The 144,179-nt window shown below is 42.8% G+C and overlaps 8 protein-coding genes across 20 annotated transcripts in view; 3 read left to right on the top strand and 5 right to left on the bottom strand.

The window, feature by feature from the left end:
* LOC111975792 (calcium homeostasis endoplasmic reticulum protein) overlaps positions 1 to 2,362 on the bottom strand; it is a 16,783-nt gene extending 14,421 nt beyond the window's left edge. The window contains exon 1 of one of the 2 annotated variants that reach the window (XM_024004380.2): positions 2,156 to 2,362. In XM_024004380.2, coding sequence (XP_023860148.1) covers positions 2,156 to 2,180 — 25 coding nt within the window. In that variant the 5' untranslated portion in view covers positions 2,181 to 2,362. The remainder of the gene's footprint in view (positions 1 to 2,155) is intronic. The other variant, XM_070447521.1, reaches the window with a different exon arrangement.
* An 11,009-nt stretch (positions 2,363 to 13,371) lies between these two features.
* Positions 13,372 to 21,990, bottom strand: LOC111975831 (retinal homeobox protein Rx1). The gene is made up of 3 exons (XM_024004447.2): positions 21,615 to 21,990; positions 18,219 to 18,472; positions 13,372 to 16,961 (listed from the first exon to the last, which is right to left on the bottom strand). The coding sequence occupies exons 1-3, from the start codon at positions 21,886 to 21,888 to the stop codon at positions 16,518 to 16,520; spliced, it is 972 nt and encodes a 323-aa protein (XP_023860215.1). The 5' UTR covers positions 21,889 to 21,990; the 3' UTR covers positions 13,372 to 16,517.
* A 24,865-nt stretch (positions 21,991 to 46,855) lies between these two features.
* On the bottom strand, positions 46,856 to 57,629 carry LOC111975841 (megakaryocyte-associated tyrosine-protein kinase-like). Its single transcript, XM_024004476.2, has 13 exons — positions 57,506 to 57,629; positions 57,017 to 57,069; positions 56,680 to 56,790; positions 56,356 to 56,471; positions 55,912 to 56,131; positions 51,782 to 51,875; positions 51,520 to 51,585; positions 51,297 to 51,396; positions 51,044 to 51,128; positions 50,765 to 50,838; positions 50,355 to 50,550; positions 50,033 to 50,119; positions 46,856 to 48,302 (listed from the first exon to the last, which is right to left on the bottom strand). Exons 2-13 carry the CDS (start codon positions 57,023 to 57,025, stop codon positions 48,111 to 48,113), a joined length of 1,350 nt encoding a protein of 449 aa, XP_023860244.1. The 5' UTR covers positions 57,026 to 57,069; positions 57,506 to 57,629; the 3' UTR covers positions 46,856 to 48,110.
* A 5,351-nt stretch (positions 57,630 to 62,980) lies between these two features.
* LOC111975552 (zinc finger RNA-binding protein) lies at positions 62,981 to 83,759 on the bottom strand. 2 transcript variants are annotated; one of them, XM_024003890.2, is made up of 19 exons: positions 83,537 to 83,759; positions 77,804 to 78,062; positions 77,527 to 77,641; positions 77,049 to 77,267; positions 76,579 to 76,883; positions 75,715 to 75,900; positions 75,298 to 75,517; positions 74,987 to 75,141; positions 74,773 to 74,892; positions 72,640 to 72,821; positions 71,618 to 71,744; positions 71,242 to 71,450; positions 69,017 to 69,188; positions 67,672 to 67,846; positions 66,143 to 66,231; positions 65,798 to 65,893; positions 65,583 to 65,694; positions 65,179 to 65,276; positions 62,981 to 64,884 (listed from the first exon to the last, which is right to left on the bottom strand). In XM_024003890.2, exons 1-19 carry the CDS (start codon positions 83,587 to 83,589, stop codon positions 64,690 to 64,692), a joined length of 3,087 nt encoding a protein of 1,028 aa, XP_023859658.1. In that variant the 5' UTR covers positions 83,590 to 83,759; the 3' UTR covers positions 62,981 to 64,689. The 2 variants fall into 2 exon arrangements, with proteins under 2 accessions (XP_023859658.1, XP_023859657.1); XM_024003889.2 differs by having other exon boundaries at positions 71,242 to 71,453; positions 83,537 to 83,756.
* A 654-nt stretch (positions 83,760 to 84,413) lies between these two features.
* LOC111975832 (caytaxin) lies at positions 84,414 to 98,262 on the top strand. 6 transcript variants are annotated; one of them, XM_024004449.2, is made up of 13 exons: positions 84,414 to 85,335; positions 87,322 to 87,421; positions 89,314 to 89,372; positions 89,637 to 89,858; positions 91,665 to 91,838; positions 92,093 to 92,195; positions 92,466 to 92,597; positions 92,874 to 92,960; positions 93,341 to 93,439; positions 93,765 to 93,800; positions 93,951 to 94,013; positions 95,402 to 95,471; positions 96,028 to 98,262. In XM_024004449.2, exons 2-12 carry the CDS (start codon positions 87,345 to 87,347, stop codon positions 95,433 to 95,435), a joined length of 1,086 nt encoding a protein of 361 aa, XP_023860217.1. In that variant the 5' UTR covers positions 84,414 to 85,335; positions 87,322 to 87,344; the 3' UTR covers positions 95,436 to 95,471; positions 96,028 to 98,262. The 6 variants fall into 6 exon arrangements, with proteins under 6 accessions (XP_023860217.1, XP_023860216.1, XP_070303619.1 ...); XM_024004448.2 differs by having other exon boundaries at positions 84,625 to 85,335; positions 89,607 to 89,858; XM_070447518.1 differs by lacking the exons at positions 84,414 to 85,335; positions 87,322 to 87,421 and adding exons at positions 87,476 to 88,406; positions 88,888 to 88,964.
* Positions 98,263 to 107,979: 9,717 nt separating this feature from the next.
* LOC111976047 (nicotinamide riboside kinase 2) lies at positions 107,980 to 111,723 on the top strand. Of its 6 annotated transcripts, none has more exons than XM_024004767.2 (8): positions 107,980 to 108,230; positions 109,128 to 109,218; positions 109,668 to 109,741; positions 109,960 to 110,134; positions 110,489 to 110,560; positions 110,704 to 110,810; positions 110,941 to 111,026; positions 111,110 to 111,723. In XM_024004767.2, exons 2-7 carry the CDS (start codon positions 109,205 to 109,207, stop codon positions 111,024 to 111,026), a joined length of 528 nt encoding a protein of 175 aa, XP_023860535.1. In that variant the 5' UTR covers positions 107,980 to 108,230; positions 109,128 to 109,204; the 3' UTR covers positions 111,110 to 111,723. The 6 variants fall into 6 exon arrangements, with proteins under 6 accessions (XP_023860535.1, XP_023860533.1, XP_023860534.1 ...); XM_024004765.2 differs by having other exon boundaries at positions 108,007 to 108,230; positions 109,693 to 109,741; XM_024004766.2 differs by having other exon boundaries at positions 108,007 to 108,230; positions 109,693 to 109,741; positions 111,113 to 111,176.
* Positions 111,724 to 123,522: 11,799 nt separating this feature from the next.
* Positions 123,523 to 134,221, top strand: LOC111975750 (myeloid-derived growth factor). Its single transcript, XM_024004312.3, has 6 exons — positions 123,523 to 123,794; positions 125,690 to 125,740; positions 125,983 to 126,044; positions 126,286 to 126,367; positions 133,443 to 133,515; positions 133,754 to 134,221. Exons 1-6 carry the CDS (start codon positions 123,651 to 123,653, stop codon positions 133,831 to 133,833), a joined length of 492 nt encoding a protein of 163 aa, XP_023860080.1. The 5' UTR covers positions 123,523 to 123,650; the 3' UTR covers positions 133,834 to 134,221.
* A 1,615-nt stretch (positions 134,222 to 135,836) lies between these two features.
* Positions 135,837 to 138,820, bottom strand: LOC111975749 (uncharacterized). The gene is made up of 2 exons (XM_024004311.2): positions 137,621 to 138,820; positions 135,837 to 136,725 (listed from the first exon to the last, which is right to left on the bottom strand). The coding sequence occupies exons 1-2, from the start codon at positions 138,746 to 138,748 to the stop codon at positions 135,946 to 135,948; spliced, it is 1,908 nt and encodes a 635-aa protein (XP_023860079.1). The 5' UTR covers positions 138,749 to 138,820; the 3' UTR covers positions 135,837 to 135,945.
* Between the last annotated feature and the right edge of the window lie 5,359 nt (positions 138,821 to 144,179).

Raw genomic sequence — 144,179 nt, 5'->3', positions numbered from 1 at the left:
GTGGGTATTTGCTCCACCCTTGTACTTGGTGGATGAATTAAGGTCAATAATTAGTAATGAACTTCAGGGATCCCGAGTGGTGCAGCGGTCTTAAGGCACTGCATCTCAGTGCTAGAGGTGTCACCACAGACCCTGGTTCGATTACAGGCTGTATCACAACCGGCCATGATTGGGAGTCCCATAGGGTGTCGCACAATTGGCCCAGCGTCGTCTGGGTTAGGGTTTGGCCGGGGTAGGCCGTCATTGTAAATAAGAATTTGTTCTTAACTGACTTGCTTAGTTAAATAAATATTGCTTAACAGGGCCAGCTTAATAGACTCCCATCAGTATATCTAGAGTAAAGTATAATTACATCAAGTTTTCAAAGCACTGGTAGATCGTTCTGGTAGTGCGTTCAGATCACCTGAAGCATGTGCACAAGATGAAAATACATGCACGAGACTCACGCATACTTGCCGAGCTCGTTTTTACATGGTTCTGCACATGTTTGAGGTGATGGGAATCTGAACGCACTACCAGCGCTTTGAAAAGTTAATGTATTTATACTTTCCTGTGGATACTACACGCAAAAGGACCAACCGCCCAGACAATCAGTAAATGTTGACTGAAATAAGCCTGCATCTCGCAAGTGGTTTGAGAATGATCTGTTGACTCTTCTGTATGTATGGATGAGTTTGTTAAAAAGCTAAGATTTAAAGTGGGATCCTTTTTTAGAAATAGATCTTGCCTCTCCCTAAATAGCAGGAAGCAGATTGTACAGCCAACTTTCCTGCCAGTTCTTCAATATGGTGACACTTTTGACCAGATTGCAGCAAGTACTCTTAAACCTTTGGATGCCGCCCTTCGCTTTATCACAGGTGAAAGTTTTAATACTCATCACTGCATCATGTATCACAAGGTTGGCTGGTCCTCATTAAAGTCCAATAGATCACTTCATTATTCCCGTTTTGTTTACAAAGCTCTACTACACAAGCTACTAACTTATCAAACTTCATTGCTAACGTAGAACAGAATGAGCTACCAAACTCGCTCACAGGATTGGTCACTCTGGTCTCGACGAATTTAGGTAAATCCTCCTTTCGTTTTTAGTGCCGCCCATTGTTGGAATAAACTACAAATATTCCTTGCATCTTGATTCCCTGGTGCCGCTAGGACAGTTTAGGACTCTGGTGTTGAATTCATCAATTGAGGATTGCAGTTGCTTCGATTGATTGTAGTGATTTATTTGTTGAAACTGTTGTGTTAAATCATTTTCTTGTTTTATTTGTAATGTTAATTTTTCTCCGTTTGAGAAAATGTTTGTACACAAGGCACCATTGCGAATGAGAACCTGGTCTCAATCTGGCTGCCCTGAATAAGTTAATAAAAAATAATAAAGGGAGTACATTTTTTTATTTAACTAGGCAAGTCAGTTAAGAACAATTATTATTTACAATAAAGGCTTACACCGGCCAAACCCGGATGACGCTGGCCCAATTGTGCGCTACCCTATGGGACTCCCAACCACGGCCGATTGTAATACAGTCGGGAATCGAACCAGTGACGCATCTAGCACTGATATGCAGTGCCTTAGACTGCTGCGCCACTCGGGAGCCCAAAAATGTTATTATATTCAACATTCTGGATTGTAGATGTCGTGAGAGGTACATTTCTTGATACAAACGCTAATGTATCCACAACGTTGAATCCAATGCAATAATGCCGAATTCAAAACAACTGGGYGGGGGGGGGGGGGAACGAGCTCAAACAGGTAAAAATCGATTTGAACGGTCATCCAACTCGGAATTCCAAATCCTCTCTTTCTAGAGCTCCGACTTTCCGACCTGAAAATCACTGACGTCCTGATTTGACCTCGTATGTTTCCGAGTTCCCAGTTGGTTTGAACGCGATTCAATGTCGGATTCTCCAGGCTAAATCGACGCATGCGCGACTATACTATAGACGCCAGCTAGCTATGTAGTTTTTTTTTAAACTGTCCATGAAGGTTAGGGAGCTAATTTTAAAATGATTAATTAGTTAATAAAAGAGTCTAGCTACTAAAAAAAACTATTCTAAATCAGTAACGACAATCATGTGCCTAGCTGGCTTTTGCATGCTAACTAATTTAGCATGGTAACATTAGCATTACTAGCTAATCAAAATGAAAGATACAAACCTTCAGGAGCTGTAGGAATATCCATGTTTGTCTTCAATCAAGTAACAGCGAGACCGAAAAACCTCAAAGACCCACGGAGGGAATTAATTTGTGAAAATTCTACCTAGCTATGTGGTTAAAAAATACAGCAGCATTACAAAATGTTAGATACTCTGGTACCAGAAGTACTTCGAGGACTTTAGGGCGCCACTGTCCAGAATAAAGCAGCTATCATGCTACAGCGTCCCCCAGTGGCTTAACAAGCACTGGGAGGACTGAAAGAGTACACAGGTAAGTACAACCTCAGCGTCATTAAAACTAGTTATGATGATTCACTAGTTTTCACCCTCCCAAAATATGATGACTCCTATTTACATTTAACCATTTTCTTGCATAGCCTGATGACGATGAGATCGAGAGACCTAGCAGTGTGGTGCCAGGACAACAACCTCTCCCTCAACGTCAGCAAGACAAAGTAGCTTATTGTGGACTACAGGAAACACCGAGCACGCCACCATTCACATTGACGGGACTGAAGTGGAGCGGGTCAAGAGCTTCAAGTTCCTCGGTGTCCACATCACTAAGGACCTATCATGGTCCAAACACACCAACACAGTCGTGAAGAGGGCGTGACAACACCTCTTCCCCCTCAGGAGGCTTAAAATATTTGACATGGGCCCTCAGATCCTCAAAAAGTTCTACAGCTGCACCATTGAGAGCACCTTAACTACTGCATCACCGCTTGGTATGGCAACTGCTTGGCATCCGACCGTAAAGCACTACAGAGGGTAGTGCGTATGGCCCAGTACATCACTGGTACTGAGCTCCCTACCATCCAGGACCTCTATATCGGGCGGTGTCAGAGGAAGGCCATAAAAATTGTCAAAGACTCCAGCCACCCAAGTCATAAATTGTTCTCTCTGCTACCCCACGGCAAACAGTACCGGAGCGCCAAGTCTGGGACCAAAAGGCTCCTAAACAGCTTCTACCCCCAAGCCATTAGACTGCTGAACAATTAATCAAATGGCTACCTGGACTATTTGCATTGACCCCCTTTTTTTTGGTTGCACTGACTCTCTTGCACTGGGTCTATGCACACACTGTACTCTACCCACACACTCACACATGCATTTTGACACCACTCACACTCACACAGACACACTTTCACACTCTTTCACACTCTTCACCTATGTTGCTGCTACTCTGTTTATTATCTATCCTGATTGCCTAGTCACTTTTACCCCTACCTACATGTAGATATTACCTACATGTACATATTATATAACTATCTCGTGCCCCTGCACATTGACTCGGTACCGGTAAGTCTTGTGTATAGCCTCACATTTTTTGTACTTTTTAACTCTGCATTATTGGGAAAGGGCTGATAAGCAAGCGTTTCACGGTAAAGTCTACATGTGTTGTATTCGGGGCATGTGACGAATACAATTTGATTTGATTGGAAATAGTCTACCACACTGTCCTGTGGATTTGTATTTGTATTTATTAAGGATCCCCATTAGCTGCTGCCAGTGTGTCTGTACCTGTGTGTGTGTGTGTCTCTTCACAGTACCCACTGTTATATTTTTTCTAATCAGTTTTTTAAATCTGATGCTAATGCTTGTATCAGTTACCTGATGTGGAATAGAGTTCCATGTGGTCATGGCTCTATGTAGTACTGTGCGCCTCCCATAGTGTGTTTTGGACTTGGGGATTGTGAAGAGACCTCTGGTGTCATGTCTTGTGGGGTATGCATGGGTGTCTGAGCTGTGTGCTAGTAGTTTAAACAGACAGCTCTGTGCATTCAGCTTGTCAACACTTCTTACAAAAACAATTAGTGATGATGTCAATCTCTCCTCCACTTTGAGCCTTGCCAGATTGACATGCATACTCGGGCTCCCGAGTGGCGCATCACGGCTGGTATCACAACCAGCCGTGATTGGGAGTCCATTATGGCGGCACACAATTGGCCTTGCGTCGGCCGGGTTTGGCCAGTGTAGGCTGTCATTGTAAATAAGAATTTGTTCTTAACTGACTTGCCTAGTTAAATAAAGGTTAAATATATATATATATATATTTTTTTTTTAAAGTATCGTTAATGTTAGCTCCCCGTGTACATTTAAGGGCCAGCCGTGCTGCCCTGTTGTGAGCCAATTGTAATTTTCCTAAGTCCCTCTTTGTGGCACCTGACCACACGACTGAACAGTAGTCCAGTTGCAACAAACTAGGGCCTGTAGAGCCTTGTTGATAGTGTTGTTAAGAAGGCAGAGCAGCGCTTATTATGGACAGACTTCTCCCAAACTTAGCTGCTGTTGTATCAATATGTTTTTACCATGACAGTTTACAATCCAGGGTTACTCCAAGCAGTTTAGTCACCTGAACTTGCTAAATTTCCACATTATTCATTACAAGTTTTAGTTGAGGTTAAGGGTTTAGTGAATGATTTGTCCCAAATACAATGCTTTTAGTTGTTTTAATATTTAGGACTTACTTATTCATTGCCACCCATTCTGAAACTAACTGCAGCTCTTTGTTAAGTGTTGCAGTCATTTCAGTCGCTGTAGTAGCTGACGTGTTGAGTCATCCGCATACATAGACACACTAACATTACTCAAAGCCAGTGGCATGTTAGTAAAGATAAATAAATGTGAAGGGCCTAGACAGCTGCTCTGGGGGATTCCTGATTCTACCTGGATTATGTTGGAGAGGCTTCCATTAAGAACACACTCTGTTTTCTGTTAGACAGGTAATCCTTTATACACAAAATAGCAGGGGGTGTAAAAGCCATAACCCATACGTTTTTCCAGCAGCAGACTATGATTGATAATGTCAAAATTCACACTGAAGTCTAACAAAACACCCCCCACAATCTTTTTATTATCAATTTCTCTCAGCTAATCATCTGTCATTTGTGTATGTGCTGTGCTTGTTGAATGTCAGCTCGAGGATTCGATCTTGCAACCTAAACACTAGGCTACCGGCCGCCACAAATGACCCTATAAGCGTGCTGAAAATCTGTTGTCAATTTGTTTACTGTAAAATAGCATTGTATCTGGTCAAACACAATTTTTTCCAAAAGTTAGCTAAGGGTTGGTAACAGGTTGATTGTTCAGCTATTTGAGCCAGTAAAGGGGATTTTACTATTCTTAGGTAGCGGAAAGACTTTTGCTTCCCTCCAAGCCTGGGGGCACACACTTTCTAGTCGGCTTTAATTGAAAATATGGCAAATATGAGTGGAAAATATCATCCAGTAATTTTCCATCCAAGTTGTCAGACCCCAGTCGATTGTCATAATTCTTTTCACCTCTTCCACACTCACTTTACGGAATTCTACATTAAAATTGGTCAGATATACTTGGATGTGTAGTGTCAGTGTTTGTTGCTGGCATGTCATGCCTAAGTTTGCTAATCTTGCAAATGAAAAAATTATTAAAGTAGTTGGCAATATCAGTGGCTTTTGTGATGAATGAGCCATGTGATTCAATGAATGATGGAGCTGAGTTTGTCTTTTTTCCCAAAATTTCATTTAAGGTGCTCCAAAGCTTTTTACTGTCATTCTTTATATCCTTTATCTTTGTTTCATAGTACAGTTTCTTCTTCTTTTTATTCAGTTAAGTCAAATTATTTCTCAATTTGCAGTATGTGTTCCAATCAGTTGTGCTGCCAAACTTATTTGCCATACCTTTTGCCTCAACCCACACAACCATAAAATGTTTCAATTCCTCAGAAATACAAGGGGATTTAAGTTTGTACAGTCATTTCCTTAATGGGTTCATGCTTATTAGTAACTGGAATAAGCAATTTCAGAAATGTACAGTAAGCACATTTGTGTCTGTATTGACTGGTTGTAGGCCATACATTGATATTGGGAATCTCAGGAAATTAGTTGAATGTAGGAGATGCGTTTTCCAAATGCCAACGATAGGTGGCGTTAGGAGTCTTTTGGGGCCAGAGCAAGTACCCTTGCCAATTGCCATAGTTCACAAATGTTATCATTCAAGTGGAAAATGCACAGATTTAGGATAAGGTCTTTGGTAATCTAGTTATGTGACGTGAGGACAATGCATGTGGATTATATTTTTGGATTTACTGTAGTGATGGCTTGTCTCGCTCCTACCCCGTGATAGATTATAGTGTAACAAGATTATACAAACACAATGAGCAGACTGATTATACCAGGTGTGTCTCCCCTAACAGCTCCTGCATGGCGGTGTGTGTCTGACATGTCCACGCAAAGTTTTGTTTACGTGTCTGTACGTCATCTACATTATTAACGATCTGGGATTATCGAGGGTGTTGTCCACGCACTATAATAATGGTTTTAAAGTAGCAGAACAGAAGTCACAATAATCTCACACTGAATCACAGGAGGTTGGTGGCACCTTAATTGGGGAGGACAGGCTCATCATAATAATAATTGGGTGGGTGCTTGTATTTGTCCTATTTCACACATGTACAAGTATGTATTATACACATGTGTGAATTGGAAATGTTTTTTTTTTGCATATCCCAACTCCCCCTGAAAGACCCTTGGACAGTAGGGTCACAGCCAGGGTCTGCCATTATCAACGGAGCAATTAGGGTTAAGTGCCTTGCTCAAGGGCACATCGACAGATGTTTCACCTTGTCGGCTCGGGATTCGAACGAGCGACTTTTAGACTACCTGCCGCCCTCATAGTAATGGCTGTAATGGAATAAATGGAATGGTATTGAACTCCTCAAACACAGTTTTTATTTTAGGGGGTAGATCAGCTTTAATATTGCAGATAGATTGTGGCTACCGTCAATGTAATTGTCTGCATCATTTCCAATCCCCCATATTTTTGGGGTAAATATATATATATATATATATATGTGTGTGTGTATATATACAGTTGAAGTCGGAGGTTTACATACACTTAGGTTGGAGTCATTAAAACTCATTCTTCAACCACTCCACAAATTTCTTGTTAACAAACTAGAGTTTTGGTAAGTCGGTTAGGACATCTACTTTGTGCATGACACAAGTAATGTTTCCAACAACTGTTTACAGACAGATTATTTCACTTATAATTCACTGTATCACAATACATACACTAAGTTGACTGTGCCTTTAAACAGCTTGGAAAATTCCAGAAAGTGATGTCATGGCTTTAAAAGCTTCTGTTAGGCTAATTGAGTCAATTGGAGGTGTACCTGTGGATGTATTTCAAGGCCTACCTTCAAACTCAGTGCCTCTTTGCTTGACATCATGGGAAAATCAAAAGAAATCAGCCAAGACCTCATAAAAAAAATTGTAGATGACCACAAATCAGGTTCATCCTTGGGAGCAATTTCCAAACGCCTGAAGGTACCACGTTCATCTGTACAAACAATAGTACGCAAGTATAAACACCATGGGACCACACAGCCGTCATACCGACTCAGGAAGGAGACGCGTTCTGTCTCCTAAATGAACGTACTTTGGTGCGAAAAGTGCAAATCAATCCCAGAACAACAGCAAAGGACCTTGTGAAGATGCTGGAGGAAACAGGTACAAAGTATCTATATCCACAGTAAAACGAGTCCTATATCGACATAACCTGAAAGGCCGCTCAGCAAGGAAGAAGCCACTGCTCCAAAACCGCCATAAAAAAAAGCCAGACTACGGTTTGCAACTGCACATGGGGATAAATATCGTACTTTTGAGAAATGTCCTCTTGTCTGATGAAACAAAAATAGAATTGTTTGGCCATAATGACCATCATTGTTTTGGAGGAAAAAAGGAGAGGCTTGCAAGCCGAAGAACACCATCCCAACGTGAAGCAGGGGGTGGCCATCATGTTGTGGAGTGCTTTTGCCTGCAGTAGGACGTTGCACTTCACAAATAGATGGCACCACGAGGAAGGAAAATTATTGGATATATTGAAGCAACATCTCAAGACATCAGTCAGGAAGTTAAAGCTTGGTCGCAAAATGCGTCTTCCTAATGGACAATGACCCCAAGCATACTTCAAAGTTGTGGCAAAATGGCTTAAGGACAACAAAAATCAAGATGATGGAGTGGTCATCACAAAGCCTGACCTCAATCCCATAGGAAATTTGTGGGCAGAACTGAAAAACCATTGCGAGCAAGAGGCCTATTACACCTGACTCAGTTTACACCAGCTCTTCAGGAGGAATGGGCCAAAATTCACCCAACTTATTGTGGGAAGCTTGTGGAAGGCTACCTGAAATGTTTGACCCAGTTAAACAATTTAAAGGCAATGCTACAAATATGAATTGAGTGTATGTAAACTTTAACCCCTGGGAATGTGATGAAAGAAATGAAAGCTGAAATAAAAATTTCTCTCTACTATTATTCTGAAATTTCATATTCTTAAAATAAAGTGGTGACCTAACTGACCTAAGACAGGAATATTTAGTAGGATAATGTCAGCAATTGTGATAAACTGAGTTTAAATGTATTTGGCTAAGGTGATATGTAAACTCCGACTTCAACTGTGTATGTATATATGTATATACTAGTGGGGAGAACAAGTATTGATACACTGCCGATTTTGCAGGTTTTCCTACTTACAAAGCATGTAGAGGTCTTGTAATTTTATTCATAGGTACACTTCAACTATGAGAGACGGAATCTAAAAACAAAATCCAGAAAATCACATTGTATGATTTTTAAATAATTAATTTGCATTTTATGCATGACATAAGTATTTGATCACCTACCAACCAGTAAGAATTCCGCTCTCACAGACCTGTTAGTTTTTCTTTAAGAAGCCCTCCTGTTCTCCACTCATTACCTGTATTAACTGCACCTGTTTGAACTCTTACCTGTATAAAAGACACCTGTCCACACACAATCAAACAGATTCCAACCTCTCCACAATGGCCAAGACCAGAGAACTGTGTAAGGACATCAGGGATAAATTGTAGACCTGCACAAGGCTGGGATGGGCTACAGGACAATAGGCAAGCAGCTTGGTGAGAAAGAAACAACTGTTGGCGCAATTATAGAAAATGAAGAAGTCAAGATGACGTCAATCACCCTCGTCGGGCTCCATGCAAGATTTCACCTCGTGGGGCATCAATGATCATGAGGAAGGTGAGGGATCAGCCCAGAACTACACGGCAGGACCTGGTCAATGACCTGAAGAGAGCTGGGACCACACAGTCTCAAAGAAAACAATTAGTAACACACAACGCCGTCATGGATTAAAAATCCTGCAACGCACGCAAGGTCCCCTGCTTAAGCCAGTGCATGTCAGCCTGTCTGAAGTTTCCGAATGACCAACTGGATGATCCAGAGGAGGAATGGAGAAGGTCATGTGGTCTGATGAGACAAAAATAGAGCTTTTTGGTCTAAACTCCACTCGCCGTGTTTGGAGGAAGAAGAAAGTATGAGTACAACCCCAAGAACACCATCCCAACCGTGAAGCATGGAGGTGGAAACATCATTCTTTGGGGATGCTTTTCTGCAAAGGGGACAGGACGACTGCACCGTATTGAGGGGAGGAATGATGGGGCCATGTATCGCGAGATCTTGGCCAACAACCTCCTTCCCTCAGTAAGAGCATTGAAGATGGTCGTGGCTGGGTCTTCCAGCATGACAACGACACGAAGCACACAGCCATGGCAACTAAGGAGTGGCTCCGTAAGAAGCATCTCAAGGTCCTGGAGTGGCCTAGCCAGTCTCCAGACCTGAACCCAATAGAAATCTTTGGAGGAGCTGAAAGTCCGTATTGCCCAGCGACAGCCCCGAAACCTGAAGGATCTGGAGAAGATCTTGGAGGAGGATGGCCAAAATCCCTGCTGCAGTGTGTGCAAACCTAGTCAAGAACTACAGGAAGTATGATCTCTGAATTGCAAACAAAGTTTTCTGTACCAAATATTAAGTTCTGCTTTTCTGAGGTTGTATCCAAATACCTTATGTCATGCAATAAAATGCAAATTAATTACTTAAAAATCATACAATGTGATTTTCTGGATTTTTGTTTTAGATTCCGTCTCTCATAGTTGAAGTGTACCTATGATAATAATTACAGACCTCTACATGCTTTGTAAGTAGGAAAACCTGCAAAATCGGCAGTGTATCAAATACTTGTTCTCCCCACTGTATATATATATATATATATATATATATATTGTTTCCATGTGTTTGATATCCTTCCATTCACTCCGTCCCAGCAATTATTATGAGCCGTCCTCCCCTCAGCAGCCTCCTGTGCACTGAATGCATAGCAGGCCCTCGGACACGCTATCCCAATGTGTTTTTTCTGGCGATTGAGCCTATGGAGGTTTACAACACGAGACACACACCATATTTCTCTACAAGTGTGAGGGGGGAGAACACCAAACACTGGCGCCAGCCTACAAATCCTCCACTCACACCCCCCTTTCTCACTGACCTCCAATTATGTCATGCGAAAAAGCTGTGTCCCATTGAAAGGCTCTCTTAATCAAACCCAATTAATTCCGCTCCTTTCCCTTACTATCCCCACTGAGGAACGCGTCCTTCCAATCAGCCTGTTAACTCCAGCCCGGCCCCTTTAGAGGCACCGGAATAGGGAACAAAATACTAGATTATGCAATTAATTAGTCGTTAGAGACTTTGTTGTTGCTACTTACAAACTTATTGTATTAATTGACAATTGAGTGAGTGATTCATGGAGTAAGCCATTTTTATTTTTTGCGCTCTACTAATCTTGCCGGTCAGCCACCTTCGGGTTTCCCATCTTTATTTCATTGCAGTAGCTCTGGCCTTTTAAATAAATGTTTTGTTTTGTGTTTACAGAGCATAAGAGATGTTGAAAACTAGGGAGAGGGGAACCAAAACACACAAAAAAACTTTGTTGTACTGTACCTCTCTGTTAAAGGCCCAGTGCAGTCAAAAATGTGATGTTCCTGTGTTTAATATATATTTCCACACAATGAGGTTGAAATAATACTGTGACATTTTGAAAATTATGAAAATGCCCTTTTAGTGTAAGAGCTGTTTGAAAAGACGGCCTGAAATTTCAACCTGTTTTAGTGGAATGGAGTTTTGGCCTTCCATGGTTACATCACCAGGTGTTAAATTAGTTAATAGACCAATAAGAAAGAGCGTTCCAAACCTCTCTGCCAATAGCAGCTAATTTTCAGTTTTCCCCTCCCCACTCGGACCACTCCCTGACAGCCCGAGCAAAATTCTTGCTTGAGAAATTGACATTTGCTAAGAAGCATTTTATGTTGTTGTTGACAATTTAAATAAAATACATTCACAGTAAGGTACTTAATTGTTACCCAAAAATGATTTGATATTGAGATACAAATGGCTGCATTGGACCTTTAACATATGATTGGACCTTTAACATATTTAACAAATAATCTCTAGCCATCCTTTCATTGTCTCTGCTTATTGGACTACGGTTCCATTTCTTTGCTTATTCACTGACAAATGAAACCCCTTCCCTGATAAAGGGAGGTGAAAATTATTACACTGTGTACTCTAGCATGAGAAGACAGTGGGATGCTCAGCTTCAATCTTCTTAGCAGCTGACTGGGACTAGGGTCAAGGATTAATCTCAGGTTAGTGTGTCTTGATAGATGTAGGACTCTAAGCATTCGTGACATCTTTTTTATTCATTGTTCATTGCGAAGCATGTGGACAAGATGTTTGTTTTTTAAGCAATCCAGATGTTTGAGGATTTTTTTATGTACTGATTCAATGTAGAATTCACCATCAATATTGCAGACTGGAGAAAACCGTATCCTGGGAAAAAGACAGAATAATTTTGAGAGACATTTTTAGATTTCCGATGTCAATATATAAGATACTATACATTGATGACTACACTAGACTATTATCAAGAACCCATTAACTCATAAATGTTTTGTCGCCAACAATAAGAATGAAAACAATGTTTTTATGTGTTGCTGTGGGTCAATTAGAGAAGCATTCCCAACACCGTGTGTCGACAACATAGCATGCTGACTATAAATCACAAACACACTGTAAATCCACTGTGTTGGCCCTGATTCAGAATGAGAACGGAATTGGAGGAGATGGTTGGATTTCGCACAGCGAGCCCAACAAAAGCTTCTATGTTGATCTGCTGCTCTTTTCCCATGCTTTTCTTTGTGCCACTCACTCCAGCGCAACGCATGCCTACCCCGGCCCCGGCCAAGATGTCCAGCAGTCAGTGTCTGCTCAGGCCCGGCCTGGCCCAGGCACTAATCCCTGAGCTGTCAGAGGACCTTGCTCTGAACTCATCCTGGCCCGCAGGAAAAGGCTCTAATTGGGGGATTTTCTACATCATTAACCCTGATGAGCAGCCATCCCACCCTCACTACTCCCACCCTGCTCTCGCTCTCTCTCTCTCTCGCTTCCACACTAACATTTTGTGTCTGTGTCTCTCTCTCTCTCTATTGCTAACACTCCCTCTCTCTTGTCCCCCCCCACCCACCCACCTACCCCCTCATGATTAGGATGTCCATGTCCTCCCATGGCAATCCACACAGAGTGCTGTTTGTTTGGCTCTGGGAGAACACTGTTTAGATTGGATCTCCAATAACAATATAGCAGCACGTGTGCAGTGAGCTGTTCTTTATTGGTGAGAGAAACTATATTATGAAGGTCAAAGTGTGATTGCTTAATTGTTTGTCTGCCAAAACATTTTCACCAACACAGTTTAGTTTATAATCTGTCATTAAATGACCTCCACAAAAAAAACACCAGGTAGTTACAAACACACACAAATCCAAAAAGAATATTCAGATTAAAATAATGTTTTTGTTTTTACATTCCCCACACTGTTGTGTTCACTGTTCACGTTTTGGCCCCTGGTGAGAGGTCTTCCCGGGCTCCCATCTGTCCGGGAGTGTGATTCACATGCTGGAGAGGCAAGCGCGGCAGGTACAGCCCACTGTGAACATGTGCTGCAGCGGCAGAGCCCAGGGGCAATTAGCGAGCAGCGGGCCCTGTGGCCGGGGCCCCCCCCCTGGGAGCCTGATTGATTGGAGCCTCATCTTCCTAACGGGCTGGCACCATGCCACCAGCCAGGGACCAGGGGAGAGGAGAGGAGGGGCTGGGACGAAGAGAGGCTACTTCTTCACTGTGTCAGATCCTATCTCTATCCCTCACATACTACAGTAGGCCTAATAATATACTTCAGTAGGCCTAATACTATACTTCAGATACCGTCTTATAGCCATCCATTTATATTCAGAGATTTACAGTAGATAGATATTCACAGTCAGTGGATTTATAGAGTAGATAGGATAAAGGAGACAGAAGACAACAATTCTATCAAACTATATTTGTTTATTTTTTAAGTAGATATTAAAGTTTTCTAGAACATGGACATCAACATTTCAGACAAAATAAAAGTAAACAGTAACAGAACTAGAACATGTAACAAATAGGATGTCTATATGGGGATATAAAAAGTGTCCTGTATATTTTCAGATATAAACCTAAAATAAACTTCCCAAGTTTCTAGTGCATTTTTAAATATTTTTTATATCTAAACTTTGGCTTAATCTTGGTCCCAGTATCACATGAGGAACAAACATTTCTAAACATATTGTTTAATGTTCAAACTAACCCTGTTTCTATGTTGGGTGTGAGGTCCTGAAAATACCTGACTAGAGTTAACAGCTAAAGAGTATGCACTGATAACATAAAAACTAGACAACTGCAAGTAAATTAGAAAAAAAGAACAGCCCATTTAATATGGCATAATTAGCAAATCAGCAATGTTGAGCGTGAGAGGTGAGCATAGAATCCCATAACACATCAGTAAAACAACTGAATATTACTTTGTGTATTGACCAATGGGGCTTTTACTGTCTATGACAAAGAAACAGATTTATATCTGCAGTAACACAGTACTAATACTTTGTAAACTCCAGTCAAACAGTAAGTTGAATGAACTGACAATTCTGTGGCAACTTTTTTAAACACTTCTACTCTGTTACTCTGAACTAATCAWATGTCCAGCAGCAGAGACATTTTGAGTTTCCTTTCAAAACAAATGCTACAACATTTCCACTTTTGTGTAATGGAATTTCTTTCCTCCATATTGGGATAGTCTACACACTATCACTGAAATAATAGTAATTAAATGTTACCCCTCGCACATTGCAATAATATTTACCTGGTAAAAGTATTGTCGAAATCAAAATGCTAAATTATTTTACATCAGAAATGTTTAATCCTATGTAGCCCTTGATATGACACGTTATCATTTAACAACGTGGTTGAAGATTGTCTTTTTTACCATACATAAACCATATGAAATATGCATATAGTCATTATCAAAACATCCATGCCACAATGGACCCGTACACCCCATGTAGTATCTCTTCGACATATGCCAGAATAGACAATTCATGCTCCTTTCTCATTCCCGGGGTCTCGCTACAGAGGCCTATTTAGTGCAGTCTGTGACCGTTTTCCCCCTCGGACTTTAGACAAAGAAGATGGCTTGGATCAATTGTGCCGAACAAAGAGGAAACTATGTAGGGTGACACATCAGACCGTTCTCCTTCTGCTGCTCTGCACGTACACACAGTGACGGAAGGCCAAGCTGCCAACACGTTTTCTTCTCCAACAGCCACTGAGGCAAAAAAAAAGGTTACTTCAGTGGCCTCTTTCGCTCTGTCCCCCTGTCCTATTCCCACCCCTTCCGTGTGAGAGGGAGGTCTCCTGGCTTCCCTTCTCACTGTAGCAGGCTTACGCCATAGATCACTGACCCAAACATGTTGAGCAGCTCTCCAAAAAATTACTAAAACAGATATTGCTTCCTCAGAGAATCAAGATGTCACACACTGAGGGTGCCATCAAATTCAGAGATTGGCTTTTAATATGTAGCACTCCTCAAGAACAATTCTCAAGAAAGAAGAGCCTTACATTGTTTGGCCTACCAGCACTATCGTGAAAGAAGGTGTTGATATCAGTGTGTGTGCAGTCTATAGTGTGTATATTGACATGTGTGTTTGCAGTCTGAAGTTAGCCTCAGGGCAACCATCAATCTTCATCAAGTCAATGAAGACTAGGAGTAAATCACTTTCATAGATGTTAATTGGGTGTTAAAAGGTGTTCATGTCTTCTCAAATTAAATAGCATGACAGATTGTTTTATGCATCCCCAGCTGAACTTTCCCTCTAGCCTGAGCCAGGATATCTCAACCATGACCCCACAACCCACTGTGTGGACAGAGGCTCTCCACTATAACTGCAGTTAAGACAGACAGAAATGTAGTGTTTCCCCTTCATCCGAGGTGGCTCTGGTATCCTTTTTCGCCAGGTGTTGAAATAACCTGACCATCATAACTGGATGAATGATTCTGTGTTTCAGGGTCATAGACATAGTGATTCATACTGCCGCAACCTTCAACTACTATTATGGGAGACATGGCATGGCCATTCACAAATACTGAGAGAATTACTGGTTAATTGACCTGTAAAATTCATGATAAATTAGACAATTGGATTAATTAGGAAAATACACAAACCTTAATTTGCAGAGTTAAATGTGACCGTGTGTGAGCACTCTGCAGAATGTCTTTTATGAAAGGATTTGGAGGGGACATGAGTTGGTGTATACTTATTATTAGATTCATGGTTAACAGCAAATAACAAAAACATTAAAACTACTCTTGCAAAAAATAAAAGACTATTGAGTAACAAAATGAACACATGGACAGGCTGAGTGATCTGCATTACAAACTTAAAATACCCAATACTCTTTGGGATTTTCTGTGTCAAGTGGCTCAGTGGCTGGACAAGTTGTGGTCTGAGCTATAGAGACATTGCATTGTGCTTTGTTACAAACAAGAATGGTTATAGCTCTTTAGCTAACGCCACAGTTAGGCCTGGCCTAAAACCTGYCTAGAGTGTACAGTGTTTGCATTTTTACAGAATTACTGAGAAGGAAGTATTTGTTGCCTTTTTTATGAAATCCAAACTATTAAATAAGGATAAAAATCTAAAAGTTGCCATCAAGGGCAATTAGTGTCCTGTGGAATCCTTGTTCCAGTTGCTTCATAAAAGTTCATTAAAAAAAGTATTCTATCATAACCTTGTTAATTGGAGCAGTCTTTGCAGTCCTTTTGGAAAATTGATGTTTGTGWAGTTACCTTTGCGAGGCCTTTCTTGACATTCTGTGTCATAGGATCCAGATTAAAAACCTTTCTGAATAGTGGCACACAAAATATGCATCAACTTCCAATCCTTCACATCACTAGTACGGAAATCAAAAAAGAGACCAAGAACCATTCTAGTGCTGACAAAGGGTAGAAATGTCACTGGTGTTGGAAATCTTAGAAATATCATCAGTCGTAACTGAGCATTTGTTGGTGCCATCACTGCAATCCTGTTGTGTGAAAAAAGCCATTATCATGGCCCAAAACCCCAATCATCAGTTTCAATAGCCCTCCTCAGACCATCACATGGGCTGCCAGGTTTTGTCCATGGACTGGATGTGTTCCTTGGCTTTCATCCTCAYTGCGGCGATGCTGGAGCTCCTCTGGTCCACATCCTCCATTGGGTATTTGTCGGTGAAGGGACCGGAACACTGGTATGGGGGTGGTGCCATGGACTGCATCCCCTGGCCCATGGGTGGAGGGCTGTTGAGGAAGCTGTGGCTGGGGTAGCCACCCTGCAGGCCCTGTCCTGGGCCCATGAAACCCGGGATGCTGTGGACTGGGGTGGTGTTGGACAGAGGGGAGGTCAGCCAGGGGTCCAGGGGGAGGGAGTTGCTCATGGGCCCCATGTTGCTGTGCATGGGTGGCCGGTTGAAGGAGAGCATGGGCGAGTCATGCAGCTTCATGGTGCTGGCATCCATCTTCTCCTGGCGCCTCCATTTGGCTCTGCGGTTCTGGAACCACACCTAGAGGAAGGCAGAGGGTTTGGATTTATAGTCCAGAGTATTTACAGCACAGATCATTCCAATTGGTACCAAATGGGTTTAGAATAGTGCTTTATCAAGCTACCTATTTTGGTTTCTTAGTATCCTCATAAATGAAGAATCATTGAATTGAATTGTTCCGAGACCTTCAGTGTTGTCCGTGTTTTGACCTGCTCTAAGACTTAGCCCCCTTTGCACTGCTGGCTTGCACACTTTTTGGGATGTCCCTAGAGAACCTGGGACCTGAGCCATTGTCAGCAAGGTTTGGACAGTGACACTTGTCTTAATTTAAAGTTTGGTACCTACTGGAGTCTCAGAGCACCTCTGGGCATAATCTGCTGATGTGGAGCATGTTCAAGCCCTACAGTAAAACGTCATCCCTCAGCAGGTAAAGTCCATAATATCAATGTTTTAACTGCATCCGTCTCTATTCAAGTAAACCATCTAAATAAATAATCATCAACAAATTGAGCGATGGTATTCTTGAATGGTTAGTATTTTGGATTTCTACATTTTGTTGGATTGGAAAAATAAGCAATTTGCCAATTGTAATGCACTCCAATCAATTGCCCTGGGGGCTTCGTGAACAACAGCTATAGTTGTATTTACAGTACAGAGTATTTTAACTGTACTGACCAATCTTAATCATTTCGACKTTCATCCATAGCTACTGTGTCATTTTGCCGTGCTTTAAGACTTTGCCCTTAGATTCTGCTATAAGACCTTGCKCTTTTTTCTGCACTATGCCCTGCTAAGATAGCCTTCTTATGTCTGCCCTCAGACAACCAGAGACCTGAGCTCGTGTGGGCAGGACACAGCTTGCTTTGTTACTTGTCTGTATTTATAGTGTAACGCCTGCTGTGAGTGACCTTGAAGCTCCTGAGGATCTAGAAAAATGCCCAACAGTAAAGATGTCCTATCGTCACTCACCATTATCATCTAAAGATTTGGAGAAGGTATTTCTGACCCACTGAGGTTTTTCATTAGAAAACATAAGCCCTTTAACCATTTAATTCACCTSCTGATGTAAAAAGGGCTTTATACATATATTTGATTGATGATTGATATTCAGCTTCAATCAATTTACCTGGGGGCTGAATTCACATTGGATCAAGGTCGCACCTGATCAGAGATGTTAGAATTTGAGTCCACTCCTAGTCACAATGATTGGCAAGAAAGTCAGAGGAGTTGACCAGAGCACAGCACAGTACCAGTAAAAGTGGTGGTGGACAAACCTACCTGAACTCTGACTTCAGGCAGGTTAACCTTCATYGCCAGCTCCTCACGGCTGTACACGTCGGGGTAGTGAGACTTCTCGAAGGCACGCTCCAGCTCGTGCAGCTGGTACGTGGTGAAGGTGGTGCGGTTGCGTCGGTGCTTCTTCTTGGGCTGCTCTTCCTCGCAGGGCTCCGGACTTTTCCCTCCATTGCTATCCACACTCTTCCTCAGATCACTAATTTCCCCATCACACTTGTCCGAGTACAGTCCTGAATCTGTAGAGCCCATAGCGAGAGAGAGAAGAGATTCACATTAGATTAATCCATCAACAAAGTGACTTTGACTCCTTTTGATTTAACCAAACAAGCTTCTTTGGCTTTCTTTGCAAAGGTAAGTCGTTCTTTCTAAAGCTTTACGTAGTTAAGTATCATTAGCTGGTTAGACAAATGTTGGTTTTAGGCTCTCCTATGTTATGTGCCATATGTTATGTCTAATCAACATGTCTGTCTTAGCTAGACAGGYATTCTTCACAATTAAAAGGCCAATGTGAATGAATAATCATTGAAATGGGAAAAGAGGGAAAAGACAGTGAAGAAAGGTCTAGCTGTTGAAGAGTTAGGGGTTGACAAAGCTGAAAACATGGAATATTCAAATGAGCTCCGCTACCCCTTAATAACTTGTTTGTTCTGAAAACGTCCCGGGACGCACACATTTGACACCTGCAACAATAGGCTACTGTAGGCCAAATAAAGCTGAAGTTGTGTCTTACTCTACGCATGCAAACTAAAGACATGTAGCTTGTCCTTCTGCCTTATAACGAAGCATACATGAGCAGCATACATGAGCAGCATACATGAGCAGCATACATGAGCAGCATACATGAGCAGCATACATGAGCAGCATACACGGCGCTGATTTGCTAAGGCTTTCACTGCAGGTTTCCACTAATCCTCAGAGGGAAACAGATGCAGCCTGTTAATTCCTCTGATAGCTTCCATGTATTCTTACCTCTAATCTACGTAGGACCTTCATTTGTATCAGTTCCATAATCAGTAAAATACTGTAAACATTACAAGGTAAAGCCATAAAACGCTGTCAACGTGGCTGTTGAATTAGAATTATCCAAAGGGTAATCAAATTATATTGGGCACAAAGATGACCATCAGATCAGTTGTCTACGCATCTGCCATCATAGCAGTGATCTGTGCACTAGTCCTGTACGGTATAATTAATTGTTGGTAAACACATTATCAATTGGGACACTTTATTGGGACAGCCTTTACTGACACATTTTAAATATTACTTCATAATGGTAACATTACTCTCGTGTCAATTCTGTAATTTGTCCCTCACATAAAAGTAATAGATTGTCAGTTTGGGTTGGTATTGTGGGTGATATTCATGACCAGTTCCTATTGACCACATAACTGTATAGCACATGGAGGGATAGGGACTCTTTGGGTGTTTCACTTTACAGCAGTGGTATTCAAACTTTTTCGAATTTCAGAATTTAATTTTTTTCCCAATAATTTCTCGAGACCTCACCCCAACCAAACACAATCTTAAAAATCTGTACATTTCGATTTTTACATCAACAAATAACCTTCAATTCATTACATTTTCATATTTTTTCATGTTTTTTCTTCTAATTATTTTTCTGAACAACGTTTGTATATCGTCCCATACAATAATCTGTACTCTTTGTTAAATTATATATWTTTTTTTTATTATTWAAATTTTGGCGACCACGTCGCGACCCCAACTATGAATACCATTACTTTACAGTGCTTAGCAAAAACTTGATGAAAGAAACTTTCTTGCACAATCACCAAACTAAATYTGGCTAGCCCAACCCAGTTCAAACCCATGACGAGTAGGAACTAACAAACCCAAACCTTGCTAAATGGATCTTCATATCAAACCAGTGCTTGATAGAATCAGGACAGAAAGCCAAGCAAAACCTTCAATTCCCAGACAGGGGCAGCTAGGAGGATTTTGGGGTCCATTGATCTATCTCTCATTAACAGCCTACGACAATGCCCATAGTGGCACAATGGAGGGGTCAGGCTGGGTTCAGTGACCAGCTCCCTGCCTGTCGGCCTGTCGGAACCGCCCGTCTAAAGACTTCGTCATGTTTACAGTCCAGCAGAAAACCTCAATGTGGAGGGGACAAAGTGATGCGATGTAGTACAAAATGCCCATTCAGACGGAACAGGGATGACTAACAAGTCAGTTATGTGTTAAGGACATGTAAATTAATGCTGAATATTAAGTGGAAACAAACAATAATTTAGCCATTGCTGTTGCACTGGTTGAACAGTGCTTATGATCATATTTTATAATAACCAACACTGTCATAAGACACTTCCAATTACCTGGTAATTTCACGAGTCATCAAATGCTGGTTTGTGCTACGTGTTTCACTAAACCTTTTGTTTTTATGACCCCATAGATAGTACCCAGAATGTAAAAACTACCATAGATTAAAAAACATCACATTTTATGCAGAGATGAAATGTTAATGAAATGAAACTGCACCACTGTAAAATCTCATCTGTGTCCAAGAGAAGATTAGGGGAATTCCACAAGGGGATGGGATTTGGGATGAAACCCCCTCACCGTCTTGTTTTGTGATTTATCTCTCAATCTCAGCATGATTTCACAGTATTTACAAGGTACAGACACATGTCATCTACTGCCCCCCATAGAGATACAATATAATGTTCTATTTCATTCTGTGAGCTGTTGAGAAACGACCCGGACTCTCTGCAAAGCTACAACCAATGCAGCCATTGAGGTCATCGTCGCCTCAACGCATTGATGCAATGGAAATAATCAAGTCTTAATGACTTAAGTAAAGCCGCTAATCATTACATCACTAAAAGACAAAGGGAAGTGTGCAAGTTCAGGCATCATAGACAGGATCCTCAGACACACTTTGTGGTCCACTTAATTAAATGTTGGTATGAAAATGAGAATTATATGAAAAATACACATTATCATGTATTTGTTTGGTGTCTTCCCCTGCCATCTAGATTGCATGTGATTGTGTGTGTTTTAATGCCGCACTTTAAGTCTGTAATGTGTCTTATTGTATGKCTGTGACAATAAAATGTCCCCCTTGGTAATCAATACAATACATTTAATACAGTCAATCGTCTGTCTCCTTGACCTCATCCTGCTCTAGCTGCTTCCTACATGCAGCATGTTCCTATCAAATGCAGCAAAGTTTGAAGTGAGGGCTTGATTGATAACTTATGAACACCAGCGAAGTGCTAGTCGATGTGTCTTAATGTGTTTTGGCCTCAAACATATACTGTACATGTAGAGAGTGGGCTGGCCATYAATGCCCCAGAATCAGAACAGTGATTTACAGTATGCCCAGTGGAGTGTTTATCTCACACCTAAGAGACTCACCATGGTAGGACTGCTGCTCTGAGAGGTGCCCGTAGGGGTGTGCTGGGTCCTGCTTCCCAGGGTCCCCCAGGCCATCCACGCCCACTTTGTGGGGCCCTGGGCCCCCAGATGGGCTGAGCAGGGGGTCCTGGTCTTTGCTGAAGCCCAGGATGACATCAATGCTGTGGACGCGGCCCCCCATCGCCGCCCCCCCTCCTTTCACCATCTCATGGAAGTTACTGGGCGAGAGGCAGCTGTCGTCCACCATGCTCATGGTATCCAGTGATAAATGCATTTGAACGTTTGGACGCTCTCTCTATCCTTTAGCAGGGAAAAGTAGACTTGGCTCGGCTTTGTGAAGGAACAGGTCCAAGGATGAGTTTTAAAGAGACCTGCAAAACAAAGTCACAGTCATCACATGATCAGAAGCCAGTCTTGAGTCTTTGCCATTTAGTAGTGCCACATCAAAATTCTCAAACACTCTCATATACTACTAGTACTACCTACCACTACRATAACATACAATCAATAATTGTATTAACATAATCTATTCAATATCAGCAAAATATCAGCAAACATTTTGGGGGGCTAAATCAATCAGTCAAATMTATTTCTGAAGCCCTTTTTACGTCAGCCGATGTCACAAAGTGCTATACAGCAYTAGTTAAAGGGTTTTATGGTATATGTGTTGTCTATCAGAACATGGATCTGTCACTGAGGTTTATCTTTTAATGAGCCATGATATAATTATTRAATTAATCGAAAGCGGATGATAAAAGACAGCCTCTTTATTCTATTGCATAAACTCATTACCAAGCACATTGAGTACAATGAAATTGATAGACGTGATTTATGTGATAGACTTTAGTATATTATACAGCATTAACATAAAATCAATCTGTATTTGTATTTATTATGGATCGCCAAGGCAGCAGCTACTTCCTGGGGCCAGCAAAAATTAATGCATAATACATTATAATAAAAATGTTAAACAATAAAATACATTTTAAAACAGATTTCACAATCCATTAAGTGTGCCCTCAAGCCACTACTCTACTACAATACACAATACAGGTGTGCGTGTGTGTAGAGTGTGTATGGTATGTGAGTTTGTATGTGTGTGTTTMCTGTTCCATAAGGTGTATTTTTATCAMTTTTGTTTTATCTGATTTTACTGCTTGCGTGAGTTACTTGATGTGGAATAGAGTTCCATATAGTTATGGCTCTATGTAGTACTGTGTGCCTCCCAAAGTCTGTTCTGGACTTGGGGACTGTGAAGAGACCTCTGGTGGCATGTCTTMTGGGGTATGCATGGGTGTCCGAGCTGTGTGATAGWAGTTTAAACAGACATCTTGGTGCATTCAACATGTCAATACTTCTTACAAAAACAAGTAGTGATGAGGTCAATCTTTACTCTACTTTGAGCCATGAGAGATTGACATGCATATTATTAATGTTAGCTCTATGTGTACATTTAAGGGCCAGCCGTGKTGCCCTGTTCTGGGCCAGTTGTAATTTCCCCAAGTCCCTCTTTGTGGCACCTGACCACATGACTGGGCAGTAGTCCAGGTGCGACAAAACTAGGGCCTGTAGGACCTGCCTTGTTGATATTGTTGTTAATCAAAGACAAGTTGATAAATTGCTTTCTGAAATAACTTATTTACATAGCTATATTTAACACGTTTATAATGACATAGACAGGCCCACAGCTTGAAGTTTAGGGTAAAAGTTACATTTGACAGAAAAAAAACGTTGCTTTGGAGAAAAATCTTGGTTAACATGAATTTATAAAATATTAACCATGAAATTGTAATACATAGCTTTATACAGTAGAGGTAAGAAACTCTTTACTGAATAAATATGCATAAACTTAAAAGGACCAAATGTGAAATTAACAAATTTTAATTATCCCCTACATATTATACATTTGCATAGTTGTATTGTATTGTACTCTGTTGCATTGTATTCTATTATTTTCAATATAATTTAGTTGAATGATATTCAAGAGCACATGTTTAAGCACTAGGCATATCATTATTGTATTAAAATATACAACGTACCATGCATAGTCCTTAAAATGCAGAGTCTTTGTATTTTATATTTAACTGATACTGTAATTCTATACTTTGTGGAAAACAACAATGGTTTCCAATACTAACAACATTCTCACTTTCAGTGTCCATCTCCTCAGATTTAAATGTCATATAGACACATTATGTTAGACTAATAAAACGTTAACCTTTCTTTTATAGTTGCGTAAATGTCACAAAAAATAGTAATAGCGGTTTGAACCTACCTTTGAAGAAATGACGTGCTGAGCGCATGAAGTTGAACTGTCAATATTCCACCTGTTTCCTCCAACACTTCACTTCAACTACTGAGGTAGTTCACGCCCCTTGTCCGGCTGCTGCACACCAAAGCCGCGCAAATCTCAATCCCCGTCTATTTTACCTTGCATCCTCTCTAGCCTTTCTTCAAAAACAATAATACGCTGAAAAACACAACAAAACGTGTGTGCACAAAACAAGCTTGACAACTAATGTGGTTTTGTTTATCTTTTCAAAGTGCAGAGAGAGAGAGAGTAGCCTAGTGCTGGTGCTGGTGAATGGAAATAAAATGAGCGGATTAAAGAGGTTATTAATTGGAATCCTTCCCCTTTAAGAATGATTGACAGTTGTTTTCTAGTCAAGTAATTGCACTAAATGTAGCTTACATTCACCCCACAGGAGGAGGCTGGGGCTAATGAAGCCATGACAAGACTTTCTTTCAGAAATCTATTGTTTTAAAGACAAAGGTCTGACTGAAAGTTTTCACTAATCCCCTCATTATTCCAGAGAAAGACTACATAAAAACTCTGGTAGGGACAAGTTCTACATGGTGCATGAGAATGGAGAACAGCGTGAAGACCTGAACTTATGTTGACACATTTTTTTTAACATTTTGAAAAGCTTATAATTTAAATAATATTAAGTAAATATTAATTTAACGTATTATAGATTTTAAAAAATGTTTTAATATTAAACTTAAATCAGAAGTCAAAGTAAATATCCAGCTACAACTTATTTCAAATGTATTTATGCAACATGAAAAGTGGCAGGTAATGTAATTAGCAATATGTATTTCAAATCAGTTTGTTTGTTTGCAATAGAAAAACAGAAAAGCAAATGACAGTCATCAGCATGGAGCTTTTACTTCTTGAGGCAATTAGTATTGCAAGTAGAAAATCAAGCAATGACCCATCACTAATGAGGGGAGTTAAACATGGGGGAAAACTAATGCAATTAAATGCAATTAACACTTAGAATCAAAATTCACACAGTGCTAATAAATATGCCTAACTTGGAGAGAGGTTAAAAACAATGAAATGAAAATGTACCTCAATTAACAAATAGTCATGTAACAAATAATGTTTTCAAATAATACACTGGATGTATTACATAAATACACTGGATGTATTACATTAATACACTGGATGTATTACATTAATACACTGAATGTGGTCATACTGAACTTGTAAAACGTCCAATTATACACATCTATAACACACCTATGTAATGAGGCATAATTAACATAAAGTAACATGTTTACAACCTGTAGCTACAAAATGTATGATGGCTAGCGGACATAATATGTCCAATAAAGAAAATAAACAATTAGTGATCAGATCAATTCAAGAGGAGTGATCTCAGACCTGTTTAACAGCTCATTAAGGATTTAACCCGAATTGTGTCAATTGGCTTGGACTAATTGTTGCAAGTGTTCATTACATGATCATACCATGGTCAATCCACATATACTAAATCACTATGACACATAGAAACAATGAATGGAATTTTGTCACATAACGCTATTTGAATAAAAAAKAWTTTTTTTTTAATAAACCACGGTGATAATGCATAAGGAATCAAAATTAAGATTAGCATATGACTAAAAAGGTTACAAAATACATGAAACAAAAACAATTACATTATTTAGTAAGATAATTAATATTGGCCCATCTATAACTTTTTGTCACATAAACATGTTCCTGTGTCTATGGAGGTATTTGGGAGGATGCTGTTGTTTTAAGAGAGTATTTGCACCAGTTGGCCACTCTGAAACCTTGCCTGGGCTTGGAGAGGTGAGTGGCACAGAGATCAACCCTGCCTTTAATGAGATTAAGGACTTTTCCAGAGATTTCCGCTGACCTGTACGGAAGACCAGAGAGGACATGTGAATTTAAAAAAATAATTATATTGTTTTATCGATATCACAAAATATATTTTTTGTGGTCACAACTTAACAAAAGTTGTTTTGTCGAGATCACAATATAATTTTCTCATGATCACAACATAACAAAGGTTTTTTTGTAGAGAGCACAAGATAAACTCTATAAATAGGAGTGGATGTATTGATGATATTCTGATTGTGGATTAACCCAGGCAGAAATTGTTTTATGTACAGTGGGGAGAACAAGTATTTGATACACTGCCGATTTTGCAGGTTTTCCTACTTACAAAGCATGTAGAGGTCTGTAATTTTTTATCATAGGTACACTTCAYCTGTGAGAGACGGAATCTAAAACAAAAATCCAGAAAATCACATTGTATGATTTTTAAGTAATTCATTTGCATTTTATTGAGGTTTCTGGTTGTAGACTACCAATGAAAGTTTACCAGACTACCAATAATAGTTTAATTTAATCTTTTTAATAGTTTTAACAGGAAGGTTGGCCTGTCAAGAGCAGCAAAAACACAGTCACAAACAACAATTAAAAAGTAGAAAAATAAAATAAAACTAGTAAAACAGGTGAAGTGAATCACATTTTGAGATTTCTAAATACTCCAGCATTTCATGTAGGCTACAGTTTATATTTCATTTCAGCCACAAATGGTGGGCAAAATGTCGTGGGGCAGAAGGACAGCTCCGTCATTCATCCATTCCTCAGTTTGCCATTGTTTGCCTTTAATTGCTGGAGCTTTGATAGGAAGGCCCCGGCCTGTACACTAGCACATGGCTACTTACAACATATGTGCTCTAATCAAAGGTCTTAGATCTTTGTAGAGTCTTACTGCCTCTGGTGCACTATGGCACTGCTGTCAATCTATCATCAATATGTCCACTCCCACTCCTATTTATAAAGTTTATCTAGTGATCTTGACAAAATAACTTTTATCGTAATCTCGACATAATGAGGGAATCATTTTTGTATWTATATGTCCTCTCTAGACTTCTGTAAAGCTCAATGAAGTCTAAAGATAAGTTTAAGATGCTATGTTGATTTGTTTTWGGTTGCCTGACTTAAAGGAACAAAAAGCTGTTCAGGAACAATGCTCCTGGCCAAATCAGTTGTTCTCTGTCTGCCATAATGTGACTAAATCAAATTTTATTCGTCACATCTGCCGAATACAACAGGTGTAGACCTTACTGTGAAATGCTTACTTACAAGCCCTTAAACAACAACGCAGTTCAAGAAATAGAGTTAAGAAAATATTTACTAATAAACMAAAGTWAAAAAAAATGTKATTAATCACAAGGTAACACAAAACATTTACATAACAATAACGAGGCTATATACAGGGGGTACCGGTACCGAGTCATTGTGCGGGGGTACAGGTTAATCGAGGTAATTTGTAAAGTGACTATGCGTAGATAATAAACAGCCAGTAGCAGCAGTTTAAAAACAAAAGGGAGGGGGGTTCAATGCTAATAGTCCAGGTGGCCATTTGATTAGTTCAGCAGTCTTATGGCTTGGGGGTAGAAGCTGTTAAGGAGCCTTTTGGCGCTCTGGTACCACTTGCCGTGCGATAGGAGAGAGAACAGTCTATGACTTGGGTGACTGGAGAGTCTTTGACAATTCTTTGGGCCTTCCTCTGACACCGCCTAGTATATAGGTCCTGGTTGTCAGGAAGCTTGGCTCCAGTGATGTACTGGGCCATACGCACTACCCTCAGATGCTGAGCAGTTGACATACCAGGCGGTAATGCAACCGGTCAGGATGCCCTCGATGTTGCAGCTGTAGAACTTTTTGAGGATCTGGGGACCCATGCCAAATCTTTTCATTCTCCTGAGGGGGAAAAGGTGTTGTTGTGCCCTCTTCACAACTGTCTTCATGTGTTTGGACCATGATAGTTTGCTGGTGATGTGGACACCAAGGAACTTGAAACTCTCGACCCGCTCCACTTCAGTCCCGTCGATGTTAATGTGGGCCTGTTTGGCCKTCCTTTTCTCAAGTCCACAAACAGCTCCTTTGTCTTGTTCACATTGAGAGAGAGTTTGTGGTCCTGGCACCACACTGCCAGGTCTCTGACCTCCTCCCTATAGGCAGTCTCATTGTTGTCGGTGATCAAGCCTACCACTGTTGTGTCATCAGCAAACTTAATGATGGTGTTGGAGTTGTGCTTGGCCACGCAGTCGTGGGTGAACAGGAAGTACAGGAGGGGACTGAGGACGCATCCCTGAGGGGCCCCAGTGTTGAGGATCAGCGTGGCAGATGTGTTGTTGCCTACCCTTACCACCTGGGGGTGGCCTGTCAGGAAGTCCAGGATCCAGTTACAGAGGGAGGTGTTTAGTCCCAGGGTCCTTAGCTTAGTGATGAGCTTTGTGGGCACTATGGTGTTGAACGCTGAGCTGTAGTCAATGAACAGCATTCTCACATAGGTGTTCCTTTTGTCCAGTGTGGAGTGCGATGGAGATTGAGTCATTGTGGATCTGTTGGGGCGGTATGCGTATTGGAGTAGGTCTAGGGTTTCTGGCATGATGGTGTTACTGTGAGCCATGACCAGCCTTTCAAGCACTTCATGGCTACCGATGTGAATGCTACGGGGAGGTAATCATTTAGGCAGGTTACCTTCGCTATCTTGGGCACAGGGACTATGGTGGTCTGTTTGAAACATGTAGGTATTAGAGACTCGGCCAGGGAAAGGTTGAAAATGTCATTGAAGACAAGTGGTCCGCGKATGCTTTGAGTACACGTCCTGGTAATCCGTCTGGCCCCGGGGCTTTGTGAATGTTGACCTGTTTAAAGGTCTTGCTCACATCGGRTATGGAGAGCGTGATCACACAGTCGTCCGGAACAGCTGGTGCTCTCATGCGTGCCTCAGTGTTTCTTGCCTCAAAGCGAGCATAAAAGGCATTTAGGTCGTCTGGTAGGCTCGCATCACTGGGCAGCTCGTGGCTGGGTTTCCCTTTGTAGTCCGTAATAGTTTTCAAGCCCTGCCATATCCGACGAGCATCAGAGCCGGTGTAGTAGGATTCTATCTTTGCCTTTGCCTGGTTGATTGTTCGTCTGAGGGCATAGCGGGATTTCTTATAAACTTCCAGATTAGTGTCCCGCTCCTTGAAAGCTGAGCTCTAGCCTTTAGCTCGGTGCGGATGTTGCCTGTAATCCATGGCTTCTGGTTGGGAAATGTATGTACGGTCACTGTGGGGACGACGTCATCAATACATTTATTGACGAAGCTGGTGACTGAGGTATACTCCTCAATGCCATTGGATGAATCACGGAACATATTCCAGTCTGTGCTAGCGAAACAGTCCTGTAGCGTAGCATCCGCATCATCTGACCACTTCTGTATTGAGCAAGTCACTGGTACTTCCTGCTTTCGTTTTTGCTTGTAAACAGGAATCAGGAGGATAGAATTATGGTCAGATTTGACAAATGGAGGGCAAGGGAGAGCTTTGTATGCGTGTCTGTGCGTGGATGAAGGTGGTCTAGAGTTCTTTTGCCTCTGGTTGCACATGTGACATGCTGGTAGAAATGAGATAAAACGGATTTAAGTTTGCCTGTATTAAAGTCCCTGGCCACTAGGAGTGCTGCTTCTGGATGAGCATTTTCTTGTTTGCTTATGGRCTTATACAGCTCGTTGAGTGGGGACTACATGGAGCTGTATCAGGGAAGCTGTATCGGCCGTTTCTGATTTCAAATTCTCAATTTAATGCAGCGTCACAGTCCAACATGAAGTTGAAAGGTCATTTGGTTTGGATGTTTTTAACCTGTAGCTATTTAATATTTGACCTACTTAGGTGAGTAATTACAATACCAAAGTGTGCCAAACCCCAGTACACAGTTAGTTCAATTAATTAATTGGTTGAGTCAGACATACCATAATCACAACATACCATAATGAAATTAGTACAATTGTCTTACCWTGTCATAATCGACAACTAAGGACCTTAACTTCATTGTTTGTGTTTATGTTGTCATATTTGCTTCAAATGAGTACCGCCAAGTGCTATTTTCGTTTCTTTGGGCAGTCTTACTCCTTACAACTTTTCTTTTTTATTGGATAGGACAGAGAAAGGTAGAGAGGAAAGGTAGGAGAGTTTTTGTTAAAAGAGTAATGGCCGGGATTTGAACTTGCAGCAGCAAGTTTTCTAGGGGCAGCGGCCGAGACTGCTAGACTGACCCAGGCTACACCAAGTGCTATMTTCATGTGAAAATGCCAGAATACAACTAATGCTTTAAAGCTTAGACCAAAAAGTGAATTTTAACATGATCTGTGAGCAATGTTCCCTCTCAACTGCGCGTGCAGAGAAGCACGAGATTGAATGTCACTCAACTTTCTAGAGTTTTCCCCCTTAGTTAACACTATCGAATCAATGTAATACTTGCCACTTTCATTGCAACATACCGTAACAAAACGAACTAAGCAAGTCTTAGTATGCAAAACTATCTACGTAGGAGATTTTGTTGTAGGCAGAACACATCGGAGTAGGATTCTATTGCGTTGCACCTTTTGCACCTAATACAAAGCTTAGGCCAAAAAGTTAATTTTAAGATGATCTGTGAGTCGTGTTTGCTAAATTGCCATATATGAATACATTCAGAGTATGAAYAAAAACMATCCCACTGAGCAATGTCTGACMTCCATGGAAGTTGAAAAGTAGTTGAAATGTGGTCCGTCCGCCTTGGCCTTGATTTCAATGTCCACAGATGCCGTTTTTTAATCCAGACCGGACTTGATTTAGCCCAAACATAGARGTCTGTAATTGGTTTAGATTTGGTCCGTTTCAAACCGGCCTTGATTTCAATGTKCACAGCTATCCAGACCGGACTTGATGTAGCCCAAACATAGACCTCTACAATTGGTTCAGATTTGGCCTGGACCAGCCTTGATTTGGCCCAAACATAGACGTCTATGATCAGTTCAGATTTGATCTGTTCCCGGATCGGACCAAATCTGAACCAATCATAGATGTCTATGTTCCCCATGTTTGGAGAGCACAGCATTGCACAGCACAATACAGCACAGCAGTGTACAGTACAGTAAAGAAAAATAGAGTACAGTACAATGGCGCATAGTAGAGTGTCATTCAGTACAGTACAGCACAATAGAGTACCGAAGTATACTAAACTAAACTCTGTCATGTATTGCACTGCACTCTAGTGTGCTTTACTGTACTGTGCTGTACTGTACTATGCTGTCTAACATGTGAAACATAGACGTCTATGATTGGTTCAGAGATTGGTCTTGTTTTGCTCAAACGAAAAATACCCAGTGTGCTTTGCAAGTGTTCATTTTTACATTTACATTTTGGTATTTTAGTAGACTGCCTTATCCAGAGCGATTTACAGGCAGTACATTCAACTAAGGTAGATAAACAACCATATAATTATAGTATTTTATATTAATACAATTGCTCAGAGAAAGAGATTTGTTTAACAAGTAATACTATTTTTTTCTCAAAAACGTAGGCGTCAAAATTATTGACACCCTTAAAGATTCTTAGAAATAAACTAGTCAAAAGATTAGTATTTGGTCCCATATTCCTAGCATGCAATGACTACATCCAGCTTGTGACTCTACAAACTTCTTGGATGCATTTGRAGTTCCTTTTGGTTTGCCATTAATTTCCATTTGTTGAATGCTGACATGGCAACAGAGATACTTTAAATATTCAACAGTGCAACGGTGTGTTAGACGGAGACGTAACCAGGGGACCTTTTTAAAACAACACCGACAATCTCTACTTAGAAGAGATAAGAAAACAGTTACAGCATTATTATGCAAAACCGGTGCAAAAACAACAACAATGTTCAGTGCCCCGTTGAATATTAGCCAACCCAGGGCACTTACAATATAAACACACAAATCTAATGTATCTTTGACCTTGAAGGACAAGCTAATCTGAGGATGAGATGACTAGAGAAACCAACAAGCTTCACCATCGTCCTGCTAATCTGAGGAGATGTGGTAATCAGAAACTGGGAGCTCACTCTTAATGTCTTAATGACGTCAAGAAATGACCTATTAAACAAAGCAGATTGAATAGACAGGTGTCCTATGTTGCCTATCCAAATAGCCACAGTAAAGCATGGTTCTTCTAGGAACAGGCTTAGTATTCTCCCCAGACTTCTGCAGAACTACAGATGGTGAAAAGACTAGATGTTGGAAAACTGAGAATCACGTTGGAGGTCAAAATTTCACCTACAACATGGGCTTTGTTACAGTACAAATCTGACCATCTGCTTCATAATGCACAATAACCATTTTGTTGGATGATAATTGTAGTGGGGTGTGTTTGCAGTCTGCAGGTATAGTCATGAGAATGTGTTGGCCTGTTCTCTTCAACAAGACCTGCATTCTGCAGAACATGATCATGATGCAGATTTCTGAGGGTCTACAAAAACCTGAAGGTTGCAGGTCTGATCATAACTTGAGTATGTTGGTGTTTGATATGCAGCATACCTTGTTGAAGACAGCTTGTCCGTCGAAATGTTGGTTATACAATTATTGCATCTGAGCTCCTAGAGTATGAGGCTCTCCTTTTATTTTTCAGGTGTTTGATATAACCAGCTAGCATCTGGAATGGCCCACCAGCCATATGTGTCACTTCTTTGCATCTGTGGTTACAGGTGAGAGTGGCCTTGCTCTGTGAAACGTGGCGCTAATGGACTTAGTGAAATGATACCTTCATTCCAGGAAGGAATCATTCTGTTGGTGAGAAGCTTTTCAGGAAACTCCTTGCAGAGGATGCTCATTAGGACTGCTGAACGCCACAGGGCAAGGCACCTCGCGTGTGGACAGGTATGAACATGCTGCAGACTGCAGGCACCCTTTCCTGGCAACGTCCAGAGGGTTGAGGCCAAGAGGATGATATGGAAATCCCTGGATCACCTGATAAGCACTTTACCCATTACCAGTAAACAAACATGGTGACAACGCTATTATGTGCCATCTTAATCATGTTAAAGATATTGCTGAACATATTTATATTGTTCATGATCATATCCATATCATGATATGATTGATAGATCACAGTTACAGATTTGACTTCTTTGGGGTTTGGGGGCTCAGTTATCTTATCATGTTAATACATTTTTGTCCCTTCCTCGCTTGTTTCTTCATTATCCTAATTGAGTACAAATTGGTTAAGAAGTAGCAGCGCAGTTATRAAGKTGCTTAGTTTTATCAGATGACAATGTAAGTCTGCTTCATCCTATTAGAGACAAAGCAGCTAACGCTTAAACGCGCTGTGTCAGCTTACTGAGGAGATGGATGGGGGATGGAGAGCTGGGTTGGCAGTAGACGGGGTGAAGGGGGTGTGAGGCCAGGGGAAGCGCACGTGATACCCCCTCCAAGTCTCTCTCCTCAGGATTGAACCATTTTAGCATTTCCCTGAAAACCCCTCTGTTTCTAAGACTGTTTGGCTTGGCTTTTCCCTGAGCCCCATTCCCATCCAACTGACAGAACTACCAAGAACCAGGAAAACTCCCCAATTGAAAGGTCAGCCTATGAACAATACAGTCAACTCCTTACTGTAAAGGCAATGGGATTAGSGATGCTTGGGATCCAGAGCAATTAAAGGGCAATCTGCAGTTCAAACAACAACAAAGCGGACACCCCGCCAGTGTTTTTGTAAATAGCTGAGGGATGGGGCTGGAAAAATGTAATCACTTTGAAATTCATAGGCAAAGGAATGGAAGGAAAGACTGACCATCCATGAGATAAAAATGATAGTTTTAACGATGTTTTCAGGCTATACAGTGTTTGTTTACAATTTCATTGTTTACAAACATTGGAGTAAAACAAGCTTATATTTTGGGTTCTGATGGGGTATGACAATTGAGCTAAGCTCACAAGGTACACTACTGTACATGACCAAAAGTATATGGACACCTGCTTGTCGAACATCTCATTCCAAAATCATGGGCATTAATATTGAGTTGGTCCTCCCTTTGCTGCTATAACAGCCTCCACTCTTCTGGGGAGGCTTTCCACTAGATGCTGGAACTGATATTGGGCGATTAGGCCTAGCTCACAGTCGGTGTTCCAATTCATCCCAAAGATGTTCAAGGTTGAGGTCAGGGCTATGTGCAAGCCAGTCAAGTTCTTCCACACCGATCTAGACAAACKATTTCTGTATGGACCTCGCTTTGTGCACGTGGGCATTGTCATGCTGAAACAGCAAAGGGCCTTCCCCAAACTGTTGCCACAAAGTTGGAATCACAGAATCGTCTAGAATGTCATTGTATGCTGTAGCGCTAAGATTTCCCTTCACTGGAACTAAGGGGCCTAGTCCAAACCATTATTTCTCCTCCACCAAACTTTACATTTGTTGCTATGCATTGGGGCAGGTAGCGTTCTCCTGACATCTGCCAAACCCAATACAAAGATGTATTTTATGAAGCTCCCGACAAACATTTATTGTGCTGATGTAACGGATGTGAAATGGCTAGCTAGTTAGCAGTGGTCCGCGCTAATAGCGTTTCAATCGGTTACGTCACCCGCTTTGAGACCTTGAAGTAGTGGTTCCCCTTGCTCTGCAAGGGCCGTGGATTTTGTGGAGCGATGGGTAGCGACGCTTCGTGGGTGACTGTTGTTGAAGGTGCAAGAGGGTCCCTGGTTCGCGGTCGGGGCGAGGGACGGTCTAAAGTTATACTGTTACATTGATGCTGTTGACCCGGATCACTGGTTGCTGCGGAAAAGGAGGAGGTCGAAAGGGGGGTGAGTGTAACGGATGTAAATGGCTAGCTAGTTAGCGGTGGTCCGCGCTAATAGCGTTTCAATCGGTTACGTCACTCGCTTTGAGACCTTGAAGTAGTGGTTCCCCTTGCTCTGCAAGGGCCCGGCCTTTGTGGAGCGATGGGTAACGATGCTTCGTGGGTGTCAGTTGTTGATGTGTGCAGAGGGCCCTGGTCGTGCCCGGGTCGGGCGAGGGGACGGAATAAAGTTATACTGTTACACTGACGTTGCTTCCAGAGATTTTGGAACTCGGTAGTGAGTGTTGCAACTGAGGACAGATTACTTTTACACGCTACACGCTTCAGCACTCAGTGTTCCCATTCTGTGAGCTTGTGTGGGCTACCACTCCCGGCTGACCCATTGTTGCTCCTAGACGACTCCCCTTCACAATAACAGCACTTACAGTTGACCGGGGGCAGCTCTAGCAGGGCAGAAATTTGACAAACTGACTTGTTGGAAAGGTGACATCCTATGACGGTGCCACGTTGAAAGTCACTGAGCTTTTCAGTACGGACCATTCTTTTGTATATATAGTGTGTTTACTGTTCTCAGATTTTTCATTAATAGATTTACGATGTGTATGAAAATGAGATTTTTTGCAATATTTTTGTATATTTGACTGTGATATGTGGTTGTCACCCCTTGCGATCTTAAGATGAATGCACTTACTGTAAGTTGCTCTGGATAAGCGCATCTGCTAAATGACTAAAATGTCAAACGTAAATGTTTACAAACAGATCTCATATTGAGTTATATATCTAATTTGTTAAAGAAATATATTGCAGTCACAAATGTACTGTCGTGGAAATTCTTACACAGGGACATTCGATGTCAATCTTAAATGAATCATTGTTTATTGTCAGCGCGCTGGAGAGGTTCCAACCAACTCAATGCACCATAGTACACATGTCAATCAGAAGCTCAGCCTGGGCAGACGCAGCAGTTGTCTTATATACGGCTATACACAGACAAGTTATATTTGCATGATTTAGCATAATTAATTAATCATTACCGTTTTGTTTCCTTCATGTGACCGACCAATACTGTTTCATAACATGTGACAGACCAACACCTCACGAGGCTTCTCCTCTCTAAGCCGAAACCTTGAAACTGAGATATTTTTAGTTTGTTCTCAAAACACGGTCGTTTGTTCTCAAAACACGGTCGTTCGTTCTCAGAACATGGTCTAGGCGTACTGCTACTGATAGGTGTGATTTGTACAGTCAGCCACTTGCATGAACACAGAAATTGGTTAATAGGACAGCACATGAATAGAACACAGAAATTAGTTATCAGAAAAGCACAAACATTAAAATTCCCATTTCAGTATCATTTGCACATTTCTTTATAAAAAATACTGTTATTTGTTACATTTGACMGTGTAAAGCCTAGCAGTACTACTGAGTGAGGTGGCTATATAGCATTTAGCAAAAAAACATGATTATTTGTCTCTCTGAATTTAAACTATCAAATGATTTTAAACAAATACATGTCTGTTATTGAACAACCCCATGCCACGATTACAGTGAAAAAACTCTCTTTCATAATTTCTTTAAACAATAAAAGCTAATTTACCAACATTTCTGAAAATGGATATATAGCGTTTTGGAATGAAATTCTTCAAATGTATTTGAACAGGGACTGCTGAACTGCAAGTTTATCTACAGTCCCTTGATCATTGGTCAAATTCCCMCAACCATTTTCCTGTATATCATACGGGTGGGTAAGAACATAAGAACATCTAGGGTCCTAGCCTAGATACTAATAGTGGTTCCAAATCAGCGGTGCGGAATGCAGAGCTCTTTCACCATGTTGCAACGCTAACTGATAGAATCTGTTTCCATTAGCATTGCTGCATTTTCTGAAAATGCTAGCGAGGAGATTTTGGAGGTTGCTAAATAACCAGCAAACAAATAAAACAATTGTTTGTAGGAAATTACAACAGCCTAGGGAAGATGAAAACTAGCTAAAACTTCAAAAAAGTTAATTCATGTTAAACACTGACCTTTTTTTAAATAGTTACAAATCCATTTCACTTCTTCCTATTGGTCAATAGTGTGTAAGGGAAATGGATTGCCAATGTTAATGATCTAATTTAAGCAACTGATTAGTTTAACTACTCAATGCTTAAAACCAGAACAGTATCCTTTACAATAATAATATTTTTATTTACTGTACATATACTGAACAAAAATATAAATGCAACATGCAACAATTTCAACCACTTTACCGAGTTACAGTTTATACAAGGACATCAGTCAATTGGATCTATAGATTTCACATGACTGGGCAGGGGCGCAGCCATGGGTGGGCCTAGGATGGGCATAGGGCCACCCACTTGGGAGCAAGGCCCACCCACTGGGGAGCCAGGCCCAGCCAATCAGAATGAGTTTTTCCCCACAGACCGAAATACTCCTCCGTTTCATCAGCTGTCCTGGTYGCTGGTCTCYGACAATCCCGCAGGTGAAAAAGCTGGATGTTGAGGTCCTGGACTGGCGTGGTTACACATGGTCTGTGGTAGAGAAATGAACATTAAATTCTCTGACAACAGCTCTGGTGGACATTCCTGCAGTCAGCATGCCAATTGCACACTCCCTCAAAACWTCAGACATCTGTGGCATTGTGTTGTGTGACAAAACTGCACATTTTAGAGTGGCCTTTTATTGTCCCCCAGCACAAGGCGCACCTGTGTAATGATCATGCTGCTTAATCAACTTCTTGATATGCCACACCTGTCACGTGGATTATCTTGGCAAATGAGAAATGCTCACTAACAGAGAGATTTTAGCGAAATAAGCTTTTTATGTGTATGGGACATTTCTGGGATCTTTTATTTCAGCTCATGAAACATGGGACCAACACTTTACATGTTGCATTTATATTTATGTTCAGTATGTAGTATGGTTGCATAGCTGGAGTAGATAAARACAAGATAAACACATAACTGTTGCTTGTTGTCTGACCCATTTAACCTTCGCTGACATAGGATACCTCATCCGCCCAGACCAGTCTCTGCCTAAATGTAAATTAAATTAAACTGGTCTAATGAGCAAGCAGTAATCATCTAGGCTTAGAAACATCCCCATGTTACTCCACAGATGGTTGTTTGTCAGTGTATAGTACTGTATCTAATGAAATCACAAATCTTTGTTGTCTGGTGTACAATTCCGCCTGCTTATRGATGTCATGGGCAGTAAGGAATTTCTTGTGGGAGGCTCATTGAAAATATGCCAAATATAATATATGCCATTTAGCTGACACTTTTAACCAAATTAGTCATGCGTGCAAACATTTTCATAAGGGTGGCCCCCGCAGGGATCATACCCACAATCCTGGCATTGCAACCACCATGCCCTACCAACTGGGCCACACCGGACCATTACTATTGTTTATAATAATGGCTTAATCACAACAATATAGACTGAGTGTTGGGCCTAGGACAGAGAGGTAAACAGTGCTGTGAAACATCCAGAGGCTAAATGCTACGTCACTGTTGGGCATTAAGTCACATATCCACTTAAAGTGTATAAGTCCAGCCCCACCTATCTAAACCCGGCTTGTCCCTTCATCGAACCATCACAAAATGGAGCATTCCATATTCTTTAATACCTGCAACATGGTGTAATGTTTCCTTAGCAGCTATTAACTCCCACTGATGCCGGTCTTATCCGCAAAAGGGTCGGGTGAGTGCAAGCTTTTCTCCGCCTCCAAGCAGTGTCACGTCTGATTAAATTAATCAATATTCAGTAAAGACTTTGATTAGTTTATTGAATTAGATGTGTTACTTCTTGGCCAGAACAAAAAGCATGCACCCACGCCGGCCCTTTGTGGATATGGCCGGCGACCCTTTCCCTTCACGCTGCAGGAGTCAGGATGCTCTCTAGCACCATGCAGAGGTAAGAGCCTATGGCTGTTTCCACCGCGACTGGAGCCTAAATGTATGGGGATAACAATCCGCCTTTAGCACTTAATCTAATACTCTTTAACTTCAGTAAGCATGGGCTGCCCTGGAAAAGACTGACGTACTTTGGCATTTAATCTGCTGCTTAGGTGCTTCACTTTGTCACTCAGGTGCCTCTTCCTCCTCCGACTCCCAGACTGTCTGACCCTCCTTAATAGCTTCTTACCCCTCTTGACCCACACCCCCTTAATCTCTCCTGACTCTTTGTTTCCAGGCTTTGACCCTATCTATCTAACACTGGCATTTACCCTCTACTCACAAATCACCCAAATCAACAAGTACAGTAAGTAGCTAGCTATTCAAGTCATTATCTATTTACTCATTGATACTAGTCTCCAAGTGTAGAGTGCTGTGTTGAGGCATTTGACACACTAGTACTATTGTAGAATCATGATTATCATCATAAGCTATAAGTCACTGCTGACCACATGACCTGACCAGAGAGAACTCTGGGCCTTGATGAAAGTCTACACACCACTTATTTTACATTTACATTTAAGTCATTTAGCAGACGCTCTTATCCAGAGCGACTTACAAATTGACTTATGTAACTATTACCTTAAAGCCTCTAAAGGGAGTCACTTATGAGAGGCCAAAAACACCAGCTCTAATTATGCCTGAAGCGTTAACAGAATTAAACCAGTTATAGGGTGCGCCAGGATCAGGCCATGTCATATTCCATTTTATTTTATTTTAATTTAACCTTTATTTAAATTGTCTGTCACATTACACATTTTCTAAAACTCTTGGAACGATATGCAAAATCCCACAGATAGAAAGAAATGATGAATTAAAAACCGACTGTACAAAGAATGTTATTAAAGACCAAAACCCACGTCCTATGACCTATATTATGCCTTGAGAGATTAAGAAAGATGGAGTGCTCTTGGCGTGATTTTGATCGTTGTGTGTGTTTACTGATCTGGGCCTGCATGCCTAATCCCCCCAGTGGGTCCTGTAATCTCGGGCCATAAAGCCGGTCCAGAAGGAACTGATCAGACCAGCACCATCATAACAGACCCTCTATTCTCTAGTGCACTTCTTGGTCATGATTTGTTGTCATGACATTGAGATTGAGCCTTGGTGAACTAGACTTCGAAGACATGCAGATTTGTTCTATGAGTGATCCTAGATCAGATTTGATTGGACTGCGGAGGCCCAGTAATGGCCTCATAAATCTGTTCTGCAACTCAAGGGTTGTGTATTTGAGTCCTCTATGGGCAAACGTGTATATACTGAAGCGTCTAAAAGACTGTAATATCATCCCCAGCAGCTCTCATGAGTTGAACACTAACACTTTACTTGACACCCAGCGTCATAACACGTTATGATACGGCCATAACCCTGTCATAATGTCATAACTGCTGACATAACATGTCATAATATGGTCATAACACTGTCATGACACATTTAGACCTGTTGTAACATATATTGCATTATTTTAATGCTGGTTATAACACTTACATAAGCCTACTTGTCAACAGTATGTTAATGTTATATAATATTTTCAGAAATTGACCATATTATATTATCATTGTAATTGAGCACACATTGATGTCAGACATGCTCTTACCCCAATGCTSTCTTTCTGATGACTGGGATTACCCTGAAGAAGGCACAGTGCTGCCGAAACGTTGGTAAATACCCAATAAATTACTGGGAGTTCATTTATGGAGTGTGCGACTTTCTTTATTTTGATAGTTTATTTGCCGTCAGCACCTCCACACAAACACATTTTTCTGGGAGTGCCAGAGCTCATGTTTTTAATCTGGAATTAATGTAGGAACAGATTTCAGCGGCAGGACACGACACCCTCTTTGTGAGTCATGACTGACATAAGGGCATGTACCTGATAGGTATCTGGCTTACATGATTATGATGGTCATAATGCTTCTTGATAGTGTCACAAAGTGTATTTAAAACATGATGACAAAAGAAACATGTCTGTAAACAACGACAATAGCGAAAGACTTAAGAAACAAACTTTCAAACGAAAGGAAACTTCTTGGCAGGAAAAAAACACATTTGAATAAATGTCGGTTTTGACAGTCTTATGTAGATGTCATAGCAAGCCATAAAATAACGCAATATGTCACAGCAGATGTAAATTTATGAGCCATGACAGTGTTATGACCATATTATGACAGGTTATGTTAGCTATTATGACATGGTTATGGCTGTGTCATAATGTGTTATGACGCTGGATTTCAAGTTACCTAACACTCTCAGGTCTGTGTCTAGTGTCTGTAAAGATTTGCGAACAAAAAGGTTGAGCAAGGTCCTTCAAATATCTACATTATTTCACTGCTTTTGACTGATATATGTAATTACAGGACAGCTTTCAAATGTAAATGAAGATAAGAGGTGTCACTCTTCCTTGAAATAGGCAAATGAGGAAGGGCTCCCTTGCAAAATCGACGTTGGTCTCAATGGGACTCCCTGCTTCAATTTACTCTAATGTAAGATACACTGCTCAAAAAAATAAAGGGAACACTTAAACAACACAATGTAACTCCAAGTCAATCACACTTCTGTGAAATCAAACTGTCCACTTAGGAAGCAACACTGATTGACAATAAATTTCACATGCTGTTGTGCAAATGGAATAGACAAAAGGTGGAAATTATAGGCAATTAGCAAGACACCCCCAATAAAGGAGTGGTTCTGCAGGTGGTGACCACAGACCACTTCTCAGTTCTATGCTTCCTGGCTGATGTTTTGGTCACTTTTGAATGCTGGCGGTGCTTTCACTCTAGTGGTAGCATGAGAGGAGTCTACAACCCACAAAGTGGCTCAGGTAGTGCAAGCTCATTCAGGATGGCACATCAATGCGAGCTGTGGCAAGAAGGTTTGCTGTGTCTGTCAGCGTAGTGTCCAGAGAATGGAGGCGCTACCAGGAGACAGGCCAGTACATCAGGAGACGTGGAGGAGCCGTAGGAGTGCAACAACCCAGCAGCAGGACCGCTACCTCCGCCTTTGTGCAAGGAGGAGCACTGCCAGAGCCAGCAAAATGACCTCCAGCAGGCCACAAATGTGCATGTGTCAGCATATGGTCTCACAAGGGGTCTGAGGATCTCATCTCGGTACCTAATGGCAGTCAGGCTACCTCTGGCGAGCACATGGAGGGCTGTGCGGCCCCACAAAGAAATGCCACCCCACACCATGACTGACCCACCGCCAAACCGGTCATGCTGGAGGATGTTGCAGGCAGCAGAATGTTCTCCACGGCGTCTCAGACTCTGTCACGTCTGTCACATGTGCGCATGAGCTCCGAGACAGGATTGTGTCGAGTCACAGATCTGGGGAAGGGTACCAAAAAATGTCTTCAGAATTGAAGGTCCCCAGAACCACAGTAGCCTCCATCATCCTTAAAAGGAAGCAGTTTGGAACCACCAAGACTCTTCCTAGAGCTGGCCGCCCGGCCAATCTGAGCAATCGGGGAAGAAGGGCCTTGGTCAGGGAGGTGACCAAGACCCGATGGTCACTCTGACAGAGCTCTAGAGTTCCCTTCTGTGGAGATGGGAGAACCTTCCAGAAGGACAACCATCTCTGCAGCGCTCCACCAATCAGGCCTTTATGGTAGAGTGGCCAGACGGAAGCCACTCCTCAGTAATAGGCACGACAGCCCGTTTGGAGTTTGCCAAAAGGCACCTAAAGACTCTCAGACCATGAGAAACAAGACTCTCTGGTCTGATGAAACCAAGATTGAATTCTTTGGCCTGAATGCCAAGCGTCACATCTGGAGGAAACCTGGCACTATCCCTATGGTGAAGCATGGAGGTGCCAGCATCATGCTGTGGGGATGTTTTTCAGCGGCAGTGACTGGGACTAGTCAGGATTGAGGGAAAGATGAACAGAGCAAAGTATAGAGATCCTTGATGAAAACCTGCTCCAGAGCGCTCAGGACCTCAGACTGGTGCGAAGGTTCAGCTTCCAACAGGACAACGACCCTAAGCACAAAACCAAGACAACGCAGGAGTGGCTTCGGGACAAGTCTCTGAATGTCCTTGAGTGGCCCAGCCAGAGCCCGGACTTGAACCCGATCGAACATCTCTGGAGAGACCAGAAAATAGCTGTGCAGTGACGCTCCCCAGCCAACCTGACAGAGCTTAAGAGGATCTACAGAGAAGAATATGAGAAACTCCCCCACATACAGGTGTGCCAAGCTTGTAGCGTCATACCCAAGAAGACTCGATGCTGTAATAGTTGCTAAAGGTACTGTCACGTTCCTGACCTTATTTCCTTTATTTTGTCTTTGTTTAGTATGGTCAGGACGTGAGCTGGGTGGGCATTCTATGTTATGTGTGTCTATGTTTAGGTTCATTGTTATTTAGCCTTATATGGTTCTCAATCAGGGGCAGGTGTTTGACGTTTCCTCTGATTGAGAACCATATTAAGGTAGGCTGTTCACACCGTTTGTTTGTGGGTGATTGTCTTCCGTGTCAGTGTATGTACCACACGGGACTGTTTCGTTTGTCTAGTCTGTTCCTGTTCGTGCGTTCTTCGTGTTCTGTAAGTTCTCATGTTCAGGTCGGTCTACGTCGTTTATTGTTTTGTAATTTCTCAAGTGTGCTTCGTGTTCGTCTTGTTTAAATAAATTCATCATGTATTCCACACAAGCTGCGTTTTGGTCCGATCCATGCTCCTCCTCAGACGAGGAGGAGAACAATCGTTACAGGTACTTCAAAAAAGTACTGAGTAAAGGGTCTGAATACTTATATTATATTTTTTGAAATGATAGATTAGCAAACATTTCTAAAAACCTGTTTTTGCTTTGTCATTATGGGGTATTGTGTGTAGATTAATGAGGGAGGGAAACAGTTTAATCAATTTTAGAATAAAGCTGTAATATAACAAAATGTGGAAAAAGTCAAGGGGTCTGAATACTTTCCGAAGGCACTGTATATTTGGCAATATCTGTACACAGTAAATTGGCCAGTGTTACCTAATGTTGATTTCTCAGTGTAAAATTTCTAGTTGATTCAGGAGTTAAATTAAGTCTGTAAAGAGGTAAATTAACACTCTGTGGTGTAAAACCAAGGTGTTTGTGTTAAGAACCAGAAGTGAGTGTAATTGTATAATTGTTACTCTGTGAAGAGTAAAACTTTAAAAACCACGCCCATCATGAACATATTTCTCAGCATACTCTATAGCAGGTGGATTTTTAGAATTGTTTGTTTCAATCTCTTTGTTTTTGCATGTACATTGATTGATTGATCCTATGTTACACAAAGATAAATGACATACATGTTTCTAAAGTAATTGAATCTTGTTCCAGTTTAGATGGTTTAGGTTGTCAATCTTCTATGCCATGGCAATCATTCTGAATGCAGGTTGAAGGTGATTCAAAATTCCAATTGTTAGAAATCTGGCTATATGTAACGAAAGTCATTTTCTTCCTCCTCCTCGGACGAGGACGAGGAGAGGCGAGAAGGATCGGACCAATACGCAGAGTGGTTAGTTTCCATAGTGATATAATATATAACAAAACAATATGCGATACAAAATAACTACGGTGACAGTCCCGTGTGGCACAACTACTGACACGGAAAACAAACACCCACAAAACACACGTGAAACCCCGGCTGCCTAAGTATGATTCTCAATCAGGGACAACGATTGACAGCTGCCTCTGATTGAGAATCATACCAGGCCGAACACACAAAATCCCAACATAAAAATCACACATCGACAACCCACCCAACTCACGCCCTGACCATACTAAATAAATACAAAAACAAGGGAAAACAGGTCAGGAACGTGACACTATATTCCAATAGGAATTACACATCACTTTGTAGGCCAGCATAATGTGACATGCAGGCCTGATATGGCCTGTAAACCAGGAGTTTAACTAGGCTCTCAAACAAAGGACTTATGATATATGTAACGTATTGTCATATTTAGAGTTATATTTTAAAGGCTAATAAGGCTGGTGGAACTGTAGAGGGTTCTAGGAAGAAACCTTCATAGAGGGTTCTAGGTAGGGGTTCTATAAAGAACCCTACATAGAGGGTCCCGTACCTGACAAACATGACTAACGTCAATCAGAAATAAGTAAGTTAAAGGCTGGCCTTGATCCCTTGTTTCATAATTTAATTACTGTTCCTCTCCACCACTTGCCGTGTACAAGGCCGGCTCCAGGCATAAACGGTCGCTTATGGCCCCCAGTCACTAGGGCCCCGAGTTAGAGTAGTAGAATACACAAGGAGCCCAGGGCCCCTGACCTCCAGGGGGCCCCCATTGATTAGAAAATTGCAACATTTTCTCTCCGCCCCATGGCAAAATCTATGCATAGTCCCTTTACCCCTACCTACATGTACACATTACCTCAATTTACCTCGACTAACCTGTACCCCATCACATTGACTCGGTACCGGTAACCACTTTCAATTAACTTTTAAAATTTACATTTTTCTCTCCCCATCAAAAGGGTAGCCACAAAGCCCCCAAAAGGCCATAGCCAGCCCTGGCTGGGTAAGCAGTATTATTGTGTAACTGTGTCCAGCCTGTAGCATGTGTCCTCAGAGTGTAGCTAACTGATGTAAACCAAGGCACTGGGGCAGGAAGCCTTCACGATCAACTGGCTCTCATCCTCATTAACAATCACACATGCCAGTAACCAAAGGCCAGTTGAGCTTTGATTGGGTTCCCCTGGTACTTTTGTAAAAGAAAAACACCTGGAAATCCAGTAACGGACTCTCAGTTCACTCTGTGTTAACAATTCAGTTTTAAAATCCTACTGAAGTTGGAAGGGTATATCTTTCTGACCTATCACTACTCCGGAGCATCACCTCACAGTTAGCCCTCAGATCAACTTCCTCCTTCCATTTTGAGTTAACTGCATCACAGACAAAACACACAGGATAATTGGCTAAGTAAGTAATGAGAGCCTAAAAGCAACTTGTTCAAATTCAAATATCACATTACCTTTCTAAAGCCATGCACTGAAGGAGAACTCACCCCAGTATCTCACTCAATTTGATTCAACAGAGCATGAGGAGGGGATCAAAKATATTTCAGAGCAGCTTAGAGTGTCAAAAGAGCAGTTTCCATTTGAACTGTAAGCCTGGATTATAGGAGTCTGATAACTGTGTCTTCTTAATTAGTAGCCAATAATTATACCAATGCCACCCTGGTTGTGGCCTGCTGCTTCTATAAGGCTCTGCTGGCAGCCCAGGACAGGCATAGTAGGCATCCAGGGGGTTTTCTCCATGTTGGCCCAACACTACTTATGGCCCAGTCTAACAGTTCCAACACAGGCTTGGTCAACATGATCTTTATTTCCCAGTCAACTTCAGGTTAAGCTCAGCCTTGGCCACAATTATCAATGGAGCAATCCAAGAAAGGCTTGGCCAACGTAACTAATAATGACCCGGTTGACAACAAGTCAAACACCAACATGGTCTCATTAGAATGTCTAAATAGTGGCATTTAAACACGTTTTTTTTTAAATGCCCCCGTATCCACTCTGACCTCCACTCTAGCACCAGACTTCTCCGGTCTTATTGTAAGAGCCATAACTATATACTGTAATATGTTATTATAGTGACATGTGTAATGTTCATACACTTATGCCATGTTCATATGATACTTGGGTGACTAACAAAATCAATGGAGGCCCCCTGGGGGTCGGAGTCTCCCTGGAGGTTAGGGCCCCTGGGGACGTGCCCAGTAGATAAGGTTTAGATATCTGGCTAGACTTAATTACCTAAGAAATCTTATAAACTGTTAGCGGACATGGACTAATTGAGTGACTGTCAGTGACTGACACTGACATCAGAGAAAAACTGCTGATGCACTACCAAATTTTGAAATTGCACCTTGTGTATTCTACAGTAAATTGAGACTCAGATGTTTTCTTTGTTTTTGGTGGGGGGCCCCCTAACGGCCGTGGGGCCCTGCGCACAGCGTGTCGTCTGTGTATAGGAAGACTACCATAGTTAAACGTCAACATTCTAAAATATTTCTAATGAGATGGCTAACAGAACAAAGGAATTTTTATCGTAAACAAACTCCCACTTAATGTTGTTCTACAGTAGTGAGTTCGCAAGAACTTGAGTGCATGAGAATGGGATCCAGTTGAATTTAAGTGGTTTCCAGTCATTTTAAATCTACTGCACGGTACCGGTAGTGACCAATACACTGTAGGGCTTCTCCTTAAATCAGACAATTCCTTCTTCAATTCCTTCTTCATTATAACAATTCCTTCTTCAATACCCGTTGTCTTTAACCAGAAATAAGTCAAAGGCCACCTAAATCTTTTAATAAATTAAAAATGTTCCTATTTATTTTTTCATCATTTCTTGGAATATTTCAAATCATCCATTAGAAGTTTTAGGGAAACAAAGCAAATGATGTGATGGGAGCGGATCAGGACTCAATCTGGGGTCCATCCCATGGGTGAAAGACAAATACCAGGCTTACAAAGACTTAAAACTAATGACATCTTTAATTTGGGTTGTAACGTGACAACAATAATAAAATAAAAATCTCTCCCCTCTCTAATCTGGGTTGAGTTAAATCATAGCTGCTTGAAGACAGAGGAACCTTGGTTGTTTTAGAGATAAGTCCCTTATGTGCTCTACATTATTTAAAAAAAAAAAGGTTTTCGTAAACCCCAGATGCAGCATGTTTCTCTTCTTTGTAAATGTCCATTGTCCAAAATCCAACAATTACTGTTCAAACTGAGCACCCCTTTGCTTTTAGGAACAGGATTTAATAAAGAAATTCCCTTTACACAGATAGATCGACTAAGACCTGCTGAGTCACTGGTTTTATGGGAGTATAGGCCTACTACATTTATGGCAAATGAACTGAAAATAAAATAGGATATTCCGTCCCAATCCCCTGTAGCTCCTCAGAGCTTGTACACAGACAAACTGCTGTCGGCTTTGTAATTCCTCACTAATATCAGCAATAACATTCAAGATTTCACATATTAAGCTCCGAGTCGCAGGGCATATTGCTGGACAATTACAGTCTGAAACAAGCAGATACGGATGATCTGGGATTTAATCCCGGATCAGCATTTTCCCTCTTTGCATCTCGCTCTCCCTCTATCCTTTTCGCTCTCTGTCTCTTATGAAAGCAAAAATAATGGCCACATTTTGGTAACACAAATAATACAGTATGTTGCTCAGGAAACAGAATTGGGGTGTGGAGATATGACGAGTTGAGTTGCTCCCTCTAATACCACAGACAGAAATAAGTGTAAGGACTCTTCATTACAGTAAATCCATAACATGTTGTTACAGGTTATGTCTTATTATAATATCCTGCATCCTTCATCGCACAAACTCAACATACGTTTAAACAATTTTGCCATAAAAACGATATGCTTTTTCTTAAAGCAAATCAAGATGCATGATTTTACACTGTAGCCAAATACAGGATGTGTACGCGCACGCAGCAGAACGCAGCAGCAGAAGCAAACTCCTTCATCCGTTACTCTTTTGTCCGTGTGATGCTAGAATACATTGAGTTTCCAGGGAAAGCTGTGAAGCGAGCTGTAACCACTTGGGGCCACCTGTCCCTGTTACTGTCCCTGCTCCAGGCAGCTCACAACAAAAGAACAGTAGTTATTTGAATAGGATTATTAAATTGATTTCAGCAGCCAGGGCCAGGGCTGTGTTTGGTCAGCTCTCTCTCCAGCTTCTCCTGTAGTTTCTGGAAGGAGGGCCTCTTCCTGGGCTCAGCCTCCCAGCAGCACCTCATCAGGGCGTAGACACTGGGGGGACACTTCTCTGGAGCCTCCATACGGTAACCCTGCTCCACAAGCTCCTTCACCTCCTTCAGACACTGAGGGAGACATAAGGAAAAAGATGGGACATGTGATAATGTCATCCCCTCTTAAAGGGCCTGTTAACTTTTTAGTGGACACAAAATGAATATCAATCACACAACATTTTGTCTACATACTGTATCTGTATGTTACATTGCCTGCATTAAACAAGTACAGTATGAGCCACTCATTCTAATTATATGGTTAAACCACCACTAAGCATGCTTTAAGTCAGTCTAGTTGATCCCCCGCTGGCTGCCCATGCCATGTCCTCATATTCCCCTTGTCCTGCCAGGTAAACAGGGATAGGGCTGGACAGGTACAATGGATTGAGACTGTGTGTCACAGAGAGTGCAAGTTCCATAATCTCTTCCCCCCTACATGTACAAACACACATACGCACTCATGAACACACAACCTCTCTCACACTCCTCACCCCGCCCCTTCGTTCTTCTTTTTGGCTGGCTGCCAACAGGAGCTGTTGCCGTAGAAACGCGGCCTACAAGCACTAATCCTGGTTTATCCCTGCCATTATTACCTGCTTAGTACCATTGCTTTGATTCTCTGCTTTACATACCTGTGTGGGGAGTAACTGAGACTCCCTACAAACAGATAAAGCATGAATAAAGAGGATTTTAAGTATGAAGTAAATAAATAATGCACCCTTCCATTTCTCTAGAGTTAACAAACTCTGCCGTGATGACAGGGCAGTTATCGGTGCTGCTTCACCAAGAATGTGGTGCTAAAGAAACAGAGGTCTGGGACAGATTACAGTATATGACCGCATTTTTTATTTTACCTTTATTTAACTAGGCAAGTCAGTTAAGAACAAATTCTTATTTTCAATGACGGCCTAGGAACAGTGGGTTAACTGCCTGTTCAGGGGCAGAATGACAGATTTGTACCTTGTCAGCTCGGGGATTTGAACTTGCAACCTTTCGGTTACTAGTCCAACGCTCTAACAACTAGGCTACCCTACCCCCGCCCCAGAAACCATGGGACAGAAATATGGTTTAAACCTATTCACAGGGGTCCCCTACTGGTAAAACATCATAACTACACACAGTAGGACCAGAGCCAAGCTTATGAATCCCCTCATTTCCTTCCGACACCCATTCAGGAGAGATAAAATGAGTCCGGTGCAAATCCTTGTCCTGTGACGCACTTGCACGGCCTTTAACCTCAGGCAGAGTTTCCTTCGTTTCAATACCGTAAGTCTATCAGTGGATAAAGCACTGCTGACGTACGTGGATAATAGGTCATAAAGGCATACATGTAAAAAAATATATTAAAAAAATAAGTTTTCCATTAGGATCAACCATAATACGTGAAACGTGCTGGTGTCAGGATGTCTATGGTGCACCAGGTAGTAAAAACTACTGGGTTGGCACTTTGTCACTGATCAGCGCTAAGATAAGGACACTGGACACTGTCGCAGGTATCCAGAGGACACCGAGGCTCTCCTCCCACAGGCTAAGACCACTGGGACACCTGCTGCAACACTGGTGTCAGAACAGAGGACCTTGCAGCTTCCATGAATGACAGAGAGCTATGGCATGCCATCGTTCCGCGCATTACAGCACCTGAAGATAGTGAGCAACTGGGGTGGACTGCCTTGATAGATTTTTCGAAGAAAAAAACAAAACAGTTCACATTTGTCTCATACAAATGTTTGTCGCATTGTGCTTCCACAGTGACTCATAACTCCACTGATCTTTATGAACGGTGATGTAAAGTCAGGACTCACCATCTCGGGGTAGGGTTGTCGACCATAAGAGAACGTCTCCCAGAGGAGAACACCGTAGCTCCATACGTCTGACCGCGTGGAGAATTTCTGCAAGACAACCACACATAACCACAAAGGCAAATCAATGATAGGTAGCCAAAATCACAACAACGATGGCTGACTGACATGAGAGGTATTGTCTAATAACGACATAGGCTAAAACCCTGACACCAGCCAACAATCATATACGATTCACATGAATTATACATTCTTTAAGTCTGTGAATACACATAAGTCTGTACCGTAAGCGTGATAAACGTTCGAGGGGCAAACATCCTCATACCTCTTTCTTCAGGGCTTCAGGGGCTGTCCATTTGACTGGTAGTTTAGCGTTGTCTGAGGCCTTGCAGTCCAACTTGGTCAATCCAAAGTCACTGACCTTGGCCACGCCCTCGTTGGAGACCAGGATGTTACGGGCTGCTAGGTCTCTGTGGACCAACCTCTTAGACTCCAGATACTCCATACCCTCACATACATCTCTGAACACACAACAACACACACAGTCTTATATACTGAAATAGACACAAATGTAAGGTTGGTAATGCGGCAGGGAGAGTCCCAAGAAGAGCCGTTTAACTGTATATGGGATGGGATCAGCTATGAATGACTGCTATGAATGACTGTTAAAGGGCAGTGTGACTGTAGTAATGTACAGTGTATAGAGTTCTATTTAACTCTATGATATGGCCTCACAGTGCAAAGCGTAGTAGCTGGTCAGTGCTGATGACATAACGGCCCCTTGTCCGGAGGAAGTTCTCCAGATTACCCTGCAACGCACAAATAAAGAGACGGTTGGATAAGAGTTGTGTAATCTAAATTAGTCCCTAAGTGTGTGCTTGCTACAATTGTTTTGCATCAACAAGCTTTTAAGGCCTGTCTCCTGGACTGAGATTAAGTCTACTCCTAGTATATTTGTTAATCTTGATTGACGGTGATGACAGATTGACTGTACTGAAGTCACGGCAGCAGTACCTTGGCCATGAGCTCTGTGACGATGTGCAGTCCATTGTGTAGGATCACCCCCAACAACCGCACCAGATTCTTATGCTGCAGTTTCCTAGTGGCGAGTCAGACCAAAAACAATCAATTAAGGAAGGAATGAAGGGTGAGGAAGCAAGGAAGTAAGAAAGAAAGGAAGTAAAAAGGGGACGAAGGAACAAAAGACAGAAGTTCCTAAATTTAATTAAGTTAATCAAGAAAACATGTCTCGTTACTCTCGACTCACGTCATAACAGTGGTCTCTTCTAAGAATGCCTGTGCTGTTACATCACATTTAATGTTCTTTACTGCCACCTTCTGGCCCATGTAGTCTCCTTCATACACCGCTAGGGGACAAAAGGATAAGACTGTCAATTAAACCTGTAACATCTAGAATCAGGGTTCAATTCAACGTTAGAATGGTTTACCGGCTCATTTAAAAAATTCCCAATAAGACATTGCAATCTCACCTCCAAACTCCCCCTCCCCGATACTCCCTCCCAAGGTCAGCTCCCTGATATCCAGCAGCCATCCCGCTGTGACACAGACAGACACCAGTCTAAAACAAGTAGCTTTTCATTCTTTATAGCTCTCACTTCAAAAGAAAAGACGTGAGACACACCCTCCCACCCACAAAATACCCTGTGGCCCCCACCCAGAAAGGCATAGATCTCTGAGCCTTGAGGAGGCCAACTCTGACACATCATGAGACTGTAAAGCCCAAGCACTTACTTTTAGACAGCTCCAACTCAGCTGACTTGGTGCCCTCCTTCTCCTTGGGCTTTAGAAGTTTGGTAACAATAGCTCCCTTGCTCTTGGAGTAGAACTGCAAAGATAGCCATTAGTGACAGCTTATATTAAAAACAGAGACTGAACTATACTGTCATTGACACTTTTGGAGAGAATAATGCTGTGTTAGAGAGCTAAGCTTCAACACCTGCCCCGTATCAGCTGTGGTTAGTGCACTGTGGTTAGTGCACTGTGGCTTTGCAGTGAAACTAAAGAAGACTTGTGTCCTGACTACTGTTATGACGTGCCGTTTGAGCTAGATTTACCAAATATATCTGTCGCAAACTTATGAGGGTTGTTAATTTTTTTACTAAGTTTGTTGCTAAAACTCACAACACAGGTGTGTGTATGGGCCACATACAGTATACTGAATGTATGTACAGTATTTAATGTTAGTTATTCATTCTAAAACTAAACCAATTTAGTACTATCGAAAAGAAAACAGAATAATGGTATGGTGAACTGTACACAAACATATTGTATTTTTAAATCCAATAGTCCTGCCCACAGCTGTGTGTGTGTCAGGGAGCAGCTGGATTCTCCCTTTATTTCCTCACAAGAGTTAGTCAGCGATATGAGTCTGGACTAAAGACATCTGTGCTCCACAGATAAGGGAGTGGTGAGGAATATTTAGTCTTTACAGTCACTCACATCTCCAAACACCATTGTGGCTGTGCATTCCAATAGCTCGGAAACTCACAGGCTCAATATAAACATTAAAAAGGTCTGCTGAGACTTAAGCCTTTCTTGTAAACCGTAAACAGTAAACGACACTTCCTTTCAAATGGGTCAGTTAGCCTTGGTGTGGTTCAAGTCAAATTCAGTGTGATCAATTTTCCATAGAGAGGCTCCCTGTTGTGACAATGAACATTAGCTCATCAGTATAGAACCGTAGGCAAGATATTTGTTAGGAAACCCTCAAATCAAATGTTATTTGTCACTACAGGTGTAGACTAACAGTGAGACTAACAGTGAGTAAAGTGACACGAGGAATAAATACACAATGAAAAACAAAAACATTTCAAAATAGAACAAGTATAAAAATCGAGTACCAGTACCAAATCAATTCACATTTTATTTGTCACATGCCGAGTCGATGTGCAGGGGTACGAGGTAATTGAGGTAGCTATAAGGGTAAAGTGAGTAGACAACAGGATAAAATAGAATGAGCTGTAGCAGCAGCTTATGCGGAGCAGCAGCGTATGTGGTATGAAAGTGTGTGCATGGCGTCAGCATGCAGGTAGTAGCAAATACCACCAGCATGCATGTGTGGGCGTATGTAGTGTGTGTGTGTGTGTTTGTGTGTATACGATGTGGTGTAAGTGTAATATGTGTGAGTGTGTGGGTTGAGTCCAGTGTGTGTGCATATGCAGGTAGTCCTGGTAGCCATTTGATTAGCTATTTAGCAGTCTTGTTTAGCATTTGTATGGCTTAGAGATCGAATCGTACTACACCGGCTCTGACGCTCGTCGGATGTGACAGGGCTTGCAAACCATTAAAGATTGCAAAGGGAAGCACAGCCGAGAGCTGCCCAGTGACACAAGCCTACCAGTCAAGCTAAACCACTTCTATGCTCGCTTCAAGGTAAATAACACAGAAACATGCATGAGTGCACCAGCTGTTCCGGAAGACTGTGTGATCACGCTCTCGGCTGTGTACTGCGAGCATGAGCTGAACAACTGGCAAGTGTCTTCACTGACATTTTCAATCTCTCCCTGTCTGAGTCTGTAATAACAACATGTTTTAAGCAGACCATCATAGTCCCTGTGCCCAAGAACACTAAGGTAACCTGCTAAAATGACTACTGACCCGTAGTGCTCACGTCTGAAGCTATGAAGTGCTTTGAAAGGCTGGTAATGGCTCACATCAACACCGTTATCCCAGAAACCCTAGACCCACTCCAATTTGCACACCGCCCTAACAGATCCACAGATGATGCAATCTCTATTGCACTCCACACTGACCTTTCCCACCTGGACAAAAGGAACACCTATGTGAGAATGCTTTTCAATGACTACAGCTCAGCATTCAACACCATAGTGCCCTCAAAGCTCATCAATAAGTTAAGGACCCTGGGACTAAACACCTCCCTCTGCAACTGGATACTGGACTTCATGACGGGCCGCCCCCAGGTGGTAAGGGTAGATCACAACACATCCGCCACGCTGATCCTCAACACAGGGGCCCCTCAGGGGTGCGTCCTCAGTCCTATCCTGTACTCCCTATTCTCTCATGACTGCATGGGCAGGTACGACTCCAACACCATCACTAAGTTTGCCGATGACACAACAGTTGTAGGCCTGATCACCGACAATGACGAGACAGCTTATAGGGAGGAGGTCAGAGACCTGGCCGTGTGGTGCCAGGACAACAACCTCTCCCTCAACGTGATCAAGACAAATGAGATGATTGTGGACTACAGGAAAAAGAGGACCGAACACGCACCCATTCTCATCGACGGGGCTGTAGTGTTCCTTGGTGTCCACATCACCAACAAACTAACATGGTCCAAGCACACCAAGATAGCCGTGAAGAGGGCATGACAAAACCTATTCCCCTTCAGGAGACTTAAAAGATTTGGCATGGGTCCTCAGATCCTCAAAAGATTCTACAGCTGCACCATCGAGCGCATCCTGACTGGTTGCATCACTGCCTGGTATGGCAACTGCTTGGCCTCCGACTGCAAGGCACTACAGAGGGTAGTGTGTACGGCCCAGTACATCACTGGGGCCAAGCTTCCTGCCATCCAGGACCTCTATACCAGGCGGTGTCAGAGGAAGGCACTCAAAATTGTCAAAGACTCCAGACACCCTAGTCATAGACTGTTCTCTCTGCTACCGCACGGCAAGCGGTACCGTGACTTGCAGTACCAAGCGGTCGGGTGCCTTGCAGTACCAAGCAATGATGCAGCAAGTCAAGATGCTCTCAATGGTGCAGCTGTAGAACTTTTGAGGATGTGAGAGCCCATGCCAAATCTTTTCAGCCTCCTGTGGGGGAAGAGGCACTGTCGTGCCCTCTTCACAACTGTGTGGGTGTGTATGGACCATGTTAAGTCCTTAATGATGTGGACACCGAAGAACTTGACGCTCTCGACCCGCTCCACTACAGCCCCATCGATGTGGATAAGGGTGTGCTCGCCCCTCCGTTTCCTGTAGTCCACGATAAGCTCCTTTGTCTTGCTGACATTGAGGGAGAGGTTGTTGTCCTGGCACCAGACTGCCAGGTCTCTGACCTCCTCCTCATCTTTGCCTGTGATCAGTACTACCAATGTCGTGTCGTCAGCAAACTTTATGATGGTGTTGGAGTCGTGCGCGGCCACACAGCCGTGGATGAACAGAGAGTACAGGAGGGGACTAAGCAAATACCCCTGAGGGGCCCCAGTGTTGCCTACCCTCACCGCCTGGGGATGGCCCGTCAAGAAGTCAAGGATCCAGTTGCAAAGGGAGTCCCAGGGTCCTGAGCTTTGTGATGAGCTTGGAGGGAGGTATGGTGTTGGATGCTGAGCTGTAGTCAATCAACAACATTCTTACATAGGCATTCCTTTTGTCCAAGTGTGTGAGGTCAGTGTGCGTCATCTGTGGATCTTTTGGGGTGGTTTGAAATTTGGAGTGGGTCCAGGGTGTCTGGGATGATGGTGTTCATGTGAGCCATGACCAGAATTTCAAAGCATTTCATAGCTATAGATGTGAGTGCTACGGGGCGATGGTCATTTAGGCAGGTTACCTTGGCGTTCTTGAGCACGGGGACTATGGTGGTCTGCTTGAAACATATAGGTATTACAGACCGGATCAGGGACAGGTTGAAAATGTCAGTGAAGACACTTGCCATCTGTCAGTGCATGCGCCGAGTACGATCCAGGAATTCCGTCTGGCCACGTGGCCTTAGGAATGTTAAGCTGTTTATTAAAAGTTCTGCACTGCGTTCACATATCCCAACATGTTCAGCTAATTTTCTATATAAACACTCCTGACCCTACCAATAAGGTCTGTCTTACAAAATAGATTTTATCTCAATGAGACTAAACTTCATAAATAAAAGTGTAAATAAATTAAACAGATCTATCTCCTCCTCACCTCTATCATGTCTAAGAGGTTGTAGAAGTACTGGGTGTTGTCGATGGTCAGTTTGCTGTCCTGGTAGATGACTCGGTAGTGGATGACCTGGCTGGAGTAGCTGACACAGAGCACGTAATCACCATGGTGGCGGATGGACTCCCGCACCAGGAACAGGCCATCCTCCACAGGCAGCAGCTTGGACACCGCCTCAGGACCTGAGATCTTCCCATGGAACCAGCTGGCATGGACCAACAGAGTTATTGGTCGGGATTAGATAGATATTCCATAAAGGGCCAGGAGTTGTCGCATGGTCAGGAAAACCACTTGGCCCTAGCTCACAGCTAACCAAACTGGACCAAATCTCCCATCTCAATTGTACTATAGTTGTATGCTATAAAGTAGGTGTATTGTAATATAGGTCTATATATAGAAGTCCAGACGCATAGCCTTAAATTGACCTACGGCATGAGACTGAGACTAGGGTCGACGCAAATGGCCTCTCGTTCTCGCATGTTGGTGGCAGAGACGAGTCCTTCCTCTCCTGTGGTGTTGTGTCTGGCCTTGTAATGTCCTTTCCCCTAGAAAACAGCATCAGAATAGCATTCAGTAGAATCATGCAAATAGATTAATTTCATCTCAACTGTATTTATAGAGCCCCCGCCAGAGTACAGTGCACAAAGAGCAGGGGAAAGTTTAGATTATTACATTTGAAAAGTACATTGTGTGCAACGAGGGCCCCTGAGCCATTTTTCTGACCCCAGAATAACAACATAAATTGTTATGTACCGTTCCTGTTTCCACAATAGTAAGGATGTCTCCTTTGCGGTAGGCCAGTTCACCAGCTTTAGGTTTGCTGCGGTCACTCTTGGCAACACGTGTGCCGGACGCCCAACTCTTCTATAAGGGAGAGATAGAGAAGGCGACTTTGACATTTACAGCATCCTTTGCTCAGAAACTCAAAATAACATTCAAGTTCAGACATGGTAGTACATTAACCAGTTATTTCTCAGGAGGGAATGAGTCACTATTTCCTACAAACTGATAAACAAGCCATGCAGTGTCATGACAGAACTAATGATTTTATCTCCCAGTAACTGACCCCGGACATACAATTGATACATACCGTTGCCATCCTCAAGAATACGTTTGGATAGATGTAAATTCATCAGTAATAACCTGTTCAAGGAGAGCAAATTTCTTATGAGAAACACCATCTGGAAAACTTTTAACACAATTCTAGCAATAATAGTAGGCTAAATAAACAATATGTTAGAGTAACAGTAGCCTACCACTGCTCCCTTCACAGTCATTAAAATATATACATTCCTAAAAAAAGAAACCCTATTTGAAGGAGCAGGTCAATATAAGAAAATAAATAAGGCAACAGCATTAAAACAGACCACTCAAGGTGGGACATCATATGGCAGTCAGAGATACCTGTGGCTCAGCAATGAAGCAAACTGTAATATGGTCCAAAGACAGATGTGATGAGTGGTCATTAGATACAGGCATTTAGTGAGCTATAGCAATGGACGTGTGAACTAAGACTATTTATTTCCTGATAATGAGAACTCAAGTGAAGCTATAACATTGAGCTGAAACTGTTACTTACCTATAACGCTAAATGTGTTCATAATGTAGATCAGCATTAGGATTCGATCTGTCATATTTCTCATTGCTGTTTCGATTTGTGGAATGAGTGCGGACGCCAGTGACCAATTACACCGGCGCGTCGCATTACAGGCTATAACGACAAGCACATAATGTTAAGATAATGGCTATAACGCCAACCCAGAGATGGCGCCAGTGGGGCACCTTCTAGGATATATAAACAGGTATATTATGAGTGTCTGATTAGGATGTTGTGACCTGTAACATGTTATACCTGAGTAAAGGATTATGCTTGAACTTTACCAAACTCTCCGACGTGAGTTATTCACTTAAAAACATGGTGTCAGAGAAAATAACCCAAAGTCAAGCGCTATGGAAAATAGGATAAGGTATGTGGACAATGTAATCGCTGTCGGATAAACGCAAATAAGTGGAACAAATGAGCGAGGACGAAGAGCCTGCAATGTCTCAGTCAAATTCCGGTGGCTAGCGCCATGGACATGAACGGCGATTTGTATCAAAACTGGTTGTTTTTCCGTGATCAGTGGGAGAATTATTAAATCGCTACAGGTTTAGATAAAAAATGACCCGCATGTGAGAGGGGCAACACTGCTCAGTGTTATTGGAAGAGAGTGCCATATGCTTCAGCGTCACCTAGATCTGGGGGAAGAGGCTAGAGAAAATTATAAGAAAATCGTTGACGTTTTACAAAGACATTTTGAACCCACTCGTAATGTAATTAATGAAAGATTCATTTTTAACACGTGAACAAACTCAAGCAGACGTCTGGTCAATATATTGTGAGGTTGCGTCAATTGTCGGATTCTTGTGATTTCGGGTCAATGATAGACGAAATGATCAGAGACAGACTTGTGATTGGCTGTAAAGATAACGGAGTAAGAGCAAGTATGCTGCGCGAACCACAACGCGGAATAAAGGCATAGATATATGCAGAGCAAACGAACAGATGCAGATCCAATTAAAAAAGATGAACACTGTCCCTGAACAGGCAGAATCAGTAAATTATGCCACTCAGAACAAATACAGAGACCATGTCGATAGAAAATGGAAACAGAATTCATCGGACAGTGATCTAAGGCAGAAAAATACTAAAGAAGGGTGCAGGTACTGTGGATCAACACACGCAAGAGCCAAATGCCCACCATATGGGGTTATATGCAAATTCTTTGGGGGAAAAAACAACATTTTTGCAAAAGTGTGCAGACAAAGTAAGCCTGTCAATCTGCTAGAACAGGATACACGCAGTGATCAAAATTATGCTGAATAAGCAGACATGCTATACATGAGATGTTAATTCTGGTCAAAGTGGCAAAGATAAATGGTTTACAAACTTAATGCTTACCCCATTGATATGTGATAACTGTGATTATGATCCAAGCAGCACTATCAAATGCCAGCTAGACAGTGGCTCAACTGTCAATATACTCAGCGACAGAGACTTTATGCAAGTAATGTAGGATGGAGATGCAAAGCCACAACCAAGCAAGGCAAGGCTGTACCAGTAGGGGAGTGAACTGCAAGCCAATCATGATGGGGAAACGTGTACTAAAGTTCCAAGTGGTGAAAACCTTGCAAAAGCCTCTCCTTTCAGCAGAAACATGTGAAAAACTTAAGTTGCTACAGTTCAACCACCAGCATGTCATTCATCATGTCAACACTAAAAACAAAAGGTCCCATCAGACTCGAACACCTAAGAGGCAATATTGAAACAGTTTGAGGACGTTTTTGAAGGCTTCACCTGGTGGTGGATGAGTCTGTTAGACCAGTTCAACAGCTTCCCCGCTGAATCCCCATTCCACGGAAGGAAAAGATACTAAAGGCTGTTGAGTCATTGGAGGAACAGGGTGTCATTACGAAGGTCACCAAACCTACTAAGTGGATAAGCAACATGGTTGTAGTGGAAAAGCCTGGCAAAATAAGTCTGCCTTGATCCAAGTTCCCTGAACAAAGCCTTATGTAGGACACATTACCAAATGCCTACCATTGAAGAGATACTGCCAAGCCTGGTAAAAGTGAAAATCTTTTTGGTTATGGATGCAAAAAATGGGTACTGGCAGGTACGTTTGGATGAAGAGTAGTTAACCCACCACATTTTGGACCCCAATGGTAGATACCGGTGGACAAAGTTACCATTTGGAGTGAAACCAGCGAAGGCAACATGATGCACTTCAGGGACTGCCAGGAATAAGCATCATAGCTGATGACATCACGGCTGTGGTGCTACAATGGAAAAAGCAGTGCAGGACCATGACCACAACCTGACTCAGCCCTTACAAAGAGCAAGGGAGATGAATCTAAAGCTGAATAAAGACAAAGTTAAGCTCAGGCTCACCAGTATTACATACACGGGACATCTTTTGACAGCTGAAGACCTGAAGCCAGACCCCAAGAAGGTGGAGGCAGTACAGCAAATGCCGCCACCTACAGGTGCAAAAGCAGAGCCCCTGCGCTGGTTTTGTAAATTACTTAGCCAAATTCCTACCTCGTCTGACGTATGCGAGCCATTGCGTCGGGTGACCAATAAAGATGTGCTGTGGGCATGGCTTCCTAAACATGATGATGCATTGGAGCAAATCAAGAAATTGGTAAGCAACCAACCAATACTGAGGTACTATGACCTCTCTGAAGTGACCCTACAATGTGATGCAAGTGACAAAGGCCTAGGGGCAGCACTCTTGCAGAAGGGGCAGCCCATTGCATTTGCTTCAAGGACATTGACACCCATGGAGCAAGGATATGGCCAACTTGAAAGGAGTGCCTAGCCATGGTGTTCGCCTGTGACCGTTTTGATCAATACCTTCATGGTAGGAACTTTATCACGGTGCACACTGATCACAAGCCGCTTGAGGTTATCTTCAAAAAACCTCTTCTGTCTGCCCCGAAGCGACTTCAAAAGGATGACGCTAAAGCTTCAGCGTTATCAACTACAGGTAGTATACAAGAAAGGAAGAGAGCTTCACATTGCAGAGTTCTTGTCTAGAGCAGCACACTATCAACAACTAGTCACCCCCAATATCAGACAAATGAGACTGTATATCCTCTACAGGCTGAGGTTGAAGATGTGAACCATGCTACTGATCAAAACATCTCCCCGCAGACACGGGATGCTAGCAAAGCTCATTCAGCAGAGGACAAGACTTCTCAAATGCTTCAGTCTTTTATCCTAAGAGGCTGGCCAGACACAAGAAAGAGTACGCCCATCCTGGTGAGGGACTACTGGACATACAGAGATGAACTCACAATGCAGGAAGAGGTTGTCTACAAAAGCGACAGGGTGATAGTGCCAGAAACTCTACGCCCAATGATTCTCTCTCGTATCCATGCAGGGCACTCAGAGGTCAAAGCCAGTCTCAGGAAAGCCAGAGACTCAGTATTCTGGACCAACATGACCCAAGAAATGAAACATTTTGTGGCTGTGTGCAGCATATGTAATGCTAATCTACCTAAGCAGCAAAAGGAAATGCTGCAGCCACATGACATACCAACACGTCCTTGGTCTAAAGTGGGAATGGATCTGTTCACAGTAAAGAACATTCCTTTTCTGATTTATAGTGAACTACTTTTCTGATTTTTGGGCGGTGGAGAAAGTGATTGACACAACAGTCGGTTGCATCATCAACTGTTGTAAGCAGCAGTTCAGCAGCTATGGCATACCTGACAGTGGTGTAGTTACAAATAATGGGTCCCAGTTCACGAGTCAAGACTTTGGTTTGTTTGCAAAAGTCTGGGAATTCCGTCATGTGACCTCATCACCATACCACAGTCAAAGTAATGGTAGGTCAGAGTCAGCAGACACATGACAAAGGCAATGCAGGAAGGCACAGATGTGTGGCAAGCCATTTTGGCGTGGAGAAATACTCCCGCCGAGGGCTTCGGCAGCAGTCCTGTACAGCACTTAATGTCTAGACGCACACGCTCTCTGTTGCCAACAACTCCCAAGCTCCTCGCACCAAAGGTCTTTGGGGATATTCAGGCACACAAACGTGCACGTCAGGACAAGTCAAAACATTACTATGACCAGCATGCAAAKAAATCTGCCTGTAATAAAACAAGGCCAAGCTGTCAAGAGTGCTCCTGTCACCTCACGCCAGGGATGCCACTTGGGAGTCTTGGCATATGCATAGGGCACATCAGCGCAAGGTCATATGACGTGGTAGTAAAGGGCCGAAAGTATGGAAGGAACCAGGAGGACATACGCCCAGTTCAGGAGAGCATAGGATACAGGAGGGCCAAATGAGAAAATCCTCTGGATGGTGTGGGCAGGACACATGAGGAGACGGGGAAGACCGTGCCTACACAATTTCAGGAGGCTGTGGGAGAGGACCTGAGGATCCCAGAGGTGCCCAATATGCTACCAGTGCGACAAGGGCTAATGTAAGACTGCCCCTGCGGTATGGGCACGTTGGACAATTTTTTTTTTTTTTTTAATTAAGTGTTGATAATGTAAATATGTATTTTCACTGTGGTATTAAAATGGTATGAAGTGCTCGAGCTAACTCAAAATTAAAAGGAAGATGTTAAGATAATGGTTATAATGCCAACCCAGAGATGGCACTAATGGGGCACCTATCTAGGATATATAAACAGGTGCATTATGAGTGTCTGATTAGGATTTTATACCTGAGTAAAGGATTATGCTTGAATTTTACCAAACTCAACGACGTGAGTTTTTCACATTAAAACAATAAGGTTGTGTGTACGTTAAGCAAATACTCATCTTCGAACATTAGGCAGCGCTTCAATGATTATTCACCACCTTGCCTGGAAACCCAACGTTGAATTGCATTGAATTGTAACGTTTGAATCAGGAAAGTTTCCCCTGGCTCTACAAGCCAGAATGTTGAATCAAATTATATTTTAACAGTTGTTAGTGCGGTTGGTCCTTTTGGCGGTAGAAATGTGAGACAATATATCCACAGGAAAGTATTACATCAACTTTTCAAAGCGCTGGTAGTGCATTTAGATTCCCATCACCTGAAACGTGCACGAGTTCGGCAAGTATGCATGTATCTTTATGCACATGCTTATGAAATCTGAACACACTACCAGCGCTTTGAAAAGTTGATGTAATTATATATGTGTGGATATATTGGTCTCACATTCCTACCGCCAAAAGGTCCATCCGCATGAACAACTGGTAAAATATGTTAAAATATAAATGTATTCAACATTCTGGCTTGTAGAGGTTGAGAGAACTTTCCTGATTCAAACACTCATTTCTGCCAGACGGAATTCAACTTCAGTTTTCCAGGCAGATCATCACCCATTTTAGCCCATCTCATCTGATTGCTGCACCCTTTATAGTCAATATACCAGAGGGGTGTGATAGGATACAATTGCTACTTTGTGGAAGCCCTGACCATTTTTTCAGTGGCATATGAATGGAAAAACATTTTACAAGGTGTGGAATGCAAGTTCTGTCAAAAATAATCAATTATTCACATAATCAGAAAAGTAGACCATGGGTTAAGTCTTTAATATTCATCCTTGGTATAAGGCTCCACTACAAAGAAATTAAAATATTACAGCAACGTTGACTCTCCTTTCAACAATACAAATTCAATTGCAACATCCTCCAAAGATAACAACAAAAGTTAAAACGGTGCTGCGCAGATGCTCTTTGTAAATAAAATCAATGAAAAGCACAATCCGCTTCTTACAAAACCTTAATGCACAAAGATACAGGATGTGAATAAGATCTTCAAAATGTTGCATGATCCAGTTTCAGTTCAAATGTTCCCCTTTTTAGAACCTTCAGTCCATAGATATGACGTTTCCTAGACACAAAACAATGCAGGCACAAGGAAGAAAGTCTAAAGACTATTATCCCTGGATTATTTCAGTAGATATCCATACTTTAGTTCTCGCTCAAGACATTTTCCCCCAGTAACACAAAAGACAGATTGTTAATAGGCAAGTTTACACGATAAATATATGGCTGCATATAATATCATGGTCATTTTATAAGTGCTTCATTCCCTCAGCATGCTAGACTTAGAGTGTGCAACATACTGTATGAGCTATCAGTCAACTCCTCTTAGACAAAACATTTTCTATTACCCAGTGATTCCCTTAAGTGTTTTGTTGTGCAAACACAACTTGTACAAAGCAGATTTTTTTTTCTTTCAGGTGTCCTGACAAATTTATAGGCATCTTTACAGACTATACGGAGTGCTTTTCAAAGAGCAATGTTTTCAAAGTGTTTTTCTTTACATTACAGCTTTATCATTGTAATTTGTCATTGCCTGCAATTTAGGCACAATGAACTGTACATTCTTAAAACATACTTTAATTTACCCATGTCTTTGTATTTAAAACCTCCTGAATAACAGGTCTTCACACCAGACCCATCAGCAAAACCCATCCTCATCTACAGAACTCATCTCAATTCATGCACCTAGATGAGGAACTCCTGCAGTCTTCGGTATATAATAAAACACTTGAACTAGCCTGTGCAGTATAGGATTAAAGCTAGTCTTCAATAAGAAAAGCAGGGAAAAAAGCAAAAAGAGCTTCGTTACAATGTAGGTATCCATGTAGGAGTACCTACAGTACATAGAAGACAATGGTAAGTAACAGTGGTTTGTACAGGTACTGAAAATGGGAGGGCTTCAGTAGCTGAGTGGGCAAATATTCTGGAAATGGAATGATGCAATCATTTAGCCTGGTTCCAGATCAGTTTGTGCTTTAGCAAACTCCTGACGATCGTTGACTCCTCTGACAATCGTTTTCATGCCATAAATACATGAAGAGGACTTGGCCTGAAGCACATACAGATCTGGGATCAGGCTATCAGTCATTAGCTCCTTAATCTCAGTCAGTCAGTGACGTTAAAGTCAATTTTCAGCACGATTTGAAGTACATCTACAGTATGTTACAGTACAGAATGCATGGGAGAGAATTACAGTAAATAATCTTTACCTTTCCCCTCCCGTTCTCTCCTCCCTTTAGGGGAGGCAGAAATGTTACGACTAAGTCAGTTATATTCATATAGATTTTGAGAATAAAAATAAACGTAAAGGATGTGACATTCTGCCAGTATAGACTACTAACCTGCTCTAGCCTGGGTGCCAGTCCGTTTCTGCATTACTCCCCTATCATTCTCATGCCAACATTAGAAGCAGAACCAGGCGGGCGCCCAGGCTAACACTTCTCTGGGAGAGATCAAGCATCCACCTCTTCTGCATCCACCTCTTCTGCATCCTCCTTCTTGTCTTTCTTTCCCTCCCCCTCTCCTTCTCCCGTCTCGCTTCCATCCCGTCTGCGCTTGCGGTTCCGAGCGCTGGCCTTGGACGCCGGCAGGGAGTCCATCCCCAGAACCTTGTGGATCTGACGGAACGCCAGCAGTCGCAGAGCATGCTGGAACCAGAGAGACGAGAGGAGAAGTGGATCAGTGGACTTCAAACACATTCCCTTCTCACACATATCAATGGGTGAAAATCAAACACGAATGGAGTGTAACCAGAGCTAACATAACTAAGGGGTTAAGTTAAGTGGATCTGTACCCATATAGTTTATCCATGATTTCTTTACAGAAATTTGTATTCAACGTCTTCTGTATGCCGCCCTGTTTCCCAGTCTAAGGTGGTAGACTTCCAAAAATTACTGTTGATTATGCCCAATCACATGGCGAGAGTGTGGTAGTGACAGTACCTGCGCGCTGGCAGTAATGTCTTCCCGGGCTTGCTTGGTCATACTCCCCAGAGCATCGGTTTGGGCTTTCTCACAGGGGTCCAGCAGCCCAGGACCGTCTGAGAGAAGGAACACAAATCACTCAAACTGCTATATATAGACTCCTGCTACATTATTTATATTGTTCCACTCACTGCTTACATACCACCACTCTGAACAACTTCTACTTCAAGAATGTAAAGTAACACTGCTAGCTATGTATACCGCTGACAAAGCACGCTGTACAGTTCAAAATGCAAGTTTCCCCTGAATAACCAGTAGGACGCACTAGAGAACAAAGGTGGGTCAAAACAACTGCAGTAAATGTGGAGTGATCCCACCCTGGCTAACTAATACTAACAAATAATACTGGTAAGCTCCCTCACCTGGCAGTAGGATGCCCGTGGCGATACACTCCAGGACCCTACGCATAGCTTCCCCTGGGCTGAGGGGCCCTGTGGCACTGCTGATGGCCTTCTCTACCAGCAGCTCCATAGCCTGAACACAGGGAGTTCAGACATACCACGTAAGACACAATTAAGAACTAACGTCAATTAGCTTCGTTAAATAAAAGCTGAACACAGAGACAGAACATCCTCACCCAGGCTGGCATCTTGCCCCAGGTTGGCACTCGCTGGCACAGATCACGTAACAGTCGAATGATGATCACACAGGACTGAAGACCGTTGGCACGAGCCTGTAGATACCACACACACACAGCTGTTACAGTGCACTGTTATACACAGACAAGCTATAACTACGGCCTGGAGATTTACCTAGGCCCTGTTTATGGACCATGTTAATGAAGATTCTGGGACTCAGTACTTAGGCGTTAGTCCCAGATCTGTTTGTGCGGTCTTGACAACTCCATTGCTGTCTTAGTCACGATCTGGGACTCGGGATACTTAGGAGTGAACATGTTTGCCATTGTACATATTCTCTTTACCTGGAACCACTTGGCATGTCTCAGAGCAGCTAGGTACTCCAGGCACTTCCTTCGGTTCAGAACATCAGGAGGGTCTTTCTCAGGCACCCCTACAGTAGGAGAGGAGGAACACACTGGCTCATTGATTACTGCTCTCACTCATATGACTGTGTCCATCAGAGCCACCTACAGTACTGTTTCACCCAGTTTCTCATGAGTTATGGGTAATAATAGAGAGATAATGAAAGTCAGGAGGAAATATAAAGTGATTGCATTGGATATGTTGAGTAACAAAATATGACAAACAGGGTAATTCAACTACTTTACCACTAATCCCTTCCATGGTAAGAAAATGTGCCAATAATGCATTCGATTTGGGAACTCAAGGAATTTTGATGTGGGACTTGTTAATGCATCCATTGCCATATCATGCTATTAATCAATAGACATATTGAAGTGAATAGACATATGGAATGCCAAATGGTAACTCCTTAGTCATTTAGAGCTGTAATTTCACAAGATAAGCTACAGTAGCACAATGGGGCTTTCCATGTTCCTAGAGACTGTTGTGGCAAGAGTCGTAGATGTTAGCGCCTCTGTTACAGGGGGGAATGCATGTACATACTGTATGTTTTGCCAAGGTCTGCTGATACAGGCGGACAAACTGATCAACAAACCCAAACAACAACTTAAGCAATGGGAAATATAAATGTTGAAACCTTTTCCAAGTACGGTATTTACAGTGATAGAAAAAGGGGAGATCAGCTCACATAGGTGAGGGAGTGTTTTGCTTCTCACAATGGTTCTACGAGTATGCCGCAATGCGACAGGGGTTTAACTGTATAGCAGACTAATCAATTCAACAATCCAGTCCCAACTTCAATAGAGACCATTGTGTGGGGATAGAATGACACTCCAACACCTTGTCAATCAATACTTTGATGATGCCGTTTCAGTTAACAGGGATGAGAGGTTTCATGGCACCTCTTAAAACCCCATTAGCAACTATTGACTAACTATTGATAAGGTGATAAATTGACATTAGCCTAGATGGAGATGAATATTAACAAAATTACATTTAAATTGATATCAAAAGTGATACAATTATTCCTGCATGTCATGTTAATAGAAGCACACTCATCCCTGGGCATTATCTTTGTATAGTTCATCACTTCCATTGTTTTTCTTGGTTTCACCTGGGCATGTGTCCATAGACACACGCACACACACACAAATGGCATAGAAAGGTCGGAGAGCCCTGCTTTAGATTTCCATATCGGACAAAGTAAAGTGGAAAACAGAGGGACTACTGGTACTGGAAATAATGGATAAATTAAAACAAGAGACAGAAATGAATGGGCGAGTCAATTCACTTCATACCTTCGAGGGCCGGGAGGGGAGAAACAAAAGTGTTATTCTACGATATCTACCACATTTGGATGAAAGTCTATGGGCTTGGTTAAAAGTCCCATTTCTTTTTCTTCTTTTTTTGAGTTTGAGCTTTGGAAGACACAGTGCATTTATTGGACTGAAAGCTTGGCTTCTCTAACCTTTCTCAGCCGCTTTGTCTCCTGCCTTTTCCTCCTTCTCAGGGGCAGGATCCTCCCTCATCAGCGGCGAAGTTAGAGAGATGGTGACCTGCATTTTTGGCTCCTTGCTCGAAAAAATCACGATGTTGGCTTCCTCAGGGTGAGCCTGTACCTCATACTGATCTTCAGAAAATGTCTGCCGGTTAAAAGGACACTTTGGATTACTCACTACAGGGGGGGTATCTTTTTGGCCTGGGGGGGGGGGTTCGTTTGATGGGGCACTGGATTAAATCTTAACTATGTATTTGGCCCTAGATATTCAAATAATTTCTCAATAGCTGCATTTAACTTAAAAAAATGCCCATTTATATCATCTTGTGGGAGTGGACAAATGCTTAAGAGACAGTAATTCGATTAACAGTTTTTTTTGTGGGGGGGGGGGGCTTCATGTAACCTTAGGGAAGTACATGTTTAACTATAGCCCCAGTCTCTGTAGGGTACAGGTGTCATGACTCATAACCAGGCAGTGGTACTAAAGATCAGTCAAAAGCACTTCTGATGAAAAACACTATTATACCAGAACTTCAGAGGAAGGAAATGCGACACACACACCACAGTCTAATATACAAATTTAATTTGGTATAAGACCTGGGTTCAAATAGTATTTGGTTTCTTTCAAATGCTTTGAACATTTAACTGAACCTGCTGGAGTGTCAGATGTGAAAATCCAGCAATCCTTTTTGTTGACTATTCCATTGTGCCAGACAAGCTCATTACGTAAAATCAGGCTAAAGCATTTGAAAGAAAACAAATACTATTTGAACCCAAGTCTTTTTGTTATAGGTTCTTTCCTTGACTGTTTCTTCTTGAATAGTCTTGATGCCCATCTGTAGGCTAAATGTTGTGACCACTGGTAAGGCACAGACTGGTATTGTGTCCCATCAGCACTAATCTTGGCGTCTCAGGCACCACAGATTCAAATACACGTTTCACTGTTCAGAGGATTGCAGGTTTAGGAACTGAGCTCTGCAATACAGACAGAGGGGAAACCGCTCTCCTTGAATCATTAATTATACAGAATTATCTTACAGTAAGTTCCTTTTCTAGTGTTGGTGCAGCCCTGATGACAACTTCATGACATGAAGTCAAAAGTTGTGGTTTGTCATTTGATTATGAAAATCAGACTTCCTCTTTTGACCAAATAGCATCAAAGACGATCGGGAAAAGTCCCTAACTGTTCCTTATAACGGTTGACGTGTTATTTTCTGGTGTATAATCCAACTGCATGTAGAAAACCACACCATCTCATACACAGTGGATCTCAAAAGATATGATTCCACTTAAGGGAAGCTGAGAATTGTCTTACCGTCAGTTCTTTGGGCAACTGCTCAGCGATGTCTTTCAGTAGAGAGAGGGTGGGCTTCTTGGCAGCCAGCAGGATGAGCTCCACGTTCCTGTCCCCGTGGAGCAGCAGGCCCTTGGCCAGAATGCCAACCCTCATCACCCCCTTCAGCATACGGGTCCCCTGTGTGTCAGGTCTACASACCAGGGATCAAGCAGGGATGGGTAAACAAAAATACACATCAGGCTACACGCTAAGGTTGGGCGATGTCTGGAATGACACATTGTCCTGTCCAAACATCGTTGATATACGATTGTATCGTCTATTGCATCGCATTGCTCAAAGAGGAGTCAATTGGCGGGAAGAACCCAATATAAAAAAGACATTGCTAGGCCTAAACAGTGTTAGATCTAGTTATTTTTTAGTCTAGGCTGCATGATTTTCAAATTGGTAGGGCTATGATTCATATTAGCCTACCTTTTAAAAACMAATATTATAGCCGTATCAAGTGTAGGCTAATTGGTTATTTCATCTTGATAAGTGCATTTGCAACATTCTTTCTTCCATTAGGCTACTTTCCAACGGGTTTGACTGTAAAAAAAAAAAGTATGTGATGGCATTTCACTATAGTTTAGCCTGCCTTACGCTAAATCAGAAAACCTTTTGCTTACTTGGAGGGAATGAAAAGCACGTCTTCGCCTGTTTGGCGGTTCTTTGGTTTTAGGCCGAATGATAAAAGGTGAGCCAGCAGACCTGACCGAAGTCACTTGAAGCATATGCAAAAAGATTATCAGGGCAAAGTATGGCGCGACTACAAACCTCTGTCAACATTTACAAGTCCATCCTCCTACTGAGTTTGCTACTCTTGGACAGAGAAAGTGAACATGTTCCTTGCCAGAAACCTTTAGGTAGGCCGTAGACATGGTTAAAACAACTAGACCTAATGGTTCCTCATTGCACTTCATTCAATTTTCAATGCCTATATTCAAAGCTGAAAGAATTATAGGATGAGCTAAAATATTCTGTCAAACCTTGAAAGACTTGTTTGTTTGCACTAATTTAGGTAATTTTTTAAATTTGTATTTTTGTCTACTTTATTTTGAAACTTGTAGGCTTATATTTAGGATTTGTACAGTTCAGTAGGCAAAAGGCATATACTAATAGGCCTATTCATTTTTAGCATAAGCCAATGTTTATTTAAGTGTTATAAAGAATGTTATAGGTAAATCATTTATTTGATCTGATTGTTGACTTTTATTTTATAATAAATGCACAATCTGTAAGCTATTTGAAACACACTTTTGTTCCAGCTTATTGAAAGTGCTGCTGCGGGAGCTTATGGCCAATTGCCCGTTACACAATTCAAGGACAGTAACAAAGACTTCAACAATATTATACATATTCGTTAATACGTTTAAACTTCTCAAAGTACCTTTCACTGCTACTTTTACTGACAATAGCCTGTGTGTAGGCCTATATTATTGGCTTTTTGGTTTGCAAGGAGGGATTTTCCGACGGCAAAGTTGATTTTGTCTATACTTTAGTCAAGTAAAACAGAAAAGTACCAGGTTTGTTTAAACTTCCTATTCGATTGGTTCAACTTGCAATGTTTTGTTCTCCCTCTCATTATTACTATATTATGTTTCTATTTAGGATATTGGCAAACAACTTTGAGATGGAACTCCGTTAGACCTATAGATTCATTTGATGGTTGATATTGAAAGAGTAGGCTAGTATGCTTATGCCAACAACTCACATTTTAATTGAATGGGAAAATGGGGAGAAAGAGAGAAATCAAGATTTTTTWAAAATAAGCCAGATAACAGAGTGCCCACTGCAAAAGGCCCATGATCATCCGACAGAGAGGGGGGAAAAAACAGACCTTACCTGACATTTTTGCGCAGCTTTGGTGCTCTCCGCTCTTTCTACAATCTACATTGTTCTCTTGCATTTTGTGAATAGTCTAACTACCACATATGTATTGAACTGTATTGGGCGATGGCAAATAGGAAATAGGCCATGTTGTCCTGCAGTGTGCTCTCACAGACCCCGGAGGAGCAGACAAACTCAAATATAAAAAAACATGTTTGTGTGACATCACGATGGCTGTCAAACATCGTCGATAGACAATGCAATCCTGAAAGCTCCCCGCAACCCTACTACACGCCGATGGCCCACACCAGGAGGGAACAGCATTACAGAACATTACAATAGAAAGGTGTGCACTAGTACAGACCCATACAGCTTACCCTTTCTCGCCAGCATCAGCCTCTGTATCAGTCTTAGGAGCAGCAGCGGGGGGCTCTTTCTCCAGCAGGGAGTCAGACACCAGTTTGAGGGCTCGCTCAGAGTGGGACACAATCCTCTGCACCGCCTGCAGCTCCTCCTCCACAGGGTAGACGGTGGAGTGTTTGGCCATGATGTGGCGGTCGTCTGGGGAGTCCGGCCGACGCACAGGCTGCTAAMGGGAGAAGAGAAGAGCTGAATAGAACCAGGTTCTCTCTACAACAAAACACTTCTGGAAACAAACTGAAAAGCTAAATACATCAATCCTGGTTGCACCAGATTTTCCTCAAGGGATCAAGTTCACGTAGACCGAACATTGATTGAATCATTGATTCTCACCAGTAGGGGTGGCACTGGCATGCCAGGCCGGCTCATGAGTGGAGGGGGGGGCATCCTGCGTCTCTGCTCCCCCCAGTAAAGCTGCTCCTCCTCCATCCTCCTCCAGTACATGTCCTCCTCATAGCGCCTGGCAGAGGAGACAAATACAGCACAGGATTATTAAATATTCAGACTGGGTAGATTTTTCTGCTGAGTTACCCGTCTGTTAGGTGAAAATGCTGATCAGGAGTTAGAAGACTTCTTTGAGACTGTTGAAAGGTATTTGGCCAGATTATGCAGGGGGATTCAAGAGTTCTCATCACTTAAGATGTTGCAGGCATTCTATATTAAGATATTAGGAGGAATTGTAATGAAAAGGGGAACAGGCGTAATAAGAGGAACATTTCTCTATTAATGACAAAGTTAGAGGAATCCTCTTTGTGGTTTAACCATACTGTGAGAGCATGGGTTTCAGAACTATATGGGTTGTGGACCCAGCAGCAGGGTTCCCCTGGTCTGCCTTCATCTGAAATCATCTCCAAGAAAAAATAACTATAGGGAGAAGTTGCCCCTAAGCACTGCTCAGACCTTAAGAGATTTTGGCAAATAAGCCCCTTTTCAGATGAGCTTCTCTCGTGCAGTTTAAAAGGAAGTTAAAGGTAGTTTCGCAAGCCATCGCTAACGAGCATTAGCGCAATGACTAAGTCTATAAGTATAGCTACGATGTGCAATGACTGGAAGTCCACAGGTACAGCTGTACATGCTAGTTAGCAATTTCAATAACACTAGTTAGCAACTCCCTTCAAACTGCACGCAGAGAGATAAAAATGGTATCCATCTGACTTTGGGTAAGTAGAAAAGGGCTTAATTGCCAAAATCTCGCACTATCCGTTTAACCCCAAATGGATGACACTAGGATTTTGGGGTGAGTAAGCTTGATCCTAGATCTATGCCGAAGCAAGGGCTCTGACCTCATCTCTGTGTGCCAGCTGCTGTCTGTCTCTGACATCATCCCTGTGTGCCAGCTGCTGTCTGGCTCTCACCTCATCTCTGTGTGCCAGCTGCTGTCTGGCTCCGACCTCATCTCCAAGTGCCAGCGCTGCTCATCATCCCTCTGTCTCTTCAGCACAGCCTTCTGTTTCTGTTTCCTAAGTTTGCCCTCCTGCAGTTTCCTGGCCCGGTTACTGGGCTTGATCTCCACCGGCAGCTCTGGGTTCACCTTCTTCTACAGGAGGGGGAATGAAGGGATAGTAACAATGTCAAGAGCTGTCATTCATACAGTAGCAGTCAAAAGTTTGGACACACCTACTCATTACGGGGTTTTTCTTTATTTTTACTATTTTCTAAATTATAGAATAATAGTGAAGACATCAAAACTATGAACACATATTGAATCATGTAGTGTTCAAAAAATCTAAAAAGTGAAACAAATCAAATATATATTTTTATATTTCAGATTCTTCAAAGTAGCCACCCTTTGCCTTGATGACAGCTTTGCACACTCTTGGAATTCTCTCAACCAGCTTCATGAAGTAGTCACCTGGAATGCATTTCAATTAACAGGTGAGCCTTCTTAAAAGTTAATTTGTGGAATTTCTTAACTTCTTAATGCGCTTGAGCCAATAAGTTGTGTTGTGACAAGGTAGGGGGGTATACAGAAGATAGCCCTATTTGGTAAAAGACCAAGTCCATATTACGGCAAGAACAGCTCAAATAAGCAAAGAGAAATGACAGTCCATCATTACTTTAAGACATGAAGGTCAGTCAATACGGAAAATGTAAAGAATTTTGAAAATTCTTCAAGTGCAATCGCCAAAACCAAGCGCTATGATGAAACTGGCTCTCATGAGGACCGCCACAGGAAAGGAAGACCCACAGTTACCTCTGCTGCAGCGCATAAGTTCATTAGCGTTACCAGCCACAGAAATTGCAGCCCAAACAAACGCTCCACAGAGTTCAAGTAACAGATATCTCAACATCAATTGCTCAGAGGAGACTACGTAAATCAGGCCTTCATGGTCGAATTGCTGCAAAGAAACCACTACTAAAGGACCCCAATAAGAAGAGACTTACTTGGGCCAAGAAACACGAGTAATGGACATTAGACCAATGGAAATCTGTCCTTTGGTCTTTAGTCCAAATTGGAGATTTTTGGTTCCGCCGTGTCTTTGTGAGACGTGGTGTGGGTGAACGGATGATCTTCGCATGTGTGTTTCCCACCGTAAAGCATGGAGGTGGTGGTGTTATGGTGCTTTGCTGGTGACACTGTCTGTGATTTTCTTAGAATTCAAGGCACACTTAACCAGCATCGCTACCACAGCATTCTGCAGCGATACGCCATCCCATCTGGTTTGCGCTTAGTGGGACTATCATTTGTTTATTAACAGGCCTCCAGACTGTGTTAGGGCTATTTGACCAAGAAGGAGAGTGATGGAGTGCTGCATCAGATGAACTGGCCTCCACAATCCCCCGACCTGAACCAAATTGAGATGGTTTGGGATGAGTCGGACCGCAGAGTAAAGGAAAAGCAGCCAACAAGTGCTCAGCATATGTGGGAACTCCTTCAAGACTGTTGGAAAAGCATTCCAGGTGAAGCTGGTTGAGAGAATGCCAAGAGTGTGCAAAGCTGTTATCAAGCCAAAGGGTGGCTTTTTGAAGAATCTCAAATATAAAACATATTTGTTTAACCCTTTTTTGGTTACTACATGATTCCATATGTGTTATTTCATAGTTTTGATGTCTTCAGTATTATTCTACAATGTAAAAAATAAAGAAAAACCCTTGAATAAGTAGGTGCCCAAACTTTTGACTGGTACTGTATAGTCACACATTGTCACACACCTAGCGAGTAGCAGGCTCTCAAACTGAGAAGTATGCATATAGCCGTCATGCAAATAWATTATAATTTGATGTAAATGACATTCAACTGATGGCCAAATGACAAGGGGGCTACAGGACATTGCAAGCAATTTCTCCATCCTGCCTAAACAAAGTCTGCTACCTAGTGGCGATAGTTTTGCTGTGACTTGACATATGCTTGTACAACAGGTCAAAGTGTTCAATGCTTATGTTACAGTCAATTAATTTTGCCAGTACAATAAGTGCATTGTAGTACGTAGCGGTTAGCTCTAAAAACACCTTGCACAAATGTTTCGCTATATGATGCACTTCCTTACCTTGTACTGCAGCCGGTGCCTGCGTCCCTTTAGGTGCATGTCTTTAGCGTTGGGGTCATTGAAACTGCATTCACAGAGTTTACAGTGGAAGCGAATCACCTTCCCATCATCATTACGCACCTTCCCATCATCAAAATGGAAACTTGCATTAGAACATACCATAACCTTCGCATATTTTACAAATGATTAGTGAATCAAGAAAAACAACTCCTACCTCCTCCACATAGTCATGTCCCACAGGCTGGACGTCTCCCTGCCCCCCCACTCCTTCCCCATCCTCATCGTCACTCGTGGTCTCGCTCTTAGAAGCGGTTGCCAACTGATGGTCCTCATCCACCTTGGCTGATGGAGGGGTGGCCGGCTTGTTGGCTGTCAAGAYGAAGGCCAAATATTAGTAAGGTGCAATTTAGAAGTGTAGTTTGAGTCCAAAATTACTGCTTCAATTACCCATCATTGGATTAATCTGTCAGCACAGATAATATCATAATCCCAACTACTAAACACAGATTTTTTGGGAAGATTTACCAAGAAGGGTTATTTTGGGTGTGATTGGCTTCTTCACAGGTGCTGGGGCCTTGACGGCGTTTACCACCACCGGTTTGGGTGGCGCTGAAGGGGCAGCTGACGTGACGACAATAGGGGTCGTCTTCCCAGCGGTCGATGTTGAGATAATCGGAGCATTGTTCACTAAAATGGGTTCAGTTGACGGTATAGGTTTGCCTAGTTTGGTGTGGAGCTTCACCACCTATACAGGGTTAAGGAGAGAAATAACACAAACCACTGAGCTGGGATATCACATAAATACCTGATTAAAAGTGGTACACTAACAATACACCAACAACTATCACAGAGCTGATCTAGACAAATTAACTAGCTAAACAGTGCTTCAATTAGATAGCTAGCTGCCTGATGTTTCTCTTCCTGTCAGTGCAGCTGTGCTACCTTCTGGTGCTTGGCCCCTCGGATATGGGCAGCGTACGCGTCTACGCCAGTGCAGGCAACGTCACATAGTTCACAGCGCAGTTGGGTCTGAATCCCCCGGGGCCCGTTGCTCCCCACCACGCTGCCAGATTTCAGAGCAGCCTCCTTCTTCTTGTGCTTCTGGCCCTCGAGGTGTTCCCGGTACGTCTGCAGAGAAAACCATTCAACAACAGTTAATTCAACATACCTATAAAAACAAACCTGCAAAAAACATTGAATGTCAACCCTGTGTTTCTACAGTATGTCTCATCTTAGGCACATTACATGTTTAACTGTTCTGCCTGCGGCTATGGAACCCTGACCTGTTCACCGGACGTGCTACCTTGTCCCGGACCTGCTGTTTTCGACTCTCTCGATCTACCGCACCTGCTGTCTCTAACTCTGAACTGACAAGTACTCCTGAGGTGCTGACCTGTTGCACCCTCTACAACCACTGTGATTAATATTATTTGACCCTGCTGGTCATCTATGAACGTTTGAACATCTTGCCCATGTTCTGTTATAATCTCCACCCGGCACAGCCAGAAGAGGACTGGCCACCCCTCAGACCCTGGTTCCCTTAAAGGTTTTTTCCTAGGTTCCTGCCTTTTTAGGGAGTTTTTCCTAGCCACTGTGCTTCTACATCTGCATTGCTTGCTGTTTGGGGTTTTAGGCTGGGTTTCTGTATAGCACTTTGTGACATCAGCTGATGTAAAAAGGGCTTTATAAATACATTTGATTGATGTTAAAATACTGTACATTAGGTTAACTCTGTAGTCGTTATGTCCGTTGCCAACAAATGACCTGTCCCTCTCATAACGCATCACCCACACAGTTCACCACTACCTGCGGGCCAGCACAACTGATCTTGCAGATGTCACAGTAGTGCAGCTGGGGCTGCTTGGGTGGCCCTTTGGGCTTCTGCAGCCTGTTCTGGTGGAACATGGGCTTCTTGTAGGCGTTGACTGTGGGAGCGGTCACCATGTTGCTACCCGCGTTGCTCCAGGAGGAGCTGGTGAGCTGTTTGTGAGGCAGCTGCATGGACGGCTGGGGCTGCTGGGGTGGCGGCTGGGGAGCGGGCAGCTGTGCAGGCTGGTAGTAGGAGGGGGTGGAAGTGTAGCCACTCGAGTCATAAGTAGAGTAGCTGATGCCTAAGGTGAGAGATGGAGAGTTGAGACAGGGCAGAAGGGGGTCACACAGTAAAAACACATATGCTGTGACAAATATGCAAGCTGGGCTTGCTTGAATTTCACAAGGGTTGATCCTGGCGCTAAATGTGGAGCTCTGGGAGTGTGGGAAGAAGCTCTCTCTCTTACCCGAGTAGGAGGTCGCAGCTGTGGAGTTGAAGGAGGAGCAAGGGGTGTAAGACGAGATGGGAGTTGGAGGCTGCTGAACACTGGTGGACACTGGGTAGATGTTATAGCTGGTGGACACTGAGCTAGCGGGGGCCAGAGGCTTTAAAGCTGTGACCTGCCTCTGTGGTGGAGGGGGCTGGCTGTACACCGTGCTGACTGGACTGTAGCCACTCTTCACACCTACAGGGAAGAAAAAGAGATCATCACTGTGTTGTTTAACAGGCTTGGCTCCAGTTACATGACATTCAATACACAGGCTTTTGCAGTATACCAGCAGCCAAGTTCTTTTGCACAATAGTATGTTCTCATGAATAGTGTATAAAACAATGTATTGTCACATTCAGAGAGAACCTTTCAAATGAATCGGTGGCTTTTGCATTGCAGCGTTATGATTGTCCATGTGTCAATATGCATGGGAATAAGGTTGGCAATGACTCACCTGTCTGGTAGTAAGCTTCTGTTGGGGTCCGCTGGGCTGGAGCTATACTTGTCTGGTAGTACTGCTTAGTCTCATAACTAGTGACTGCAGGTGGTCGTCCGTAACTGTAGTTATCCTGAAAGGTTGTTTTACAGAGTAAACATGAATAGCAAAAAGTGTATTGTTCAAGTCACAATCTAAAACTCTCCCCAGGTACTTGCATTTATATACAATAGCTAATAGATAAAACACGATGACAGCACACAACGGGATGCTAAAGAACGGAAATGGGACTGACCGTTTCGGTGTATACCGGTAGCTGGTACGCCTGTGGGGTGGTGGTAGGTTGGGGCGTAGGGTCCGGCTGCCGATAGCCATAGTCTGGGGGGGCAGGGTGGGTCTGGTAGGCCGCCAGGTAGGGTGCAGAGGCGACGGGCCTGGCTGCTTGTGCAGGGGCAGGGGCATAAGAGGCGGTCACTGCATGGGCCACGGCAGGGGCCGGCTGAACACTGTAGCTGGCTGTGGTGGGGTGGGCAAAGGCCGGTGGAGGCTGAACGCTGTGGTGACAGAGACAAGATGGAGTAGTTGGAGTGAAGAATGAGGCACATTGGAAACGGAAAATGCTGTCAATACTAAGTGACTCACTGACATTTATGAAGCCCATCTCTAAATGGTAAGTGTGTAGTCTGAGTACTGTACATTTACAGTACTGTAACTGCTATTTCCTGTATTCAAAATATATATTTTTCCCGTCAAACACTGTTGCCTACCGGGGCCTCCCGAGTGGCGCAGTGGTCTAAGGCACTGCATCGCAGTGTTAGCTGTGCCACCAGAGACTCTGGGTTCAAGCCCAGGCTCTGTCGCAGCCGGCCGCGACCGGGAGGCCCATGGGGCGGTGCACAATTAGCCCAGCGTCGTCCGGGTTAGGGAGGGTTTGGCCGGCAGGGATATCCTTGTCTCATCGCGAACTAGCAACTCCTGTGGCGGGCCGGGCGCAGTGCACGCTAACCAGGTCGCTAGGTGTACGGTGTTTCCTCCGACACTGTCGCATGGCTCTCGACCTTCGCCTCTCCCGAGCCCATGCGGGAGTTGTAGCGATGAGACAAGACAGTAACTACTAACAATTGGATACCACGAAATTGGGTATCCAATTTTTGAGAAAAAGGGGGTTAAAAAATATATATATATTTTTTTTTAAACACTGTTGCCTACCGAACATGAACATTTCATAATGTAGATTTAAAAACTTGTAGAAGAGTTAGAAGCTAGCATCTTCAATCAAAAGATAACATTTACAAACAGCATCAACTGTGGCTGTCTATTAAACATGATCATGCATATACCTACAGCGTGCCACCTGTTTTTAAACAATGCCACCTGTTTTTAGACATTGTTGAGCCTCCTATTTAGGATGAGGATGAGTCCTGAAATAACTCATCACCTACAATACAGAAAATACTGTGCAGACTARGATACTCTACATGAAATCAATTTCCTGCAGAATATGCAATGCCAAAAGGATGACCTCGCAAACATAAAGCAACAGCCTTAGCATCACAATCCATGCTAATGATGATAACAGCCTTCCCAACACAGGTGTTCTAAAATCATCTGTGTCAGCATTGTCTGGAATAACCCAGCTTTGTTTCATGTGGTAAAAGGACAAAAATGTTATGGATTATAGGGAGAATAAGCACCCAAATTAAAGCTGAGAAAATGTTTAGGCTGTTCCTCACACTGTAGTGTACTGGTACACAACTACACACAAGGCAAACAATGCAAAGAAAGCAATGTTTCTATAAAAGTAGAGTGCAATGACATCCACAGTCAGGTGGGCCTATGTAATGATCCCGATTTATGCACAAAAATATTGTAATCAACATCGGCCACAGCTGCTGCTGTTGATGCACCACCAGTTCAGAGGCATCAACTGAGACTGAGAGCTGTCACTCAAATCAATAATAGGCTTACAGCAGATGCAGCAGATGAGCTGGCAACTAGTAGCTCTAGGCTGCCATGTAAACATCAGGGAATAGTGTTAAAAATGTATGGTGGTGACGGTTAAAAATAAAGTATTCCGACTGTGAAATAGGTTGGCAACATATTTCTAGGGTGCAGTTTGAGTTTGAAGCGGCAAAGGATCCACCCTCTGGAATGCAAGGGTTATTGATCTGGTTGGCTGATAACACATTTGACATCTTAGTCATTTAGCAGACGTTCTTATCCAGAGTGCCTTACAGTTGTGAGTGCATTCATTTCATAAAATGTTTTTCTAATTACTGGTCCTTGTGGGAATCGAACCCACAGCCATGACGTTGCAAGCGGCATGCTCTACCAACTGAGCCACATGAAACATTATAGGCAAAACGAATATTATTCATTGTTACGGCTGCCAGGTTCACTTGACATGACTCTCTATGGATATTATAATGACAGTACACAGACACTGACATTAGGCAACAATTATTTATTTAGCAAGTAAAGTTAGCAAGAAGCTAGCTAACAAACGTGTCATTTTATCATGGGGCAGCTCCTCCCCAAAAAAACCTTAACCGGAGGCTAGTGAAGAAGGACGAATTTTGGAATGTTCACATTTAAGCATTTAGCAGACGCTCTTATCCAGAGTGACTTACAGTTAGTGCATTCATCTTAAGATACTGTAGCTAGGTGGGACAACCACATATCAGTTATAGTAAGTACATTATTCAGAAAAGTCATGGCTACGAGGGAAATTAGTCAAGTGCGGGTGCTAGTTCAAGAGAGGCTGCAGCGTTCTGGATAAGTTGGTGGCACAAGCAGGGAGCCCAGCCAACAGCGAGTTATAGTAGTCCAGACGGTAGAGGACAAGTGCCTGGATTAGGACCTGCGCTGCTTCCTGTGTGAGGTAGGATCGTACTCTACTGATGTTGTAGAGGATGAACCTGCAGGAGCAAGTCGCCGCTTTCATGTATGCAGAGAACGACAGGGTGTCGTCCAGGGTCACGCCAAGGTTCTTTGCACTCTYGGAGGGGCACACCGTGGAGTAGTCAACCATGATGGTGAGGTCTTGGAGCAGGCAGGCCTTCACGGGAGGAAAAGCAGCTCCCTCTTGTCGAGGTTGAGCTTGTGGGCCGACATCCAAGCGGAGATATCAGCCAGGCACGCAGACATGCGTCTCGCCACCTGGGTGTTAGAAGAGGGGAAGGACAAAAGTAAATTCAGTGTCATCCACATAGCAATGATAGAAGAGACCATGTGATGATATGACAGAGCTGAGTAACTTGGTGTATAGAGAGAAGAGGAGGGCCTAGAACCAAGCCATGGGGGACACCAGTACTGAGTGTACATGGTGCAGACACAGATCCTCTCCACGTCACCAGGAAGGAGCGGCCTGCCAGATAGGATGCAATCCAAGAGTGTGCAGAGCCCGAGACGCCCAGCCCTGAGAGGGTGGAGAGGAGGATCTGATGGTTCACGGTGTCAACGGCAGTGGATTCTACGACAGGGGTACTGAAGTACTATTTGAGAAGGTCCAGTCACAAATTTCATAGGTGGCACAGGTCCGGATAAATAATGTAACTTATCGGCGTAGTAACAAACCCCCACCTCACAACCCATGCGACCCCAAACTGTTCACACCCCTCGTTATAGTTTGTAGTTTTGTAGTTTTAAAGCAAATTTCCTGCAATTCTACAGATTGAGGCAGAGATTTTAAGGGCCGTTTTAAAGCTAATTTCATGCAATTCAACACATTCTTCCATGTCTTGTTTGTTTATATGGGCCGAAGCCCGACCGAGTAAAAAATTGAATTATTTTTGATTGTATTTTTATTTATTTTCCCTCTTGGGACCTGCGGTCCGTATTGACCCCATTCTGGATTCGGATCTGGTCCACCAGTTGAGTATGGGGGATCTAGGAGGATGAGAACAGAGGAGAGAGAGTCAGCTTTGGCAGTGCGGAAAAGCCTCCTTGACACAGAGAAGTCTTGGTTGAGTGACCCGTCTTGAAGCCTCACTGGTTAAGGCCAAGAAGATCATTCTGAGAGATATAGCGACAGAGTTGGTCAGAGACAGGTGGAAAAGAGTTCCCTAGGGAGTGAAAGGAGAGGAGGGAGTGAAAGGATGATATGCCCTCTGGAAGTTTAGTTCTCCTTCATTTTCACTCTGCTGCCCGCAGCCCTGTTCTGTGAGCTCGCAATGAGTCACTCAGCTACAGAGCAAGAGGGGAGGGCCAAGCCGGAAAGGGGACAGTGCGAGTCATAGGATGTAGAAAGGAAGGATAGTAGGGTCGAAGAGGCAGAATCAGGAGACAGGAGGGAGAAGGATTTAGCAGAGAGAAAGCGAAGATTGCGATTGCGTATGACCATTTCGGTAGGGGCTGAGTGGCTATGGTTGGAAGAGAGGGAGACAGAAAAGGAAACAAAGTGATCAGAGACCTGGATGGGGTTTATAGTGAGATTAGTAGGTGAGCAGCCTCCTAGAAAAGATGAGGTCAAGCGTATTGCCTGCCCTGTGAGTGGGAGGGGACTGGGAAAGGGTGAGGTTAAAAGCGGCAAGGAGGGGAAAGAGAAAGTTGGAAAGAAATGCATCGAAGGCAGACGTCGGGAGATTGAAGTCACCCAGTACGAAGAGTGGTTAGCCATCTAGAAATTAGCTTATCAAGTTGTCAAGCTCATTAAGGAACTCTAAGGGCACCTGTTGGGCAATAGATGACAATGTAAAGCTTGAGTGGACAAGTGACAGTATGGAATTCAAATGATGAGATGGACAGGTGAGTGAGGCAGGAAAAAATAGAAAATCGCTACTTAGGAAAAATMAGCAGTCCTGTGCCACCACCGCGGCAACGAGATACTCTCGCAGTATGAGAGAAAATGTAGTCAGATGTAGAGCAGCAGTGTTCTCTGTGGTAACTCATATCTCCGTCAGGGCCAAAAAGTCTAGGGACTGAAGGGCAGCATAGGCTGAGCAGGGTACACTAAATTAGAAGGGTTGCAGCCAACGGGTGGGGAGCGTCTGTAAAGCCTACAGGTAGAGGAGCAAACTGGGATAGAACACACACACAGTTGCTAAAATGACATCTGAAAATAACTACGTAAGATACTCAAGTGAGAGAGGTGTGGAGCCTTCCGCTCTTTCCTTCCTCAAATAACTCGGCAGAGCCATTTTTGTTTCAGACCACAACAGTCACAAATTGCCCTGCCCCTTAATCATGGTTGATGTGTCAACAATCATCTGCAAGTTATGAGCAGTCAGCAGTTCACACACCAAGTGGCTACTGGGAAGAAGGGCAGCACTTAAAGTAGATGGCCCTAGTTAGCAAAAAGACAGTATTAGACAACAAATTAAGACAAACAATTATACTTATCACTCCTGGAGATATCAGGAGTCCTCTAGTTATGTAAATATGTTAGAACAAAACAACCCTTTACATTTAGAACAAGGAATCATGTTGGCTCTATTCATAGCATTTCTATCTACAACTGAACGGCGTAAAGATTTAGCATATTCGCCCAAATTGTGACTGCTAGTTTGAAGCTGACCAGGGGCATATTCATTATGGCGATTTTGTTGCTAAACGTTTCTTAAACGGAACGGGGAGGGAACTATCTATCTGAATTTGTCCAATAATAGAAACTTTAGTTTTCGTTGCAAAACGCAACTGTTTGGACTAATGACTACACCTCTGGACCTCAATTTAACTAATTCGTGTGCCCCTACCGCTAGGAAAAAAGCTAACTAGCGAGCCATTTTACTACACAAATATCAAGCTAGCTACAGTAGCTAGTTAATAATCTTTGCAAAACGATTGAGAGTTTTAGGTTTCATCACATTCCAAGTGCGAAGCTCTCCCTAGCCGGGCAAGAATGGAACCTGCTTTGATGCCTAACAGTAACGTTAGCTAGCTAACTAATCTGGCTAGCATATCCATTGCACTCCCAAGGCCTCGAGCTAGCAATATCGCACCAGCAATGAGGCGTTTGGAGGCATACTCGTCGCAACAAGACGACTCGGGATGAGTGCATGCTACCCATAGCCAGAAGCTATGTAATTACCTGTACTGCGGACCGGCACCGTGAGTGAACCCATAATAATTGCTTGCAGCCATCTTGGCATCTACTGTAACCGGACCACCAGACGGGATCCGCTATCTGTCACGTGTCCGTCAGGTACCATTCGCGCGCACGCTTGGATATTTAACCACATACACGTCACAGGGGCTATAAAACTGAAACATCCGTCCAATGTTTCTCACCACCAAATGTGGTAGTGAGAGCAAGTCTAGTAGTGGGAGAGGATGGAACTAGGTGAAACTGGGCCAACATTCTGCAAATGTTATCATTGATGAAACATCGGATCAAAAAATATATGTTACAAAAACTAGAATATGTTACGAACACAGTAAACAAAGTTTAGTAGACTTCACGCTTTGCCAAAGTCGCGTTGTTAAGAATGAATGCAAGGTTGAGTGAGTTTGTGCACACGCGCACTAAAGAGTAGGCGTTCCCTACCGGAAATATGAAAATATATGCTACAACGCGCCAATACGATCTCGCTAGCTCGTGCTTGGCTTTGCCCACCTTGCTTGTTCTGCCCACTATGCTTCATTTGCTCACACTATAAACGAGAGAGATGAACTATCTTGGGTTAGTTATAGACATCTATTGATTTAACTCTAGAGGTGCTGACACAATTTATATTTCATCGTTTGAAACGATAGCTACAAAGTATCAATTTCAGTTCAAATCCATATAAGCCTAGGTGTAGCCTACTGAACATTTATATTTTGTTTAAAATCTTTTCAAGCTGTGCAGTCCATCCCGACGCATCCGTACTAGTGGAAAATGAAGCTAGTGGCAAATGAAGCGTGTATTATGGGTCAGACAAGTGCCACATATAAGCCCTTCTGGTGTGTCCCACTGGCATTGCATGGCCACCTGCCACCGCCACTGCTGTCTAGGGCAGATTGCTCGATTGAGGAGAAGTCCACTCCTGCAGCTGGGCAGGAAAAYGGGAGAATGGAGAAAGGAGGACAGGAATGGGTGGAGCATAAGCACCCGGGTGAGAAATGTGTGGATGAAAGGGGGATATGATTGGTGGAGAACTGAAGTGAGCAAGGGAGGCTGAATAAGTTAGTGTCTGTGTATGGGTAGGGGGTGGGGTGTTGAGTGTGGAGAGAGAGAGAGAGAGATGCTGTTGCCAGGAAACAGTGGGCATAGAGGACCATTCACAGCAGTTCGTGGAGTAAAAACACAAAGGGAGACTTGATATGTAGGTGGTGTTTTTAGTATAAACAGGCAGATATGAACAGGATGGTTATCCCAGCATGGACTGGATTAAACCAATATGAGCAGAGAGGAAAGTACAGTATAACTACTGAAGAGGAATTGGCGCTGATGGACAAGCTATTATGGGATGGAGAGATGAGAGATTCTCATAAACATATTTAGAGTCCAGACAGAAATACATGGGCAGAATAGACAACCAGAAACAGTCATCATGATAACAGCATTGATTCCTTCAAATTAAAAGGGTAGGGTGGAGCTCTAAAGGAGCCTGTCACAGTCTTCAGGGCCAGTCTCTTTCACACTCTCCTTCCCCAACAGAAGTGGAGGGGGCGGGGGGGGGGGGGGGGGGAGGGGATTTAGGGAACAAAGCTGCCCCCTGTCTTCAGACACCTGCTGCTGCTGCCTGACACGGGACGACGAGGGGGGCGACTCACTAGACCCATGCATTGACCCTGGTCTGAAGGATTTAAATTCCTAGCTGTCCAATCTCTACATCAGTGAATAAGGAGGGAGGACGCAAAAGGAGGGACAGACAGCAGTGATTCAAGGGATCTTTTACTGCCCATGTGAGTACGCCTTTGCATTCTTCCTCTACTCTTTATTACACTCCTCATACAGTATGTGTGTGTGTGTATGTAGTAAATGTATAGTAGCTCATGAATATGTTAACTCTTAAATAAGATAGGAATCTATAGGATTAGATGATAAAGAAAGACTGTCGATTTCCATTGTATTCAGCTCTTGCATTTTCCTTGCATATGCAGACTGCAGATGTGATTCAAGTCTTAAGGTCAAGTTCTCCCACACTACTATTATTCCTTGTCATTTACTCCAATGCCTGGCAGCATACTGAATACCTTCCTGCCTACAGATATAGCCTCCATTGGTATGCCCTCCAGAAATGTAGTACTGTAATTGGACTGTCACTGTATTAACTTAATGTGTTAGGATCCACATAGGATGCAAAACAATCCATAGTGTTTGGAAAATGAAAGATGCAGGCAATTGATTACTTTCATTACCTCTCATGCTGGTGGGTTTTTCTTCTTCCCTCCATATTCATAACATGCCAGCCCTCTCTTTATTTGACAAATTATAGTTTGGATACTGTATCACTTCACTAGGCACAGGCAGTTGGGTTTATGCGTTTATTGGGTGTATGGTATGCAAATGATTCTGGTCACACAATAAGGCTCACAGTTGCATGCTCAATCGAAGTGACATGGAATACAAGCAGCTTCTCTTGTGGGTTATGGCTGGGGTCTTATAGTATGCTGCTTTGCCCTTTGGGATACAGTACACTGATCTACACCCTCGGAGTGGATATGATGTAGCTGTACAGTATACATTCTGTATAGAGGTTGACCTTACAAAACACATCTTACAATGCATCTGACATTATTGCCGGACAACAACCTGATGGAAACAATCATGTGAACATTTTGATGTGTGTAGGACATTGCCTTGCAAATCATGTTCTGATCTCCTTATTGATTTTGCTGTGTTTATGGTAGGTGAATTCTCAGAGTTAGTATTGCCACTTACCCACACCCAGAGACAGGTAATGTACTTTCGGAGCCATCCCTGAGTGTATCTGTTTTTATAATTATTTCCATAGCTGACCTGGGGAACCTAAGCCACTCAGTACACCCCAGTCAGGCTCTGTTGATTTTCCACATGAGTGAAGAGGTAGAAAGGGAGGAGTAATTTAGGTCAATTAAACACAGTCAGTCCCATGCAGTGAACCATACAACCTCAGTATAAAATATACAGTGTATCTGACTTTGAATAATATTAGTGTCTCTTTCTTATTCAACATAGCCGATGATGGTAACGAAAACTGAAACCCAAGTCACACTTACACATTTCCCTCAAAAACAGAATGTGAGTGATTACAGTACGGTGCACTGACTAACATGATGTCAACCCAGCTTGAGATATCTGGAGCCAGTATTAATAGGCTGTAGAACTGTCTCTTTAAACTTGTGTCAGACAGGATAAACCTGAACACATCAAAAAGGTGGCAACTGCGCTGAGGATTAGTAGCTGATGAGGAGGGATTAAGAGTTGATTTCTCCCGGCCTCTTGGATTCCACTTACGAAATTCCTTAATTGTGACTGACTTTGAGGGAAGCAGCAAGGGGACCTCAGTCACATGCTCCTCACATGCTACACAGGGGGATAAACGCCTCGTGACCTGGATTCAGTTTCTCAAATGAAATGATAAATACTAATGAATTAAATAAAATACTAATAACCGTACCATTGTTCCTCTTGTATAAATGCATTCTCTGTGTTATAACGGAGGAATTCTCTGAATTCTCTTTGAGCTTCATACCTGAGGATGGGATCGATTTGGTTTGAGCCCGCTTATAGCCGAAGGCTATGATTTGATTATGCCAATGATAATGATGATAGGGATAAATTGGATCTACATATCATTTCCAATGCTCAAAGAGCTCCATTGTAACAGGAAGGAACTCACCCCATCTGTGATTGATTATCGTTGGTTGGTTAATTATGTATGGTCTGTCTATGTCTGTGTGTCCCAGGCTCCTCCCCTCCCTTCCATGGGATGGGCACCACAGAGGCGACACTACGAATGGATAACATGGAATGTAAAGATGAGTGGCAGGATGAAGACTTCCCCAGGTGGGTGTCAGACGACTTTGATGATGCTTTACTTTACAGGGTCCTTTAGTCCTGCAGAGTCCAATACTGTGCTAAAACTATTGTAATAACTCACCATAACATTATACTGACAGCAGTAATCCATCAGTAAGTACACTATACAGCCTACAGTGTAACAACAAAGGTTACACTATTTGTTACATTGTACTTGCAAGAATAATCACACAGTAATACACTTTAGAATGTTACTCTGTGTGTTTTTTTTTCATCACAACCGGTAGATGACAATACCTCAGTCATGTTCGTTGTTGGACTATAATCTGCTCCAGTATAATTTGCTTGAGGATTTCCCAGTGAGCTAACCTCGTGCAGCTGGTGTAATTATAGCCTGGAATACCTAGCAGATACCCCATCTACTGAAATCAACCTCTGACATTGATTGCAATAGCCACATGACAATAATATGTGCCGTAAACATTCACAAACACTGGATCTATACAGAATAAAAAATAAAAAAAACATTATAAATGTTCTCCAAGCACTGAAGAATTACAAAGAGGACTGGATTTAAGCATGACTCTCCCCTTTATTGTCATTGCGAGACGTAGGGAGATCAGATAATTGCTCAGTAGGAAATTAAAGGAGTGAAAAAGAAAGGCAAAGAGAGAGCATTCTGACAGCAAGGAGCATTCTCCTGTCTTTCTCCATCTGAGGGAGCGGAGGCAGGGAGCAGGTGCAGCTCTCTCCTTAAATGGTAGTGGGTAACGTCATGTGACGCAGCAACCAGTCAACAACACAGCATCACCAGGAAAATGGTGGCAGATCAGCTTTAAGGAAAAGGAGGAAGAGAAAATAAGTATATGTATCATTAGGCTCTGAATAATGATGTGCCTGAGGCTCCCTATGATCGACTGAGAAAAGGGCATGCATAATATTCTAGGATCCTGTGCTGTAAAATCAAATAGTTGCCTGGACCGTCTTTGAATCCATCCTAATTTTTGATAAGGTAAGCAGGAGCTCTTATGATTTGTTTCTTAGCCCTCATCATCATATAGGAGAATAATATGGCCTGACTGCTTGACATTTTGGATTATCATACCCTTTGTTAGACATAATTCTTATTTAATTTCTTCTTCATGGTGTCATTATTGTAGGAAACTGGTTATTTGAACAATGGAAGCTTGCCAGTGGTTATAGCAGTGGGACGCCTCAGGGATGCTAGATCGGACACCATGCAGTGTAACGGATGCCCTTGTCATTTGTTATTGCCAGTCATGTTGATTTGGCAACACTGTTATAGACTGTCTGTCCTCCCTGGGATTGTTAGGTTGAAAGGATGGTTTAGTATTACGCAGCAGTGCACAGTGGAGCTGTGTACTTTATATTTCCCCAGTGCCTCTTGGTATTTGGTTGTTGACATTTCCCCCCTGTATTATACCCTTCATTCTCCACCTCCTCCATGTCCTCCTCCTTGTTTCACGTTACAGGAAGTGACAAGGGAAATTACACCACGTGTTAAGGGGTAACCTAACGGTGTGTCTGCCTCCCCTGTACAGTGAATAAGGTTTGTTGACATACCACCGCCTCTACCTCCCTCCCCACATCGCACACCGTGGCAGGTCTATAATCTAAAGAGCTCCCTGGGGAGATGCTAATTACCACCCAGCATCCTCTCTCTGTGCTCCCTTTGTGGTGCTGAGCCAGATCACTGACAACCCCACTGACATGATCGCTGGCATGTGTTAATTTTGCACCAGCTGCAATGATGTGGTGATGTACTAGTGTGCTTCCAGGACTATTTGGGGTTTGGTTTATTTGAGTCAGGCTGGCTGGCTTTAGTGTTTGCTCATGTCATGCTATTGTGTGTGGCTGTGGCCCTGACAGAATGATGGGCTCTCTGTGTTGATTTTCAGACCCCTTCCTGAGGACGGTGACATGGAGTCTTCCTGTGGTCTCACCGATGACCGAGCCTGTAAGTATAATTGAAATAACACCTCACCTGTCTGGCATTTGATAGATGTTTTTGGTGTTGGTAAAGTTAACTCAGTTGATATACTATAAGCCACTTTAGCTTAATATATTACTTTCTAACTAACAATGAACCTCATCTCACATGCTACTTCCTGGACCCTGCACCTGTGAATTCAACTGGATGTCATGTGTGTATACTATTAGTAGCTAATAAGTCTCACCTGCTCTGTCATAGCTCCCCCCAACTCTCTGAATGTTAATGCAGTTGGAGGAGGCGGAAGTGGAGGAGGGTCCACCCATCGTAAGCGGCGTACATTAGTGGCCCCGGACATGAACCTGTCCCTGGACCACAGCGAGGGTTCCCTGCTGTCTGACGACTTCTTGGATACGCCCGACGACCTGGACATCAATGTGGACGACATCGAGACCCCCGATGACAACGACTCCCTGGAGTTCATCACCAACGGCAACGAGCTGGAGTGGGAAGGTAGGTAGAGCTCATGCGGAGTGGAATAATGGAAGCCCTGGTGCCAGCCTGGAAGCCTGGGTGCCAGTCTGTGTGCTTTAGACGACTTGTTGTTTGGCAAGATGTAGCTAGCGCAGACACGGTCTGGCACCCACTCAGGCTCGATATATTGAACAAAAATATAAACGCAACATGTAAAGTGTTGGTCACATGTTTCATGAGCTGAAATAAAAGATCCCAGGAATGTTCTATTCACACAAAAAGCTTATTTAAAAAAAAATGTTGTGCACAAATTTGTTTACATCGCTGTTAGTGAGCATTTCTCCTTTGACAAGATAATCCATCCACCTGACAGGTGTGGCATATCAAGAAGCGGATTAAACAGCATGATCATTACACAGGTGCACCTTGTGCTGGGGACAATAAAAGGCCCCTCTAAAATGTGCAGTTTTGTCACACAACACAATTCCACAGATGTCTCAAGTTTTGAGGGTGTGTAATTGGCATACTGACTGCAGGAATGTRCACCAGAGCTGTTGCCAGATAATTTAATGTTAATTTCTCTACTATAAGCCACCTCCAACGTTGTTTTAGAGAATTTGGCAGTACGTCCTACCGGCCTCCCAACCGCAGACCACGTGTAACCACGCCAGCCCAGGACCTCCACACCCGGCTTCTTTACCTGCGGGATCATCTGAGACCAGCCACCCGGACAGCTGATGAAACTGTGGGTTTGCACAAACTGTTAGAAACCGTCTCAGGTAAGCTCACCTGTGTGCTCGTCATCCTCACCAGGGTCTTGACCTAACTGCAGTTTGGCGTCGTAACCGACTTCAGTGGCCAAATGCTCACTTTCGATGGCCACTGGCACATTGGAGAAGTGTGCTCTTCACAGATGAATCCCGGTTTTAACTGTACCAGGCAGATGGCAGACAGTGTGTATGGTGTTGTGTGGGCGAGCGGTTTGCTGATGTCAACGTCGTGAACAGAGTGCCCCATGGTGGCGGTGGGGTTATGGTATGGGCAGGCATAAGCTACGGACAACGAACACATTTGCATTTTATCTATGGCAATTTGAATGCACAGAGATACCGTGACAAGATCCTGAGGCCCATTGTCGTGCCATTCATCCGTCCGCCATCACCTCATGTTTCAGCATGATAATGTACGCCCCCATGTCGCAAGGACCTGTATACAATTCCTGGAAGCTGAAAATGTCCCAGTTCTTCCTTGGCCTGCATACTCACTAGAATTGCCACCCATTGAGCATGTTTGGGATGCTCTGGATGGACGTGTACAACAGCGTGTTCCAGTTCCCGCCAATATCCAGCAACTTTGCACAGCCATTGAACAGGAGTGGGACAACAATCCACAGTCTGATCAACTCTATGCGAAAGAGATGTTGCACTGCATGAGGCAAATGGTAGTCGCACATGATACTGACACCAGATACACGTCCCTACTTTATTTTTAAGGTACAGTTTCTGTGACCAACAGAGGGATATCTATATTTCCAGTCATGTGAAATCCATAGATTAGGGCCTAATGAATTTATTTCAATTGACTGATTTTCTGATATGAACTGTGACTCAGTAAAATCTTTGAAATTGTTTATGCGTTTATATTTTTGTTCAGTGTAAATAGCTGGGTAGTAAAGTCTATGCTATCAGACTACAGCTAAACAGAACAGCAGCTAAGATACTGAAGAGACAAAGGTGGATGACATAAAACAAATCCATTATGTCTCACTAATATAAATACATTTGTTTAAGACCCACTTCACATTATAGCATAAACACCTTCAAACTTTTCACTATGTACATCCAGATGACACGCCAGTGGCCAACGCCAAAGCGGGGCCTGGTGACGGAGAAGAGGAGGATGGTGCTGATGGGACGGGGGGTAACGGGCGCCTGTGGAGGACGGTGATCATTGGGGAGCAGGAGCACCGCATCGACATGCAGGTCATCAGGCCATACCTCCGCGTCATCACCCATGGGGGTCAGTATCCAACCAACAGCATCCAGCCAGAGCCATAGATACACTGTATATATACTGTCTCTTATACACATCTGTTAAACTAATTAGAATTGAATTGTCATGGAACTTTTGGTGCCAACGTGGTGCCCATTCAATCTCAAATTGAGTTTACGTCGGTATATGTCTGTATATTGATTGTTCTGCATCCAGGTAATTGACACCAACGGGATGAACTTACAGGCCATGTCAACTGTCGCTCTTCTCTCCCTCTGCAGGTTACTATGGTGAGGGTCTGAATGCCATCATAGTGTTCTCAGCCTGCTACCTGCCCGACAGCAGCTGTGCAGATTACCACTACATCATGGAGAACCTCTTCCTGTGAGTAACTGGATTTACAAATTGCAGAGATACTGATTTATGGCAAGAGGCACAAATGCCCAACTACCACAGAGTGATATTTAAAACTAGGTCATCACGCCTGGTATACTATCATTGAAATCAGAGAGATCATATCATGCTATCTTCACTATCATTTTGTAGTGAAGATTTATGCGGCCAGAAAATGGTAACTCAAGATTTCTTTAGTGCTTGCCACGACAGGAAGAAAATAAACCTCAATATTTTTTCCCTTCCTCATTGCCATCTCAGGTATGTGGTCAGCAGTCTAGAAATGCTGGTTGCTGAGGACTATTTGATCATCTACATGAATGGAGCCACACCGCGGGGCAAGATGCCGGGCATAGGATGGCTGAAGAAATGCTATCAGATGATTGATAGGAGGTAAGACTATTTATATCGTATACACCACTGCATGACAGCATGGAGAATGCAATCATTCATACTGTCAGCATAGGATGGATGTGCATAACACAAATGTTGACTTACTCTCAGGAGAAACTAATGGGGAGTAATTGAGCTTGTCACTGCTACTGGCAGTCAATGGGAAGTGAGGATTGACTCATACTACAGTAGGCTGCTTGATAGTCTTCTAGCACTATGAGATGAATGTATGTTGTATTGCCTTATTTCAACTATTTATTTCTGTTGTCCCTGAAGGCTGAGGAAGAACCTGAAGTCTCTGGTCATCGCCCACCCCACCTGGTTCATCCGCACTGTGCTGGCCATATCTAGGCCTTTTATCAGGTGACCACAGAACAACAACATCATGTTAAAGTGGTACTCCAGGATCTAAAACATAACAAATTTGTAACATATAGTATGAATTGGATTTGTAACATATATGAATCGCTATTTTTTTTAAATATATTTTATTTTTATATTTTGCATGACGTAACATATCATACGAAATGGATGATGTAGTACACAATTTGATGACGTAGTACACACAAAACTGGGACCACTTTTGGCTCATTAGCAGCACTTTCAAAACTTCTGGCTGAAATGATACAAAAGTTTTTTATAATACAGTTATGCTACATATCGCCACTGTGACGGATAACTAATAGTTGTCCACATAACACCAATATAACTGGTTGTTGTTTTTATCCTGTTCTTATTGGCAGTGTGAAGTTTATGAATAAGATCCAGTATGTGCATAGTCTGGATGAGCTGGCAGAGATAGTCCCCATGGAACATGTGCAGGTCCCGGAGTGTGTGGTGCAGTAAGTATCATCAACCACTATGGGGAGTAACTAAGCTCAAGACTCCCACCATCATTCACTGACTTGCAGTGATTTGCAGACTAATAAATTATGTAAACTTGCAAGCAAATAATTTTCCCCGTCGTGAATAGACATGGATGCCTGGCAGAGACTTTGAGGCAGTAAATAAATCATAGAACACATATGAATTTCAAAAATTCTTCAAATGGAAATTGATGTAAATTTTGTTTGTCAGCCAAAAAAATACATGTAAGATAGTATCTGAATTTTACTCTTGGAAAAGGACTTGGATCAAAAAAGGGATCTTCATCTTATCTTTTTACAGATTCGAGGAGGAGAGGATCAAAGCTCGGAAAGAAAGGTAAAACACATTTACATCTTTATTTTTAGATCGAATTAACCAGGCATACCATGCCATGCTCATACTCGATCGGGGGTGATCCATGCTGTATCCTCAGTCAATTCATTCATCAAGCTTTTATACAAGTGTTGTCTCCCTCTGCCTGTACAGGATGGAGCAGGAACAGCAGGAGCAGCCAAACCCACACGCGTCTTCTTCAGCCAAGGCAGAGAGGTAGGGAGTAGACAGTTACACTATAACGGCCTGTGTGTGATAGCCGAATATCTTAAAGCTCTCCAGGACCAGGGTTGGAGATACACTATATATACAAAAGTATGTGGACACCCCTTCAAATTAGTGGATTTGGCTACAGGTGTTGCTGACAGGTGTATAAAATCAAGCACACAGCCATGCAATCCCCATAGACAAACATTGGCAGTAGAATGACCTTACCGAAGAGCTCAGTGACTTTCAACGTGGCACTGTCATGGGACGACACCAACAAGTCAGTTCATCAAATTTCTGCCCTGCTAGAGCTGCCCCGTTCAACTACGTGCTGTTATTGTGAAGGGGAAACGTCTAGGAGCAACAACGGCTGAGCCGAAGTAGTAGGCCACACAAGCTCACAGAATGGGAACGGCGAGTGCTGAAGCGTGTAGCGTGTAAAAAACATCTGTCCTCGGTTGCAACACTCACTACCGAGTTCCGAACTGCCTCTGGAAGCAACGTCAGCACAGTAACTGTTTGTCGGGAGCTTCATGAAATGGGTTTCCATGACCGAGCAGGCGCACACTAGCCTAAGATCACCATGTGCAATGCCAAGCGTCTGCTGGAGTGGTGTATAGCTCGCCGCCATTGGACTCTGGAGCAGTGGAAACGCGTTCTCTGGAGTGATGAATCACGCTTCACCATCTGGCAGTCCGACAGACGAAAGCTACCTGCACGGAGGCATAGTGCCAACTGTAAAGTTTGGAGGGGGAAGAATAATGGTCTGGGGTTGTTTTTCATGGTTCGTGCTAGGGCCCTTAGTTCCAGTGAAGGGAAATCTTAACGCTACAGCATACAATGACATTCTAGACGATTCTGTGCTTCCAACTTTGTGGCAACAGTTTGGGGAAGGCCCTTTCCTGTTTAAGTATGACAATGCCCCCGTGCACAAAGCGAGATCCATACAGAAATTGTTTGTCGAGATTGTGTGGAAGAACTTGACTGGCCTGCCCAGAGCCCTAACCTCAAACCCATTGAACACTTTTGGGATGAATTGGAACACCGACTGCGAGCCCGGCCTAATCGCCCAATGTCAGTGCCCGACCTCACTAATGCGCTTGTGTCTGAATGGAAGTCCCCGCTGCAATGTTCCAACATCTACTGGAAAGCTTTCCCAGAAGAGTGGAGGCTGTTATAGCAGAAAAGGGAGGACCAACACCATATGAATGCCCATGATTTTGGAATGAGACTTTTGACGAGCAGGTGTCCACATACTTTTGGAAATGTAGTGTACCTGGTATAGACCAAGCAGCTGTCAACATGGCCATGGTCAAGCACTATCACCTCTCAACAGCAGTATAGCAGGAAACAAAGTCACAGAGACATGTATTTATTCATACTCATGTCATTTGCAGGCCCAAGTCAATGATCACAGGGCAAGGAATCTGAAAGGGACCTGCTCCTCTTTATTCATCTCATACCATGGTAAGGAAGGACACAACACTACTGCTCTTCTCACACTGACTACAAGGTGACACTGCACTCATAAATACAATGTACATTGTGCATACGGTATCCACTGGCAGCCTGTGGCAGGAGTCAGGCCCATAGAGATCCTATTAAATGAGTTCTAAGATATCATTCTGTGGTCAGGCCATTTAACCACTTAAACAGATGTTTAAACCACCAGCACCATTTGAACGTCTACTGTTACGTAAWGTCCACCTGCTCAGCCATTTAAGAATCAGACCCAGCCAGTCCTCAGTGCTATTGTAGAGGAATGCCCGGTCAAGTGCAGCCAGCCAGGCCTAATGGGTGAGCGTGTCAGGAATGTGTGTGTGTGTCTTACTGTGTCATCAAGGGACTTTCAGGGGTCAAGAGGTCAGGCATGTCGCAGCCTCACTCATTTTACAATAAGGTCAGCTGTATTAAATGAACTGCTCTGTGAACCTGGTCTGCTGTTTTGAAAAGTGTATTCTTGTGCAAGTTTTTATATCATTACCCTACTTCTTAATGACGGTGTCTTCTATCATCTGTGCAGTTGTTGAAAGAAGTTTGGAGCATGAAAACTGTGTTAATAAGAAGAAACAGGAACTCCAACAAGTCTAAGAATACTTCCTAATCTATAAATATCAAGCTCAAGATTTTTCCATCAAGATATTAAACTCCCCAACACGCGCACACACTCCTCAGCGGTTCTTAGGTTGCCTACTGATTCCGTCAGGACATTCCAAGGAATTGTCTGTTCTGGGGACTGTACAACTCCATGTTACATAATTTTACGACCGCTGAAAGTAGTTACCGTACTTTTAAACGCAGCCCCCAGTCACCACCATGAGTTTTGTATCCATTTCAAATATAGATGACACTGCGATACTTTTGCCTAAGTCAAGATGTAAGAAAAACGAACATGAATATTGTAGAAAATGTTCCACCGGACATAAATGGTGTAAGGTGTCAGTGGCAGGCAGGTAACCAGACCTTTTACAGTTTTGTGTTGGAGGCTCTTGCAGGGACAATGGTAGACTAGACTTGAGTATGTATTAACTACTGTATACAGACAGTGTTGGATGGTGTCTCCTAGGAGCTGCACTGAGGGCTCTGCCAGGTCTAGTTTCTGAGAGGAAGATATGCCTTAGAGAAGAAGAGGGGAGGAGGAACAGAGAGTCAGTCAATGCCCCTTAGTGCTCAGCATTGGTGTGCTGTGGCATCATTTCACCCATTAGCGCTATGCTAGCCCTTGAACATTTAGATGAAGACTGGAATGCTTTGCGAGACATCGGATGCCTTCACCTTTGCTTCATTTTGGCCTCAATTTGTCCGAGTACAGGCTTTATTTTTGATCAACTGTGTTGCATTAATAATTTGGATGTCATCGTGTTTCATATACCCAGATTGGTCCGGGGATCATTCAGTGCCCAACTAACCAACCCATGTACCTTACATTCTGATGTGCCTCAGGATTCTTGTCTGTACATGAATATGGGGGCCCACTGAAAGTAAGAACAAGAAATGTGCTGATTTGACTGTAATGTCAAGAGGACTGCATATAATTTCATTTTTTCAGTCATTGATGTTGTGACTTAATGGTATAATTTCTGTATCATGCTGTGTTGTGGGTGCAGTCAAAGCATGCCAACATGTTGTCAGCATGTAATGTACCTTCAGATGTCCTATTGGATTATGGACCAGTCGCCTAATGGTCAATCTTCTATTGGATACTTACCTACCGGGTGGTAGAGGGGAGGAAGTGTTAAGAGTTTTTATTTTTGTAAGAATTACATACATACATGTATTGTAAGTGTTGTTTTGCACTATAGAATTTGATTTTCATTAAATTGTGAGCATAACATCTATATGTGTATATTTGGGGACAGGTTGCCTTCCTAATATGTAACTCAAGATGGAATTTTGTGTGCTCTTCTAATTTTTGTACAAGTATACAATCAATCAATATCATGCATTGTATTTGTTGGTAACCTGTCAACCCGTCTAGACAAGTATGATAATCAAAAATGTCTCTTTCTGAAGTGCCATCCAACTTCAAATGATACCTTGATAAATATAAAACATAACAGAAGTCATTTTCTGTGGACAGGTTTGTGGATGGCGATGGGCTAGACTAGAGGTGATTGATATTCAATGGACAAAGTAAGAAAATGGCTTCCAAACATTTGTATACACATAATTGTAGTGTTACGTTAGAACATTGGACAGATTAATTTGCCTTTGATTTCTGGCAGAGAAATACCTATCCCGTCAAAAGGTAGGCTTAAACGTGGCACAGAATTGCAGGAGTTCTTCTGCAGTCTCCCAAAGCTGCTGGAGAGAGAGTGCCGTTTTCTAAAGGATGTCAGCTCTTCTGAGTGCCTCTCCTTCTTTTCACCAAATTCTACACAGAAAACTATGATATGGAATGTACAATTCTAAATTGACTACTGGGATTTTTTCCCAAATTGCTAGTAAACTGATTTTGTTGACACTAGTGTATTTTGTTTTGGTAAAAGGTTCTACATGGAAAGCAACCACTGAGCGTCCAAAAATGTCTTTCAATCATATTTTCAGTCTTTAAAAGCACAATATGTTATTACACTGGAAGATTTGGAAAAGATCAGTAGGCAATTTGTCGACTGGAATACTGTATGTAGCTTATTTTTCAAAACTGCCAAGCTTAAAATGGGGTTGGGATATGTAGCTATGTAGTTTGGATGTTCTTTAGATTGTGATGTACATTCTTCCATGTAAATACAAAGAAATAAACTGTTCCACCCAACAATCTCTCTCTGCGGCCTGTATTCTTCCATTTCTAAATTTACCCATTGCTGTAAATTAATCCAAGATATATCATTCAGTCATTCATAAATACATTTATATCTTTCAGACATTCAGAATGTACGGATAGATTCATGCTTTCACTTGAATCAAACCTGATTTGTTGAGAAAAGGAACAGTTACATTTGCCTTACCATAGAAGTAAGGGTGTCCAGGTGTTTAGTGAGTTGACTTAAAGCAACGCCGGACATCCCTAAAAGGTGCTTGTTGTGGTTCAAAGGAAGCTATTAATACACAGTCATGATACACACGTCCATGAACACTGACGCGTATCACGAGCCCCCTGGCTCTGTTAGAACAACTCTGACAGTTACATCAGCTCAGCTGTATTAGTGACATAGGCAGCTCTGGTCACTGGTCAGTCACACATAGGATCTAAATTGAGAATGGCCTTCAGGAAATGAGACAAGACAACAGACCTGGTTTCAAATACTATTGAGGGTTTTTCAATTACTTTCAAAGACATTTTGAAGTAGGCTTGGGCGGTATCCAGATTGTCATACCTTCATACCGACCTTGTTCATACAGATTACTGCATTCTTGGGAAAGAGCAAGAAAGGCATTTCACTGTACTTGTGCACGTGACAATAAACTTGTGCCATTCTGGGATATTCAGTAATACCGGCACTGAACACAAGAGGCGATGTTTTCAATCCGAAGGTTAGCAATACTAACAAGTACATGTCAYATCCCATAGTGAATGCTACCTAAATGATAATGAACGCACGCTAACATGTTATACAGTCTTTGAGATGAACTATTTGCAGGACAGACATCCCAGCTCATAAAGTTATAGAAGTAACAAAAATAATGCTACTCACAGTTTTCTGCACACACAAACCAAATATTAGACTGCAAGGCTCTAGATCCAGCAGGGGATTATGTTACCAATAGGAGCTTGACTGCAAGAAACGAACCACTTATCTAGATAACTAGCTACTAAATTAGCAAAGCAAATGCACAACTGTAGAGCATATAGCATATTTTAGACAGTTTATAGTTAGTATAAGATATCTAGCTGGCAAATATTTAGTTGGAATCCCATGCTGTAATTAGATCACCTGGTATGTGCTGCACAACAGAACGACTCACAAGGCTCCAGTCTCTCTTCCTCTTCTTCTTCTTCTTTAGGATTTGGTTTGGCGGATTGCATCAAATTTTTAGGGGCACACACCGCCGCCTACTGTACTGGTGTGTGAGGCCATTCACTGCCTACCTACATTAAATTATTGATACGGTAATACAAAACTGGGAAAAGGGAAAATTACCCTGCCAACTATTAACCCTCTCTAAAAAACACCACCCCATTCCACTATTTAACCCTATGTAATCCTACTCCAGAACAACGACCAAACTGTTCTGCAGTACATCCTTGCAATCCCAAGTATTCTCTGCCGCTGCCACCACAACCTCTATTTTCTGTGACGACCATGGCTACAAATGCTAAAAATCCCACCTTACTGAAGCAGATATTCTTTCCATCACTCTCTCTTGGTCTCTGCCTATCCACAGGAATCCTCTCAGTATCCCTCACCCTGTACCCATCTTCCTCAACCACTCTCGTCACGCTTAGGCATACAACACTTTGTGTACTACTCTAACTCTACATACCTTTCTCTCACCGCACACCTCCGATCTCCCACCCCGTGATCACCCCCACAGCTAACACACACAACTTTCTCTTCTTCTTTTCGGAAAACAAAAGCTCTCACGGGATAACTTACACTTCCTAACTTGACCTTGTTGGGCACTTAATGCCACCCCCGTTATCACTCCTTTCAACGGCGCCCTGCTCAGGAGAGAAAAGCACGTCACATTTCTTGTCCCTAATAGCGTGAGCCTGAGCACCCACTGCCTTTGGACTGAAGAAACACAATAAATCATCACTAATGCACTCTGAATTACTCTCACCAACTCAACATTCCCCAACCCCTTCTCCACCCAACCCGACACCACATATGGATCAGCCAAAATGCAAGGATTCATTCTCTCCACAAACCTCACTCTCACTGGGCTAGAATCATCCTTTTCATCCTCGGGACGAGGCCCGAACTCAGCGGTCCTCACGCAGGTACTACATCCATACTCTAGTCAGGTTCCATCTCTGAGCTACTAGAGCACGTATTACTCTTTTTGCACTGGACGCCAACCCTCCTCACCACACTGCTTCCCTCGACACTCTTTCTCGGCGGTCATCACTGCACCTGCCACCTCAATGTATTTACACTCACTCTCGTCACATTCCCTTTCCTTCTCTAGCTCTTGCAAAAGTTCTGTGCGATCCTCCATTCCATATTCCATCAAAACACTTTTCTGCTTTTTTCCTTATCCGCCATATTCTCCTTCACCAGATCTTCCAGAAGGCTTCTACAATCCCCCACTCTATATTTATTCATAATATGTTCCACTTACTTCCTTTATTCCTTTTCCGGCATCTCCCGGGCACCATGTTGATAGTGAATGCCCCTGGATGCCCTCAGAAAGCCCCTGGATTTCCATCCCAGGTTGTTCTTTGTTTTCTCTACAGGAAGGGATAGCAATCTCTCCTGTCTTTCATTGTTGTATGCTTGTAAACAAACAGCATGTGACTGGGGACTACCGGTAAGCTTAATAATGTAAAATAATGTGACATGTGAAATTAAGAACGGGGATCTACTTTATCTCCTAATGTATTGTACAAGTTGACGGCAGATATTTACGTAAAAAGTAGCTACTAATATTAAAATGTATAAAAAAAACTTCTATAGTTTCAATGGTACTGAAAAACCATCCCGTGGCTATTTTCAAATACTCCTGTATACGGCCCAAGCCTATTTTACATTTAAATTAGTTATTTAGCAGACGCTCTTATCCAGAGTGTCTTACAGGAGCAATTACGTACATACCCCAAACAGAAGCCATGGATTACAGGAAACATCCTCACTGAGCTAAAGGGTAGAGCTGCCGCTTTCAAGGAGCGGGACTCTAACCTCAGACGAACCATCAAAGCGTCAATACAGGACTAAGATTGAATCGTACTACACTGGCTCCGACMCTCGTCGGATGTGGCAGGGCTTGCAAACTCTTACAGACTACAAAGGGAAGCACAGACGCGAGCTGCCCAGTGACATGAGCCTACCAGACGAGCTAATTATGCTCTATGCTCGCTTTGAGGCAAGCAACACTGAGGCATGCATGAGAGCATCAGCTGTTCCGGACAACTGTGTGATCACGCTCTCTGTAGCTGATGTGAGTAAGACCTTTAAACAGGTCAACATTCACAAGGCTGCAGGGCCAGACGGATTACCAGGACGTGTACTCCGAGCATGCGCTGACCAACTGGTAAGTGTCTTCACTGACATTTTCAACCCTGACTGAGTCTGTAATACCAACATGTTTCAAGCAGACCACCATAGACCCTGTGCCCAAGAACACTAAGGTAACCTTCCTAAATGACAACCGAGCCGTAGTGCTCACATCTGTAGCCATTAAGTGCTTTGAAAGGCTGGTCATGGCTCACATCAACACCATTAGAAACACTAGACCCACTCCAATTCGCGTACCACCCCAACTGATCCACAGATGACACAATCTATATTGCACTCCACTGTCCTTTCCCACCTGGACAAAAGGAACACCTATGTGAGAATGTTGTTCATTGACTACAGCTCAGCGTTCAACACCATAGTGCCCTCAAAGCTCATCACTACGCTAAGGACCCTGGGACTAAACACCTCCCTCTGCAACTGAATCCTGGACTCCTGGCGGGCCGCCCCCCAGGTGGTAAGGGTAGATAACAACACATCCGCCACACTGATCCTCAACACAGGGGGCCCTCAGGGGTGCGTGCTCAGTCCCCTCCTGTACTCCCTGTTCACTCATGGCTGCACGGCCAGGCATTGGCAACTCATTACCCACAATATTAGACATAAAAATAATCATCCAGCGATTATACACTGTTTACCAGGGGGTAGGGCTACCGACGTAAAGGCTAATCTGAAGATGGTACTGGCTAGGCTAAATCTGTCGAGTGTAGAGAGTATAGGGAGATTGTTATCCACGTCGCTCTCCATGTCATCCCAAGGAGAGCTGCGTCACGTCGTGCAAGGCTTTTTTTGCTTTACCAGACTTGAGTGGGTTGAGTCACTGACGTGATCTGCCTGCCTGGTTTTGCGCCCCCTTGGGCTCGTGCAATGGCGTTATATCCTGCCTGGTTGGCCCTGTCCGGGGGTATCGTCGGACAGGGCCACAGTGTCCCCCGACCCCCCGTCTCAGCCCCCAGTATCTATGCTGCAATAGTCTTTGTGCCGGGGGGCTATGGTCAGTCTGTCCTATCTGGTGTAATTCTCCTGTCTTATCTGGTGTCCTGTGTGAACTTAAGTATACTCCCTCTAATTCTCCCATCTCTCTCTCTATCTCTCCTCATGGAGGACCTGAGCTCTAGGACCATGCCTCAGAACTACCTGGCCTGATGACTCCTGGCTGTCCCTGTCCCCAGTCTACCTGGTCGTGTTGCTGATCCAGTTTCTGCTGTTATGCCTATGGGTATGGAACCCTGACCTTTTCACAGGTTGTGCTACCTTGTCACCGAACCTTCTGTTTTCGACCCTCTCTCTCTCTCTACCACACCTGCTGTCTTGCTCGGCTATGAAAAGCCATCTGACAAATACAATCTCTTTTTGGGCTTAGTTGTGGTCAATTTGCAGTGTATAAATTATTATAATTCTGTTTCAGCCCCCCGGAAAACCATTCCTAAAATCATCCTGCAGTTGAATCTAGTTTCCTACCCCTGGTTTAAGCTTTCAAAACCTAACCAACTTTGAGAGGTTCAGACTGACCCAACTTAGATTGCTTGTATTCATATTTCTTATCATATTAATAGTTCTTCAACTATAACGATTTAAAATCTGCATAGATTAACATGGGTTTGAATGCTCCATAGACCTAAATGGGAAATACATAATGTTTCAGTCAGGTCAATCACATCAAGATTATGATCAGTGATTAGTTCATTGACTATGACTGCCTTGAAAGTGAGGGATCTAACATTAAGTAGCCCTATGTTGAGATGTGAGGTATCACAATCTCTTTCAATAATGACTGGAATGGAGGAGGTCTTTATTCCAGTGAGATTGCTAAGGCGAACACCACCATGTTTAGTTTTGCTCAACCTAGTTCGAGGTATAGACACGGTCTCAATGGGGATAGCTGAGGTGACTACAGTACACTGAGTGTGCTAGTGGCAGTTTCCACTAACTGCCAGGCTGGCAAACATCCTGCTGCCTGGCCTGCACCCTATCTCATTTTGGAGCTAGAGGAGTTAGAGCCTGGTCTATGTTGATAGATAAGATGAGAGCACCCCTCCAGCTAGGATGGAGTCCGTCACTCCTCAGGAGGCCAGGCTTGATCCTGTTTGTTGGTGAGTCCCAGAAAGAGGGTCAATTATCTACAAATTCTATATTTTGGAAGGGGGAGAAAACAGTTTTCAACCAGCGATTAAGTTGTGAGACTCTGCTGTAGAGCTCATCACTCCCCCTAACTGGGAGGGCCCAGAGACAGTTACTCGATGCTGACACATCATTCTAGCTGATTAACACGCTTGGTGACCTCTGACTGTTGCACCCTAACATCGTTGGTGCCGAGTGGATAACAATCTCCCTATACTCGCCAATTTTAGCCTAGCCAGTACCATCTTCAGATTAGCCTTTACTTCGGTAGCCCTGCCCCCTGGTAAACAGTGTATGATCGCTGGGTGATTCTTTTTAAGTCTAATATTGCGGGTAATGGAGTCGCCAATGACTATGGTTTTCAATTTGTCAGAGCTAATGGTGGGAGGCTTCAGCGGCTCAGACCCCGTAACGGGTGGGGGAGAGATCTGAGAAGGCTTGGCCTCTGACTGACTCGTTGCTTAGTGGGGAGAACCGGTTGAACGATTCTGTCGACTGAATGAGCGACAGCATTTTTTTCCAGAAGCCTTGAGAAAAGTCTCTGGCTGCGGGGACTGTGCGGAGGGGATTTAGACTGCTATCTGTACTTACTGGTGGCAGAGACGCTGTTTCATCCTTTCCTAGACTTAATTTACCCTAACGATTGCATCTGAAGCTGTGCTGCAACACGGCTATCCTCACTATAAGGCGATTCTCCTGTATATTATGAGTACAGCGACTGCAAAGGGATGGCATAGTGTTACTGTTACTACTTAGCTTTTTCGGCTGATGGAGATCCTGTAGAACCATGTCCAGATAAAGCGTCCGGGTGAAAAAGTTGAATAAAAAAAGTTGAGCGAGGAAAAAACTAAGACTTTGGTAAATGTATTAAAAGTAAAAAGCTAAAAGTTTGGCAGATAGCCATGTAGCAACAAACAGCACAGCAGAACTTGTTGTGATGTGTGATTTGTCCTATATATTTTTTTTGTCCCCGCAGGAGGCCTTTTGGTAGGCCGTCATTGTAAATAAGAATTTATTCTTAACTGACTTTCCTAGTTAAATAAAGGTTAAATATATTTTTTTTTAAGCACAGAGACAAGCCTGTAAATTGAGGGCGGAGCTAGACTACTGACCACAACCCCACAACTACTGACCACAACCCAATGACTGTATATTAAAATGGACAAAGTCATCAATCACGTGACACCATTCATTCCTATGTGAAGACTCAATAGCACATTGAAGCAAAATGAAGTCGGTTAAGTTGGCGTCTCATGGAGACATAACATGCGCAGTTTGAGCTACTCCAGGAAGTGATGTTGCAGGCTAGCTCAGTGCTGCTACTTCTTATTGAGTAACTCAGGTTGAAAGCTGGCCGGGGTACTGCAGGCAGCCAATAGCAACTAAATTATCAATTAAAGCAATTAAAATAATCTGTTCAAGGATATACAGTTGAAGTCAAAAGTTTACATACACATTAGCCAAATACATTTAAACTCAGTTTTGGACAATTCCTGACATTTAATCCTAGTAAAAATGTCCTGTCTTAGGTCAGTTTGGATCACCACTTTATTTTAAAGAATGTGAAATGTCAGAATAATAGCAGAGAGAATGATATATTTCAGCTTTTATTTCTTTCATCACATTCCCAGTGGGTCAGAAGTTTACATACACTCAATTAGTATTTAGTAGCATTGCCTTTAAATTGTTTAACTTGGGTCAAACATTTCGGGTAGACTTCCACAAGATTCCCACAATAAGTTGGGTGAATTTTGGCCCATTCCTCCTGACAGAGCTGGTGTAACTGAGTCAGGTTTGTAGGCCTCCTTACTCGCACACGCTTTTTCAGTTCTGCCCACAAATTTTCTATAGGATTGAGGTCAAGACTTTGTGATGGCCACTCCAATACCTTGACTTTGTTGTCCTTAAGCCATTTTGCCACAACTTTGGAAGTATGTTTGGGGTCATTGTCCATTTGGAAGACCCATTTGTGACCAAGCTTTAACTTTCTGACTGATGTCTTGAGATGTTGCTTCAATATATCTACATAATTTTCCTCTCTCATGATGTCATCTATTTTGTGAAGTGCACCTGTCCCTCCTGCAGCAAAGCACCCCCACAGTTGGGATGGTGTTCTTCGGCTTGCAAGCCGCCCCTTTTTTCCTCCAAACATAAGGATGGTCATTGTGGCCAAACAGTTCTATATTTGTTTCATCAGACTAGTGGACATTTCTCAAAAAAGTACGATCTTTGTCCCCATGTGCAGTTCCAAATCGTAGTCTGGCTTTTTTATGGCGGTTTTGGAGCAGTGGGTTCTTCCTTGCTGAGCGGCCTTTCGGGTTATATCGATATAGCACTCGTTTTACTGTGGATATAGATACTTTTGTACCTGTTTCCTCCAGCATTATTTACAAGGTCTTTTGCTGTTGTTCTGGGATTGATTTGCACTTTTCGCACCGAAGTGCGTTCATCTCTAAGAGACAGAACGCGTCTCCTTCCTGAGCGGTATGACGGCTGCGTGGTCCAGTGGTGTTTATACTTGCCTACTATTGTTTGTACAGATGAACGTGGTACCTTCAGGCGTTTGCTCAGCAAGGATGAACCAGACCTGGAGGTCTACAATTTTTTCTGAGGTCTTGGCTGATTTCTTTTGATTTTCCCATGATGTCAAGCAAAGAGGCACTGAGTTTGAAGGTAGGCCTTGAAATACATCCACAGGTACACCTCCAATTGACTCAAATTATGTCAATTAGTCTGTCAGAAGCTTCTAAAGCCATGACATCATTTTCTGGAATTTTCCTGTTTCCTGAAGTCCACGATCATCTCCTTTGTTTTGTTGACGTTGAGTGAGAGGTRATTTTCTTGGCACTACTACTGTTGTGACGTCTGCAAACTTGATGATTGAGTTGGAGGCATGCTTGGCCATGCAGTCATGGGTGAACAGGGAGTACAGGAGAGGGTTGAGCACGCACCCTTGTGGGGCCCCAGTGTTGAGGATCAGCGAAGTGGAGGTGTCAGGTGTCAGGAAGTCCAGGACCCAGTTGCACAGGGCGGGGTTCAGACCCAGGGCCTCGAGCTTACTATGGTACTATGGTGTTGAATGCAGAGCTATAGTCAATGAACAGCATTCTTACATAGGTATTCCTCTTGTCCAGATTGGATAGGGCAGTGTGCAGTGTGATGGCAATTGCATCGTCTGTGGATCTAGGGTAACAGGTAAGATAGGGGTGATATGATCCTTGACTAGTCTCTCAAGTTAGTTCAGTTATCTTTAGTTTCTTGGGTACAGGAACAATGGTGCCCATCTTGAAGCATGTGGGGACAGCAGACTGGGATAGGGACAGATTGAATATGTCTGTAAACACACCAGCCAGCTGGTCTGCGCATGCTCTGAGGATGCGGCTAGGGATGCCGTCTGGGCCTGCAGCCTTGCGTGGGTTAACACGATTAAATGTATTTTTCGCGTCGGCCACGGAGAAGGAGAGCCCACAGTTCTTGGTAGCAGGCCTCGTCAGTGGAACTGTGCTTTCCTCAAAGCAGGCGAAGAAGGTAGGTGAACCATGTCATAACATTACACATCATTCACCATGTGTCCCCATGTACAGTGAGGGAAAAAAGTAGTCGATCCCCTGCTGATTTTGTACATTTTCCCACTGACAAAGAAATGATCAGTCTATAATTTTATACTCTATACTTATTTCCCTCATTAAAATGCAAATCAATTTATAACATTTTTGACATGTGTTTTTCTGGATTTCTTTGTCGTTATTCTGTCTCTCACTGTTCAAATAAACCTACCATTAAAATTATAGACTGATCATTTCTTTGTCAGTAGGCAAACGTACAAAATCAGCAGGGGATCAAACACTTTTTCCCCTCACTGTATACAAAGACAGTATAATTTCACTGCAGTTACATGTGCTGGTGCCTCTCAGGCAGTTTAAATTATTGACTGAGGACCTCTATGTAGTTGAATGTGATTGCTTTTTTAAAGTATGTTTATTTTGTATTGTGTGCTGAATTATATTGTTTTATACACATATATGTGTATGTTTCATTATTCTGTTTTTATTGTAATGTATACAGAGCTCTCTTGTAAAATAGATTTCTTATCTCAATGTGACTCCCTGTTTAGATAAAGATTAAATAAAAATGAATATGCAAATCTTTGCGGAACGCGGAGATTGATTGGAGTCGTTGGGTGTTCTTGGACAGTGATTGGTCACTGTAAAAACCACACAAATCTGAGCTCACGCGGGTGTACGTCTGTTTGACGCAAGTCACAGTTGTCTACAAATTGAGGGCTCGCGCCTCTTTATCAATGAAATAGTAAAGACAGCTGGGCTCTGCCACAACACTGGAGAAAAAACACCGAAACTTGAGCTACCCCCTTCCTCGTATTATTTGGATTGTTTTTGTTATTCATTGTGAGTGTAACTTTAGCTGGGACTAGGAGCAGAAGTTTCAAAAACCTACTCAAAATGAAATACGTTATAGGAATTGGCGGGTAAGTTAAGTTTTTATCTGTCGTTCGAAAATCTTTTATTATATAATACACATGTATATTTTGAGTAGAACATTTTATAAATTCATTAGTTTATTAAACGTAACACAGGTATCAAATCTAAACAACACATGCCATCTTACTTAGGTAGCTAACGCGTTACGTTAGTTACCTTTCATTGTTGAATTTTTCGTCTAACATTAAGTTCATTATAAAAAATAAGAAACGTTAAGGATTCAGGGAGTTTTATCTTTTACTAGGGCAATTTATTAACTCCATGTACTGTAGGTAGTTAACTGGGGACTTGGTCTTAGCAAATCGCCTGCCACGTTTGTATGTTGTCGTAGTCGGGCGGGAGATTTAAAATTCCAGCGCGGACTTTCACATTGACCACATTGGAGGGAGTCTCAGTTTCGAAATTTGCAAACGTGAGCGTAATACTCCTTGCTGGCAACTTGTATTATACATGTTTATTAAGCATGAATATTGCTTTTTGCCAGCTATGTTTTACTATAATGTAAAAATTTGACTTGGCTGAATATCAGGCTAACTAACGCTAAATGTAGGACTGGCAACGTTCCAAGTTGTTTTCAAAACTTCTGACTAAATTCAGAGATCCACTTAGCGAACTTACCTAGCTAGTTATAAAACGTTTGATTGCAAACTTATTTAGAGTAGTTGACATTTGATGACCTTGTTATTTTAGGTAGCCAGCTATGTGCTCTGTCCCGCCACAATGGTTAGGTTACTAGCTAGCTACTGCATACAATGTTGACTGATATCTAAGTAACTTACTGCAATAATACCTGCAAGGTATGCGGATGAGTGATGTATAGACCGCTCAGACTTTGAATACACGGACGCCTTGCTAAATCGCATGTCATGTTTATCTATTTTCAGTGTGACTAATGGTGGGAAAACCACTTTGACGAATAGGCTGATCAAGTCACTACCTAACTGTTGTGTGGTGCATCAAGATGACTTTTTCAAGGTAAACTTGGTCTACTAAAACGTCTCTATACAGTGTTGTATTTGCATGACCTTGTTAAGGGAAAATATCCCTCACACACTAACCAATAGCCATGATGCATGCCATCTACGGTCACCTGTCCTTCCCTTTTATTAGATCTGCGTAGTATGCTGTAAATTAACCTAGGACTGACATGCCTAAGACTCCGCCAGTTGTCTTTTCACACACACGCCTTGCTTATTGCCGCTTTAAAAAAAAWAAWAACTGCATTAACCTGTACAGAATCAGAACTTGTGCTGAGTAGCTCACTGCTCTTGTGCTTTGTTTCCTGTTTTATTGGTCTCTGGTTATATATGGATTCTCAATGCTCTTGTGCATGTTATACCTGCATGCTCCAGCTAGGTGTGCATGTCTTGCAGTGTTCAGCATGTATGGGATCTGCCCGTATTCAGATCAGCCTGAGCTTGCAGCAATGTTTTATTGGTATTATTTCAGAAACCTGACCAGATAGAAGTCGGGGAGGACGGCTTTAGACAGTGGGATGGTAAGCCTGGATTTCACTGTAGGAGACTCATAACTGATCGTTTTACTTGCCCCTTAGTGTAACAAAGCATCCCCAAAAATTTCATTTGATAGTACATGCATGAATATTAATACTACCCTAGAGCACAATTCCCATTAAACAAGACTGAATACACTTCATCCAGGTGTGTCCCTTTTTGCTAAACTTCTTTCCCCTCTGCCGTTCTCTGTTCTATGCAGTGATCACAGCATTGGACATGGATGCCATGGTGAACACGATTCGAGGCTGGAGTGAGAACCCAGTGAAGTTTGCACACTCCCACGGTGTCAACGTGTCCCCTTCCACAGAGGTTGCCGACCCAGAGCAGCAGATCCACATTCTGATCGTAGAGGGCTTCCTTCTGTACAACTACAGGTGAGTTCATCTGCACCACTGCTTACTGGAAATGTACTAGCTAATGGGGAAGGAGCGTAATCAGCTGGTTTGTGCGACATGTATTCAAATAGCTTGTCCCCTATTACTATGACATCTAATGCTTGCAAGCTCGCTCAAAACTGGATTTTTAGAGTTATGACGACAAATATTTGGACCGGTGTCCAAGTGACGTGTGGGCTGTGTTGTCAGCTAGCTAGATTAAGAGGATATCAACTGAATGGATGTGGTCTCCAGGAGTGTGCTATATCTGTATTATGGTGCCTCAATTGAACCTCAATTGTACATTGGTGGAGAGTTGAGTAGAACTAAAAGTTCTGTCATGTTCCTCCCCAGACCCCTGATGGACGTGTACAACAAGTGTTACTACATCTCCATTCCATACGAAGAGTGCAAACGGAGGAGAAGGTGGGAATGGGGTGATTTCAGATCACTAATATTCATATGTAGCTATAGTGTGGTTGTCGTTCTGGCCAGATGAATAAATCACAAATATTTATTTAATTGAAAGTTGTGCTAAATTCATAAGTTTGTTTCCTTTTTTTTTTAAGTACAAGACAATACACCGTCCCTGACCCCCCTGGCCTGTTTGAAGGCCATGTGTGGCCCATGTACTTGAAGCACAGGAATGAGATGGTCGAGAGCTGTTTAGACATTGGTATATTACACATTTTTGTCTCCTTTTCCATTTGTCGGTGAACGTTATTGGTTTTTGTAGGCATTTTGGTGCTAGTAGCTATGACTTCCCTTTGACAGATGTCCTGATCAAGGTTTACACTTTGCTATAGCGTATCTGGATGGCTTGAAATCAGAAGAAGGGATCTACAGCCAGGTGTATGAGGACATCCAGAATACACTGTTGAATCGTTTATAGGTAAGAGGTGACACTGGTGTCTGACTTCTGTCTTTTAAGTGTTGACGCTAAATTGAGTGAACTTTACCTTTCTGTTTGTACAGCAGGAACTCCATCTCCAAACATGTATAGACCTGTAAATAGCATCAAGACTGAAGAGATTTTTTTTTTTTAATTAGCGCATTTTTTCCCTTGTGTAAATTTTATTGAAGGAATGTTAACTTATGTTTTACAGAATAATCATTTCTGTTTGTTTTCTTATCCAATCTGTTAGTCCTTTACTTGTGTTAACCAAACCACTGCCTAGTATCTGAGGGAGCGGGACAAACTCTGACCATCTGTCAATTAAAATATTTTTGTATGGAGGTCAATGTGAATTGCCAAATTTCTACATGAGGCTTATTTGATCATATATGTTTACATTGTTACAAAGGCACTGATATAAGTGGATGCACATGGCATTTTGATAACTTTGAGATTTTATAAAAATATTCTTTATTGGAGTTGTGCCTCTGCCCTCTCATGGTCTAGAAGGGTCCCACCTGAACTGGCCGCTTGCCTTCCATCTTTGAGGACATGTATTTCCTTTGTTAGAATAGAGCGGTCACTTGTATTATATTCATAATATAGTCATCTTTGTTAGTATGTATTTGGCTTTGTTTTGGCAAGTAAATTGTCCGTCTCCAATTTTAAAGTGGGTTCAGATTTTTCAATGTTACTCCTGTGTCCTGTCTTTATTTACAATTCTCAACTTAATTGTGGTACATGGGGTATGAGTAAATACAGTTAAAGTTTACGTACACCTTAGCCAAATACATTTACACTCAGTTTGTCACAATTCCTGACAGTTAATCCAAGTAGGAGTTCCCTGTCTTATGTCAGGATCACCACTTTATTTTAAGAATGTGAAATGTCAGGATGATAATAGAGAATTATATATATTTTAGCTTTTATTTATTTCATCACATTCCCAGTGGGTCAGAAGTTTACATGCACTCAATTAGTATTTGGTAGCATTGCCTTTAAATTTTTCAACTTGGGTTAAATATTTCAAGCTTCCCACTAAGTTGTGTAAATGTTGGTCCATTCCTCCTGACAGAGCTGGTGTAACTGAGTCAGGTTTGTAYGCCTCCTTGCTCGCACACGCTTTTTCAGTTCTGCCCACAAATGATCTATAGGATTGAGGTCGGGGCTTTGTGATGGGCACTCCAATACCTTGACTTTGTTGTCCTTAAGCCATTTTGCCACACCTTTGGAAGTATGGTTGGGGTCATTGTCCATTTGGAAGACCAATTTGTGATCAAGCTTTAACTTCCTGACTGATGTTGCTTCAATATATCCACATTTTCCTCCCTTTCGGGTTATGTCTGGTTTTACTGTGGATATAGATACTTTTGTACCTGTTTCCTCCAGCATCTTCAAAAGGTCCTTTGCTGTTCTGGGATTTTGCACCTTTCGCACAGAAGTACGTTTATCTCTAGGAGAAAGAACGCGTCTCCTTCCTGAGCAGTATGATGGCTGCGTGGTCCCATGGTGTTTATACTTGCGTCCTATTGTTTGAATAGATGACCGTGGTACCTTCAGGTGTTTGGAAAATGCTCCCAGGGATGAACCAGACTTGTGGAGGTCTACAATTTTTTTCTGAGGATTTGGCTGATTTCTTCTGATTTTCCCATTGCTTGTCAAGCAAAGAGGCACCGTTTGAAGGTAGGCCTTGAAATACATCCACAAGTACACCTCCAATTTACTCAAATTATGTCAGCCTATCAGACGCTTCTAAAGTCATGACATTTTCTGGAATTTTCCACGCTGTTTAAAGGCACAGTCAACTTAGTGTATGTAAACTTCTGACCCACTGTAATTGTGATACAAAGAAATTCATCTCTGTTAACAATTGTTCAAAAAATTACTTGTGTCATGCACAAAGTAGATGTCCTAACCGACTTGCCAAAACTAGTCTGTACACTCACAAGGATCCCCTCGCTGTCCTAGGGTTGAAACAAAGGAGTGTTAATCTGTTTTCTTTTGGTAATATACTAGTTGTGTAATGTTTGGCATGGTTAGGCTATTGAAGCAACAACACAGACATTGTTTGATTTTAATAATTATGTCACTGCCTGACCGATGGTGCTTCTCTCTGTGAGTGTTGTGCCTTTCGTCTACAGTCTTTCTCGTATCTGTTGAGGCCCTTTTGGAACAAATAATTGTATTTGTTTAAGGACTGATCCTAATTTATAGCTACTGAACTTGTTAACGATTATAACAGTCATTGCTATACCACAGTGAAGTACCAAAATGTTTCTGAACAAAATGCTACAACTCCACCTTGTTTGAAATAAATTTACAAATCTGGTTTACAGATGACGAGGGGGGTTGTTTACACAGAATATTAGCTGGTGCAATGAGCATAAAACATGGAAATAATTAAACTAATCAAAAATGTGAAGAAATTGTTTGAAATATACAATTTATGGTAGCTTAACACTTTACAACACAGTGGTAATAACACGGCAATAGTATGGTTTCTCATAGCAACTACTGGCAGCTAACATAGTGACTTTCCAGAGTTCTACCTGCAATGCTAGCTGTGACCTGTGCCCCATTGACTTTAAATAAACAAAACCTGTTGACGGGGGAGGGCTGTGAGGAACCTGTAGGAGACTGATATAGTAACCAGCCGTTGACATACATCCAGGTAACCTTGTAATGGTTGCCCTCTGGAAGACAGGCCCTCAAATACACATTGCTACAAGGCTTTGAGTGCTTGTGGACATAGACAGGCGGAGTGTTTATATTTAGCTGGGATTCCTGCATTGTAAGGGGAGGACATATTGTACTTGTATAAAGATGGACACCCCCACCCTCTAATCCACAGCATGACTGGCCTGTTGCCCATAGCTACCCTTCTGACTGACAGGCAGCTCCCTACCCTCAGCCTCATTTCATAGACTAAACATAACATAGCAAACGTAAATCCGGGAAACTCAAATTGGTATGATATGTTACGTTTGGTATAGTTACATAAGACAAATGGTTACTTATGGCAAAAATTAAATGGTCAGGGTGGATAGGTGGGCGTGTAACACGAATGTCTAGCAACCCAAAGGTTGCGAGTCCAAATCTCATCACGGGCAACTTTTTAACTACTTACTACTTTATAGTTACTTTGCAACTACTGAGCATGTTAGTTAGCCCTTTTAGCGAACCCTAACCTTAACCCTTTAACCTAAATCCTAAATTTAACCCTGAGCCTAGCTAACGTTAGCCACCTAGCCAGAATTCGTAACAAATGTTTTGCAAATAATACAAATTGTAATATTTAACATATACGAAAAGGGTGTTGGACAATCACAAATTATTACAGTACATACCATGCGAAACGTAACATATCATACTAAATGGAGTGTCCCAGATTTACGTACAGAAATATATGAAATGCTCTGAGACCAGGTTGCAGCCAACCTTGCTTCTCTTCCAGCAGAAGTACACAATGCCTCAGAGGGGGACAAACTAGGGGAACGGTGAGACCTGCTCTCTCAATCATGGGCTCTTATGAAGTCACTCTACACCCTCTCAATCACGTATATAATGAGTGGAAACAGAATGACGCACAATAAACCTTGTGCCTTCCCACAGAAACCTACTGTCCCTATCCTCTGTCACCTTGCAACATATAATGGCTGGACAACTGTTGCATCTAAGTTGCATTGGCACAGAACTGAGCTGTATATTTACTCTATTAAATCCAATGTATATGTTATAATGGTATACCACAGAAGTGGTCATGGAGACATTTTATGCACAGTATATGCAATAGCTTACATAATCTTTTGATCATACTATTCATAACATACAGGCATTTGTACTCTACTGTATACTGCCATTGGACAGGGATAATTAGATCTCTTCAGTTACAGACTATTCTAAGACCCCTGCACTGTAACAGATCTGACGTGAAGGCTTCATGTAACATATCTGACCAGGACCGTAACAAATCTGACCTGTTAGGTATCACATCTCTGAGGAAGGAAAAGTTCACGCTGTTTGACAGCAGCCAAGACTTCCATAATGATTATGTCCAATCATCATAAACCATTAAGTGATCACATGGATGGTGCCATTGAGGCAATTTCCATTTTGAAGTAGTACATTTTTTTCTACTACATGTACGAGTTGGCAAACAAACTGAAAGGATGCATACTGCCACCTAGTGTTTGCTCATGAATATAATTCATTGGCAGATCCCTCCTGATGACTGGATGGAATCATGTGATTCTTCCTCAACCATTAGGAAGTCCCACCCAGTTGAAGCCTTCGGTGACAATCAATGTCCATGCCCAAACAGGTTTTATCCATCTAGAGTCCTCTGTCTAACTCTATGACTGCTACCTTGTACGGAACAGCACAGGGGTAAACTTGACTACAGGTCCTATGGCAGGCATTTTGTAGTCTTAACGAGTCAAGTGCACTACGATTTTTCCACTCAGTAAATTAACAGACTACCTTCCCTAGAGTTCCACTGCCATCATGTGGCAAAGTTTTTGTGGTGGTAATCGAGTTCCTAAATTAAAGAGAATCATGGAGAAACAGAACTGGATAACCCCTATTGTTATCCCTCAACTGTATGGTACTGCACTACAGTATTTCAGAGAAGTAGTGTGAGGTAACACAAAGCCCACTGTGTGATTTTACCGTGTGGCATTTACCGTTAAAATAAACCGTGTGAATGGAACTCACAGAGCCATGCAGCCGCAGCGCGCGCATACCTGCCTGTGTGCTTATTTTCATGATGCAAATAGCTCCTACTATGACACATTTTCTACTCAAGTATTATGAATGCTTTCAATTTAATCCACGTATAAAACGTATTGCTTATGATGACGATTAGTCACTTGTGACAGAAGTTCCCAATTAATGCCGAAAGGTGTGTCATGATATTTGACAAAAAATTTATCKAATTTGGATGACCAATCAGGGACACAATTTAAAAAAACAAAAATCACTTTTTTTACTTTTAGATATCTTGCCCTTTCAGTACAAAATCTCAACGTGCACTGAGAAATGGCTACCTACCACCTATGCGCAAAGTGTAAATAGTTATATAGACTGACGGTTAAGTTAAACATGGTATTTGTAAAATAAGCCATTGGTCCTGTCTGTGCATGCGTAGACAAACTAATTATATGAAAGTGAGTGCCTACATTTCCACCTTCCAAGTAGTTATACCTGACATTCACTGTGGAGATGTGGTGCGCAACTGCATGACGGAATCAAGTGTGTACAAAACATCACCCGTATCCCAGCATCACTTAGACTACATTTTTACAGAAGTTATTAATGTCACAGAGTTTGGTATAGTTTGGATAATTTTAACCATTGAGGGTTTATTTTCTACCGTTCTGCCTGCTTTATGTTCGGGTTCGTTTAAGCACTGGACAGCTCCATTTACGCACGCGAGACACATAATCCAATGGGAGAACAACGGTCGGGTGTATAGATTACACAGCACCGGGTCTGAACGTCACGCACCGGCCCAGGCGAGAAGACTACCTGCTGAGCTCTACCTGACCACCGAGAGGAATTTCAACAGTCATCACCCAACTTCTGCACCAAATAGATCCTCTAGAACAAGGCTCTCCAACCCTGTTCCTGGAGAGCTACCTTCCTGTACGTTTTCGCTCCAACCCTAATCTAGCGCACTTGATTCTAATAATTAGCTGGTTGATAAACTGAATCAGGTTAGTTACAACTGGGGTTGAAAAGAAAACCTACAGGAGGGTATCTCTCCAGGAACAGGGTTGGAGAACCCTGCTCTAGAACTAGAACATTGAATCTGGAGGAGAGCATTCGATCGAAACCCAACATATGCTGAACAGTGAGTCAGACGTCTTGGTTCTGGGCTCCGATGTTGGTCACTACATCTTCGCCATTGGCCGCCAATGCACGAGCGCAGCCAGAAACATCCCCGAGGGACACGGAGCCGGGATACCCAGGAGCGCGTCTGCCTCCCCAAGGAGGCACCGGATCCACTTCAAACGGTACCGGTCTCGGTGCTCTCCGGGAGTTCTCAGGCAGTGGGATCCCGAGGGGAGGACGAAACCCTGCTCGGGATGATGTCAGCCTGCCGGTTCGACGACAAGTCTTTGCGTCACCAGTTAAGAGCGAGGACATTACGCATGGTCGCGGCACAAACCAGGCGCGACACGAGAGACCAGAAGCAATAAGCATCAACCCAGGCACCCACATCTGGGTACATGAATAACGCCGATGATGCAAACACTAGACTACGCGCCCAGCGCACTGCCCAAGCCTCCGATTCCATTTCCTCATCCAGACGCATTCCAGCTCCAGAATCAAATGCATCTCCAACTGCGCTTTCTGACAATGGCGTGGACTCGCTCGCGGCCCCAGCAATGCCTCGCTCGCAGCCCCAGCAACCAAGAACGATTTAAAGTAATAATATGATAGCTGATGATCCCACCAATCCAAACAAAAAAACACCAAAATGCAGTTTTCTATAACATGTACCCGTTAGTCGGGAGAAGCACAGCACCTGTGCGTCATCCACCGAGAACAGGCTCTGGCACCAGATTATTTCATAACGGTAAAGTAGATGGTGATGTGACAATATACCTTATAGAGTATTTGTTTTGCATTATTTTTTACATCCAGATAAAAGTACAGCATATTACAAACAATTTATAAAACACTCACACTTCCTTGGAAATCATACAACTAACATGGATGGCTTGTGATTTCTCTTCTCTGGTCTCCCAGACCTTGTTCCTGGCCCCTACTATATCCAAGCTGCTTATTATATCCAACTTGTACACATCTCTATGCCCTGAGATGTGCTGGAGAGGAAAACGGTCTGTCATGGTAGGACTTCATGTTTTATGGTTGATTATGCATATCCGTGTAAGATCAATTGCGCTAAAACATTTACCTTGACATCATCTATGTATTATGTCACAAATGACATCTACAGTTATTTGAATAATTAGGTAGAAATCAGACTGGTTGTATGGACCAGACTTGTTTGGCGTTGGCCGGCTCGGGAGTAATAGCATAATAATAGAGAGCCATACAACCTGGCATCCGACTTTGATTTTCTCTCTCTGCTCTACCAAGTCAAATAAACTCCAAATAAAAGTCAAAAGTACACTCATCCTCAGTGTATTCTAAAGCATAATAGGTGAACTAATACTAACTTGTTATGACGTTGTTATTAAGTTGTCATTAATGATAATTCAAATGACTTTCCATGCACTTATCAGTCATAATTGGGGCCAGGATTTTTTTCTGACCAAGAAAGTTACGGTCTGGTCACACTGTCAGGAGAAACTCCTGGTCTTAGTCATTATGTAAAGTACATTATTTTGAGMTCAACATATCGACCAGGTGTCAGAGACTACAGGACTGAGGTTTCCCCAAAGGGTGAAGAACCAGAGGACAGCTGACTTCCTTCCAGTCAAACCCAGACACCAGTGTTAATGGAACAGCTGCCACCAGTACTACTATAAGGAGCTGATGAGACCAGGTGAGTAACTAACACAGGTGAAATCAATGATCAAAAATGAAAGACAGGGCTACGTTCAAGAACACAAAGAAACAGAACACAAGGACTACTAAGAAAATAAATACAGAACCTTACAAGTATACAGACCGTTTACTATGAGACTCAATTTATTTMTATTTTATTTAACCTTTATTTAAATAGGCAAGTCAGTTAAGAACAAATTCTTATTTACAATGACGGCCTACCCAGACGACGCTGGGCCAAATGTGTGCTGCCCTAAGGGAGTCCCAATCATGACCAGTTGTGATACAGCCTGGATTCGAACCAGGGTGTCTGTAGTAACGCCTCAAGCACTGAGATGCAGTGCCTTAGACTGCTGTGCCACTCGGGAGCTCAGTTGCATGCTGTTTCCATTGATCATCCTTGAGATGTTACTACAACTTGATTAGAGTCCACCTGTGGTAAATTCAATTGATTGAACATGATTTGGAAAGGCACACACCTGTCTACATAAGGTCCCACAGTTGACAGTGCATGTCAGAGCAAAAACCAAGTCATGAAGTCGAAGGAATTGTCCGTAGAGCTCCAAGACAGGATTGTGTCGAGACACAGATCTGGGGGAGGGTACCAAAAAATGTCTGCAACATTGTAGGTCCCCAAGAACACATTGGCCTTCATCATTCTTAAATGGAAGAAGTTTGGAACCACCAAGACTCTTCCTAGAGTTAGCCGCCGGGCCAAACTGAGCAATCAGGGGAGAAGGGCCTTGGGTCAGGGACGTGACCAAGAACCCGATGGTCACTCTGACAGAGCTCCAGAGTTCCTCTGTGGAGATGGGAGAACCTTCCAGAAAGACAACCATCTCTGCAGCACTCCACCAATCAGGCCTTTATGGTAGAGTGGCCAGACAGAAGAAACTCTTCAGTTAAAGGCACATGACATCCCACTTGGAGTTTACCAACAGGCACTCAAGACTCTCAGACCATGAGAAACACGATTCTCTGGTCTGATGAAACCAAGATTAAAATCTTTGGCCTGAATGCTTAGCGTCACATCTGGAGGGAACCTGACACCATCCCCATGGTGAAGCATGGTGGTGGCAGCATCATGCTGTGGTGATGTTTTTCTCCGGCAGGGACAGGGGGACTAGTCAGATTCGAGGGAAAGATGAACGGAACAAAGTACAGCGAGATCCTGGATGAAAACCTGCTCAGGACCTCCGACTGGAGCGAAGGTTGACCTTCCAACAGGACAACAACCCTCAGCACACAGTCAAGACAACGCAGGAGTGGCTTCGGGAAAAGTCTCTGAATGTCCTTGAGTGGCCCAGCCAGAGCCCGGACTTGAACCCGATCAAACATCTCTGGAGAGTCCTGAAATTAGCTGTGCAGCGAAGCTCCCCAGACAACCTGACTGAGCTTGAGAGAGTCTGCAGAGAAAAATGGGAGAAACTCCCCAAATACAGGTGTGCCAAGCTTGTAGCGTCATACCCAATAAGACCCGAGACTGTAATCGCTGCCAAAGGTGCTTCAACAAAGTATTGAGTAAAGGGTCTGAATACTTAAGTAAATGTGATATTTCTGTATTTTTATTTTTAATACATTTGCAAAAGTTTCTAAAAAGCTGTTTTTGCTTTGTCATAATATGGTATTTTGTGTAGAATGATTTGCACTAACTCTTTCAGTTCTACTTTACAGTCCGTCTGTTTAACTCAGCGTTTCCCAAATTCGGTCCTCGGGACTCCAAGTGGTGCATGTTTTGTTTTTTGCCCTAAGACACAGCTGATTCAAATGATCAAAGCTTGATGATTAGTTGATTATTTGAATCAGCTTTGTAGTGCTAGGGCAAAAACCAAAACGTGCACCCCTTGGGGTACCAAGGACCAAGTTTGGCAAACCCTGGTTAATTTTTTWAATTTTTATGTTTAAATATATTTTTACATTTTGTAAATTTAAATGTAACCTTTATTGAACTAGGCAAATCAGTTAAGAACGAATTCTTATTTACAATGACGGCCTACCAGGGAACAGTGGGTTAACTGCCTTGTTCAGGGGCAGAACAACAGATTTTTACCTTGTCAGGTTTAACTCAAGCTAAGCTCAAAACCATTTGGTTAATTTCTTAAATTATTTAAGAAAACACAGCATGTATAAAATTATCTAATTTAGCACATTGTGTTTCTTTTGAAAGAGACATTTAAGGTTTGAGCATGGAAGCTGCTGTTTCTTGTGTTTTGCTAGTTTCTCTCCCAGTATGCCATTAAAACGGTCTCCCCTGGTGTCAACTCCATGTTGGATGTCTAGGAATTCTTTAACTGTGTTTACATTCAGCCAAAGTGTTAACCAGAGCCTCAGTGGTGGAAAGTACTTAAGTAAAAATACTTGAAAGTACTACTTAAGTAGTTTTTGGGAGTATTTGTACTTTACATTACTATTTATATTTGAGAACTTTTACTTCACTACATTCCTAAATAAAATAATGTGCTTTTTGCTCCATACATTTTCCCTAACACCCACAAGTACTTGTTACATTTTCAATGCTTAGCAGGACAGGAAAATGGTCCAATTCACTCACTTATCAAGAGAATATCCCTGGTCATCCCTACCGTCTCTTATCTGGCAGACTCACTAAACACAAATGCTTCATTTGTAAATGATGTCTGAGAGTTGGAGTGGGCCCCTAGCTATCCGTAAATAAATAAAACAAGAAAATTGTACCGTCTGGTTTGCTTAATATAAAGAATTTTTAATTATTTATACTTGTAGTTTTACTTTTAATACTTAAGTATATTTTTGCAATTACACTTTTGATATATAAGTATATTTAAAACCATATACTTTTAGACTTTTATTCAAGTAGTATTTTATTGGGTGACTTTCACTTTTACTTGAGTAAGATTAAGGTATCTTTACTTTTACTCAAGTATGACAATTGGATACTTTCAACCATTGCAGAGCCTCTATCTCATGGTTCCCATTCCGAAATGGAAAACGTTAACTAGTCCAGAATACCCTTGAAATATTAATGACGGAAATTTGGGTGAAGTACTGTAACATGGTGGTGCCTGTTCTTGATTTTATAACAGGGAAATGCTGATCACGAGTTAAGTTGAAATGACTCCAAGTTAAGTACATTGCCTGATTTCCTTGTAATCTTAAACATGCCATGGAGGTATAAGAGGCTCCTGTTTGATCAGCTGGATAGAGGTAATTCATTAAAGGCAAATGTCAAATTGGTCTATGGAATGACTCTGATGCTACTGCTTTAATTGCTCCATGAAAATACCTACTACATGAAAAACCCTCAACACATCCCTTGACAAGAGGAAATACCTCTGGAGTATTTATGATAACCTTCTGCCGACTGGTGAGGAGGTCAGGGAGTACAACCATCTCCCCAAATCATCAGTCAAACATTGAAAAGCTTGTTATTTTCATCATTACCTTTATTTTGTTAGACACCATATTTAGTTTGATGTAGCAGCAAGACAGACACAAATAGGTAGAAGTGTGAAGAAGAACCATTCTGGATGGGAAAACAAGGAAACTAACTGTACACTGTTCTTGCCATAATATGGACTTGGTCTTTTACCAAATAGGGCTATCTTCTGTATACCACTCCTCCCTTGTCACAACACCACTGGTTGGCTCAAACACATTGAGAAGGAAAGAAATTTCACAAATTAACTTTTAACAAAGCACACCTGTTAATTGAAATGCATTCCAGGTGACTACCTCATGATGCTGGTTGAGAGAATGCCAAGAGTGTCATGAAAGTTGTCATGAAGGCAAAGGGTGGCTATTTTGAATAATCTCAATTATAAAATATATTTTGATTTGTTTAACACTTTTTTGGTTATGACATGATTCCATATCTGTTATTTCATAGTTTTGAAATCTTCACTATTATTCTACAATGTAGAAAATAGTAAAAAATAAAGAAAAACCCTGGAATGAGTAGATCGACTCGGTACTGGTACCCCGTGTATATAGCCAAGTTGTCATCACTCATTGTGTATTTATTATTACTTTTATTATTACATGTTATTACTTTTCTATTATTTCTCAATTTTCTCCCTCTCTGGATTGTTGGGAAGGGCCCGTAAGTAAGCATTTTACTGTTAATCTACACCTTTRGTTTACCAAGCATGTGACGAATAACATTTTATTTTATTTCCATGTGATGACACTCACACAAAAATTCTTGGTGCTTTCAAGACAACTGGGAACTCGAGGTCCGACTTTCCAACTGGGAACTTGGAGATCTCTGACTTCAGTGCGTTAATGACATTTGGGAATTTAGGGAAAAAACTAGCTCAGACTGGAAAATATCGTTTTGACCGGTCATCCAAATAGGAATTTGTTATTCTAGAGCTCCGACTTTCCAACACAGATGCCATTAACGCACTGAAGTCTGAGATATCGGAGTTCACAGTTATTTGTACGCATTTTATCTGGCAACCATCCATTTATATATACACTAGACAACTCTTAGGGGGCGCTGTGTTGAAGCCACCATGCCTCCATCTTAGCACTCCCCACCGCTGTAATCTTTTTTTAGAAGCGATAGAAATGCATTTATTAATGTCTACATTATTTTTTACCACATGTATTATATTACAGACACCTTAATGCATACTTTTACATTGTATTATGTGAGCTAAACATAAAACATTTAAAAATTGATATAAACATATTCCTTAAAGCATCATTTTTAGAGATTACTAATGTTACTATCCCCAGTAAAAAAAAAAAAACGTAAATACTTGTAGTTGAAATACTGTACAATTCCATTCATTCCTATGGAGGATCGAGTGGTGCAGCGGTCTAAGGCACTGCATATCAGTGCTAGAGGCGTCACTACAGACCCTGGTTTGATTCCAGGCTGTATCACAACTGGCCATGATTGTCCCAGCGTCGTCATGGTTAGGTCGTCYTTGTAAATAAGAACTTGTTCTTAACTGACTTGCCTAGTTAAATAAAGGTTAAATAAAAAATGTAATACCGGGGAGTGCCAATATGGCCGACTGGTGTCTTCAACTCCTCTCAAGGGCCAATACATAGCCTCTGTAATCCAGAGTTTATATACATCACTTCCTGCAAACCATTCAATATCAGTAGACCAAAATGGCCATCATCAATAACTTGTCTTTTCTTGCATTATTGTTTGTAACATTAACAGTTGCGTTGGCTAGTGCCGATGACCGAACGAAAACGGTGGAATTCAACGTAAAACCCGGCGGAGAGGTGCACACGTTCTCCGAGAAAATGGTAAACGATATTAGCTAATTAACGTTAGTTATGCTAGCTTGGTAGAGAGCTGTGATGCATGAAAGCTCACAACAACATTCAGCTAGGAAACAGTACTGCTAGTCAGCTAGTGAAGTCGTGTATGCTGCATTGTGTGCTCAGCACAATTTTGTCGTTAAGGAGCTGTTTATCTGACTATTTATTAGATAACGTGTGTGGCACATATGCATACGAATTGACTGCTTAGCCAAAGAGGGTTAGCCAGCATGCTAACTTGCTGGATAATTCCCTGCAAGCTATCTTGTTGTTGAATATTCACATAGCTATGCTTGCTAATTAAAATAACAACCAGGCATATGATGACACCACACAGTTTTCAATTAGAATTCATATCTAAAAACAACCAAGATTTTGAAAAGTCTTTGGTCCGTCGCATGATGATGAGGAAACGACCTCTGATATGCTGACACGTCTCTACTAGAGTGCCACAAGGAGGCCATTCATTGGTCTAGAATTTAGCTATATTTCCCCCATGCTAATTTTCCAGAGTCAATAGCTGTGTTCGAATACTCATACTAACCTACTATTTGTGACGTAAATTGCTTATTGGTCATAGTATGGATATTTTTTATTTACAACAAATCAGTACAAAAGGTACGTTTTTTAAAATAGATTTATTTAACTAGGCAAGTCAGTTTATTTAATCTCTCTCATATATATATATATTATCCAGTTTATTTAATCTATATCTATTATCCAGTTTATTTTGTAACTCAATCAGTTCCATCTTCTCCTCCCCATGAGGCTGGCTGGGGACCTCTGAGATGATCACCTTTTCCTCCTCAGCTCTTCTGGTCTTAGCAAGATGACTAGCAGATTAAATCTTTTTATATACATATATATTTTTTACYCRTTTTTCTGCCCAATTTCGTGGTATCCAATTGGTAGTTAGTCTTATCTCATCACTGCAACTCCCGTACGGACTCGGGAGAGGCGAAGGTCGAGAGCCGTGCGTCCTGCGAAACACAACCAACCAAGCCACACTGCTTCTTGACACAATGCCCACTTAAACCGGAAGCCAGCCTCAACAATGTGTCGGAGGAAACACCGTACACCTGGCGACTGTCAGCGTGCACTGAGCCCGGCCCGCCACAGGAGTCGCTTGTGCGTGATGGGACAAAGACATCCCTGCCGGCCAAACCCWCCCCTAACCCGGACGACGCTGGGCCAATTGTGCCCAGCGTCGACCCTGATTGGTTGAAAGCCGTGGTAAATGATGCCATGTTCAAAACAACTGGGAACTAGGAAATCTCCAACTTCTGACTTCAGTGCGTTAGACAACTGGGAACTTGGGAAAAAGTTTTGAACCGTCATCCAAGTCGGAAACTGGCATCTTTCTAGAGCTCCGACTTTCTGACGACTGACATCATGATATGACCTAGTTTTTTTCTCAAGTTCCCAGTTGTCTTAAAAGCACCATGAGACAATATACCACGAGTATGATGCAAAACAACTTGTTTATTGTTCTAATTACACTGGTAACCTCTTTATAATAGCAATAGCGCACCTCAGGGGTTTGTGGTATATGGCCAATATATCACGGCTAAGGGCTGTATCCAGGCACCCCGTGTTGCGTTGTGCTAAGAACAGCCCTTAGCCGTGGTGTATTGGCCATATACCACACCCCTCGGTCCTTAMTGCTTAAATATACAATAGTAGCCTATGCATTTGAAAATCAAGTCCCACTATTTATTTCAAATTGCAGATCTTTGAAATAATAATGAGCTAATCAGCTGTAACTTGACTCCCAAACAATGAACCCACATTTGTCTTGTCTATTAATTATGTTCATTCCTATCTCTATTTAATCACCAAGAAAATGTAATTAATTTCTACAATTCCTACTTCTTTCACAGAGAGAATATGAATGTTCATTTACTTATGCATCACAAGGGGGAACCAATGAGGTAAGTTGTATCCTAATCACAGTCGAGGTTATTTCAACCTAATAAATAGGACATTTCATTCTAGTCTAGCGTTGAAACATAGGCTACCTGCTGTAAACGGATGAATAGCTTTCTAGTGTAAAACTCAATTCTAAAGTAGATCAACAGAGAGTACATTTCAACCTTTGTCATACTACTCGGATATCTAAAGAATGATCAAAATCTTGATATTCTAATAACAGGTATTCGTGTTGTTTTAACAGCAATGGCTGATGAGTGTGGGCCTAAGCGATGATGACGGCCTGTTCTCCTGCTCAGTGTGGAGGTAAGCTGTAAATCAGTCAGAGGCTACACTCTGAACAACGGACGTTAGGATGCAGAGATCCATGTACACTGAATTACTTACTCATTCAAGTGCCGCATGGTGGTTATTCACCCGAGATGTCCCAGGTCAATCAGTTCCAGTTTGTCATCTTGGCTTTGCCTAATAAATAACTAATAGCGGAATCAGACTTCTGTAGTGATTTAATCAGTCTTCATTTTGATTTCTTCCTTTTTGTTGACAGACCCCAGGGGAAGTCCTACTTGTTTTTCACTCAGTTCAAGGCAGAGCTGAAAGGAGCCAAGATTGAATATGCCAGCGCATATGTAAGTATCCAACATACAGATGGGTAATCTAATTTGCTATCATATCTGCATCTCTACATAATAATGCATTGGAGCAGAAACATTGCGAACATGTTTTGTTGTATAAAGAAGATTAACATATGTCCAATATCAGCATATCGTTGCTGTAGCATTGACTTGTCTTCCCCTATGGTCTCCTGGTTCAAGTGCACCATTTACTGTCTGTGATAATGAGGTAAAACTGCACATCCCCATGGAAACATTTCTTCTGAGTTTCCAGTGTGTACCTACACATTAAAAAGAAAGGAGGACCAAGGCACTCTTCATATAATTAATTAAAATGCCTTTATTAGTATGGCATGTTCAATAGAAACAAAGTTGTTTAAAAAAAGCTGAACCGGCGTTTCGGCTGCATGGCCTTCGTCAGGGAGTGACATTGTCTGACTTCTGTCTGTTTTTATCCTGATTTACTGGCAAGCTAAATCAAGCTAGTATAGGGTTTTATATGGGTAGAGATTATCAGAGAGAGTTATGGCAATCATATACTGTAGGTACAGTGGGAGAACAAGTATTTGATACACTGCCGATTTTTGCAGGTTTCCTACTTACAAAGCATGTAGAGGTCTGTAATTTTTATCATAGGTACACTTCAACTGTGAGAGACGAATCTAAAACAAAAATCCAGAAAATCACATTGTATGATTTTTTAAGTAATTAATTTGCATTTTATTGCATGACAATTATTTGATACATCAGAAAAGCAGAACTTAATATTTGGTACAGAAACCTTTGTTTGCAATTAGAGATCATACGTTTCCTGTAGTTCTTGACCAGGTTTGCACACACTGCAGCAGGGATTTTGGCCCACTCCTCCATAAGAACCTTCTCCAGATCCTTCAGGTTTCGGGGCTGTCGCTGGGCAATACGGACTTTCAGCTCCCTCCAAAGATTTCTATTGGTTCAGGTCTGGAGACTGGCTAGGCCACTCTAGACCTTGAGATGCTTCTTACGGAGCCACTCCTTAGTTGCCCTGGCTGTGTGTGTTTCGGTCGTTGTCATGCTGGAAGACCCAGCCACGACCCATCTTCAATGCTCTTACTGAGGGAAGGAGGTTGTTGGCCAAGATCTCGCGATACATGGCCCCATCCATCCTCTCCTCAATACGGTGCAGTCGTCCTGTCCCCTTTGCAGAAAAGCAACCCCAAAGAATGTTTCCACCTCCATGCTTCACGGTTGGGATGGTGTTCTTGGGGTTGTACTCATCCTTCTTCTTCCTCCAAACACGGCGAGTGGAGTTTAGACCAAAAGCTCTATTTTTGTCTCATCAGACACACATGACCTTCTCCCATTCCTCCTCTGGATCATCCAGATGGTCATTGGCAAACTTCAGACGGGCCTGGACATGCGCTGGCTTGAGCAGGGGGACCTTCGTGCACTGCAGGATTTTAATCCATGATAGCGTAGTGTTTTACTAATGGTTTTTCTTTGAGACTGTGGTCCCAGCTCTCTTCAGGTCATTGACCAGGTCCTGCCGTGTAGTTCTGGGCTGATCCCTCACCTTCCTCATGATCATTGATACCCCACGAGGTGAGATCTTGCATGGAGCCCCAGACCAAGGGTGATTGACCGTCATCTTGAACTTCTTCCATTTCTAATAATTGCGCCAACAGTTGTTGCCTTCTCACCAAGCTGCTTGCCTATTGTCCTGTAGCCCATCCCAGCCTTGTGCAGGTCTACAATTTTATCCCTGATGTCCTTACACAAGCTCTCTGGTCTTGCCCATTGTGGAGAGGTTGGAGTCTGTTTGATTGAGTGTGTGGACAGGTGTCTTTTATACAGGTAACGAGTTCAAACAGGTGCAGTTAACAGGTAATGAGTGGAGAACAAGGGGCTTCTTAAGAAAAACTAGCAGGTCTGTGAGAGCTGGAATTCTTACTGGTTGGTAGGATGATCAAATACTTGTCATGCAATAAAATGCAAAATTACTTAAAAAATCATACAATGTGATTTTCTGTATTTTTTTGTTTTAGATTCCGTCTCTCACAGTTGAAGTGTACCTATGATAAAAATTACAGACCTTTACATGCTTTGTAAGTAGGAAAACCTGCAAAATCGGCAGTGTATCAAATACTTGTTCTCCCCACTGTATGTGTTTATTTGGACAGTGAGGCTAAAACTTTTAATTTGGCTCTACATTCCAGCATTTTGGATTTGAGATCAAATGTTTTATGAGGCGACAGTACAGAATATCACCTTTTATTTGAGGGTATTTTCCTACATATGTTTTACCGTTTAGAGATGAAAGCACTTTATGTATCTATTCCCCCCATTTAAAAGGTGTCGTTAATTTATTACTATTTTCGGCTGGCGTCAAGCCAGCCCAATTTTCAAACGCACACTTGTTTGCAATTCCGACCTGTTGGCGCTCTTCAGGTTTCAAACACTAGCGCCAGGATTGGTAATTTACCTGAGCTCGCTTGCACGGAGATGGGAGGGGTGGCAATATCTGAGGTGTGTCCTTAACATGCCAATTTCAGGCAGCGCTGGTGGGGATATTTTAAGACCAAACCCTAAACTGGTAACACGCATGGTTATGGATTTTTCGCATGGATTTTGATAGCGGAAGCGCAGCCTATCCAGCCGTGACGCACATTCCCCACATGCACATCGAACAAGATAGATTTTAGTGCACATTAACCTCATATTTAGAAACATAATAAACTCATGTTTTTTCCCCCATTTTAATTTGATTAAAAACCATAGCCTCCACTTCTCTCAAAGTTTTTTTTTMGGGGGGTGGGGGGGTTGTGCCCAATGCGTTCGCCAAGTAGCCAACACTATCATAAAGGGTTTGACTCATGAGACKGCTTTGAAATATATCTTAAATCACCGAAGCTTAATTAAAATATCAAGTTTGGGAGTTTATCCTTTTTACTGTAGCTATGTACAATTACCTACATTATTTTAGCCAGCTTATTATTATTTTGGATGTGCATAAAAACCCCTCCATGTAGGCTATATTCCCATAATGCAGTGGTGGAACAAGTATCCAATTGTCATACTTGACTGAAAGTAAGAATACCTTAATAAAAAAAGACTAAAGTGGAAGTTACCCAGTAAAATACTAGAGTAAAAGTCTAGAAGTATTTGGTTTTAAATATACTTAAGTATCAAAAGTAAATGTAATTACTAAAATATACTTTATGAAAATGTAAAAGTAGAAATCATTTAAAATTCCTTTTATTAAGCAAACCAGATGGCACCATGTTATTTTAATTTATGGACAGCCAGGGGCACACTCCAACACACAGACATATTTAATTACAAACGAAGCATGTTAGTTTAGTCAGTCCGCCAGATCAGAGGCAGGAGGGATGACCAGTGTGCGAATTGGACCATTTTCCTGTCCTGTTAAGCATAAAAAACGGTAACAAGTACTTTTGGGTGTCAGGGAAAATGTATGGAGTAAAAAGTACATACATTTTCTTTAGGAAGGTAAAAGTTGTAAAACATATAAATAGTAAAGTACAGATACCCCGAAAAACTACTTAAGTAGTACTTTAATAAACTGTATCAATCCACAACGGACTAGAAAGAMAATTTTCCGTGCCCCCAGCCGATTTGGAGTTGGTTGACAACACGAAGACCTCAATAACAGATGCCCATAAACTTCCTTCAAGTCATTGCGCTAATGCTATTTGGCATTGGCTCACAACACTACTAACTTCCTTCATACTGGACACAGTGACATAAAAATGGTATCCACGACTTCATCTGACTCTGGGGAAGTACTGTATTTAGAGGGCCTCATTGCCAAAATACCGAAGTATTCCTTTACGCCATCAAAACCCAGCCCTTTCATTGAACTCATAATTCCTCCAGGGAAAATAGCTACATTTTATAGCCCTATCGTTAAGGTTTACATTGCATTAGGTTTGTTAAGAAAAGAGCCCTTAGTGTAGGCCTGTTAAATCAGTCATAGTTATCCCTAATCATGGTAGCATCCACATTAATGTAGAAGTGTTCAGAAACATATTCTATTCTTATTTACAATAAAAGTGATCTCAAATGACACGATATACACTGCTCAAAAAAATAAAGGGAARACTAAAATAACACATCCTAGATCTGAATGAATGAAATATTCTTATTAAATACTTTTTTCTTTACATAGTTGAATGTGCTGACAACAAAATCACACAAAAATGATCAATGTAAATCAAATTTATCAACCCATGGAGGTCTGGATTTGGAGTCACACTCAAAATTAGTGGAAAACCACACTACAGGCTGATCCAACTTTGATGTAATGTCCTTAAAACAAGTCAAAATGAGGCTCAGTAGTGTGTGTGGCCTCACGTGCCTGTATGACCTCCCTACAACGCCTGGGCATGCTCCTGATGAGGTGGCGGATGGTTCATGAGGGATCTCCTCCCAGACCTGGACTAAAGCATCCGCCAACTCCTGGCACAGTCTGTGGTGCAAACGTGGCGTTGGTGGATGGCAGCGACATGATGTCCCAGATGTGCTCAATTGGATTCAGGTCTGGGGAACGGGCGGGCCAGTCCATAGCATCAATGCCTTCCTCTTGCAGGAACTGCTGACACACTCCAGCCACATGAGGTCTAGCATTGTCTTGCATTAGGAGGAACCCAGGGCTAACCGCACCAGCATATGGTCTCACAAGGGGTCTGAGGATCTCATCTCGGTACCTAATGGCAGTCAGGCTACCTCTTGGCGAGCACATGGAGGGGCTGTGCGGCCCCCCAAAAGAAATGCCACCCCACACCCATGACTGACCCACCGCCAAAACGGTCATGCTGGAGGATGTTGCAGGCAGCAGAACGTTCTCCACGGCGTCTCCAGACTCTGTTCATGTCTGTTCACATGTGTCTCAGTGTGAACCTGCTTTCATCTGTGAAGACACAGGGCGCCAGTGGCGAATTTGCCAATCTTGGTGTTCTCTGGCAAATGCCAAACGTCCTGCACGGTCTTGGGCTGTAATCACACCCCCACCTTGGACGTCGGGCCTCATATACCACCCCTCAAGGAGTCTGTTTCTGACCGTTTGAGCAGACACATGCACATTTGTGGCCTGCTGGAGTCATTTTGCAGGGCTCTGGCAGTGCTCCACCTGCTCCTCTTGCACAAAGGCGGAGCGTAGCGGTCCTGCTGCTGGGGTTGTTGCCCTCCTACGGCCTCCTCCACGTCTCCTGATGTACTGGCCTGTCTCCTGGTAGCGCCTCCATGCTCTGGACACTACGCTGACAGACACAGCAAACCTTCTTGCCACAGCTCGCATTGATGTGCCATCCTGGATGAATGGCTGCACTACCTGAGCCACTTGTGTGGGTTGTAGACTCCGTCTCATGCTACCACTAGAGTGAAAGCACCGCCAGCATTCAAAAGTGACCATAACATCAGCCAGGAAGCATAGGAACTGAGAAGTGGTCTGTGGTCACCACCTGCAGAACCACTCCTTTATTGGGGGTGTCTTGCTAATTGCCTATAATTTCCACCTTTTGTCTATTCCATTTGCACAACAGCATGTGAAATCTATTGTCAATCAGTGTTGCTTCCTAAGTGGACAGTTTGATTTCACAGAAGTGMGATTGACTTGGAGTTACATTGTGTTGTTTAAGTGTTCCCTTTATTTTTTGGAGCAGTGTATTATTTACCATTCATTTCTATTGGGCACAACAAAATCTGAAACACGACCAAAACAAACTGCAAATGCATCCAACAAGTTTGTAGAGTCACAAACCTGATGTAGTCATTGCGTGCTAGGAATATGGGACAAAGTATTACATTTGACTAAATGTAATACACTATGTGAATTAGTCCAAATAATTGACACCTTCAAATGGGGGGGGACTAGATTGCCGACAAAGTGCTTTCATTTCTAAATGGAAAAAATTGTTTGAAAATACCCTCAAATGAAAGGTGACATTATGTATTGTCGCCTCATTAAAAAAAACATTTTCTCAAATCCAAAATGCTGGAGTATAGAGTCAAATTAAAAGATTGAAAGAAATGTGAGTCGTATTCAGTATGTTTAGTAATTGCTTGCTTTTCTAAAGTCTACTAATATTGCCAGCAGGCATCCCAGCTAAAATAGACAAGCTAGCTACTCTTAACTTGATTGATTGCCTGAAATGGCTTCTTGGTAGCTAGTTATGAGGTTGGGCGATTGGGAATATCTGGGCTAGGCAAAGCCTACTTTAAAAAATTCCTAGGTGGTTAGTAGTATTACAGAGAAACAACAAATGTAACAAAATAGTTTATTGGTTTTAAACAGGACAAATCTGAGGGGGAACGTGCCGCTGTCCCCCGTTATGGGCTCTGTAGGGGGGTGAATTTGAGAGAACTGTATATATTGCAGTCAGAGAATACATTGTTAGCATGTTGCATTCAGATCTAACAATGTATTCTTCTCCAAAGTGAATGATGCAGTGTTCAGAGTACAGGCAACGGTCTCAGATTAGTCGCATCACATGTATGTTGCACACAGAGTTCTAAGGCAGTGATTCCCAAACCTGTTTGTGCTGCGACCCACCCACCGTAAGCTTTTGATATCTCCCTCTGATTTACTAAGTAAACTAGACCAATGAAGTCACGACCCAGTTTCTCGTCACAACTCCACACGAATCAATGGCAACCCACCAGTGGTTTCCAAAACTCCATTCAGGGAAACACTGTTCTGAAACCACTGTTCTGAGGAATCTGACAGGGGGAGGAGGCTTTGTACATCGCAGCACACACACACCGCTCTACCACAGGGCTCTCGTTGAACAGCTGCTCTTGCAAGGACAAAGCCCCAGACAGACGCTGTCATCAGAACAGCACTGTTCAACCTCTCCTCCTGCCGTCACTGTCCCCTGGGAAAAGACAGAAAAAAAATGACTCACTAAGCGTTGTGATGAAAATAACCAGTGCCCCTGAGAAGCAGATTAACTCCTCAACCTTGTCTCTCCACTAACTCTCCTTGCCTCTGTCGTGATGACTTTTTTTTCCATTCACCCTCCCATTCCCTCGTTTGTTATTTATTTTCTCGTCAATCCCCTGCTCTCATCTCTCCCCGTCATCCTCTCCACAGTCCCAGACTGCAGCGGGAGGACAGAGGGATGTGACTTTGAGCGAAGATGAATTCACTGTGGGAGATTCTACAGGTGAGATGACTAGTCTTACTGCTGATCTACTACACTCTCCACCTGTCTGTCACAGCAGCTCAAAACTGGATGGAATTGATGATGGATCTATAATTCTGCCTTCATAGCTATGATTTTCCAAACTGAAGATTTAATCTACAATTTATTACAACAATCTACTGAATGTTGTTTTTGATTGAACGTTGTACTTGTGTTATGATGATGCGGTAACTCATTTCCTCTCCTGTCGCCCTTTCAGTGACCCACAAAGACGGGAAGTTCCGCGCTGAGCTCTCCAAACTGACCATTATTGGCCGGACACGACACGATGAGCTCTAATTGGCTGGAAATCTGAATGACTATTGTCATATCGTGAGATCCAGGCGAGCTCTCAAGGCAGGCAATGTGCTCTACTGTCCACGACAGTGGCAAATGGATGGCGTTTAAACAAAGGACAGCCTATCAGCTTGGTGGTCTACAACTTTACTGTTCAATAAATCTATATATTTTTGGGGATTTTTTTTTTTTAGGAATATGGCTTTATTGTATGAGAATGTATATGGGYATGTCTGATTTGGCAGGTTTAGAAAGATGTCTCAGAGGAGTTATAAGTCTTATGCTAAGCCAGGGAAATGTGAGTAGTCTATTGTCTTCATCGTGCACACATAAACACAATTATGTTTTTTCCAATCAGTTGCTTCTCTCTGGAAGTAAATGGTTAACCCAGACAGAGTAGAGCAGGGAGCCCAGTTTCTGTGTTTTTGATCTGCATAGAGCACCTGATTCAACCAACCAATCGTCATTCAATGCGGTTGATGACGTTTTACTCCTACCAACAGTCTTAATGAAGCTAGGTTGAGCTTTAGAACAGACACTAATTTGGTCCACCAGGATTGGAGATGTACTGTCTTGCCTTGATTTATGAGACAGTTAGCTAGCAGCACGTACCATATCCATCCAGGTTTATCCCTCTGTCCAGAGGAGGACCTTTGTGTTGATAGTGGAGTCCCCCTCCTCGCCAGCGAGAGTCCCTGGAGTCCCAACAGGAAATGCCACAAGGCGCTGACAGGCATCGAGAGACAAACAGAAAGTTACATTTTTTTAAATAGTCTTTTCTACTCTGTGTTCTGATTCACAATGTGCAACGTATGCTCCAATAAAAGTCATGTCTGGGAATGTGAAATGTTTGTTCTCCTGTTTTGTTTTGACAGAGCTGTGCTTGATCAGAAAGTCCCTGCTGCGTGATGGTTGTCAGCTTGGATTACTTTCAGAAAAGTTGAGTGTGCTGATCTCATGCTCTTGTTTTCCAGTGCACATATTTTCAGTTCAGCAGGTTCCATAGCATTATATCCAGTGCAACTAGAATGTTCCACATAAGAATGGAGCTATTACGCTAAGTAATTCAAAATGCTTAACGTTTTTGGACATTACAAATGTGTGTGGACATCAGTCTTGACAATACATTGTTTTCCCTCTACTACAATGGCTCCTTTATTTGCCAATGGTTTACTTTTTCTGTTGGTTGAGTTGCATTCCATCTCAAACCAAACTATAAACACGTCATTACTATTGTCCATCTGTTACTACTCAAACTGTTTACGTTGAACTTTCCCGTGTCTATTTAAGTATCAAAAAACATAGCCAGAGCCAACATTGTTTAAAATTGCATTGGCATGTATTCCTAAGATCCCTGATTAGAACCATGTTTCCAGTCCAAAAGCATCTGCTGAAGTACATGTCAAGTCCACAAGAGGGCATCAAATTAAACATGATCTACAACATTCAATGACGTTACAACTGGGATACATTTAGATTGCTTCTGAACTACAGACACGATGATACGACCCAATGAGTGAGTCATGACGTCTCTCGTGTAAATGATCTCAGACAGTTTGGCCTGCATTTCCCTGTCTCTCTTTCTTCRTCTGTATCTCCTGACTGACATTTACAGGGAACAGATGACGCTTGTGGAGGAGGGGGGGGTCAGGCTAGAGGCAGTGGAAATGCAATTGCGTCACCACCACGGGCCCTTTGAAGGGTAGGACTAATGATCAGCTGCCCCCCTGTCTCTGTCCCCGTCTCCCCCCTGACATACATCCAAGCACAGGGTAACCAAGTCAGCCAAGAGACGTGACGCCAAAGAGACGTTCTCACTTCCTATTTGGCCCTGTTAATATCCTGCAATGTGAGCATCTGTATCGGGCCCCTAGTCGTTACAAGTACAGTGGAGCCAGCTGTTTCCGTCTCTTATCCTATTAAGATGGGGTCAGAGCCAAGGCAGAAAGGGGGACACGGTGTCAGCACAAACGCAGCATGGCTTTGCTGACATATACTCACCCCGAGACGCCTCCCGTCGCCTTGGAAATTTGGTCTCTGCTCAATATGGCGAGCCTTAAATCACCCTCTACTCCTGCAACTCTGGCTGTGGCTCTATCCATCCGACGGCCTCCCTCACACCGTGGTCGAGAGCAGTCTTCTTTTCACAGTGTATGGGGGAGCCTTCCTGGGATCCTTTCCTTTACTCGCCCGATCAAAGTGTCCATTGTGCGGGTAAGGAGGAGGCTTGCGGCCCCTGGTCCCTGGAACTCTCCCTGGGCCGTGAGGGGCCATCTGGCCCTGGGTTAGCCCCAGTGATTTAGCAGATGTTGGCCTCAGCCCCTCCACCCTGGTCTGGGTCTCAGGGTCTCTGGGTGGTCTGACAGGGAGAGGCTCCACAATGGGTGGCCCCGCTTGGTTCGCTATGGTGACAGAAAGACCAAGGGCAGATGGGTGAGGAGGGGAATTACTTTTTTGGGGGGAAAGCCCAAGGTTGTGAAAGAGAGTAGGGTTGAGGGGGTAATGTAGACTGCTCTTTTTGGGGGAGGAAGCAGGGTTGTGTGGGTAATGCTGACTCTTGACTGATGGAGCAGGGGTGTTGGGGTGAGGTGGGTTGGTACTGAGGGGGGAAAGAGCAGGGGTGGGAGGGCGAACAGGGCTACTCCTATGAGGGCTGGGAGCAGGTTGGTGGGGGAGGCAGACCAGGCTGGAGGCAGGGTTGTGAGGCTGGAGTGAGTTAGTCCTGATGGGGGAAGACAGAGATGCCTCCCCCTGCCTGGCCTCCTCACCCCTGAGCCTCTGGTGGCTGCTGCCCTTCGCCACTCCACTGGAGCTACTGTCGCTGGGCAGGCTGGGGCTGGCCTCCTCTTCATTCAGGTCAATGGACGAGGTCAGCAGCTCAATCTGCTGCACCACCTGTGAGAGGGATTAGGCTACATGGTCAGAGATGAGGCTGGAGAGACGGGGAGAAAATGAGACTGGAGAAAACGTTTGATCTGTGTGCTCGTGTTGTTGCTAGACTAATTGTTTTTTCCTCACTTAACTATTCAAGTTCTCTGGCGTCTTCCTTCAGGTCCCTGACCTGGTCTGAGAAGAGATTTTCCCTGGCCACACTACAACAGCATCGCTGGACGTTTCTCTACACATTTATTCAACTTTCTAACGTTTGCAATACCCTCGCTGTCGGGCTGCGCTGATGCTGAGCTTTCAGATGCAGCCAGATACTGTGAGGGGCCGATTTACGTGTCACTTTTACAGGATGAGGGTCAAGGTTCAGACGTTTGAATAAGTGGATTAAAAGCATGGTTCCAGCTGCTCCCCTGTCAACATCTGTTGGTGGAAGGACTGGAGAGGAGACGGTACCGCTGCTGAGCATCACTTTCAACCATTAGGTAAAATGGAGCATAGCGTACCTTTAAAAATTCAGTGAAATCTTCACTTCTGTGCTTTCATAGAAAGACTGTCCCACTGTGGTGGATAGACACTTTGCAAGCAGTGGTTCTGAGTGCCAGTATTACAGTGTATATCAATGTAGACGCCTCTTTTTAATGATTGTAAAAGTAACAAAGGGACTGGGATTATGCTCTTTCTGGGACGTGCAAAAATAGCCCACGGTACAACTGCTCTTCGCAGTCCCTTCAGGACCTGAAATAGCGTGATAATCTGTTTATACGAATATCAAAGGAACATCAAAAGATCCTAGCTGTAATATTTGTAGGCTATATGACAATAACAGGATCTCGCTCTCCCTCAGAAACAATTTAAAATCCTTCCATCAAAGACAGACCATAGCAAACAGAAATGTCTTTACCTCCTTCATCTCCTGATGGATGTCCTTCAGGCCTCCTAGAACCTCCTCCAAGTTCTCCACCACTCTCCGGATCTGATCCCGGACAACCTTCTGGTGCTTCTTTGACCCAGTCAGGCCTGACCCACTCCTGGAGCCCTGGTCACCTCTGGGGGGCCTGGTTTGGATGTCCTCTGGGACGGGACATGGCTTACTGSGACTCTGCTGGGGTCTGAGAGTGGGACCTCCCATATCTCTCTGAGGAACCTCTGTGGAGAAGATGACATGCAGAGAGCTGGGTCCATTGTAACCCTCCACAGGTCTAGTCAAGTCTTGCTGGTGTAGTTTGGTCTCTGGTCCGCTTACTGGTCTAGTCAAGTCTCTCTGACTGTTTCGGACATTCTTTTTGTTGGACCTCAAGGTGGAACTGAAACTCTGGTGTCTTGGTAAGCCCTGTGTGGCTGTAGCTGAATCCACCCAGCTGGATGTATGAAAGTCTCTCTGACAAGCCTGTCTGGAATAGCCCCAAAGCTGGTCCTCCAAACAAACAGGCACTTTACAGTCGTCTTGACCTTTGAACTGTGTTGGCTGAGCGAGGACGGGGGCCTTCACGTACTTCCTGACTGAAGGGTGTAGTAAAGTCTGGCGGGCGTTCCCAACAAAGGAGCGTTCTGTGTAGTGGTCCCTGACAGACGCCCTATGTCTCAGGCCTGGTGCTGGAGACTGGCCATGGCTCCACCTGGAAGGACTGCCCTCTTGGCTGCTCAAATCTGGCTGCACACGATGCTCCCACAAGCCGAAGTGCAGCCTCTTAGCCTCCAGACCCAGTTCATTCAAATGGGGACCCGTCCTTTCCTTCCCATGTATGTTGTTCATCACCTCTTGTGATGTAAAGCCTACCTTCTTGACTCTGTTGGGATAGGTAAGGTTGGCGTCAGCCCGCCTGCACTGCCCATTGAGTCCCATTTCACTGTGGTGGGCCCTGAGTCCATTGTGAAGCCAGAGGTTGAGATGAGGGTTGCTGTGTTGAAAGCCTCTGTGCTCCCCAGGCACTCTGGTGTCTGAGAACATGATAGAAGCAGTCCAGCAAGCAGTCACAGAGGAAGACTCCTTAAAGAATGAGCTTTTCCTCCAGCTTCCCGCCCTTGCCATTCACATGTAATGTTTTTCTCATTGACTTCCCTCTTTCTCCCCCCAAAAAATGTATTCCGCTTATTTCTTCTTAGACCCCCACTCACTTGCTCTCTTTTCCTGTCCAAGCCTGTGTCTGCCTCTCACTCGCTTTCCCTCCCTGCATCTCTGGCTCAGTTGCTGTGGCACGCTTCCTGTCTCTCCCCCTCTCTCCCTGGCTCTCACTCATTCCCCCTCCCGCCCGCACTGCGCTGGCTCCCCTTCTCGCTCTTTCTTCCTCCCACTCTTTCTCACTGCTGTACCTCCCTCTCCCTCTGTACCTCTCTCTTTCTCCCTCTGTCACTCTCTCTCTCTGTCTGTCTCTCGCCCCTTTATATCCCGCTTGCGGAGGGAGACTAGTGGAACTTCAATCAAGATTCCTGTTTTTTAATCCCTGGTAGACGCTGTGTCTCCACGTGAGCCTCCCCACTCCAGCTCTCATCTGATTACTCCGGTTCTGGCTCAGCAGTCCATAGCAACACTGCACCCATAGCATACAGCAGTTAGTTACACAAGCATAAAAAACCCTGACCAGGTACAAGCTGTAACACACCTCCCCCAGCCTGTCAGCTAAAGGACTGCCACCAATGGAGCCGAGGCACCTCTTGTTGTTTCATCTTATTTTCTGCTTCTCTGACTTCTATTTGTTCCAATTATGCAGTGGCAGCTGCTATTTGCAGCTCATCTTGGATTGCCAACTGTCTGGTTTAGTTGGCATGTGTCTGACAAGCCCAGAGATGCCTCCCAGGTGTCGCTTTACTCACTGTGCAACTCCCTCCTTGGATGCACCCTAAATGAGACAATGACAGCCACGGAGAACCCTGACAGTGGCTGTCACTCGGTGGAGAACAGTTTCAGCATTTGCCACGAGCTTCCTCAGCACAACAAACTACTCACGTGGAATCCCCTTTAATGGCAATAGGAAAATGAATGGAGAAATACTGCCATGACATAATCTAATAAATACGTGTACTCAGTGATGGGGGTCATTCCAGGCTAAGAAGATTCCTTCTCAAAACATGAGCGCCTGTCCTTAGTTGTTATCCACACAGCAGTGGTCAACTAACTCTGGAAGTAATAGAGGCTGTATTAATCCCTCTAAAGCTCTGCTTGKACATAACTCCCATTCCCCAGCTGCTTCCAAATGACTGTTTCCTTTGTTTCAGTGAACACCTCTGGTGCACAATCACTCCATTCCCCATTGTTCACAAGGTCACTCATGTGAACATAAACAGACACCAGAAAACACACACACCTGGATTGTAGTGCTCTCATGTGCTGGGCTTTGGTCATCATGTAGCTACCTCTGATTAAACCTCGGATTTCAACCAATCACCCTCCCACTGTGTGTGGACCATAAATAACATCCAGGCTTCTAAATGCACAATGGTAGCTCATTTTAAAGTCAATGTGGAATAATAAGTACGTGTCGCGGTTGCTCGTCTCGCAGCAGTTGACGTACGGTGGAGCCCAGTTAGAGACCTTCACTCCATCCACTGCATTATGGTAATGTGTGTTTTTATAGAGCCACCACAACTTTACAGGACCGCACAGTAACAGAGCCACCACAACTTTACAGGACTACACAGTAACAGAGCCACCACAACTTTACAGGACTACACAGTAACAGAGCCACCACAACTTTACAGGACTACACAGTAACAGAGCCAGAGTAGACTACCTACAGTGCATTTGGAAAGTATTCAGACCCCTTTTCTTTTTCCACATTTATTTGTTACAGCCTTATTCTAAAATGGATGAAATAAATGAATAAAAATCCTCATTTACACACAATACCCCTTAATGACAATGCGAAAACAGGTTTAAACATTTTTGCAAATGTATTAAAAATTAAAAACAGATACCTTATTCAGACCGTTTGCTATGAGACTCAATTGAGCTCAGGTGCATCCTGTTTCCATTGATCATCCTTGTTTCTACAACTTGATTGGAGTCCACCTGTGGTAAATTCAATTGATTGGACATGATTTGGAAGGATTGTCCGTAGAGCTGTGAGACAGGATTGTGTCGAGGAACAGATCTGGGGAAGAGTACCAAAACATTTCTGCCTCATTGAAGGTCCCCAAGAACACAGTGGCCTCCATCATTCTTAAATGGAGGAAGTTTGGAACCAACAAGACTCTTCCTTGAGCTGGCCGGCAACCCAAACTGAGCAATCAGGGAAGGGCCTAGGTCAGGGAGGTGACCAAGAACCCGATGATCACTCTGACAGAGCTCCAGAGTTCCTCTGTGTAGATGGGAGAACCTTCCAGAAGGACAACCATCGCTGCAGCAATCCACTAAAATCGGGCCTTTATGGTAGTAGCCAGACGGAAGCCACTCCTCAGTAAAAGGCACATGCCAGCTTGCTTGGAGTTTTGCCAAAAGGCTCCTAAAGGACTCTCAGACCATGAGAAACAAGATTATCTGGTTTGATGAAACCAAGATTGAACTCTTTGGCCTGAATGCCAAGCCTCACATTTGAAGGAAACCTGGCACCATGAAGCATGGCAGTGGCAGCATCATGCTGTGGGGATGTTTTTCAGCGGCAGGGACTGGGAGACTAGTCCGGACCGAGGGAAAGATGAACGACGCAGAGTACAGAAAGATCCTTGATGAAAACCTGCTCCAGAGCACTCAGGACATCAGACGGGTGAAGGTTCACCTTCCAACACGACAATGACCCTAAGCACACACAGCCAAGACAACGCAGGAGTGTCTTCGGGACAAGTCTCATTGAATGTCATTGAGTGGCCCAGCCAGAGCCTGGACTTGACCCCGATTGAACATCTTTGGAGAGATGTGAACATTTCTGTGCAGCGATGCTTCCCATCCAACCTGACAGAGCTTGAGAGGATATGCAGGGAATGGGAGAAACTCCCCAAATACAGTTGTGCCAAGCTTGTAGCGTCATACCTAAGACTCAAGGCTGTAATCGCTGCCAAAGGTGCTTCAACAAAGTACAGAGTAATGGGTCTGAATACTGTAAATGTGATATTTCAGTTTATTTTTAAGGGTATTGGGTGTAGATTGACAATTTAATCAATTTTAGAATAAGGCTGTAACTTAACAAAATGTGGAGAGGTCTGAATACTTTTCCAAAGGCACTGTATATCCTGGTGGAGCTTCTGTCTCTGTATACAAGGCACAGATAAATCAGAGAGAAGCAGGGTTATGTAAGAGTGTGGTTGAGATATTCCTCTAGACAGACCCCACATGTTTTGTCAAAGTGGTGAAAAAAGGGTTTCAGTCAGTCTGAAGCCCCCAAGGGCATGTTGGTAACTTTATATAGGCACTTGGACAGCAGAGATGATTCAAGTGCAACACAGTATAGCAACTTTAGTTGTTGCTGTCTCAGAGAATGACTCATTACATTTAGAAAAAAATGCTGTATTTTTCTAAGTATGCCTTAGTAACTGAATTCCCTCAGTTCTTATACAAGCACTGTCATTCCTGAGTCTAGCAGGAGGTCTTACCGCTGTGTAAAATAACATGTTTGTCGGTTCCTGTTTATTTTTAACATTGTTTTTCTTTGGATATCTCCCGGCTTACATCTTTGAAACAACCCGTCAGTCAGGTGCACTCAGAGGATGCACTAGAGCAGGAGAAAAAGAAGACGGGGGTTTTGAAAGACTGACTTCCAAGTCCCAAGTAACTGTCATAGCTCAACTTGTCAGAGGGGATAGCCTCTTTAAGCATAAAGGATGAGGCAAAGAGTTCACAAAATAAAAGCAAATAGAGCCATTTTCTAACCTTGGATCTACAGTTGAAGTCGGAAGTTTACAAACAATTAGGTTGGGGTCATTAAAACTTGTTTTTCAACCACTCCACAAATTTCTTGTTAACAAACTATTGTTTGGGCAAGTCGGTTAGGACATCTACTTTGTGCATGACACAAGTAATTTTTCCAACAATTGTTTACAGACAGATTATTTCACTGTATCACAATTCCAGTGGGTCAGAAGTTTACATACACTAAGTTGACGGTGCCTTTAAACAGCTTGGAAAATTCCAGAAAATTATGTCATAGCTTTAGAAGCTTCTGATAGGCTAATTGACATAATGAGTCAATTGGAGGTGTWCCTGTGGATYTATTTCAAGGCCTACCTTCAAACCCAGTGCCTCTTTGCTTGACATCATGGGAAAATCAAAAGAAATTAGCCAAGACCTCAGAAAAATATTGTAGACCTCCACAAGTCTGGTTCATCCTTGGGAGCAATTTCCAAACGCCTGAAGGTACCACGTTCATCTGTACAAACAATGAACAACAAAGACGGAATGCAATATGACTTTATTGTGCGCTGCTAATAGGCTTCAAGGTAAAAAGGTGAATGACATTCCGCGCATGGCTAACAGGAAAGAGAAGAAACAAGACGCTATGCTGCTGATACTGTAATGACCTGTAGCCCACGCCAAATAAATGAAAGATACCCAATAAAACAACAGTGACCTTCTCTTGTGAAGGCCAGACATAAGAGAGAGAACAATGGCTAAACCTGGTCTTAACTTCCAATAATCCATCCCCCTGCCTACATCCCCCTCAGAAAAAATATTGTAGACCTCCACAAGTCTGGTTCATCCTTGGGAACTATTTCCAAACGCCTGAAGGTACCATGTTCATCTTTACAAACAATAGTACGCAAGTATAAACACCATGGGACCACGCAGCCGCCWTACCGCTCAGGAAGGAGACGCGTTCTGTCTCCTAGAGATGAATGTACTTTGGTGCAAAAAGTGCAAATCAATCCCAGAACAACAGCAAAGGACCCTCTGAAGATGCTGGAGAAAACAGGTACAAAAGTATCTATATCCACAGTAAAACGAGTCCTATATCGACATAACCTGAAAGGCCGCTCAGCAAGGAAGAAGCCACTGCTCCAAAACCAGTGGCTTCTGGTTTTGGAGCAGTGGCTTCTTCCTTGCTGAGCTTCTTGGAGAAATGCCATAATGACCATCGTTATGTTTGGAGGAAAAAGGGGGAGGCTTGCAAGCCTAAGAACACCATRTCAACCGTGAAGCATGGGGGTGGCAGAATCACGTTGTGGGGGTCCTTTGCTGCAGGAGGAACAGGTGCACTTCACAAAATTGATGACATCATGAGGAAGGACAATTATGTGGATATATTGAAGCAACATCTCAAGAAATCAGTCAGGAAGTTAAAGCTTGGTTGCAAATGGGTCTTCCAAATGGACAATGACCCCAAGCATACTTCCAAAGTTGTGGCAAAATGGCTTAAGGACAACAAAGTCAAGGTATTGGAGTGGCCATCACAAACCCCTGACCTGAATCCTATAGAAAATTTGTGGGCAGAACTGAAAAAGCGTGTGCGAGCAAGGAGGTCTACAAACCTGACTCAGTTACACCAGCTCTGTCAGGAGGAATGGGCCAAAATTCACCCAACTTATTGTGGGAA

This window comes from Salvelinus sp. IW2-2015, linkage group LG16, assembly GCF_002910315.2.
Source record: "Salvelinus sp. IW2-2015 linkage group LG16, ASM291031v2, whole genome shotgun sequence".
NCBI classification, from domain to species: Eukaryota; Metazoa; Chordata; class Actinopteri; order Salmoniformes; family Salmonidae; genus Salvelinus; species Salvelinus sp. IW2-2015.
This window is presented reverse-complemented; position numbering and strand designations above follow the sequence as displayed.

Coding starts and splice junctions, on each gene's coding strand:
- LOC111975750 (XM_024004312.3), top strand. CDS start 123,651: ATGGCCATCATCAATAACTTGTCTTTTCTTGCATTATTGTTTGTAACA. Junction 125,741..125,982: donor CACAAGGGGGAACCAATGAG/GTAAGTTGTATC, acceptor TTGTTTTAACAG/CAATGGCTGATGAGTGTGGG. Junction 126,045..126,285: donor TTCTCCTGCTCAGTGTGGAG/GTAAGCTGTAAA, acceptor TTTTGTTGACAG/ACCCCAGGGGAAGTCCTACT.
- LOC111975841 (XM_024004476.2), bottom strand. Junction 56,472..56,679: donor CTATTGTGGAAACAGGAACG/GTACATAACAAT, acceptor GCTGTTTTCTAG/GGGAAAGGACATTACAAGGC. Junction 48,303..50,032: donor GACAACCCTACCCCGAGATG/GTGAGTCCTGAC, acceptor TGTCTCCCTCAG/TGTCTGAAGGAGGTGAAGGA.
- LOC111975552 (XM_024003889.2), bottom strand. CDS start 83,589: ATGGCTGCAAGCAATTATTATGGGTTCACTCACGGTGCCGGTCCGCAG. Junction 71,745..72,639: donor AGCTGGCACACAGAGATGAG/GTGAGAGCCAGA, acceptor CTCCTCTGCCAG/GCGCTATGAGGAGGACATGT. Junction 67,847..69,016: donor AGTTGCCCAAAGAACTGACG/GTAAGACAATTC, acceptor TTTAACCGGCAG/ACATTTTCTGAAGATCAGTA.
- LOC111975832 (XM_024004448.2), top strand. CDS start 87,345: ATGGGCACCACAGAGGCGACACTACGAATGGATAACATGGAATGTAAA. Junction 89,373..89,606: donor TCTCACCGATGACCGAGCCT/GTAAGTATAATT, acceptor GCTCTGTCATAG/CTCCCCCCAACTCTCTGAAT. Junction 92,598..92,873: donor TATCAGATGATTGATAGGAG/GTAAGACTATTT, acceptor TTGTCCCTGAAG/GCTGAGGAAGAACCTGAAGT.
- LOC111976047 (XM_024004765.2), top strand. CDS start 108,205: ATGAAATACGTTATAGGAATTGGCGG. Junction 110,135..110,488: donor TTCCTTCTGTACAACTACAG/GTGAGTTCATCT, acceptor GTTCCTCCCCAG/ACCCCTGATGGACGTGTACA. Junction 110,811..110,940: donor CGAGAGCTGTTTAGACATTG/GTATATTACACA, acceptor ACTTTGCTATAG/CGTATCTGGATGGCTTGAAA.